Source organism: Garra rufa, chromosome 14 (assembly GCF_049309525.1).
Source record: "Garra rufa chromosome 14, GarRuf1.0, whole genome shotgun sequence".
In the NCBI taxonomy this organism is placed as follows: domain Eukaryota; kingdom Metazoa; phylum Chordata; class Actinopteri; order Cypriniformes; family Cyprinidae; genus Garra; species Garra rufa.
Window position 1 is genome coordinate 37,545,941 of NC_133374.1, and position 144,179 is coordinate 37,690,119.

At 38.5% G+C, this 144,179-nt stretch overlaps 5 protein-coding genes, 17 non-coding genes and 2 pseudogenes across 22 annotated transcripts; 18 read left to right on the forward strand and 6 right to left on the reverse strand.

The window, feature by feature from the left end:
- Positions 1-1,089: 1,089 nt before the first annotated feature.
- Positions 1,090-39,062, reverse strand: cep295 (centrosomal protein 295). The gene is made up of 30 exons (XM_073817955.1): positions 38,832-39,062; positions 37,571-37,771; positions 34,448-34,572; positions 34,198-34,291; positions 34,001-34,117; positions 31,843-31,983; positions 31,566-31,749; positions 28,558-28,707; positions 28,235-28,468; positions 28,032-28,144; positions 26,584-26,766; positions 25,592-25,659; positions 25,279-25,516; positions 24,910-25,209; positions 23,667-23,820; positions 22,944-23,099; positions 22,676-22,837; positions 22,532-22,560; positions 20,602-20,683; positions 20,320-20,490; positions 20,116-20,247; positions 16,478-16,575; positions 15,940-16,372; positions 14,163-14,638; positions 12,349-12,498; positions 11,206-11,272; positions 10,947-11,126; positions 3,245-3,335; positions 1,776-1,875; positions 1,090-1,241 (listed from the first exon to the last, which is right to left on the reverse strand). The coding sequence occupies exons 1-30, from the start codon at positions 38,928-38,930 to the stop codon at positions 1,203-1,205; spliced, it is 4,767 nt and encodes a 1,588-aa protein (XP_073674056.1). The 5' UTR covers positions 38,931-39,062; the 3' UTR covers positions 1,090-1,202.
- A 259-nt stretch (positions 39,063-39,321) lies between these two features.
- Positions 39,322-50,928, forward strand: med17 (mediator complex subunit 17). Its single transcript, XM_073817814.1, has 13 exons — positions 39,322-39,428; positions 41,005-41,255; positions 43,642-43,805; positions 43,875-44,094; positions 45,170-45,306; positions 45,390-45,471; positions 47,001-47,153; positions 47,293-47,423; positions 47,510-47,694; positions 48,838-48,975; positions 49,116-49,233; positions 50,241-50,400; positions 50,522-50,928. The coding sequence occupies exons 2-13, from the start codon at positions 41,021-41,023 to the stop codon at positions 50,728-50,730; spliced, it is 1,932 nt and encodes a 643-aa protein (XP_073673915.1). The 5' UTR covers positions 39,322-39,428; positions 41,005-41,020; the 3' UTR covers positions 50,731-50,928.
- A 97-nt stretch (positions 50,929-51,025) lies between these two features.
- Positions 51,026-61,049, reverse strand: vstm5 (V-set and transmembrane domain containing 5). The gene is made up of 4 exons (XM_073817815.1): positions 60,678-61,049; positions 57,587-57,913; positions 52,477-52,620; positions 51,026-52,247 (listed from the first exon to the last, which is right to left on the reverse strand). The coding sequence occupies exons 1-4, from the start codon at positions 60,748-60,750 to the stop codon at positions 52,192-52,194; spliced, it is 600 nt and encodes a 199-aa protein (XP_073673916.1). The 5' UTR covers positions 60,751-61,049; the 3' UTR covers positions 51,026-52,191.
- A 3,429-nt stretch (positions 61,050-64,478) lies between these two features.
- Positions 64,479-68,697, reverse strand: LOC141285008 (transmembrane 4 L6 family member 1). The gene is made up of 6 exons (XM_073818045.1): positions 68,543-68,697; positions 68,118-68,311; positions 67,972-68,040; positions 66,240-66,385; positions 65,868-66,054; positions 64,479-65,752 (listed from the first exon to the last, which is right to left on the reverse strand). The coding sequence occupies exons 2-6, from the start codon at positions 68,286-68,288 to the stop codon at positions 65,735-65,737; spliced, it is 591 nt and encodes a 196-aa protein (XP_073674146.1). The 5' UTR covers positions 68,289-68,311; positions 68,543-68,697; the 3' UTR covers positions 64,479-65,734.
- Positions 68,698-88,747: 20,050 nt separating this feature from the next.
- Positions 88,748-90,467, reverse strand: LOC141285166 (uncharacterized; annotated as a pseudogene).
- Positions 90,468-101,038: 10,571 nt separating this feature from the next.
- On the reverse strand, positions 101,039-105,492 carry LOC141284424 (uncharacterized; annotated as a pseudogene).
- A 3,576-nt stretch (positions 105,493-109,068) lies between these two features.
- Positions 109,069-129,976, reverse strand: mfrp (membrane frizzled-related protein). The gene is made up of 10 exons (XM_073818448.1): positions 129,059-129,976; positions 126,999-127,218; positions 125,614-125,744; positions 121,718-121,843; positions 121,552-121,628; positions 115,312-115,460; positions 111,014-111,144; positions 110,794-110,928; positions 110,574-110,701; positions 109,069-109,419 (listed from the first exon to the last, which is right to left on the reverse strand). The coding sequence occupies exons 1-10, from the start codon at positions 129,252-129,254 to the stop codon at positions 109,195-109,197; spliced, it is 1,518 nt and encodes a 505-aa protein (XP_073674549.1). The 5' UTR covers positions 129,255-129,976; the 3' UTR covers positions 109,069-109,194.
- Positions 129,977-130,269: 293 nt separating this feature from the next.
- Positions 130,270-130,351, forward strand: trnas-aga (transfer RNA serine (anticodon AGA)). Its single transcript has one exon. It is a non-coding gene; the product is annotated as a tRNA-Ser (tRNA).
- Positions 130,352-131,061: 710 nt separating this feature from the next.
- On the forward strand, positions 131,062-131,133 carry trnah-gug (transfer RNA histidin (anticodon GUG)). Its single transcript has one exon. It is a non-coding gene; the product is annotated as a tRNA-His (tRNA).
- A 326-nt stretch (positions 131,134-131,459) lies between these two features.
- On the forward strand, positions 131,460-131,532 carry trnak-uuu (transfer RNA lysine (anticodon UUU)). The gene has a single exon. It is a non-coding gene; the product is annotated as a tRNA-Lys (tRNA).
- A 261-nt stretch (positions 131,533-131,793) lies between these two features.
- trnas-aga (transfer RNA serine (anticodon AGA)) lies at positions 131,794-131,875 on the forward strand. The gene has a single exon. It is a non-coding gene; the product is annotated as a tRNA-Ser (tRNA).
- A 346-nt stretch (positions 131,876-132,221) lies between these two features.
- Positions 132,222-132,293, forward strand: trnah-gug (transfer RNA histidin (anticodon GUG)). The gene has a single exon. It is a non-coding gene; the product is annotated as a tRNA-His (tRNA).
- Positions 132,294-132,873: 580 nt separating this feature from the next.
- trnas-aga (transfer RNA serine (anticodon AGA)) lies at positions 132,874-132,955 on the forward strand. The gene has a single exon. It is a non-coding gene; the product is annotated as a tRNA-Ser (tRNA).
- Positions 132,956-138,590: 5,635 nt separating this feature from the next.
- Positions 138,591-138,662, forward strand: trnah-gug (transfer RNA histidin (anticodon GUG)). The gene has a single exon. It is a non-coding gene; the product is annotated as a tRNA-His (tRNA).
- Positions 138,663-139,045: 383 nt separating this feature from the next.
- trnas-aga (transfer RNA serine (anticodon AGA)) lies at positions 139,046-139,127 on the forward strand. Its single transcript has one exon. It is a non-coding gene; the product is annotated as a tRNA-Ser (tRNA).
- Positions 139,128-139,837: 710 nt separating this feature from the next.
- trnah-gug (transfer RNA histidin (anticodon GUG)) lies at positions 139,838-139,909 on the forward strand. Its single transcript has one exon. It is a non-coding gene; the product is annotated as a tRNA-His (tRNA).
- A 326-nt stretch (positions 139,910-140,235) lies between these two features.
- trnak-uuu (transfer RNA lysine (anticodon UUU)) lies at positions 140,236-140,308 on the forward strand. Its single transcript has one exon. It is a non-coding gene; the product is annotated as a tRNA-Lys (tRNA).
- A 261-nt stretch (positions 140,309-140,569) lies between these two features.
- trnas-aga (transfer RNA serine (anticodon AGA)) lies at positions 140,570-140,651 on the forward strand. The gene has a single exon. It is a non-coding gene; the product is annotated as a tRNA-Ser (tRNA).
- A 346-nt stretch (positions 140,652-140,997) lies between these two features.
- trnah-gug (transfer RNA histidin (anticodon GUG)) lies at positions 140,998-141,069 on the forward strand. Its single transcript has one exon. It is a non-coding gene; the product is annotated as a tRNA-His (tRNA).
- A 580-nt stretch (positions 141,070-141,649) lies between these two features.
- trnas-aga (transfer RNA serine (anticodon AGA)) lies at positions 141,650-141,731 on the forward strand. Its single transcript has one exon. It is a non-coding gene; the product is annotated as a tRNA-Ser (tRNA).
- Positions 141,732-142,441: 710 nt separating this feature from the next.
- On the forward strand, positions 142,442-142,513 carry trnah-gug (transfer RNA histidin (anticodon GUG)). The gene has a single exon. It is a non-coding gene; the product is annotated as a tRNA-His (tRNA).
- Positions 142,514-142,839: 326 nt separating this feature from the next.
- Positions 142,840-142,912, forward strand: trnak-uuu (transfer RNA lysine (anticodon UUU)). Its single transcript has one exon. It is a non-coding gene; the product is annotated as a tRNA-Lys (tRNA).
- A 261-nt stretch (positions 142,913-143,173) lies between these two features.
- On the forward strand, positions 143,174-143,255 carry trnas-aga (transfer RNA serine (anticodon AGA)). Its single transcript has one exon. It is a non-coding gene; the product is annotated as a tRNA-Ser (tRNA).
- A 346-nt stretch (positions 143,256-143,601) lies between these two features.
- trnah-gug (transfer RNA histidin (anticodon GUG)) lies at positions 143,602-143,673 on the forward strand. The gene has a single exon. It is a non-coding gene; the product is annotated as a tRNA-His (tRNA).
- Positions 143,674-144,179: the final 506 nt, after the last annotated feature.

Below are 144,179 nucleotides of genomic sequence, written 5' to 3' on the forward strand. Positions count from 1 at the left end.
TAGACATTATTAAAATTAAAATAAAAACATTTTAGCTGAAGAATTGTCATTTATAATATTTAAAAAAAGAAAAAATCTGTTGCTCCATAAATGTTCATTACATTTGTATATTTTTTTCTGCAATCATACATTTTATGTGCAGTAAAAAGCACATTTTTATTATTTCATTTCATTTTATTTAGCCCCGTTATACCCTATATATGGTAGGTTCTCAGGCATTTATTTTCATTAAAAATAATTTTAAAAAATTCCATTTTGGTGAAAGTCACAAAATATTTTTTATGTTGTACGATAAACATTTTCCCCACATTTGCTTGGTTTTCAAAAACCAATGCATAATGTGGTTTTCATTCTTTTACCCTTTATTCTTCAAACTTTAACTCTAGAATAAAAATATAAAATTATGAATAAAAGGGGGAAATAAACAATTCCGAATGTGATTTACATACTTTTTTTTTTTTTTTTTTAAGTCCGCAGTTACTGCCTCACAGCCATTTGAACTTTTTCCCCCCCAAAGTATGGATTAGCTGGCATGCTACCAATAATGAATAGACTTTAAAACATTAAATATTATCTCTAAGCATTAATTTTGTCAGTACAGCTTGTGACTTGTTATACCACTGGGCATGAGGCTGTTTTTCAGGGGTAAGGTCTTTACTTCCAGTGAAGGGCAATCTGAATGCTTCAGCATACCAAGACATTGTAGACAATACTCCGCTTCTATCAGTTTGGAGAAGCCTCTTTCTATTCCAGCACGACTGACTCAGTGCACAAAGCATGCTTCATAAAGTAATGGTTGGATGAGTTTGCTGTGGAAGAACACAGAGTCCTGACCTCAACCTTATCAAACACATGTGGGATGAACTGAAACAGAGATTGAGAACCAGACCTTCTCATCCAACATTACCGTCTGACCTCGCAAATACTCCACAGAAACACTTCAAAAACTTGAAGAAAGCCTTCTAGAAAAATGTAAGCTGCTATAGCTGCAAAACAGGGAACAACTGCATATAAATGTCTATGTATTTAGAATTAGATGTTATTAAAACCCCACTCATGTAATGATCAGGTAACAATCACACTGGTGACTCAGTTAAATTAAAATAACATTTTACTTAAAATACACAACAGACATACAAACAAAAGACATTTTAAAATCGAATTGAAACTAATAACAGCAGCAATGAACCTGCATCAGAACATCAGCGGCTCAGTTTGGTCCTCAGTTTCTCCAGCGTCTTCTGCAAAAGATAAGAGTCAAGTCAAGATTATTTATACAGTGCTTTTAACAATACGAGTTGTGTCAAAGCAACTTTACAGTTTTAAACTAAAAACAAAACCAAATAAAAATGGTGCTCATAACGTCCATATCTGTAGAACACAAGGATCATGCTGAAGAGTTCATGGTGAATCTTTAATTATAATTCAGCCCAAAGGCAAAGACATGAGAAGATGAGGTCATTGTGAGGTAAATGTGGTGCGTGTGAAACCAGACTCGTATCTCAGCCTTGAGCTGCAGTAATTTGCTTGGTTTGGCAGTCAACACATGAGTGAAAGATCACCTGACGGTACCCTGAGGGAAATCCGTCATTTTGATGGGAGTTTAGCAGACATCTGGACTATTTCAGCTGAGGAATCTTCCCGTTTAAGGGTCAATGTTACCAAACCATTATGAAGATGTTTGGCCTGAAGCAGAGTTTGGGGTGGAACATGTTTTCAGTGTGAGACTCGTCCAGTCAGGAGACCATGAGTATGGGGTCCTCCTCACGTCTCACCTTCTGGAAGTCTCTGGCCTTCTCCCGGTTCTTCGCGTACGATTCCTGACGGCTCCGCAGCTCCTTCTTCTGTTTGACCTCCTCTAACTGACTGTACAATCTGAAAGAAAGTTCAGCCATTACAGCAATCCTGTTTTCATCAGAATCATCTAAATATCATTGCATCTGCTCTGGAGCTGAATGCTCAAAGATGCACAGCAGTAACATCTGCACTAGAATGTAGGGCTGCACGATTAGGACAAATCATAATTGTCGATTATTTCCTTGAAATTGTAACTGCGATTACACGATTATCACAATATACATTGATGTTTTTAATAGCTTTATGCCATTGTTTGAAGCAACTGCATGCCATCATTTTATATAAAGATAAAAAAAAAAGCTGAAAACACTCTTCCTGAAATACTTATTGCATTTCTCGTTGCCACAAATGACAATATTATATTTGGATTCTTTATACCGGTATCAATGTTCATATTGTGATTAATTGATAATGCTTTTATCACGGTATACAGTACATATTGAAATTTATTTGCAAAATAGTGGTGTCATAATACAGTATAACAGGTTTAATAACGATTTTCTTATAACAAAAATAACTGAACATTTAAATGCAGTAAAGCAATACACAAAAAAACTAAAGTTAAATTACACAGATTAAAGTGCAAAATAATTAAGACCAACAGGTATCCCTTTACAGTAAGATCTCTTAGTTAATGCATTACTATCCACAATGAGCAACAGCTACATTTACTACTCTTAGTTCTTGTTAGCTCATTAAATAACAGTTACAACTGTAGATTTTAACAATTTGTTATTAAATATTGTAATTACCTAAGATTAATGAATGTTTAAAAGAATTTTTCATTGGCAGTTTATGTTGTGTATAAGCCTATTAAAAACAAACTGTTTAAATGTTTCAAACCAGAACAAATCATCTTCCATGGAAATTGCTAATCTATTTGACACACTGACAAACTGAGCATGTATCTCTAGTGAAAGAAGAATATTGGAGTATTTGGCAGAGTGATGAACATCATAGCCAATACACAACACTTTATAAAAAACCGAAAGCTGTTTTTTTGTTTACTGGGTTTCCAGGGAAACGGCTGCATTATGTTTGGTATGTTATGTGCTTCTCATCTGTGCTTGTTTACATCAGAGGACACAAGCGTCTTTGACGCAGCATACAGTGCTGTTGTGCATTGTGACCAGTTAACGCATTCATAATTCTGAATAATTTGTAATAATTATTCTCAGTATTTTGAAGTGCCCACAATAACAATATCGATTCACCTCTCACAACGTGACATGCTCTAAACATGCCTTTAAGCATTTTTTTTGTAATCGCAGCTTTGAACGATTATGTAATCATGGCATCCGTAATCGTGATCACTATAAGAAATGAGATTAATTGTGCAGCCCTACTAGAATGCAGGCTAATGTTGGTGCTCATCAGACGCAGGTACCTGTGTGTGCGGCGGTACATCTCCGTCTCCTCACAGCGTCTGTGTTCATCAGTGCAGATCCGCACCTCAGCCACACGCTTCAGTCTGTCAGCTGTAAGCAGTCATTGTGAGTGACATGTATTCAGATAACTATCATCTACATTAAATCAGTATCACTCACTGCAGTAAATCACAAACACATTCACTGTGGGGTGATGCACTTTAATGCTGTTCACATGCCCTGAAAATCTAGATATACAGGGACATTTTTACCAAGAGGGTTGTCTTGTTGCAAAACTATCATTTGCCATATGTGAGCAAGTCACATTGATTTAAAAAAATAAACATGCACCTAGGGCTGGGCGATTTGGCCTAAAATCAAAATCTCGATTAATTGAACATTTTAACCCGATTACGATTAATGAACAATTATTTTATTCATTAATAAAAATATATTTAATTATATTTAAATAATATTTTTTTGCCCTCATAGTTCACTGACAAGTTTTGTACAGTAAATATGCTCACATATTACAAGTGAGAGATTTTTGAATGAAGGGTGCACACACACTATCTACTATCTATGATTATTTATTGAACATCAGTGTTGAACAACTGAAATTAAAGCACACATTGCTTAAAACGAAAAGTCACATTTTTCTTAAATTAGTGAAAATAAATAACTTGCACTTTTGGAAACAAAATAAATTTATAAAATAATAATAAATATTAAAAGTAGAAAATAAGCAGTATCTCTTCTAAATAAAATTACTCTTGTATATCCTGTAAATACTTTTTACTGTATAAATACTGTTTAAGCTCTTCATCGACATGTCGGCGGAATAACGCAACGTAACGGAGCGGGGTCACCTGACTCCACACGCAGTAGTGTTTTTAAAGGGAAAGTAATTGAAATAATTGACCTGGAAAAATTTGATCGATTATAGGTTCTGAATGTCGATTTCGATTACTTTTCGATTAATCACCCAGCCCTACATGCATACATGCAGTTTTGCATCTCTGAGAAAAACATAACCAAGTTCTGAACGGTTTTAATAACGCTTACTCGGTGACTCATTAAGAATGACTTGCCACCACAGTTTAAAATTTACATACAAGCTTTTTTTTACATTTTAATTTCATAATTAAATATTCAAACAAACTTATAACATTTATTCTGTGTAAATGCATTCACACCACATTCAAGCTGCATTAAACTATGTAAATACTAAGGCTGCCCTCAACTAAAGATTTTACTAGTAGTCGTTTATTTTAAGCAAGAGTTGCCTTAATCACACATTTATTAAGCCATTTAAATCATAATAATGAATTTTAATTGCCTACATAGCCTAATAAAGGTTTCAACAGCACACCTGCAGAAGTAAATATAGCTGCAAACGGCAATTACCGGGTTCAAGCAATTTAAGGCATTTACGCATAAGTATATACATAAGACATTTAGCAAGCCTGTAACCACCTAAACCAATGATTTAAAAAAACTTTTTTGGCAAATCCAGGTAATTTACCTTAGAAACATTGTGTTTTTTGATGGTTATGACTGTTATAGTGCCAGCTGTGGTCCGATCTCCTTAAAACTTGCATGCTTGTTTAGAATCACCCATCACATCTGTTCAGCAGGTTTCGTGAAGTTTTGAGTTTTCCTTTAGGCTTTATAGAATTTTGGGTAAATTTGGACGGGCCCCTTTTCTGAACAACCCCGTTATAGCTTCCCAATGGGTAAATTCCAAGATTTTTTTGATAATTATTAACCTAGAGAGTCCAGAGAATTGTTCTGCAGTGTTTTTTTTCCCGGCAAAAAACCTAAGACTAATTTGCAAAAGTAGGTTTTTGACATCTCAATCATTTAACAAAAGGATTTGATTGACAGCAGTGATTCTAGAGGCAAAGTTGTCCAGAATGAGGACTTATGTCACATGATAAGAATATTGTATGTGCGAAAAACTGTGCAATGTACAATTGTTTAAACCAGGGGTTTTCAAACCTGTCCTGGAGCCTCCCCTGCCCTGCACATTTTGCTTGTCTCTCTCATCTAATACACCTGATTCAAATCATCAGCTCATTAGTAGAGACTGCAAGACCGGAATTGGGTGTGCCTAATAAGGGAGACATACAAAATGTGCAGGGCAGGGGAGGCTCCAGGACAGGTTTGAAAACCCCTGGTTTAAACCCCTTAAAAACTGTGATATCGCCACCCAGTGGCAGATTTCTTTCAAATTTCTCAGAACTTTGGGGCTGTGATTTGAACAGGCCCACAGAGATTCGTTCCAATCGTCATTCGTTAACCTTGCCTAACAGGTTAATCAGCCAATGGTGGCCATGTTTTGAGATACACAAACGTCCTTAGACACTTTTGGCACTTTGGACCAAGACTGGACAAATGGTTGTGTGAGCATAGCCATTTTAATGTTTTTTCCTTCTTATACCACCACCAAGTGGCCAAGTTTTGTGATTTTTGTCCTGTAGCTTCATTCAGGAGTTATAGGAATTTTACTAGAAGTGGCCGTGCCCCTTTTGAACACGTTGGCATCCCTTTGCAACGGAAAGTCGAAAGAAACTTTTTTTGCTAATTGATTTTACTGCGTTTACTCTCCATATAATCTTTCTGTACTGTTTTGATTGGGGGAAAAAAAAAAAAAAAAACCCTAGGACTAGTTCGCAAAAGTCCTACGATCTAATCTGATGCGTTTTGTCCAGCGTGAGCCAAGGATTCCAACGACATAAGGCCATTTCATACTTTTGACCTATGTAACACCTCCATCAGGCTGATTGGGGGAGCCTTGAAGATGTTCAAACTTAAGTGCACACAAATAAACAGTCTTTTTACAGATTTGACAGATGAGTTACTCTTATCTGTACGGCCAAAAATTACAGGGTATTTTAAGAGCAAATGAGCGCACCAGCACCATGCTACTATTCAGTTCCACACAGACACTTCAATAGCGCACATTATTCTAGATTAACATTAGATTGAGCGGCCATGTAAAAGTTGCTACTACCTACTTATTTCAAATGAAAAGCCATATCAGAATCAGAATCAGAAAGAGCTTTATTGCCAAGTATGCTTGCGCATACAAGGAATTTGTTTCAGTGTTATTAGCTTCCAGTACACAGGGACGCACAGACAATAAGAGAATAAGAAAAAAAAAAATATATACACATATGCAAGCATAAATAGACCAAAAATAAAAATAGAAAATAATAATAATTTGTAAAAATTGACAATACATATGTACAGTTGTGCTATAGGTGATAGGATGGAATGCAGGGATGTGTTAGGGTGGAGGTGGTAGCAGTAGATAAAGTCAGATTATTCCACACATTTTTGCACAATGGGAGGAACATTTTAACTGTTCATGAGGTGGATTGCCTGGGGGAAAAAACTGTTCATGCGTCTGGTATTCCTGATATTTGGGGCTCTGTAGCGTCGGCCGGATGGTAAGAGTTCAAAGAGGGGATGGCTTGGATGTGAGGGATGCAGAGTGATTTGAGTTCTTTTCCTCACTCTGGATGTATACAGTTCTTGAAGGATGGGCAGGGGAGCACCAATAATCCTCTCAGCAGACCGAACCATGATGTCTGACGAAGGAAGTACAACCTTTGTTGGGCCTTTTTTTCACAATGGAGTCGATGTGAGTGTCCCACTTCAGGTCCTGGGAGATGAAACATCCCAGGAACTTTAATGTCTCCACTGTAGCCACAGTGCTGTCCATGATGGTGAGTGAGGAAGGTGCAGGGGGTTCCTCCTGAAGTCCACTATCATCTCTACAGTTTTGAGCTTGTTCAGCTGCAGGTTGTTTAACCTCCTGTCTGTAGGCAGACTCACTGTCCCGAATGAGGCCAATAATCGTGGTGTCGTCTGCAAACTTCAGGAGCTTGACAGAGGGGTCTTTAGAGGTGCAGTCGTTGGTGTAGAGGGAGAAGAGCAGTGGGGAGAGAACACAACCTTGAGGGGCGCCGGTGTTGGTGGTGCAGCTGCTTGACATGAATTTCCCCAGTCTCACCAGCTGTTGCCTATCTGTCAGAAAGCTGGTGATCCATTGACAGATAGGGCTAGGAACAGAAAGTTCGTTTAGTTTGGGGTGGAGGAGTGAAGGAATGATGGTGTTGAAGGCTGAACTGAAGTCCACAAACAACCTTTTTGCATAGGTCTTTTTAGCCACTCGAATCGCTTTATTCAGTGTGTTCCTGGTCTGGTTCTACAAGACTCTATCCCCTTTTCTGTAGGCATCCTCTTTGGCCTGACGAAGATGTCTGAGCTTTTCTGTAAACCATGGCTTGTCATTGTTGTATGTTAAATAAGTTCTGGTAGGAATGCATAAATCCTCACAGAAACTGATATATGAAGTAACAGTCTCTGTGAGCTCGTCCAGATCGGTGGCAGCAGCTTCAAACACTCCAATCAGTCAAATAGAAACAGGATTGTAAGACCTGTTCTGTTTCGTTGGTCCATCTTTTTAAGCCCGGGACACACCAACCCGACACCAACCAACTAGCGCTGACGAAAGCAGACCGTCTTGTCGCCTCTAGTCGGCTGCGTCTGGGCAATTAAACTGAGCTCGAACACACCGAACTGACAACACCCGACTACAAACTAGAAGGTGCTTTCTGCGCATACGTGAGGAGATATGCCGTTAATGGCAGTATTGTATATAGAATTGTGCGAATTGCGAAATGACAGCGAGCCAGTGATGCGCGGGTTGATCCAAAATGAGTGGTTACCCGCGGTTACCCGCGGTTACGAGTCATCCAAAAATATTATGATATTCGGGTCGCGGTCGGTCGGGTCGTTTGAAATAAAGATGCCAATTAAACCTTTGTAATTTATATTGTACTAGACACAATTTTCTATGAAATACATAGACCTACACTTTATTGGCTGAATAATATTTACCTTTTGAATGTTGAGGTTATTAACTGTTGAATAAATGCTGACGCGGGACAAAATGCCCGATTTCCCAACACGTTGAACTGAGCAAAGCTTTTGTACCATTTTAATAGGCTACTTTTAAACATACATATAGCTCAGTAATGTCAGGTTTATGTATTTTCTGAGAGGGGGTGGGATTTTTGTTGGGAAAGTCGGGGGAGAGACGCACACTTCGATTAGACTGGATAAACACATGCAGCATCTTAATTGTTAAGAAAATGGTTTCTTAATAAATATTCGAATATTTTGATTATGTCCAATACTTCTCTTTGTTTTTGGAATTAGACACATTTCACTGTCTTTTCAAATGCCTAGGTCTGTTTAATTTCCTTAATTATAACATTTCTAGCACTATTTTTAAACGTTTATTCAAGCAATAATATATAAATTATCTCATGTATGCTTGTTTAAAACCAGGGATTAAAAACGAATTCTAAGTAAAAACGGTATTTTTTCTTTACATTTCCAGAGAGCGAAACGAACGGAATTAAACATTACTTAATAAATTCAAGGCACTATAATTCCCTTATTCATTTGATACAACTATTATAGCTATACAATTAATATATATAAAATAATATTATTTTGTCATATTCGTGATTCCTGAATTTATATGAACACTTAGTTTTGAAGTGCATTCGTTATGTTCGTATAAAAGTCGCTAACCCAGCCTATTAAGTTGATTTAATATTCTTGATAATTTTTAGAAGTTAAAAGTTAAGAAAAAAGGAATTAGCTTGTAGTCTATATATATTTAGGGCTACAGGCTAATCTTTTTCTTAACTTTTATTACACTAGATCGAAAAAATAATAATTCTTGATCGTATTTAACATCAGACAATCACTGACATAATTTAGAGTACTTCGAAAACAAAACTACTTAAATCTGTATAAAGGAAAGACAAAATAAATAAGAACAATCTGTATTTTTCTTGTAATCAAGAACATTTCTTTTGACAAAGTTACCTAATTAATGCCGAATGATGTTTGACAGTGAACGCATCTCCACCGCAGCCGCATATAATCGCTGCTGTCAGTCGCAAATATTAAAAATGCGGGTCAGGAGGCGGGTCGGGTACAATATTTTTTTTTTTGCGGTCCGAGTTGAGGGCGGGTTAGTTGAAAATGTCGGTCGGGTTCAGGTTGTTTGTACATTGATCCGCGCATCACTGCAGCGAGCCGGTTCCCTCCTGACTTCTTCCTTTGCTTGTTACATCACTTCACATTCAAGTCCTCCACGCGCTCTGATTCGATGACCGAACAGCCAATCAGAGCGCTCTCTTTCCCAGACGGCCCGACAAGCCCGACACCGATTCAACGAGAACCGACGTGCGGAACACACCGAACAGACGCGCTTCACCGACGCCCACCAACTGCCCGACGGCCGATCGTCGGCTTGGTGTATCCCGGCCTTTACAGTCTTAACTACAGGTTTAGCAGTTTTAAGTTTTTGCCTGTAGGATGGTATAAGATGGACCAGACAGTGATCAGAGAGTCCCAAAGCTGCCCGTGGAACAGAGTGATATGCTTCTTTAATTGTGGTGTAACAGTGGCCCAATATATTACTGTCTCTGGTCGGACATGTAACATGCTGTCTGTATTTAGGCAGTTCACGTGAGAGATTTGCTTTATTAAAATCCCCAAGAATGATTAAAACAGAGTCCGGGTGTTGTTGTTCGGTCTCTGTGATCTGATCAGCGAGTTTCTGCAATGCCAGGCTCACGTGCGCTTGCGGTGGAATGTAGACGCTCACGAGAATGACCGAGCAAAACTCCCGCGGCGAATAGAACGGCTTACAGTTAATGAAAAGCGCTTCTAGATCAGAACAGCACATCTTCTTTAACACTGTTACATCTGTACACCACCTCTCATTGATGTAAAAGCACGTCCCGCCGCCACGAGATTTCCCTGTTGATTGTGTCGCGGTCTCCTCTGAACAGCTGATATACCGGCAGATGAATCGCGCTGTCTGGTATAGCCGCGTTCAGCCAGGTTTCCGTGAAACACAGAGCAGCAGAACTTGAAAAATCCTTATTTGTCCGGGAGAGCAGAAGGAGTTTGTCCGTTTTGTTGGATAGAGAGCGGAGATTCGCCAGATGTATGCCAGGCAGCAACATCCTGAATCCACGCTGACGAAGCCTCACGAGCGCGCCGGTGCGCTTCCCCCTCCTGCACGTCCTGCGCGTCCGAAAACGTCTCAGCGCTGCTGCTCCGCCAACTACTATGTTCAGCAAAACGTCCGAATAATCAAAAACCCGGTAGGAAATTCTGTGGTGTGTTCTGCCGAATGTTCAGCAGCTCATCCCTGGTAAAACTGATCGTCTTTGCAAAACAAAAAACAAACAAAAACACTAAAACAACTGGAGAGCTAAGCACAGAGGCTGCCATCCGCGGCGCCATCTTGAGTCATCATGTGAGGTTGATGAATGATGGGTGATTTTGATGTCTCTCACGACGTACTATATATTACCACACAGACCAGCCGTTAACAATCTGTCTGTCTCGGACTGAATGACTTCACCCCTTCCTGTCAATTTTTTTTTTCTCTGCAACTAAGTGACTAATACAATTCTAACGTTTAGTTGACTATTAGGGAGCAGCCCTAGTAAATATACAATCTAATAAGGTTAGGAGGTAAAAAAGGTCTAAAACAACCACAACATTGTAATTATTATTATATTCTGCAAAAATAACCAAAAAAAAAACAACTGATCTATCATGAATAGGACTCCCATCAAGCAAATCAGTATCATGCGATGAGCAGGACTCCATTACCTGTGTGTGGTTTGGGATCTGTGCGTCTTGCGTCTCTGGACACTTTCTGGACTGGTGTGGTCGTTCCAGACTCTGTGTGTCTGTCTCTGATCTGAGCGGCTCTAAGCGCTGATTTCTTAGCGAGACGATCCCGCCGGCGCTGCTGCTGAGCAGATGAGCTCTCAAACTCCAGCAGCATCACTGCAACACAGCCACATGACACTCACACTAACACTCAATAATACTAACACACCTGTGTGAGTCTGAGTCGTTCACTCACCAACATGAGGGAGAGACGCCTCCGGCCGCTCTGATTGGCCGTCGTCCATATGGCTCTGTGATTGGCCCTATGAGAGACAGGACTCGTTAGCTCTGAATGACACACATGCAGCAGCAGCAGCTAGGGATGTGACAAGATCTGATGTGTCCCGTGAGATCTGACTGGTCTGGCGAGAATGTGACGATATCACTGCTAAACTTTTGCAGCGTTTACATTAGAGCTGCATGACTAATAATTAAAATATCACAATCTCTATTCAAAAACCCACGTGATCTTATTCCTGAATGACAATGATTCAGCGATGTCTATTAGAACGGTTTCACACATTCCACTGATGCTTATGATCTGAAACCGGAGGGTAAAGACATTCAAATCTGCATTCATGATTCAGAAAGAGCAACACAAACAGTCTTTTTAACCACATAATCATCATTATTTCTTTGTTACAGACATTTAAATAACAGAAGTACTGGGATAAAAGCTTATAGTTTGGGTATAAACACTTATTGTCTACAGTAGCCATCAAAACCAAAGTATCTTCTAACACGTCTGTATTGTAACGCGTATCCTCTTCACCAGGAGATGGCGACAACTGCACGTTTAAAAAAAAAAAAAGTATTTATCATTGAATTATTCATTCAGGAGATTCCAATAGTGAAACAAGTCTTTATTACTTGAGACACTAGCTCCTTCATTTTTTAAATATTGTTCAGATATAGACTTAAGCAATGAACATTCTGTCAGAACCACTAGTGAATTACGTCATTTTGTTTAGATTTCTAATCCTTTTTTTCTTCAGAATCGTGATCTTCAATTTATAAAAGAAAATTGTTTTTCAGTTTATCCAGAATCATGCAGCATTAGTTTACATGTTTATTACTGCATATAATTCATTAATATAAGTTTAATAATTTCATAAAGTACAAGTTCATATTAAAATGCACCTACTTTTTTTTTTTGCATTTTGTGTTTTTTAGTTGAATAAAATACTTTTTCCCTATATATTTCATCAGGGATTTCTTAAAAAAAAAAAAAAAAAAAAAAAAGTCTCGTTCTTGTGAACCCAGTCTTGTGTCTCATCTCGTCAGATAAGAGTCTCGTCATACCCCTAGGAGCAGCACATTTACACACACAGACTCTCACCTCACAGCCCTCAGGTTCCACTTCCTGTGCAGCACTTCCTGTGTCTGGAGTCTGTGTGAGGGTGAGGTCAGGATCCTGCAGTGTGGACTCTGGCAGACTGATGAAGGAGATGGTGGACTCCTCCAGAATGCCCTTCACGTCACCCGCCGCCTGAGCAGAGACACAACCAGAGTCAGGTGAATGACGGCTCAGTGTGCGCGATCATCATAACGGCCCAAACTCCTCAAATAACCCCAGAATCACCCGACTCATGCTACTCACTGGAGACTGTCAGTACTTTGTAGAGTTTCAGGCTCTTACATATTATATATCATGTAAATGGTCCCTTTAAGAAAACTGTTTCTAGAAAGTAGCAAACCTAAACATCATGTACACTGTTTGAAGTAAGAGAACGGTTTCTGCCAGAGAATGGGTCTTATGTGCTGATGTGAACACAGGTGTGATTCAGTGTGATTGTGAGAACAGGTGGCACAAAAATGATCGCAATGACAAATTTTAGATTGGTTTACTTAGTGCTGCTTAACATTAAATGGTCAGAAAAGTGCCTGTGTGCATTTTCAAACTAAGAAGGTCCGACTGGATACATTAGTTAATGGTGAAAAGTTACAGATTGTAGCAGATTTTAAATATCTTGGAGTCACCTTAGATTCCCATTTAACATTTGAAAAGCATGTTCGAAAATTAGTCCATGCAGTGACACCTCAACTTAGACTTTTTTTAATTTACACGGAGTCAACTTCATTTAAAAAAAAAAAAAAAAAAAAAAAAAAAAAAAAAAAAAAACACCTTCAAGAGACTTTTTGAATTCATTGATCTTTTCTAATTTTTCCTATTGAATTAATTCATGGTCACAAGCAGGAAATCTACTCTAAACCTTTATTTACTTTGTATACACGTGCTTTAAAAGTATTTGACAAGAAACAAATATCATCAGTGCTTAATGATCAATAAGTATTTTTTTTTTTACTTTTGACAATTTTGTTGTGTTCTACAATTGTTGGAAAATGTACAAAATTGTTAATCTTGCACCTTCACCCTTAAAACAATTTGTTTTCTATTGTACTGAAAATATCATACAAACTAGAGCCTCATCACAAGGTGAATTTTAGAGTTACTGATTTGTCATTTAGCTTATTCTGTAAGAGCTGTTATTCAACGAAATTGACGCTAGAAAGTGGGCAGAAAATATGGAGCCATGCAATAAAAGAAATAAATCAAATTTACCTTTTTTTATTTTTATTTTGACTTTATCACAATTTGAGATTTCACAATTCTAATTATGAAAAAAAAAAACTATATAGGAGTATATACCCCCATCACATCACCATTTTTGAGTTCAATCTAGTTATAAAGTCTGAATTAGGAGATATAAACAAAAAGGTAGAGAGTTGTAAGATACGTGTGTAAAAATGTTAATGGTAATAGATTTAAATAAAATGTCATTCTGTAACTGTAGGGCTAGTACAATACATCCTCTATGAGCAGCATATGTGAATATTATATAGACCTATTGTTTAAAAATCTAATTTATGCTTTAAAAGAAGAGTAATCATAGCAGATTTCATCCATAGTCTGTCAGTTTAAACGTCTGCGTTTAGTTTCAAATGCAGTCTTTGGCGACAGTATTGTATAAAAATGATTTGCATTCAGAATATGACATCAAAATGCACAAAAATATTTTTTTCCTCATATTCCATGGATTGTTTACCTCTACTTGTTACCAGTGTTTTTCTGCAACCATAACTGTGCTGAATCACCACACTATCATCACTATCTCAGTACGGTGAGGTGTTTTGTTCAACTTGAGACTTTACCTGTGCTTGTTCTAAGAGCTCAGTCAGCATGTTTCCCCCTACAGCGGTCCGGTGTGGCGGTGGTGTCTCAGTGCTGGCCGGCTCTGGGTTCGAGTTCACCTCCTGTGAGGGCAGCTGGGGTGCGAGGTCAAGGCTGTCTGCCTGTAGAGTGCTCTTGAGAGGGGAGAATGGCATGAGGCTCACGTCCGCAGCAGCGGGAGGAACCACAGCGTCTGTGTCACAGAGGGACTCGTGGGTAAGAGAGAGCGCATCCATTGATATCTGCAGCTCTGACTGAGACTGAAGCAGCGTGTCGGCTCTGAGGTGCTGCAGGGACGGAAGGGACTGATCTGTCGACTCCAGCCAATCAGAGGCATCAGCAACATTTGAGCCACTCGGTTCTGCTTCCAATGGGACGCAAAGAGCCGTCGAACAGTCTGCCGTCTCATTGGTGGTGACATCAGAGGGCAGAGGAAGAAACAAATCTGATGCATCCTCTACAACAAAAAAAAAAAAAAACACACAACATACATTAGCTTTACTAAACATTAGAACAATATCTAAACTTCCTGCAGGAAAACACAAGCAGTTTTTGCGGAATTAATGATGGTTTGGATAAAGAGGTAAATCACAATGTCACTAGTTTTTGCAGATATTTAAATAGTCACCACTACGCACCAAAATAATTTACTAAAACTAAAGTTAAAGTTTTCTTTTAGCCAAAAACCAAAAATATGACTTTAAATTGTTGATTTTATTTAAATTTGTTTATTAGTTTAATCATCAATGAATATATTTAAAGGGGCTATATGCAACTTTTTCCCCAAAATAAACGTAACAATAGCCTTTTTATTTGACCATCTATGACTCCAACATCTCCTGATGAGCATACTGACACCTTGTCAGCTCACAGTGGGTGCACCTATAAGCTGCATCCTATTTTTCCTATTTTCTGTCGGGTCGGATTTTTGGCGCGCTGTCTTCGGATGTGACGTCAAGCGCGTTCATGTTAAACGTTTCAGATCACTCTGCCACCACCGCTAGTCATATATATTGCAAACAAACTTAGTTTCTCAAACAATATGTATTTGACTGTTCTTACCTCTGTAAACATAATGTTGACTTCTTTGCAGCGGATGACTTGTGAAGTGTGTACGCACGAGCGCGCGCTGCCAGAGCCAGCAGAAAGGAAGAGCAGTTCCGTTTTTTGGCCACAGGTGTCAGTCGCGAGTTTAAATTTCAGAAAATTGCATATAGCCTCTTTAAATAAATCAACCATCAAAAAGTGAGTTATATTGTTATATTGTGAGTTATGTTGTATTGTTTTTGATCAACTTTATATAAATGCTTCTACTCTACTGTTTACATGACAGGATTTATTCAATTGAATTAGACATCACTAATTCAACAGGTTTAGTAAAAATATAATGAATATGTAACAGTGCACACACTTATCAAAACGCTCCTTTTTCAAATTATTTTTTTCTTGCCAACTATGGAGTTCGAATCACTTTTTTCCTGAAGTAAATGTGATGTTGTGTGAAATGATTGATCTCAAGCTGTTATGCTGACGTCTTTTTGCGGTTAAACGCTGATTGATTAATTATATTTAACACTTTGTGTTACCAATAATCCCTGTTGTTTAGCTCAAGAACTTGAGCAGCAGATTTAGTGGAACAATCAACAGCACTGTCGTAATGCACTGTTATAGTTAATTTTGTAATTTATAATGCAGGATTTTCTGAGGAACATCTTCACGACTCTGCTTTGTGAAGACTGTAGTGTGTCGGTCATTTACCATGAGGGGCGTCAGTCAGAGTATCATCTGTCATTATCTGTGATGCTGATGGCTGGAGAGATGATCTGACCGGACTGAAGCACAGCACTGCTCCTGCAGCTGAACAAACTTCCTCCGGCCCATAAGCGAGGACACTGCTCTGATCAAACACCTGAGATGAACCGATATCTGACGCTTTCCCTATCACCCGACTCAAAACAGACTCACAGGCGTCAAACTGATCAGATGTTGACTGATCTTCAGCACTTGAGTGTGTGCTTTGGTCTGTCTGTGATGTGTTTGAGACAGGAGCGGCCCAGCTCTGCCTCATGATGGGAGAGGACGACAGACGGGACGGTTCCGCAGGGGTGGTGTCGTGACCCTGCTCGCTCTGTCTGATGGATAACTGAACGGACAGGCGCTCAAGGATCCGGTTTACAGTCTCGCTCCAGCCCTGATGTGATCAAGCAGAGATTAGCATGGAAATGTGCAAAGGAACACAGTCAGGAGAATAAAAACAAAACACACACACACACACACACACACACACACACACTACCTGTGCTTTACTGCTCTGATCTTCTTGCACTGCATTTCTAGATGAAGATGAAGAGGAGGAGTCAATGTCTGGATAGGGCTGTAGTGGCTGGAAAACACCTGGAGAAACAAGACTCTTCAGCCCAGAGTATGCTGTTATGTTGTCAAAAAAAACTGTTCTGTCCTCTGAATAAATGAAAACTACAAAATAAATTAATCAGTGACAGAATTATAATTTGGCAGATTCACTGCAGATTTGTTCATTTTGCTTAACAAGTCTTCAAATTTTGCTTCTGTTGTGAGATACAGCGGTATGCATAGTTTTGGAACCCCTTGCAGAATCTGTGAAAATGTGAATAATTTGAACAAAATAAGAGATCATACAAGATGCATGTTATTTATTTTTTATTTAGTACTGTCCTGAGTAGGATATTTTACATAAGATGTTTACATATAGTCCACAAGACAAAAACAATAGCTGAGATTATTAATACAAGTTTGATGACCCCTGGTTCTTAATACTGTGTTGTTCCCTGAATGATCCACAACTGTTTGTTTGTTTAGTGATAGTTGTTCATGAGTCCCTTGTTTGCCTTGAAGCACTGTTCTTCAGAAAAATCCTGCAAAGTCTTCAGTTTTCTAGCATCTTTTGCATATTTGGACCCTTTCCAAAAGTGACTGTATGATTTTGAGATCCATCTTTTCACACTGAGGACAACTGAGGGACTCATATGCAACTATTAACCCTTAAGCTCTCCTTGGGGTCAGGCTGACCCCACTGGAGTTTTCCTTCATTTTTTTTATAAAGTTCCCTTAATCTCAGGGGCATGAGACTCTGTGACTTTTCCTAAATAATCAATCAATCTAAAAACACAAAAAAAAATCTGGACTTAATTCGGTTGTTCTAAAGGTGTGTAAAAAAAAATTTTACCGTTTCCTCTCCTTGGGGTCAGATTGACCCCACATTGAAAATGAATGGGAAAAGTAAAAAAAGCTATTTTTTTTTTTTCATTTCGTTTGTCCAAAAAAAAGTAGTAAATCCAGTTTAAATCTAAAATAATTAACATTTAAATAAAGGCCTGGTCCTACAGCATAAACTCAAAGTGGAACGAACTTTCTATCTCACACACACACACACACACACACACACACGTGTGTAACTGCAACAGGGAGCATTTATATAGAAATTGGCATAAAAAGAATCAACATCTGCTATAAATCTGAAAATGTTCATACATAAATGAAAGACTGGTACTAGAGCACAAATGCAACATGGAACATGCATGTTGACTCACACACACACCCACACACAACTCTACACAAACACACCACACAGCACCCCCCAAACACCCCCCCCCCCTAGTGTTGGGCGATATGCTCAATTTTCAAATCGCCCTATCGTCAGCCTGAGAGATCGCCGATACACGATACTATCGTGCTAATTTAATTAATTATCTCTGTACTAAATTCCTTATTCGTTTTGTAAAGGTAGACTTTCTTTTGGCATATGATTAAGTTGTGCGTGTACAGAGCGTTGACTATAGTTCTGCCGGAGTTGTTCAAGTTACTTTCGGTTTCATTCTCTGCTATCGTCAGTGAGTGAGCTGTAAATGTGCGTGCCAGAATGTAAATGAATGAATCTTTCTTTACCCGTCATATTGCGATAATGTTACCGCTGTATGTCTGAAGGTTGTCATCAGGTGATGTTGTAGTTAAGTTCATATTGAATGCGGAGAAGTGACGCGCGTGTAATTCACGTGCGTATGTTTAGCGCCATCTGATCGCATCGTAATTCTAATTAACGCCTATAGACGTTACTGAGATGAATGTTTATGTTTACTGTATACAGACTGATTATGATACATCGTAAATTAATTACCTCTGTTATCCTAATGACTGCAATGCTAATATAATATAACACTCCCTTTAGAATCAGTTAATGTACCACCGTACTGGATGATGAAAATCTCCCATTCTCACTGCACGAGGTGCGTTAAGGCGCGGTGGCCTCTCTATGCGTGTGTTTATACCGCGGCAAGTTTCTGAAGCATCCTAGAACAGACTCTCTGTGCTGCATTGCTAAAGTTAAGTTCTTTGTTGACGGATAATAATAATAATCGTCTAACTATCGTCAAAGGCATCAGCAACAGGCGATATCTCTGACTATCGTCGATACACGATACTATCGTCTATCGGCACAACCCTACCCCCCCCCCCCCCCCCAAAAAAAAAAAAACACTCCCCCCCACACACTCACACAAAGAGAGAGAAGAGAGGGAAAAGTGCAGATAAAAGAAAGATGAAAGACAAAAATTCAGCATATCTAAAAAACAAAAATTCTATGCTTTTACAAAAAAACACATTTTTTATTTATTTTAGAATGTTCAAATATATATATATTTACAAAATATATATCATAAAGTTGTGAGGAGAAGTTGAAGCATGAAGAAAAATAAAGTGAAAATGAAATTAGTCCCTAAGGGCCTCTGCTGGATGTATGTGGTCATTGCACTTTCTTTCTTTAACTATATCTTCAAAGGTTTTCCACTAACCTGTAGATAGCAGTACTGTATCCCTAACACAGAGCAATGTCCAAAAACAATTTAGATTAAATTTAGATCATCATTAAGGTGATTTTTTTATTAAAAATATTTTTTTTATAAGCCACTTGGTGGCGTAGTTGAGTAATTGTGCAGTAAATGGGTAAAAAAGTACAAACTATCCATGAAAACACAGCAGAACTGTAAAGTTGAGAAGTAAACGAAAAAAATGATATATAGTTTATAATATTAAAAATGTATAATTCATTATGGAATCACACTTTCAATCCTTGGGGTCAATCTGACCCCAAAGAAAGTAAAGATAAAACCTACTTAAGGAGAGTTGTAGGGTTAACCATGCATTAAGAGCCGGGGGTGAAAACTTTTTGAATTTGAAGATCAAGGTAAATTGTACTTTGATTTGTCTTCCAAGAAACTAATATGTTCCGTTGCTTCTGAAGGGCAGTACTAAATGAAAGAAAATGATATTTCAAGAAAACCCATCTTCAACCCATTCAAAAGTTTTGGCTCTTAATGCATGTTTTCTCCTTCTGGAGCATCAGTGAGTGTTTGAACCTTCTGTAATAGTTGCATACGAGTCCCTCAGCTGTCCTCAGTGTGAAAAGATGGGTCTCAGAATCATTGTTGGAAAGGGTTCAAAAAACTGAAAACTGAAGAATCTGGTGGATTTTTTGAAGAACAGTGTCCAGTTTAACTGTTCAGGACAAACAAGGGACTTATGAACAACTATCACTAAACAGTGGTAGATCATCCATGTAACACACAGTATTAAGAACGAAAAAGGTAATTTTTTTTGTTCTTGTGGACTATAATGTAAACATCTTTTGTAAAATATCCTAAACAGGATAGTACTAAATAAAAAAAACATGCATTTTGTATGATCTCTTATTTTGTTCAAATGATTCACATTTTCACAGATTCTGCAAGGGGTTCCCAAACCTTCGCATGCCACTGTAATTGCTGTATGCAACTTTGCATCTAATGAATTGATTTATTTATTAGGTAAACAATTGTACGTAGAATGACTGTTTGAAATCAGAGTGTCTGCACAACTAAGCAAATGAAGCTGGAGGTCAAAGGTCAGAGAAAGTGGAGTCACCTGAGAGCTGAGAGCTGGACAGAGCTGCAGCTGAACTCATAGAGCTCCTGTGCTCCGTCGAGTCTCCATCACGCAGTGAACACTCCTCCTGAAGCACACTGGACCAGGACTGAGACGCTGAACTAGTGTCACCTGCACACAACACATGTCAGCATCTATGCTTCCTGCACACATCTAATACACTAAAACTGAAGCCATGTTCACCTGCGGTCACTCCTGTGCGTCTCAGTGAAGCGTTCAGCTCTATGCTGTATTTATCTATGATCTGCTGCACAGAGTCTCTCATCTCCTGCACCTGGTCAGGGGTCACGTGACAGGAACTGGATCTGGGTGATGGGCTGCAAACATCAGGCTCCATGCAGAGATGAGACGCATCTGAGAAAGAGATGCAGACATGAGCTCTGATCCTGAAACACACCCTCGTACAGGACTGACCTAGACTCTCAAGTTCCAGAACAAACTCTGAATGCAAAGGATCAAACACACCTGGCTCGTGGTCACTAGTCGAGTAGCTTCCTGTTGAGATCGTAGTTGATGAGAGATGGTCTGGATCAACAGCTCTAAAGCTCTAGCAAACAAACACAGAGAACAGTTTCACACAGTATGAACAGGGGTTAAATTGGGATTCGTTACAGGAAGGCTTCCTATATACAGTCAAGCCCAAAATTATTCATACCCCTGGCAAATTCTGACATAAAGTTACTTTTATTCAACCAGCAAGTTTTTTTTTTTTTTTTTCCAGAAATGACACAGGCTTCTCCCAAGAGATAAGACGACGATGTACAAGAGGCATTATTGTGGGAAAAAAAATATTTCTCCGCTTTTATTTACATTTGAACAAAAACTGGCATGTCCAAAATTATTCATACCCTTTGCAAACTGTCAGTCTATGGGAAAATCCAAAGTTCTATACCATTCCACATAGTCCACGATGATGCCTCTTGTACATCTTATTATCTTCTGGGAGACGTCTGTCTCATTTCTAATAAAATGGCTGGTTGAATAAAAGTAACTTCAGTCAGAATTTGTCAGGGGTATGATTAATTTCGGGCTTGACATATATACATACACATACATGATCTTTCTTTTTTGCAAATATGATTTATTGTGCAAGCAATATTCTCATCAGTTTTCTATCAGCTGTGACAAATCTGCATGTTTTTTTTTTATATTTAATTCAAGGGCTTTTTTTTCTTTATAGAGGGCATTTTCCCCTCTAACTTCATTAATTTTTTCATTTCAAATTTTTACATTTGATCTATAAATTTTATTACAATAACATGAATATTGTCATCTATACATTATCAAATTAAATAACTGACACTGCAAAAAAACACAACTGAATTAAATAATGGTTATGAGATCAAGTTTTTTTGTTGTTGTTGTTTTTTTTAAATCCACATTAAATTTTAGGGGAAATTATACTTTTAAACAAATTTACAACACCAGTATGGCAACTGTCTAATGACCGAGTCGTCGTGATGTTTGAGCATTGGATAATGAAACTTTGACTCAACCGATTTGTTCAAAACAATGAATTATTCAGCAATGAATCGTCTGGTTGCTGTAAGATGCACTGTGGTTTTGCTGTCTCTGAAATTATTTTTGCTGCTGAAATAGAACAAAAGCAGTCTGCAATACTGCACCTAAAATGTAAGTGACCTAATTTTATTGGACTTGCTTATTGAACTATTGAACAGTTGTGATGGTGAAAACGTGTGATGTTGCTTAACTAACTGTATTTTAAATAGAAAAACTTTCCATCTGAGTTTTTTTTGTGTTGCGCGTTTTGATTTCTCCTGGAGGGAGTGAGCCTCGCATCAGTGTCTTCACTGGGTATTCTTAGTGAATATTTGCATTTATTCACATGCCATTGAATTAGCCATTCATGTGGTGGAGTGTCGTGATTTTGGTTTGCGTTTTGGTGATTGCCAAGTTGTTTTTGGCTGTTGATGTTTTAATCTGGTTAGGCTACTTGTGTAGGGTTAATGGAGCGTTAATGCCAAGCCCTGCAATCTATGTGCCGTGGCTCAGTAAGACTGTATAAACAAACTGAGCTCAGTTCAAGTGTAGAGACCTTCATTGCCATACATGCGTTTATTCACATGTACTTCAGGTGCAAAACACTCTCATCATTGCTCAGACACATACATCAACACACACGTCTGCGCGCACGCACGCACACACACACACACACACACACACACACACACGTCTGCACACACAAAAGCGCAAAAAAAAAAAGCAAACAAACACAGACAGCTTCTCTAGGCATAATCACTGGTGATGGCACGCTCAGATTTGGCTAGTTTTCATCACTGATCAACACATCTGTGGATCTCAGAGGAGCCGTCACTGAGGTTGTGTGTGTCACGTGATCGGATTACCATCGGTGAGACACTGAACACAGTCTTACCTCTTGCTGGTGATTCATGCTGGAGGGACCTAAGAAACGAACAGGACAAGAGTGTTAAAGCAGAAATAACCATAGAGAAACAGGGCCAGTGAAATGAAACTCTGGGCTCTAAAGCAGAGCTGCGGTGAATGTGCCGTTTCTTACTCTCTGAGGCTGTTCCATCACGCAGGAGCATTTCTCTCCAGGACATGCGGCTGATTCTGCCTGTGACCTGTGACCCCTGACTGTGACCGCTGTGAGTGTCTTCAGAGGAGACGGCGGGCAGAGACGCACTGCTGGACTCACTCACATCAACAGACTGCAGCTCTGCAGGAGCCAATCACAGAGCACAGACTCGTCACATGAGGTCAGACACTTGTCCTGAATGAGGATGACATGAGGTGTGTGCTGGAGCTCAGGTGAGCTTGTGTACCTGTGTCCAGACTCATGTTGACTGGAGTGTCCACTTCCAGTATAGCACTGAGTTCATGCTGCTCCATCCGCCGTAAGAAGGCCAAACGGGCAGGTGGACGAGACACGGGTGGCCTCACTCTCCCACGATGCACTGGGGCTGGATCATGAACACAATCTACAAGACACATCCAGCACATTTTAATATATATATATATATATATATATATATATATATAATTTTTTTTTTTTTTTTAATGAACCAATATCACTTCCCAAAATCTTTCAGTCTGTAGTGTTGGTTGATGCATTAACAAAACGTCACTAAACATTATTGAATATCTGGAATGCTATAAATAATCACAATATGCTTTGTTACTTAAAAAAAAAAAAAAAAAAAAAAAAAAAAAAAAAAAAAAAAGCACAAAACCAGTCTTAAGTAGCACAGGTATATTTGCAGCAAACGCCAAAAAACACTGTATGGGTCAAAATTACAAATTTTCTCAATATTCCAATATTTTCAAATATCTGTATCTGAGACAAATATAGTCCTATCCTAAGAAACTAATTTATTCAGTTTTCAGATGTCATAACTCCTAATTTAAAAAAAAAAAATTGACCCTTATGACTGGTTTTGTGGTCCAGGGTCACATGTATTTTTACAACAGCCAATCAGATTAGAGTACCAGAAAGAACTGAGAAGATTATTATAACCCAGCCCTGTGTGTGTGAGCACTGAATTTACCGTTTGAGAGGACTGCTGTGGAGAGAGTGGCTCTGTCCTGCTGAATGGGTGCCATTGAGGGTTCACTGTGGCCGTTAGCTTCCTCAATGGCATTTAGCAAAGACTTCAAAGTCATCCGGTGTGTCTGAACATCACCAGAGCTCGATGCTAAACCCTACAAGAGGAGCAGTGCTTTACTGTAAGAGTCAATGATGTGATGCACAGATCAAAAATACTGCTGGCTTGAAAACACCTTTAGGTTTAATACATCTTTTAAAAGGGGTCATCAGATGCAAAACTCACTTTTACATGTTGTTTGAACATTAATGTGTGTTGGCAGTTTGTGAACACAACCACCCCACAATGATAAACATACACCCAGTGGTATTGTTTTAATCTTTAAAAGTGATATCCCCTTTTTAAAATCAGGTCATTCTCAGCTTCTTGTGGGTGTGACGACACACAGACAGAGGCCCCTCCCACGATAGTTGATTGACATGAGCACCTTACATTAGCCCCGCCCTCACCGAGCTGAAACAGTCCGACTCTGATCGCCATTGTGTGACTCAAGTGCAGAGGAAGACAAGAATGTCTCAGATTGAGCGATTGAGGTGTTCTGTTGTTGGATGTAATAATGAACATAGCAGTCATTTACTCCCGACATCTGAGCCGCTGAAGACGCAGACGATTAACGTTACTTTCGTTTTTGAAAGGAAAGCACTGATCCTGATCTACATATGCGTCTATGTTCGTGTGAATCATTCGTGATGCAGCTTCACCCACAGCAGAAGTGATAAGGGGTTGTAGGCCGTTTGCAAAGATGCATTTCTTATTAATGTGCTAGTTAGCAAGTTTCACAACTAAACGCGGCTAAAGTAAACATTACGGCTCATCATCCCACGGTAGAGAGGGGCGGGGCAAGCAGAGCTCATTAGCATTTAAAGGAACATGCAACAGAATAGCTCGCACTAACAAGGGCTGATTTTGACAAGGTAAAAATTGTTTTACACTACCATTGAGAAATTAACCAAAAGTATGTTATAGACTTCTCATCAAGACCCTAAAGAATCATATCAACATGTGGAAAATGGACATCCGATGACCCCTTTAAAACTTAATTTTGTAGGTGAATTATTACTTTAATAAAAGTTGAGACTGTTGCATAGTTTATTTCATACTTATTTACTGGTAAGCTTTCTGCTTGTGTGGTGCTTGGTGAAAACAAACAGATGCGTGTCATGTTGGCTGGTCAGGTGAGGTTTACCTGTCGGTCTGCTGTGATCAGAGCCTGCAGGATGTCTCTCTGTCTCCTCATCTCCTGTCTGTCTGCCTCCACAGATGGCTGCTCTCGCTCCGTCTCACTCTGAAGCAGCGAAGGTGCCGTCACTGACCCGCTAGCCTGCCGGCTCCGCAGGAGCTCCAGAACCACAGAGGGGGGAGGAAGAGGAAGCCGGTCCTGCTCAGGAATACCGTCTTCCTGTTCATCCTGCGGGGAGCCTTCTAAGAGGACTGAGGGGCGGCTGGAATCAGATCCAGAGAGGTTTTGCGGGCTGACACGAGGCTGCTGAGGAAAACAGAGGCTGTGAGGTTGATGAATGACGAGGATGGTAGCATGATGAAGATGAGCACTAACCTGTGACAGAGCAGGACGATACTGAAGCTGACTAGCAGGTGCTTTTCCTGGATGGAGGACACGAGGGTCAGGTTTGAGATGAGGAGGAAGCGCAGGGCGGTGGTCAGATTGTGTCTCCAGAGGAAGACAGGGCTGCTGTAGCGCTGCTGATGTGCTGTTCATGGCGTGTCTTAATTTTAGAGTATGCTGATACTCCTCCAGCCGTCGACGAGCTTCCTCTACACACTTCTTATGAAGCCTGTGGAGAAGAGCACACAGTCACACATGTGATATGTCAGGTGCATTACTGCAGCAGTGTGTGTTTCAGTCAGACCTGTTCTGCTCCAGGAGTCTCTGCTGGTACTGATGGAGTCTCTGCGTGTGCGTGACATCTGGCCAAACCTGCACACACAGCCAAAAGATTTTTCCTACCAATTTTTTTCACCATTGCATAAATTAAATAGCCAATATTTGCTTTTTACAGTTTTGTCTTGCCTTTAAAAGAAACAAATTAATTACAAAACAGTTTAAAAATATATTTAACTGAACATTAACATTCTAGTAGACATTATAGCCTACCAACAAAGCACACTTTAACTTAAAATTTGTAAGTTAGTAAAATAATATTCTTTATAGTAATATAATATTTTAAGACCCCCTTCTAGAATCAGGCATGTGTTTTTAATGTTCAAATAAATGCAGCCTTGCTGAGCAAAGGAGAATGTTAGAATAAATTTATTAATAAATGTATAAATGTATTAATAGAGCTGTCTTTGTCTTTTTTTGTCATTATTTGTCTTTTTTTATTTTATTTGACAGAACAACAGTAAAATGCCAATACTAACATTTCTAAATGTTGACTTTTATTTAGTGGTAAACCCGCAAGAAGAGCTCAGTCCTAGTTTTTGCTGGCAGCAGCAGATTTGTGAATGATTGTCATCTTTGGTCTTTGAACCCTGGCTAAGGAGCTGCTGTCAGAATAAACACAATTGGTGTCTGGTGTATTAGACAACAGAACGTTCTGGAGTTGATTGACTAATGGATGATTTCAGTCATCATACAGTAACCTTTCTCTTCTCATGAAGACATGCGATGCGCTTCTAAACAGTCTCTCGCTGTCGCTGCTTGGAATGATTTTTGTGTCTTTCTCAGACAGTTTTAAATGCTTCCACACTGACCACATGTTTGATCATTAGTGCACGCCTCTAAAGATGAGTATTAATCAAATTAACTTAAAACAGCAAAACTCCTGCACATTGAGAAAATGACTGATTTATGTTTTCGGCAGTATATCATTCATGATCAGTCTGGTTTGAATAATCGCACCTCTGCAGGCGATTCAGGAAGTGCTGTGCTCTCTTCAATCCCAGCATTCCTCTGAGCAGCTTCATGCAGTGCCCTGCTGGTCTGTTGAGCATCTCTCAAGCGCTGCTCCAGCTCACGTCGTTTCTCCTCCAGCTCCTCCAGCCGAGCCAGCTGCTCCTGCTGCTGTCTCAAGAGCACCTCCACCTGGACAAGAGGTCAATCAGGATTATGTTAGAGCTGGAGTCACCCACGACAACAAGGAACTGAGAAGACTGTGTTTCGGATTAAAATCTCTCATATATGTGCTACGCTGCAGTCTCTTTTCATGCAAACAAAGTTAGACACTAAACCAGATTAAACTCATTAAAGGAGTAGTTCACTTCCAGAACAAAATTTACAGTTAATGTACTCACCCCATTGTCATCCAAGATGTTCATGTCTTAATTTCTTATTGATTAAAGAAAGAATGTTTTTTGAGGAAAACATTTTAGGAATTTTCTCCATATAGTGTTCTTCAATGGTGCCCCAAACAACTTCCAAAATGCAGTTTAAATGCAGCTTCAAAGGACTCTAAACGACCCCAGCCGAGGAAGAAGGGTCTTATCTTATCTAGCCATTTTTAGGTCATTTTGTAAAATTAAATGTATATACTTTTTAACCTCAAACACGAATCTTGTCCATTCTCTGATGCGCATGCAAACTCTGTGTAATCTGGTTTAAGACAGTTAGGGTATGTCGACTGACCCAGTGTTTACAAAGTAAAAAAAAACGCAAAGGTCAAACACCATTTACAAATAAGGGTAAAACAGCAGTGTAGGTTTTTGGGAGTTTTTCGACATACCCTAACTATATTGACCCGGATAACAGAGTTCGCATGCGCATTGCAGAGAATAAACAAGACGAGCATTTGAGGTTAGAAAAAATACAAATGATCAATTTTAGAAAATAACTGATCGTTTCGCTAGATAAGACTCGGCTGGGATCGTTTAGAGCCCTTTGAAGCTGCATTTAAACTGCATTTTGGAAGTTCAAACTTAAGGCACCACGGAAATGTTTAAAAAAAATTATTTCTTTACGACTGAAGAAAGAAAGACATGAACATCTGGAATACCAAAGGGGGTAAGTTAATTAGCTGTACATTTTTTGTTCTGGAAGTGAACTTCTTTAATTTCATGTCCATGTATTTTTTGTAATCTGGTAAATATCCATATAATAAGTGCAATATCAGAGCATGCTGGTGTCCTCATGATATCGCTGATGTCTGAGCTCAGCTCAAGTGTAGATACCCTCATAGAGTGCAAGTGTTTGACAAGCACATCAGGTACAGTAGAGTCATCACAGCTCAGCATTTTGAACAAAGTCTTAATGATCAACACATACTGGAATGATGCTTGTTTGTATGAGGACAGCAGATTTATTAGTGCCACATGTCCCATATAACCCACACAGACAGTGATGTCCTAACTCACATGGGTGGGCTGGTCTATATGTGCTCTCCTCTCGCTCTCTGGCATCAGATGGACCCGCTCCTCCGGCGGTAGCAGTGTTCCTGCCACAACAGCTTCATCACTTACATCAGGAGCTGAGGAATGAGATCAGAGAGGAGAACATCTTAAGAGTCCCTAAAAGCAGTTTGATTTAAAAAAAAAAAAAAAAAAAGTTGAACGTTTACCATCATCAGTGTGTGTTGTGCTGGGCGTCTGCTCCTCTAAACTGCCTCCTGAAGCCTTCTCCTGGCTGCTTAATGATCCCGTCTCAACACTCAAAGCTTCCTCCTCAGCGTCTCCCTCATGTGACGTCACTGGCGTATCAGCGGTCTGCTGTCGGGTCCTCTGATCTCTCTGCCTCCTGATGCGCTCCAGCAGTCTGGTCAGAGCCCGTCTGCCTGGGTCAGCCGGAGGAGATACTGCCAAAACACAACACAGACCATTATTGAAGTTTCAGTCTTGACTGCGGTCTAATCAGATGACACCTGCTCTCTGATTGGCTGCCCACCTGGAGTTTCAGTGACTGGAGTCTCAGGCTCCTCTCCTTCAGGTGCATTTTCAGGGTCAAGGGTCACATCCAGCTCCTCATCATGACTAGCAGCAGACAGAGAAGGAAGAGGTTCGGGCACCAGCTGCAGCACCAAGTCACCTTTGACCTCTGGAGAAGATCACATGATGAGACGATCAATAAACAACAAAAGCAAAAGAGCTTGTTAACATCACACACTAGTTTAGAATGTTATTGGTCCACTCAAAACAGTACGATCTATGGTCAAGCCTGAAATTATTCATACCCCTGGCAAATTCTGACTGACTTTTATTCAACCAGCATTTTTTTTTTATTAGAAATGACACAGACGTCTAACAGAAGATAAGATGTACAAGAGGCATGATTGTGAAAAAAAAAAAAAAAAAAAAAAAACCCTTTACATTTGAACAAAAAGTGGCATGTTCAAATTTATTCATACCCTTCTCAATAATCAATAGAAAAGCCTTTATTGGCTATTACAACAATCAAATGCTTCCTGTAATTGCTGATCAGCTTTTTGCATGTCTCCACTGGTATTTTAACCCATTTATGTTTAGCAATGAGCTCCAACTCTTTGAGGTTGGAGGGTCTCCTTGCCATCACCCTGATCTTTAGCTTCCTCCATAGATTCTCAGTTGGATTTAAGTCAGGACTCCGGCTAGGCCACTGCAAAACGTTAATGTTTTTGTCTGCTAACCATTTCTTCACCACTTCTGGGGTCCGTTCTTCGTACCTCGCTAACTAAGTTAGCTGGATTTGATTGTTGACGATTTGGCATGATCTTGGATTGTTTGGTTCTTCGAAGCTCATCCTGGACTTGCTGTCATAGCAACAGGTGCGCAAGCTTAAACCTGCTCTGGAGCAGGTTTAGTTCATGTAAACAGGATTTAGGCTGCGCTCCTGGCGGGTTATGATTGGTTGAAATGGCGAGGTCACATCTGATTGGTTAAAGAGCACGACTGACACGGACTGACTCACGTGGGAAAAGAAAAGTAGTTTGCAAGAAAGTGTGTATATATGTGTGTGTGTGTATATACACACATATATATATATATGTATATTGAATAAACACTGTACTTTTTAAACTTGTTATTCATGAAAGAATCCTGGGGGAGAAAAAAAAAAAAAAAAAAGGTTCCAAAAAATATTTGGCAGCAACTGTTGATATTATCCAACATTGATTATTCTAATAATAAATCAGCATATTAGAATGATTTCTGAAGGATCATGTGACACTTAAGACTGGAGTAACAGCTGATAAAAAAAAAAAAAAATCAGCTTTTCATCACAGGAATAAATTCCATTTAAGTATGTTAAAATAAAAAAATAAAAACATTTTATATTGTAAAAACATTTTGCAATATTACAGTTTTTTCTGTATTTTTAATCAAATAAATGCAGTCTTGATGAGCATAAGAGACTTCTTTAAAGACTATTACAGGTCTTACTGACCCCAAACTTTTGAACGGTAGTGTATAAAAATATATATATATATATATATATATATATATATAAATAAAATAACATAATCAAGGAAAAAACATGTAACATGGGCAGCATTAACGCATTTAATTTAACTTTTTGCCAGCCCTCTCTCCTTGCTTTTCCAGCCTTTGCAGTTTTCCCTTGCGTTTTAATTAAACTCTGAAACTCCTGAAATCCCTCAATCAAGAGTTCTTGCTCTGCTGCAGAAAAATACTGAGCGCGCTCCTTCGACATGTTCGCCGACCAATCAAAGAGTTGCCGATCAATGTTTCTACTATCGATACGTAGCCCCTTTTAAGCCACCCAGTGATCTCAGATTACTTCATCCAGCTATACTGATCATCAACAACAGGTGCGTTCGGAGAACCGGAATAGCGAGCTCATAGTTAGCGCGATGATTTGATCTTGGATGTGTCATTTGATCTTGGATGTAGTAAGCGAGGTACGAAGAACGGACCCCTGCTGTGTGTTTTGGGTCGTTGTTGTGCTGAAATGTCCACTGGTGCCCAAGGCCAAGATTCTCTGCAGACTGCCTGATGTTATTGTTGAGAACTGTTGAGACAGTCTACTGTGATGAGGTTCCCTGGTCCACCGGCTGAAAAACACCCCCAAAACATTAGGTTCCCACCACCGTGTTTGACAGTGGGGATGGTGTTCTTAGGGTTGAAGGCTTTTCCTTTTTTACACCAAATGAAGGCTACATCATTGTGGCCAAACAATTCAAATTTTTGTTTAATCTGACCATAAAACAGAAGACCAGAAGTCTTCTTCTTTGTCCAGATGAGCATTTGCAAAGGCCAAGCGGGCTTTTGTGTGCTTTATCTGGAGAAGTGGTGTTCTCCTTGGTCTGAGTCTGTGGATCCCAGTGGTGTTCAGTGTCCGTTGGACTGTCTGCCTTGAGATGTTCCACCAGCAGAGCCCAGATTCATCAGGACTTGGTGGTGATCCTTGGATTCTTTTTGACCTCTCTCACTATCCTCCTGGCCAGCACAGGTGTCACTTTTGGCTTCCGACCACGTCCTCTGAGATTTTTCACAGTATCTTTTAATAATACTTTGCGCTGTAGCCACAAGAACTTCAAAACATTTAGATATGGTCTTATAGCCCTTTCCTGACTTGTGAGCAGCCACAACGCGTAGCCGCAGGTCCTCAGTGAACTCTTTTGTCTTAGTCATGACTGTCCACAAACCAACAGCAGAGAGCTTTAGTTTTTCACCTGTTGAGTTGATTAAAACAGCTGCTCCCAATGAATCAGGGTAATTAGGATGCTTTAGAACAGCTAGGACTATTTGGAATGGTATAGAACTTTGGATTTTCCCACAGACTGTGACAGTTTGCAAAGGGTATGAATAATTTAAAAAAAAAATATGTTGCCAGGGGTGTGAATAATTTCGGGCTTAACTGTATATAGCAATAGTGATGCCACTTATGGTTTCCCCTTCCATTCTGGGTAACTTATGTATTCATGTGTTGGAGAGGTTCAGTGGAGTAAGAGCACATACTGCGCTCCTCTGTGTACACGTCCTGAAAGGCGATCTCGAGCTCCCGCTGCTGCTCGTCCCGCAGCTCTTCCTGTCTGTAGAGAGGCTGGAAGATCTGTGCCGGGACGCTGTTCACCGCTTGTCTGCGGCGCAGGAGATCGGCCTGCTGCAAACGCTCCAGCTCAGAGAGCAGCCGTGATCGATCCTACAGACGAAAACATGACAGAAACACATCAGAGTCCTCACTGTAACACACGACCGCATCATGAATCAGACCACACCGATCAGAGCTCTCTACCTGTGTGTGCTGCTCTCTCCGCAGCGCGTGGTTTCCTCTCAGTCGTGCTTTCTCCAGTCGCTCCTGCCGGTCACGAGCTTCCTCTCGCTGGAGCTCCTCCAAACGCTGGATCTCCAGCTCTGCGGCCTGTTGAGCGCTTGGCTGAGAAACACCACAGCATTCACATTACAACAACATTGATCAACATGTAAGAGCAATATCAGAAAAGCTAGAGACAATATGAATGTGAACATTGCCGTTTATAAAAAACGTATGATAATACAAAACAATACAATACAATATTTATTTATAAAGCACATTTAAAAACAACCAGAGTTGACCAAAGTGCTGAACATTGTAGACTAATAAACTCGCGAACATAAAATTAACACACACCAAGGTATCAAAATAAAAGAGTAATAAAACAACGATGTCATTGAGGTCACGGAGTATTAAATTTAATAGATCATCTTATTTAGCACCAAACAGTGTGGAAAACATACCTAGATTATATTAACTACATTTGACTGTACATTTCAAATGTACTTTGACTGATGTGGAAAAATGATACCCTTTCAGAGCAGAGAAAATACCTAAAATATGTGTGACCCTGGAGCACAAAACCAGTCTAAAGTAGGGTTAGTTGATTAGTAATATGCATTGCTAAGAACTTCATTTGGGCAACTTTACAGGCGATTTTCTCAATATTTAGGTTTTTTTGCACCCTCAGATAACAGATTTTCAAATAGGATAGGACAGTACTTGTTCGAGATACAACTAACAAACCATACATCAATGGAAAGATTATTTATTTCAGATGGTGTATAAATCTCAATTTAAAAAAAAATAAAAATCAACCCTTATGACTGGTTTTGTGGGCCTGGGTTACATATTGAGATATACACCACCGTTGAAAAGATTTGGATCAGTCTCTTACGCTCATCATTATGCTGCATTTATTTGATCAGGAAAGAGACAGAAAAAAAAAATAAAATAATAAATACTACTGTAAAATGTAAAATATAAAGTAATGGTTTCTATTTTAATATACATTAAAATATTTTTTAAAAGCTGAATTTATCAGCCACCATTACTCTAATCTTCAGTGTCCTTCAGAAATCATTCTAATATGCTGATTTATTCCTTTTATCATCAATGTTGGCAACAGTTGTGCTATCAAATTTTTTTGGAACCTTTTTCATTTTTTTGGATACTTTTTTCATTGAGAAATAAAAAGTTGAGTGAAAATAAGCGAAGTCGCGTCTAACAGTATAAGCCTTTGCTACCAGTTTTTATCAATTTAACACATCCTTGCTGAATAAATGGAATCCATTCTTTAAAGAAAGAGGAAGAAACGTTTTCTAAACCTCAAACTTTTGAACAGTAGTGTATATTGTTAGAAAAGATTTAGGTAACACTTTACAATAAGGTTCATTAGTTAAACATTAGTTAATGTATTAACTAACATGAACTAACCATGAGCAATACATTTGTTAATGTATTTACTAATCTTTATTAACGTTAGTTAACGGAAATACAGTTGTTCATTGTTTGTTCATGTTAGTTCACACTGCATTAACTAATGTTAACAATTTTAATAATGTTTTAGTAAATGCTGAAATTAACATTAACAAAGATTAATAAATGCTGTATAAGTCCAGTTCATTATTAGTTCATGTTAACTAATATGGTTAACTAAATGTTAACTAATGAACCTTATTGTAAAGTGTTACCAAGATTCCTATTTTTTATATATGCTGTTCTTAACTTTTTATTCATCAAATCTTAGAAAAAAGATTCCAAAACCTATTAAGCAGCACAACTGTTCCCAGCACTGATAATAAATCAGCATATTAGAATGATTGATTGATGACTGGAGTAATGATGCTGAAAATTCAGCTTTGATCAGAGAAATAATTTAGATTTTTAATGTATATTAAAATAAAAGAACATTATTTTACAGCATAATATTTCATAATATTACTTTTATCTGTGTTTTTGATCAAATAAACAGCCTTGATGAGCATTAGAAACTTATTTAAAATACATTAAAAACTCTTACTGATCTCAAACTTTTGATCTGATCAGTGTATACTAAATATAAATGCTTTAAAACATTGACTAATTCTATTTTTCTCATGTTATAATCTCCATTTGTGGGCATTGCTCATGCATGTACCTGCTGCTGTGCGTCGTTCTCTCTGTCCACAGCTGTTTGTGTCATGTGACAGTGTGTGAGAGAGAAACGCTGCTGCTCTGCTGCCTTGAGCGGACGCGTCGTCTTCTTCCCAATGCTCTGAGACAGAAAACATCACAGTCATGGCATGTTCTGACAGCTCTCTAACAGCTGATTGTGTGGAGGAGAGCAGGCTGTACCTCCACTGGGTTTGGAGGCGGCGGCGGCAGACCGGCCACTCTCTCGGCTCTCTTCTTCTCCTCCACCAGAGCCTTCCTCCGCGCTTCAATGTGCCTGTTATCAGATATCAGTTACATCTCACACATGATCATGACACAGCATCTATGTTAGGAAATCCCAGCTTCAACGTTCATGAGAAGCCACTATTGGCTCAGATCAGGATGTTTATTTTTTTTAAAACACAGAGCACGTATAGAAGCGCATGCTGACCGGCAACGCTGCTGCTCTTCTTCATGTCTGCGGGTGCTGAGCTCTCGCAGAGCCTCCCGATGTCTCTCCTTCGCCCGCTCCTGCCGCTCCACACTCCTATGAGCCAACGCTTCCAGATCAGGCTCCTACACACAAACAAACAACAGTGTTTAAATGACAGTTCACTTGAAAACAGGTGCTCTGACGTGAAAGTCATTTTTTGACATTGACAGGAATAGCTCAGACAAAAAAAATTAAGATATGCTGAAAATTCACTCATTATCAGATTATCCAAGATTTTGCTGACTGTTTGTTCATCAGATTTACAGAAATGTGTGATTCCATCACCAGGGTGTCTACAGGTTTGACCAAGCTAAATTTAAGACATTTTAAGACTTTTTAATACCATTTTCAAACAAAATTTAAGACCAAATTGAAAGTCCCGCAAAAGTCTAGCACAAAACTATGAAGATATTTTAAATTATTATTTTATTTAACTGATTATTCTTGGGAATATTCAACAGAAAACACTATTCCAGAAGAAGAAATTATTTTCTATTCCATGACAAAGTCAAGGCTCTCACACACTTTGAAGCCAATGTAACAGTGTAACAAACACAGATTTTGAGTCATGGATCGGATCATTTTTCGGATCAGCAAAAAAAAAAAAAAAAAGTTTGTTTTTCCCTAATTACTGAATGCTTACTTTAGGTAGGCTACTTCTCATCCACAGCAAAAACTACTATCTGAACTAAAGTTCAGTAACAAAACAAGAACAATTACACAAATGACAAGTGTAAATGAATACAACATAAAGTTAGTAATAAAATCAATAACACTAGTATTCAGGAGGGGAAATTTAATAATTAATTGTAAAATAACTAGTGTTTCTCACTGCAGGTATTTATAGGACGCTGTCTCTTTAAGGCCAAATGCACGAACCGATCGAAACACATCTCTTTCTCAGCTGTTTCGGTTCACTGAAGACATAAACGACTGTTAAACAGAATACCAAAACGGGTATTAAGACATGACTTGGTATGTACGTTTCCGTTCAAATAGCAGTTAAAAGAGGAATCAATCTGTGTGAATCACGCCGCGCGCCTCTCTCTCCTCTCTCTCTCTCTGCACGTGCTCGCGTCAGGTGTGTGCGGCAACGTAAAAACATGTGCTAATTATAAACTTTTACTCTATGATGGTTAAACTTAACAGTTAATCTGCGAATCAAATGCGTGTAGTTTGGCGGAAACCCGCTAAATCTGGCAACACTGCGGCGTTGTCAAGCAAGCGCGTGTCTAGCAACAGAACAGATTTAGAACCTGCGCAGGAGATTCTCCTCAAAACGATAAACTTTTCCTTTTCAAAGTGTAAAAAAATTAAGACCCTTGGATTTATATTTAAGACAAATTAAGACATTTAAAGGCCTTATTTTAGGACAACGGAATTTAAGACTTAAGACTTTTTAAGGATCCGCGGCCACCCTGATCACTGTCTCACCAATGGATCCTCTGGAGTGAATGGGTGCCATCAGAATGAGAGTCTAAACAGCTGATAAAAACATCACAATAATCCACACCACTCCAGTCCATCAGTTAACATCTTAAGACAAAACCTCAAACAAATCCATCAAGAGGTTTTTAAAAAGCCTTTTTCACAAAAATCGGAAATTACGTCAGCGCAGGGTAAAGTCAGTTCCGCTACAGGTCAGCGCCTATTATATTAATATGCTCTTGTCTCAAATAATGCCTTTTACATTTTCTGTTTTGTCTGTTTTCCCAAGTTGTTCTATAATCAAAGAAACAACATTTTTACTTGTTTGTGATTTATATGGACACTCGGACCGCTGACTCATCAATATAATATGCCCAACATAACGCCAGCTATAGTTTCTGTTCTCAATCTCCGGTATATTTAAGCGTATTTTCTCAACTTACTCAGTCACTTCCCTCGAATCACTACATCATGGTAAATTATGACAGCATTTATGTCCAAATGCACATTTTCCCAAGATTAAATTTAACAATTCTGAGGCCGGATGATGCATAAACTCAATACAGCAACGTAATCCAGATCCAAATGGAATAAAGCCATTAATCGGAGTCTTGTCTTGTTTAGTATTATATTATTTTATTATGTATATCCCTGGGCACATTATGCAACGTACATTTACACCGTAAAATGAATAATGCAAAGGAGAGCAAATTGAAAATACAATATTACTTTAATAATAATAAAAACAACATTAATAATTGCGAAAAAATGACGTGAAGACTCATAATGCACAGCCAGCACCAAATAGAACGGCAAAACTCAAAACTGTACTGTATTATAAGTGCTAACATTCATAATTAAATAAACGGTCTATGTGATGACCAGAAGCTGACACACAATTTTAGAAAAAATGTTTGCTATTTTTAGAGTAAAACCCTGGTATATATCATAGTATCTACTTTGTAAAAATAGACTTAAATTCCCGAATTTACGCGTGTTAAGTACGGCCACTGCTGTCACCGGAAAAACTTTTACCCTGCAAGCACCAATCCGGAAGCCAGAAACACGGAAGTGTGAAAAAAGCTAATTAAAATACATTGAGTCCATAATCCTTAATAACAGTTCCTCCAGTGGAAATGTCCATTTTGTCTTCCACATCAATATCCAGCCACATATTTGTTCAGAGCTGTTTTGTCTTGTAAACAGTGCTTGATCTGTGCAGATTTCTCTCCTGATTCAGACCAGACCACTTTTTTCACTGGAGGAAGCATTATTATAGATAATGGACTTGTATTTTAGTTGAAAACATCTTAATGATGGATTTGTTTTAGCGTTTGTCTTCTCCAGATGTTAACTGATGGGACTGGAGTGGTGTGGATTATTGTGATGTTTTTATCAGCTGTTTGGACTCTCATTCTGACGGCACCCATTCACTGCAGAGGATCCATTGGTGAGACAGTGATGGAATGACACATTTATACAAATCTGATGAACAAACAAACTCATCTACATCTTGAATGAACTGTTGGTGAGTGCATTTTCTATTTTTTGCTGACTATCCCTTTAAAGGGACTGATTAAAACAGCCTCTTTATGTTTCTCAAACCATAGACATTCCTGTCAAACCATGTGTGATGTTGACTGGCTGACTCACATTCTCCTGAGCGCTGCGGTGTCCGTCTCCAACAGATCTCAGGCTGTGCTCGTAGTGTGTGGACAAGGCCTGTAGTTTGAGCGTTTGCTGCTGCTGCCACTCGATCTGCAGTGAGTCTGCGAGGGTCTGCAGCTGCTGCTGTTTGCGCTCCTGCACCTGTCTGCGCACCTGTCGGGCGATGAAGCGCTCCTGCTCACGCACCTGCAACACAAACACACATACATTCACTACAGATAGAACACAGGGTTGACATCCTCACTTATAAGAGTAGTTCACGTTCAGAACAAAAATGTACAGATAATGTACGCAATCCCTTGCCATCCAAGAGGTTCATGTCTTTCTTCAGTCAGTCAATGTTTAAGGAAAACATTTCAGGATTTCTCTCCAAATAATAGTGGACTTCTATGGTGCCCCGAGTTTGAACTTCCAAAATGCAGTTTAAATGCAGCTTCAAAGGACTCTAAAAGACCCCAGCCGAGGAAGAAGGGTCTAATCCGGCGATTTTAAAAACATTTACAACTTATATGCTTTTTAATCTCAATTGTTCGTCTTGCCGAGCTAGACATGACAATCCTTTAAGGTTAAAAAGTATACCAATTGTCTTTTTATTTTTTTTAAATAACACATCAATTTGCTAGATAAGACTCTTCTTTCCCGGCTGGGATCCTTAGGAGCCCTTTGAAGCTGCATTTTGGAAGTTCAAACTCAGGGCACCATAGAAGTCTATTATATGGAGAGAAATCCTGAAATGTTTTATTCTAAAAACATAATTTCTTTACGACTGACGAAAGAAAGGCATGAACATCTTGGATGACAAGGGGGCGAGTACATTATCTGTACATTTTTGTTCTGAAAGTGAACTTCTACTTTAAGTCTGCTACTCTGGTGCGTTACTGGCACATATTTATAAGTACTAAATTACACATCTATACACATTACAACAGCAGCAGTAGTATTACTTATCGTAAATACTGTTAGAGTAGCTTATATCTTTATCAATCAATTCCTTTCCAGAAAACCACGATGTTAATCTTCTGTAATATCATCTTCACACCTCATGGTCGTATTTAGCAGAGCTGAGGAGTTTATTTGAGGCAGTTCTTACCTACTTAACTAGTTTCATGGTGTGCAAGACAAAGGAAACTAGTAGTGTTAGTAGTTGAAACGCTTAATAAATTAAAAACTAGGAACACACACCAGCGTGTTAAAGTAAATTCTCTTGTTTGAGTCGAGTTTGAGTTCATGTTGAGGTGACTCTGACCTGCTGTAAGCGGAGTTTCCTCCTTCTGTCCAGCTCCTCTTTGACCAGCTGCGCCTCCTCATTCGGGCTGAGCCTCAAACGAGTCTCTTTCCCCCTCATTTCACACTAACGATGAGTTCCTCACACACACAGCCTTTCTGTCTAACAGTATCATGGTTCACAGACGGGTTTCACTGCACGCACACAGCAGACGCACAGATTTATGAGAGGCTTGTGTTTGATCGACTCCATGTCAACAACCTCCCAACGGCTGCTTCAAAGCTGCGACTCGTCACTTCCGCTATTTAAACCACCCGCGGAACAGCAAGCGCTGTTGGGTTGAATTATTTATTTATTCACGAAACATACAAGAAAAATAATACGTACTAGGGAGATAATCTGCAACTATTGTTGCATACATATATAAAAAATAAATAAATAAAATAAAACACTACTTTTGTGAAACTCGTTTGAACTTTGACCCACGGCGGCAAGCCCTCGCGAGACTTGAGCAAGCTCTCGTTCGTACAGCGCTAGTACGGAGCGGAATCTCATCGTTTGAGAACTGCAACACAAACAAACAAAGAAAGAAAAACAGAAAACAGTCACTTCATAGATGTAAGTATGCGGCTTAATATTTCATCTCTGACAGGACTACATCTGTCAGATTATCATCCTGTGCGCTGTGGTTGTGTGTGTATAAAGCGCATATCAATGGCTGTGTGTCAAACATCAATGTGTTTCCTCCATCGTTACAGCAGTTCTGGGCATTATACAGTGTGTTTCTATTAATGTTGCTCTGTAGATCACATTTCAGAAGGCAGAAAGTCTTAAATTCATAAAGTCATGGCATTAAATGTTGCATGCCCTGCTAAAATGACCGTTCTTGTCAGCATGTCTGTCTTGTTTTCTAATATAAATGTATAAACATCCTTAAATCAATTTGCTTGAAATGCCAAATGTAGATATGAAGTCCTGCTTTCTTAAAAAAAAAAAGACATTTTCACTGGAAAAACAAGACTATAATACTGATGAAGAACATATTGTAGAGAGATTAGAAGTAGGAGAGACTCTACCAGTCAAAAGATTTTTCATATTTTTTTTAAGAAGTCAATTTCTGCTCACCAAGTCTGCATTTATTTGATCCAAAGTACAGCTAAAATTGTGAAAAAATTTTGCTATTCAAAATAACTGCTTTCAATTAGAATGTATTTTAAAATATAATTGATTCCTGTGATCAAAGCTGTATTTTCAGCATCATTACTCCAGTCTTCAGTGTCACATGATCCTTCAGAAATCATTCTAATATACTGATTTGCTGCTTTAATATGCATCATTATTGTAATTAATAATATTTAAAACAGCTGAGTACTGTTTTAGGATTCCTTGATGAATAGAAAGATCCAAATATCAGCATTTATCAGAATTAAAAAGCTGTTTCTAACATTATACACTACACCATTCAAAAGCTTGGAGTCAGTATAATTTATTTATTTATTTATTTGGAAGGAAATTATAGAAGTGATTACTTTTATTTAGCAAAGATGCTGTAAATTAATCAAAAGTGATGATAAACACATTTATAATGTTACAGAAGAATTCTGTTTCAGATAAATGCTGTTCTTCTGTTGTATTTATCAAATAAACCTGAAACATTTTACTCAGCTGTGTTTAACATAATAATATGTGTTTATTTGAGCAGCAAATCAGCATATTAGAATGATTTCTGAAGGATCATGTGACACTGAAGACTGGAGTAATGATGCTGAAAATACAGCTTTGATCACAGAAATAAATTATAGTTTAAAATATATTCAAATAGAACTCTGTTATTTTAAATAGTAAAATATTAATACATTTTACTGCTTAAATGCAGGCTTGGTGAGCAGACGAGACTTCTTTAAAAGCATAAAAAATCTTACCGTTCTAAAACATTTGACTGGTAGTGTATATTTTTAAATTCTGAAATGGTTAATACAAAACAATGTGTTCTCCTTAGACAGTTAAATTTAGAGAACGTGTTCCCTTTTAAGTTTATTCCTTACAGTTTCTTTAATTGGCCTCAAACAGGTGTTTAAAAAGTCTTACATTTACCTCCATAAAATGAGCAGAAATCTTGTTCTGATATCACAGTGTCAAAACTCAGAGGTGCACATCATAGTAAGCCAGTCAGTGTGTGTGTGTCTGTCTGCAGAGCTGCAGCGGTCGGCATGATGTCTGGAGGTCCGGCGGTGCGCGTCAGCATCGAGTCGACGTGTGAGCGGCAGGTGCAGGAGGTGTCTCTGGATGGCATGGAGACGTACGTCCCGCCGCTGTCCATGTCTCAGAACCTGGCCAAGCTGGCGCAGCGGATCGACTTCGACCAGAGCTCCGATTCGGACGAGGAAGGGGTGGAGCGGGAGAGCAGGGAGCCGTGGAGCAAACCTGAAGTGGAGGAGGACGACGGTATGTCAGGTGGTTAGGGATGTTGGTTATGTTTTTAACCACATAATCATCATTATTTCTTTGTTACAGACATTAAAATAACAGAAGTACTGGGATAAAAGCTTATAGTTTGGGTATGAACACTTATTGTCTATTAAGGACAAAAATGTTCACATTGAAACACATTAAAACTGCAATTTTTTTAACCCAGGACCATTTGACTATGAAATTATGCAATATTTGCTAATAGGCATTCATTTTATCAGCAAGGCTTCAAATTTTACATTTTTACTGTTTTTTTTTTTACTAGATTGTGCCATTTTTTTCCATTTTGGCATATACTTCTTTTTTTTTTTTTTTTTTAAATCTGACACTACGTAAAAATATAAATGCCTCAAAATGAATGTTGTTGTTCTTCACTGACACACCCAAAAATCTAATAAGCAAAGAAAAAAAAATCTGCTCAGCATTTAGTATATGGACATTACTACTATTTTTTATTTTTTCATAAAAAAACACCTGTGGCATTATGCAAACAAACCAGCATTTAAAGGGTTACAATTCTGAAAATTAATGAATGTTTGGTTTCTATGGATAGAACAGATGCTGGTTAAAAACATCAGTAAGAGTGGGAAAAAATATTAATAAATCATGTTTTTATGACAGTTTTTGGACGTGGACATTTTTGTCCATTTTGCGCCTATGTGTAACTTTTTTTGTTGTTGTTGTTAAGTATTTATCATTGAATCATTCATTCAGGAGATTCCAATAGTGAAACAAGTCTTTATTAATTGAGACACTGACTTTTTTTTAATTTTGTTCAAAGACTTTCAAAGACATTCTGTCTAGGGATGCTCATTTCGGTTAATTTTCCTGACCGACAACCGCTGCTCGTTATCCGAACATTAACCGTTAACTGATAAAATTAGAATAATAAACTAGTTTAAAATAAAATAGAATGCACGAGTATCTGTGATGATACATTAAAAATACAAGCAAATGTTTTATTTTAACGTGCAAACAGCAGCATACAGAGCAACAACAAAAACTGTATTGACATATACTTAAATTATCACGCATCAGCAGCGGTTCTGAGAACAGAGAAAATCTGAATGAAAAAAAATAATAATAATATAAATAGGCCTACACTAAATATGTATAAATTAAATAACTACCTAATAAAGATGACAAAACTAAAACACACTGAATCCTTTTATGCGCTTTGAAGAACTGTACCGGTCTTATTCTTCTCGTCGGACATAAAAATATATAGCAGGCCAGCCAATACCTCAGTGTGCCTAGTTTTTAACATGAGGACATGCTGTACGGATAGGCAGGACCGCTGCCTGTTAACTCTTAGATCCGCGAAAAAAACACCATCACAAAAACCCTTTCAATTTGCGGTTTGGGACTTCCATCCACTGTCATATGCGTGTGGAGAAGCGCGTGTTTTACAGCGTTCAGCAATAGCCAATCACAGACATGTATGTTGATTTGATTATCACTGTGGCCAATCAGAGGAGGCTATGTTACAATCCACTCACCAACCAAAGTGCCGGTTTCAGTTTTGCTGACTTCTACACTTTCGCGAACTCTCTTATTAAAACAAAGAAAGTGTTGGCATTATATAAATAAGAGATTAATTGTGCAGTGTACTGTAAAGGTTATTTTATTACTTTTTAATAACTTTATGAGATTGCGATGAACTACTCTAAGATGAGTGATAGCTTTCCAGTGATTGTAACGGGAGCGCCTATTGCGCACTTTCTAGACTATAATTCATTCAGAATTTGAATACATTCACTCACGGATTCACTCTCTAATAACCCAATAACGCCACTTGCCATTGAGTTGCATATACTACATCTGTTTACTAAGTAAAGGTGAAGCAAAGTATGTCTATACAGCCACACTACACGTGTCGACACGCGCGCGTGAGTAAACAGATAACTTACAAATAGCATTATTTCTTTCACCATGCAGCAAACGTAAAAAAAAAAAAAAAAAAAAAAGAATAGAAAAAAACCCTTTTAAACCGTTTAACTGATAGTAATAATCGGTTAAAATTCTTACTGTCGGTTAACGGTTAAACGGTCAATATGAGCATCCCTAATTCTGTCAGAACCACTAGTAAATGACGTCATTTTCTTTAGATTTCTAATCCTTTTTTTCTTAAGAATCATGATCTCCAATTTATAAAAGAACATTTTATTTTTTAGTCTTTTATGATAAAAGAGAGCTTTAGTTCACATGTTTATTACTGAATATAATTCATTAAAATAGAATAAATTTTTTAATATTTCATTACTGAGGATTTCTTTTCAAAATGTCGTTCTTGTGAGTCTGGTGTCTGGTCTCCTGAGATGAGTGTCTGGTTCCCGACTCAAGCGCTGCTCTCTGCTGACAGGTACGGTGAAGTTCCAGCCGTCGCTGTGGCCGTGGGACGCGGTGCGTAATAACCTGCGCAGTTCTCTCACAGAGATGTGTGTGCTGCACGACGTGCTCAGTGTCCTCAAAGAGAAGAAGTACATGGCGCTGGACCCCGTGTCCCAGGACCCCGCTATGACCAAGGTACGGCGGGACTCAGTCTGGCCTGAGGTTCTCCGCTCGGTCTCCTCGTGACGCGTCTGCTGTGTTTAGACCCCGCAGGTGTTCCAGCTGATCAGCAAGAAGAAGTCTTTGGGCAATGCAGCTCAGCTGCTGCTTAAAGGAGCGGAGAAACTCAACAAGTCTCTGGCGGAGAACCAGGAGCAGCGCAGACAGCGGGACTTCAACTCCGAACTGCTGCGTCTGCGCTCACAGTGGAAGCTGCGCAAAGTCGGGGACAAAATCCTGGGGGATCTCAGCTACCGCAGCGCTGGTAACACAGTCATTTAATCAGTGTACTGATCTATTTGGTGTTAGAGTACTGGGCCCGTATTCACAAAGAGTTCTCTTAAATAGCAGTAAAAGTTTTTAACTAAGAGTTTTCTCTTAAGACCTATTCCCAAAGCTACTGAGACAAATTTGAATAAGGAATAGACAGAAGTCTTAAGCTGAGAGTAAGGGGCGGGGTTGAGTTTATTGCTACGGATGATGTCAACATGCTCATTAACTATGCACTCAGTGATTGGCTGATAGGAGAGGGGTCTCTGTCAGATTTATTCATATAAATATTGTAGAGGAGATATTCTGTTGCCATATTCAAATAAAGATGTTGCCACTAATGTCAGTTAGTGTCACTAATTAAACAAGTATATGTTTTGTTATTGCTAATTGTCAACCTCTTACATATGGGCTTTTAATTGAGCGACTAGAATAATCCTGGCTGATAGTAAGATATGCAAACGTGAAAGAAAACCCAACTGGACTCAAGAACAGCTTCTTAACCTGTTAATGAAAACAAGCACATGATCAAAGTATGGATAACCTTCAAAACCAAAAAAGATGTGTTCCTAAAATGTTTATGTTCCGAGGCAGATGGAAAACCGAATGGAAACCATCACACAAATGTTTTGTTTTTACTGGTTAATAGAAAGTGTACTGGTTTTAATGGTAACTGTAACGGTGGCTGTTAATCTCTATTGATAATTGGTCACCTTTTATTGATGACTTGTTAAAACCACTAAATCCTAATGGAATATGTCCCAAAAAAACAATACAGGAAACCATTTATTGTTAGAATTAGAATTTCTGTGATGATTGTTTGTTTTTTTCAGCAGAGTGGATAAGGCCTAGTTTGTGATTTGGTCTTCGTGACTGAGGAGTCCTCTTCACTACTCCTAACATTTCACAGATTTAGGAGCTAGTTTTAGTGCTAAAATGCTTTGTGAAATACTCTTAGAGCATACTCTTCGAAATTATTTTTAAGATTTTCTCCTGATCTACTTTTAGTCTTAAGATGTTTTGTGAATACTGCCCTGAAGTGTCTGTTAATGTGTGGCGTTTGTGTTCAGGGTCTCTGTTCCCTCATCACGGCACGTTTGAGGTCATCAAGAACACAGATATTGACCTGGATAAGAAGATCCCTGATGATTATTGTCCGCTCAACGTGCAGATCCCCAGCGACCTGGAGGGATCGGCGTATATCAAGGTAACGGTCAAGAATATTCAATTATCGATGAGCTGAGCTGTGAGTACAGATGTCAAGTGTTTTCTGTTTGTGTGTTTCTCCAGGTGTCCATTCAGAAACAGTCTCCTGATATCGGAGATCTCGGCACAGTCAACCTCTTCAGAAGACAGCCTAAAGCCAAACCTGGTAAAGACAGCTCATGCCACTGATGAGACATGCTGCTATAAAACAATACCTTTTAAAAATAGAGGAATATCACTTTTTGGAATACGTGACCCTGGAGCACAGGTATATTTGTAGCAATAGCCAACAATGCATTGCATGGGTCAAAATTATCGATTTTTCTTTTATGCTAAAACTCATTAGGATATTAAGTAAAGATCATGTTCCATGAAGATATTTTGTAAAGTTCCTACTGTAAATATATCAAAACTTAATGTTTGATTAGTAATATGTGTTGCTAAGAACTTCATTTGGACCACTTTAAAGGTGATTTTCTCAATATTTAGATTTTTTTGCACCCTCAGATTTCAGATTTTCAAATAGTTGTATCTCAGCCAAATATTGTGTTCTATCCTAACAAACCACACATCAATATAAAGCGTATTAATTCAGCTTTCAGATATTGGTTATCAAATTGACCCCTTTGACTGTTTGTGTGGTCCAGGACCACAAAACCAGTCATAAGGGTCTTTTTTTTTTTTTCAAACTGAGATATATACAGTATATGAAAATCTGGAATCTGAGGGTGCAAAAAATTTTAAATATCGCCTTTAAAGTTGTCCAAATGAAGTTCTTAGCAATGCATATTACTAATCAAAAATTTTGATTTTTTTTTTTTTTTTTTTTTTTTTTTTTTTTTTTAAAGTTTTGATATATTTATGGTAGGAAATTTACTAAATATCTTCATGGAACATGATCTTTACGTAGTGCTGAAACCCTATTTTGATTGCTGATCCTTGGCCGTTCTAACAATCTTCAAGTAAAACTGATGGTGCAGACCAAACCATAAGTCGTAGACTTGAAATTTGGAGTCACCAAGGCTCACCCCAATCGGCCTGATGGGGGCGCTACAGCGATCAAAAGTACAAACTTGTGCGCAGCTCCTAAACTGTCAGTCACACACTCAAGTTTCTAATGTTGGAATTCTTGGAATTAGATTCGATCATGAGCCTGGGACATTTTTGGGGTTTTTGGGATTTTTTTTAAAAACCTACTTTTGCAAACCGTTCCTAGGTTTTTCAACCGATACGAACCAAATCAGTGCAGGAAGATTCTCTGGAGAGCGAATATCAATAATTATATAAAAAAGATAATTTTGACTCAAAGGGACACCAAAACGTTCAAAAGAGGCACTTTACTTGAATGTCTGTCATTTTTAAATGGAGTGAGAAATCCAATACTAAATCCCTCTAATACTAAAACATCTTTTAGTATTAGAGATTTAGCATAATGGAGAGTGAATGATGACAAAATCTTTATTTTGGGGTGAGCTGTCCCTTTAGGCTTCCGTTGTTTCGACAGTAGGCCACTTTCCAGATGTTTTAAAGCTCACTAGAAAAATTTGAGTTCAGTAAATGTGGTTCAAAATTCTGCTTTGAACTATTTATTCAGCTTTGTAATCAAATATTCATGGATGTTGTAAATGTCGTTTCAGATCAGACACGTTCTATGGTCTATATTTCATGAGATCATTGTCTGTTTTCCTCTCTCAGGTTCTCAGATGTGGCATTTAAAGCTGGAAGCGGCTCAGAATGTGTTGCTGTGTAAAGAGATATTTGCTCAGCTCTCACGTGAAGCTGTTCAGATCAAATCACAGATTCCTCACATCGTCGTCAAGAACCAGATCATCTCACAACCCTTTCCTGGTATTTACATTCATTCATGTAGCAGACACTTTTAACCAAAGCCACTTACAAGTGTCACAGCATCACAAGCAAACACACGTCATCTGAGTACTGTGATTCTGATCATGGAAGTATTAATACTTGGTCTAAATGTGTGCAGGTCTGCAGCTGTCCATCTCTCTCTGCCACTCCACTGGAGAGAAGAAAAACCAGAGAGTGTCACCAGAAAAGAGCAAACCAGACGACCACCTGTATGTGTTAGAACACAACCTCCACCAGCTGATACGAGAGGTACACCACGTCACAGACTGACAGCATGAGTCTGGAGCGCTCTTCCTCCTCCTCATCATCCTCATCTATATCTGTGTGTGTTGTAGTTCCACAAGCAGACGCTGAGTTCGGTGGTGATGCCCCATCCTGCCAGCGCTCCTTTCGGCCACAAGCGCTTACGGCTAGCGGGACCCATGGCCTACGACAAAGCAGAGATCAGCTCCCTGCAGCAGAGCGAAGGACTCCTGGAGAAAATCATCAAACAGGCCAAACACATCTTCCTGAGGAGCAGGTGCTTCATACATACACAAGTATCTCAGAATTCAGACAGTGATTGATTATAGGCCAGAAACAGGACAGAAATCATAATCATGAGTATTATAATCGCGATTATTTAACACGATAATGGGTGGGTCCGGAACTTTATATGATTGATTAATTTAAAGATAGCAATACAATAAAATAAAAAATACAAATGAAATTCAATTAAAACTTAAACATGCTTTGTTTCTTATACAAACTCCAAAAGTCCCTCCGTCAAGAGCAGTGAGTGATTTTGTCTTTGTCTTTTGTTGTTTGTTGAACATTAAGCACAGAGACGGCAGAAGGAATATCACTTTAAGAGCTGCACAGATCCAATATGCTGTTACACACGGATTTTCATTCTCAACTGTTGACGTTCATTTCAGACATAACTGACGAAGGTTTACACGAAAAATCACCAAATGCCGCATTTTGACATATTTGAATGTATTTGAGCATTTAGGTACACATCTTAAGCTAAACGTTCACTTTTCTTATCTGTGTTCTGTTCCGTCTCTGAGCGCATACACAGAACAGCGCAAATTCTCTTTTGTGCTTTTAAAAACACCACATCAAATAAACATTCAGAAATCAAGCACGTCCCATTTTATGCAAGTCACGTTACATGATTTTACTGATCTGTGAATTTGGGCATTTATAGAGGAGCGAAAGCACACCGAGGGGGCAGAATCAGTAGCAGTAATCGTTTTATCTCGATTATTGAATTTAATAACCGTTTGAAGCTGAAATCGAAATCAAGACTGAATTTCAATTAATTGCACAGCCCTACCTGTTCAGGATCTCTTCACTTAGAAAAGATGGTCTAGTCATCAAATATTAATACTGTGTAGTCATGAAAGGCTGCATCTGAATTATTATGAAACTGGGGAAAAATAAGTGTTAGATGGGCTTTTTTCATAATCTAAGCAAAATACAAAGAAAAATTAAGGCTGTTTTGTCCGTAGTCATAATTAGACGGTACTTTTCTGTGTGTGTGTTTTTGTATTGATTTAGATTTGTCATAATATGAAGTTTCTTTTCATAATTGTTTCTGATCAGTTTCCATCAGGTGTGTGTATTATGATATATTGACCAATATTGTAAAGTCTCTCTGTGTCTTTTGTTGTTTCAGGACGGCGCGGACCATCGACAGTCTGGCCAGTCGTATAGAGGACCCTCAGATCCAGGCCCACTGGTCCAACATCAATGACGTTTATGAATCCAGCGTCAAAGTGCTCATCACCTCACAGGGATACGAGCAGATCTGCAAGTATGTCTTCATGACAGAAACACACATCAGCAGCAGATACTGTGACAGACCTCACTCATGAAACAGCCATGATGCATTTCTGCGTAAATGTTAATTACACAACGCAGCACTAACACTGATTTCTCAAATCTCCTGCTCAGATCGATCCAGCTGCAGCTGAACATCGGTGTGGAGCAGATCAGAGTTGTGCATCGAGACGGACGCGTCATCACGCTCTCACATCAGGAGCAGGAGCTGCAGGACTTCCTGCTGTCACAGGTACACAGTCACATGTTCACTTCAAGAGATACACACTTAGGCTGATGACACACAGGGAACATTTTTGAGCAATTTTATCTGGCACCTTTTTTTTTTGCAATATTGTCTGGGCACTTTCCCATTGAGAATGGGTAACAAATTTCTATCTGGATAATTTAGCTCAGTCATGGGCCCTGTATCTCACATGGTTGCCCATTGACAGCAACATTTGCTTGGCAACATTGCTCAAAAACTTGCCCAGTGTATCATCAGCCTAATAAAAATCTGAAAAATGTGCTTATCCTCAGACAATCCAAGATTAGGATGAGTTTATTTTGGTCATCAGATTTGTATAAATGTGTGATTCCATCTCTGTTTCACCAATGTATCCTCTGCAGTGAATGGGTGCCGTCAGAATGAGAGTCCAAACAGCTGATAAAAACATCACAATAATCCACAAAACCACTCCAGTCCCATCAGTCCATAGTCCATAATAACACTTCTTCCAGTGAAAAAGTGGTCTGGTCTGAATCAGGAGAGAAATCTGCACAAATAAAACACCGTTTACAAGCCAAAACAGCTCTAAACAAATATGTGGCTGGATTTTGATGTGAGAGACAACAGGAGATGGACTTTATTATGGATTATAGACTCTATAATACTATAGTATTTTCATTAAAAGATCTTAATGATGGATTTGTTTGAGCTTTTGTCTTCTCAAGATGTTAACTGATGGACTGGAGTGGTGTGGATTATTGTGATGTTTTTATCAGCTGTTTGGACTCTCATTCTGACGGCACCCATTCACTGCAGAGGATCCATTGGTGAGACAGTGATGGAATCACACATTTATACAAATCTGATGAACAAACTAACTCATCTACATCTTGAATGACCTGAGAATAAAGAAATTTACTGCAAATCTTCATTTTTTTTTTGTCTGAACTACTCCTGTCATAATGATATGTGTGTGTGTGTGTGTGTGTGTGTGTGTGTGTGTGTGTGTGTGTGTGTGTGTGTTTGTTCAGATGTCGCAGCATCAGGTTCACGCCGTGCAGCAGTTGGCTAAAGTCATGGGTTGGCATGTGTTGAGTTTCAGTAATCACGTGGGCCTCGGCCCCATCGAGAGCATCGGGAACGCCTCCGCCATCACGGTCGCGTCTTCCAATGGAGAATACTCCATCTCAGGTGAGACTGAGCCAGCGCTGAAACATGCTTTATTACAGCAGTGGTCTTCACTGCAGTTCATTCTGCATGATCAACCTAAACTGTAGCATATTCAGAGCTCATGTTTCACGTCTGTCTGCAGTGCGCAACGGTCCAGAGAGCGGCTGTAAGGTGCTGGTTCAGTTCCCGCGGAGTCAAGCCAAAGAGCTGCCCAAGAGCGACGTGGTGCAGGACGGCAAATGGACGCACCTGAGGGGTCCTTACAAGGAAGTGCACTGGGGCCGAATGGAGGGAAGAAACTTTGTTTACAAAATGGAGCTGCTGATGGCGGCACTGACCCCATGTCCCTAGAGCCGTTGGTTACGTCTCGCATTGATTTGACACGACTCTTTATTGCTCACGCTCTGTACTTACGTGACTCCTGAGGTGCTCTTGAGTGGAGTCATTTTTCTAAGAAGAGGTCAGCGATGGCCAAAGAACATGTTGGAAATAAAACATTTGTACTGCCAGCCTTGCATTTTTCCTTTGTTGTCAAAACAAGTTTGTACAAACAGCGTTATTCTTCTACACACCAGAAATTATAGTGCTGACATAAATAAAGATCAAGCAAAACTACATTAATAAGAACAACCAGTGCAGGTCATCGTCATTATGCAAAGATGTTTATTCTGAACCTTTACATTCAAAAAGGCCACACCTTTTTGCACAAAAATCTGGGAAAAGCATTATATTAAATAATAATGATATTTGTACGCTGAATATGATAATTGATACCTGAACCCCAAATGGATTTTGCCCCTGCAATATCAAATGATTTTTAAAAACTTTCATCCATTAAAGGGGTCATCAGATGCCCATTTTCCACAAGTTGATATGATTCTTTAGGGTCTTAATGAGAAGTCTATAACATACTTTGGTTAAAATTTCTCAGTAGTGTAAAAAACACTCTTTTTACCTTGTCAAAATCAGCCCTTGTTAAAGCAAGCTATTTTGTTTCATGTTCCTTTAAATGCTAATGAGCTCTGCTCGCCCCGCCCCTCTCTGCCTAATGTTTACTTTAGCCGCATTTAGCTGCGAAACTTGCTAACTAGCACATTATAAAAAGGCCATTTGCAAAGATGCACAAAAACCCCTTATACTCACTTCTGCTGTTCTCCTGAACTTAGACACATATGTAGATCGGGATCGGTGCTTTCCTTTCAAAAACGAAAGTAACGTTAATCCTCTGTGTCTTCAGCGGCTCAGATGTCGGGAGTAAATGACGACTGCTGTGTTCATTATTACATCCAACAACAGAACACCTCAATCTGAGACATTCTTGTCTTCCTCTGCACCTGAGTCACACAATGGCGATCAGAGTCGGACTGTTTCAGCTCGGTGAGGGCGGGGCTAAGGTAAGGTGCTCATGTCAATCAACTATCGTGGGAGGGGCCTCTGTCTGTGTGTCGTCACACCCACAAGAAGCTGAGAAAGACCTGGTTTTAAAAAGAGGATATTACTTTTAAAGATAAAAAAAAAATACCACTGGGTGGATTTTTATCATTGTAGGGTGGTTGTGTACATGTAAAAGGGAATTTTGCATCCGATGACCCCTTTAAAAATAATACAAAAGACATAAATCTTTCACCAGCTGCCACCAGAGAGGATGTCCTTGGAGCACATACATATATATGATTGAGGCGTTTCCTGTTACTGGTCTGCTCTTCTTCACAGTGTACATGTTGAGCAGTGACGTTCAGAGAGTTCAGAGTTAAGTCTGTTGAGTGTGTTGATCTACAGTCGTCTGGGGCTGAGGAAGTGCATCTTCATCACTCAACTCCTCATGGTTTGTTTTCGTCCCAGTGGCTGTAGTTCAGTCTCAGTGTGCTCTGTGCAGAATACAAATATAGACTCAATTTAATTTACAAATTAAAATTAATAATGCATCTTTTAAACATTCAGTCTGATAAACACCCTTTCTGATGGATCTGATTATTTCCTCTTGTGTCCTGTCAGTGGCCGAGATGTGGATGAGATAGATGATTCAGAACATTGTATATGAACATCTGTGCAGTAACTTCTGTGTGTTGCAATAAATGGAAATGACATGTTTATTACCGGGTAAACATCTCTGTTTTCTCCAGACCTTTATGAAGTTGTATAGTTTATTCAAGAGCCACATACACAGCATCAGAAATGCAGCCAGCATCCCCAACACAATCACTGACACAGCGATGTACTGAATGTCCTCATACAGCACCTCTGAAACACACATGCAGCATTGGTTCAGTGCAAACAGGATAGATATAGTAAACCATTATGTCAGTGGGCATGTGTGTTTATATCAAAAATGGTGCAAACTACAAGTGAGTCGATGCACAGATCCAGTTTACTTAAACTGCAAAATGTCAACTATGGCATATACAGTTGTGTTCATCAGTAACCTGATGAACGTCTGTTATTAGCAGTAGTGACATTTCTGCATTGCAAATAATTTACTTGTGGATGTAGAAGTGTAATAGGAAATCAACTGCCCCAACTGGCATGACATGCATGCTGCTTTTTCTGAAAGAGGTGTTCAAATAGCAGTGTGGAGTTTAATTAGAGAATTCATTCGTTCTGTGAAATGAATTATCAAGTCATTAATTGTCCTTTATTAGGAAGGAAGGAAAGCAATGTCACACATTCTTATAAAATATATTTCCTTCTGAATTGCGAAGTAAAATGGTCCATTCCAAACATTATTTGAAATAATAACATAACTTAAATATAGCTGCAAGCAGCAATTATGGGCACAAGCACACCAAAGGGAGCATGAGGAGCTAAATGTGGCATGGAGCACCAGTGCAACTGTAACAAAGAGTAAAGGAAACCATTTTTAGATATTTTGAGTCAAAATGACAGAAAGGTAATGTAGAACTGCTAGTAATATGATTTAATGGCTTGTCACTTTTAACCAACAGGTGGCGCTGTCGATGTGGTGTCGATGTGGTGTGTTTGGTGTGAGGTGAACAAGGCACACAGAAAGTTTGGTGTCATTATGTCAAAGCTTTGCAGAGATAAAGCCTCAGAATCACTTTGGCACCAAGCCTAAAGTTTGTAGCAGCGCTGTATGAAAGCAGTTTCATCTATCAAGATGAAATCCATAACTTTTTGTCAGCACAGTCTGAAGATGATCTGACTCGATTTTGGTGAAAATCGAGTTTACAAAAGCCAAACCATTGAGAAGTTATAAGCAAAAATAGCCATTTTTCATATCACCTTACCACTAGGTGGCACTGTACCGAAACACTGCAGGTAGCCTCAGATCATGCTTGTTGTAACACACACCAAGTTTGGTCTCAATATGCCAAACCATTGTGGAGATATAGCCTCACATCCATTTTTGCGTGCTTTTCGTAGAATTCGTTTGCAATAAACCATCTAGGACGGGTTCGAAAAAGTAGGTTTTACAAACTATTAAAAATATAAAAAAAAAACTACGATCTTTGAATTTTGGACTTCATTCGACTCGGCATTAGCCAAGGATTCAGACAAAAAAAAGATTGTTCAAAAGTTATTAGCATAAAGAAAGTGAAACTTTGGACAAGTGGTGGCGCTAGAGAGTTTCAGTTAAAGACTCCAAATTTGCTATGGTTAATGTTGAGACTGTTCTTTATTAATGTGCCAAATTTCACAACTTTCCTGCAAGCAGTTCTATGGGCTGCCTTAGACTCAAGAGCGGAAAAAGAAGAAGAAGAATGCTAACGGATACAATCTAATCAATTAAAAAGTTGATTAGAGAAGGGAAAACATGTAAAGAAGTGCAGAAAATTATAGGATGCTCAGTTAAAATGACCCCAATACTTTAAAATGGCAGTGAAACTGCAAAACATGTAGAGCAAAACCAGCAACTACTGTTAAAATGGTTTGAATTAAAGTTAGAATGGCAAAGATCCAGTCAATCATCACCTCCAGAAAGATCAAAGAAGTTACAGTCAGAAGACTTTATTGAAGCTAAGCTGTCAGCAAGAATTGCCCAAAGCACCATTGCTGAAAAAAAGGCATGTGCAGAATGGGTTCAAATTTGCCAAGGAATTAGAGGTCGACCGATGTATCGGTTTTGCCGATTAATCGGCACCGATAGTTGATTGGCCGAACTATCGGTTATCGGCAAAAATCCTTGCCGATGGTTTTTCCGGGTTGCATTCTTTGCTGAAGCGGCTCACGCTCCGCTGTCATAGAGTATGAGAGGTTAAGCCCCAGACCAATGTTTAATGCCAGGATTGTTACCATATATTTGTATTGATTTATATCCAGCTGTTCATATTTTTAGCCAGCAAAGTTGCAGATTTAAAGACATGAGAAAGCAAACTGTGTTCATTCAGCCGACAAAATCAGTCACAGCGCGCCTTAGTTTTACATTACACATCTGTCCCACATCGTTCACTTGACCCTGTGCTGGAAAATTGAGTATTGTGCATTTAAGCAAACTATTTGTATTTCTGTAGCTCTAATTAAGTCTGTATGCTTAATATAGAGCTGTAATTTATGTTTTAGCCTTTTCTTCAGGCCGTTAAAGCATGGTGAGTTTGCATCTTGTTACGCACTTTATTTCACAATGCCATTTTCCTGTTCCTATTTGATTTTAATAACTGATCAACAAAAATATCTATTAAAAATTAAGATAAAAATAATACAAAACGAAATTCGTTAAAGAAGGGATTTTCCACAAATAAAAACGTATACGAAGTGGTCAAAAATTGTGTCTGACCCTCTCCAAATCTCCTGGCGTATTGCCGTCCAATTCATACCACGTCCTTTATGACATTTACAAATTACACAAACTTCTTTCGTAATTAACATATTAAACTGAAACAAAACAAAAACAAATCATATTTAAACATAAATGTAAAACAGAAAAGAAATTGTTTCTGAAATGGCTGCAATATAGATCGCACTTTCTCTTTCCGTTTCATGTTTAAACTAACCTTTGCCGCTTTTTGATCATTCTTGAAGTAAACATTTGCCCGTTTGGTGATTAAATAAAATGTGTGTGTGTGTGTGTGTGTGTGTGTGTGTGTGTGTGTGTGTGTGTGTGTGTGTGTGTGTGTGTGTGTGTGTGTGTGATACCTGCAAGTTGTCCGCGCAACACAGCGCTGCACCTTTGTTCGGTTTCATTAAGGGTGGGTGAAAAATAGATTCTCAGACGCATCTCAATCCTCTCTTCAATGAGCGTGTGTTTTTCCCGCATATGGCACGCGTGCGCGCCAGAAACGCGGCTGGCTTCATTGCACAGAATTTCCACAGTGAGCTAATAAGTGTGTATTGTTTGACCGTGTGAGCTATCAATCGCAGTTTTTGACTTTACATGTGCCTTCATTTCTGCCGTTTGTAATGCAGTAGATGCACTGACAGACTTTCAATTGCTCTTTGTGTTTGTTCGTCCTAAAAAGCTTGATTGCAGATGCGGTTAAATGCACTTGGATTTTCAAATACTTTTATATGAAACTGATGTACACACAGTCAGTTATGTTTTCAGAGCAGGACAAAATCGAAATAGATCTGCATTCGTTTGAATGCAGCCTGTTAAAGCAGCCACTGTCTGATCTCATCAGTAATAATCAAACGAAAAAGAAAAAAACAATAACTATTTCTGTAAACTTGCCGACACTTAAAGAACACTAATTTTAAATAAGTAATTGTTTTAAAAAGTAGCCTGCTTATATAATAAAAAAATGTTAAAATTTAAAGATTCCCCACCCCTTTACAATGAGCCCATTTGTAACATCAACTAAGATTGATGAAAGCTGTAGAATAGAAGTGTTGTTCCTTGTTAAAGTGTTAATTTCAACATTTACTGATATATTGTTAAATTTCGAAGTTCATTTTGTTAACATTAATGAACTATGAAATAACTTTAATGATCAATTTATAATTAATATTAATATTTTTATTCATTTACAAAGTGGTTTAGTATTTATTTTTTTAAATCGTAGAGCACTATTTTAGTTGCCCTTCAATATCCATTTTCAAAATCTATCGGTTAATTAATCGGTATCGGCCAGTGTGGTCCAACCTAGCTATCGGTATCGGTAAAAACCAATATCGGTCGACATCTACAAGGAATACACCTTGTGGGATTGGGATTGGCCCAAATGATGATGATGATGGTCAGACGAGCCCCAGGCACTGAATTCAAGCCTTAGCACACGCTGAAGCCTAAAACATGGTGGCACAAAGTCGTGGTATTGGGATTGAGGTGACGGAGTGACCAGCTCAGTCCCCTGACCTCATTACATTAAAAATGCAGTTTCTGAAGCAAACCCCAAAAATTCACAGAACTGTGGAACGCAGTTCATCATCCTGGGCTGAAAAATACGTTTCTAGATGCCAGAAGTTGGTTGACTCGATGCAACGCAGATGTGCAACAGTTATCAAAAACAATGTTTATGCAACTAAATATTAGTTCAGTAATTTAAACTAAAGTTAAACAATGTCTTTATTTTATAAGTGTTTGGCTTTAAACAGAAAAATGTCAATACTGCTATCATTTTAACCAATTAGTATTCCTTTTCTTTGCACAGACTTCATAAAAGCTCTTAATAAACTGGTATAGAATTGCATGTGTTTCTACTGCAGATAGAAAAGCTATTAAAAATATTAGCATTATTCACTTTCATTAAGGCACTGCTATTTATTTTGAACACAACTGTATGTGATAGTAGCTGCGTTTCAATTACCCTTTAAATTGAGCAAATGGTGAATTGAAAATATGCCTAATGGAAAACCCCGATATATCACAGAAAGTTTTTGCATGAGGTGGTCTTTCAGGCAATTCGAAAAAAGGAATATTTCACAAAACAGCAATGGAAACCATTCGTTTTTACATTTACAGGTCACATTCGATTAAATATATATAGCCAAAATCCCTCAAAAATATATTGCCATGAATTATCTGGAAAGTCGCATAACATCAGTTAGTGGAAACGCTGTCAATTCACTATACGTTTTAATCGACATTTATAAAATAGTGCCAAAGTTTTGCCCAAATCGGTAATGGAAACACAGCTAGTGACATTGAACATACATTCCAGCCAGAGTCTTAAAGTAATTTCCTATTTTCAGAATGTTTTATAATCTTACATTACTTGTTTATTTCATTATTTATTGGGGAAACCATTGAACAAGCCACTATCTAGACACGAGCTGCTGCAGCCAAAGGACAAATATGTTTAAAGCTACTCACCAGTTACACTCAATACCACAAATGAGTCTTTGCTGTTACCAGACGATTCTGTCACAGTGATGGTGTAATAGCCAGAGTCTTGTAGATGTAAGTCGGATATGGTTAGAGAGCCATTGGGATGAGTTTCCACTCTTCCCTCGTACATCTGTGTGACGTTTGCAGCACCGCTGAGCATCCAGACTGCGATGCTTTGCTGTCCGCTTGCAGAAGTGAACATCCATTTGATTGTTGGAGTCCCGTTGCATGTGATGTCCACGGAGAAAAGAGCACTTCCCTGAACCGGTGCGGAGATGGTGTTCCTCTCCACCTGAATGGTAATGGCCTGAGCTTCAGAGAGTAGACAGAGGAGACATGCAGTGGATGACAAAGTACTTGATATATGCATCATCATGTTTATTTTTCTAGCAAAGTTTGATTCAAAAGAATTGTTTGACTTCCAACATATGGCTTCCAACAAATCAACACAGCTTTCAAAACATTACTCTGTAAGATGAGTGAGGCATGTCAGATTCAGGATAGAAGCTGATTAACAGTGGTTTAAGAAGTTTCTGGGAAACATGTTAATATTTGGAATTGTAAATAGTCAATATTTTTGTAATTGCGCAGTTTACCCAGAGACTTACCAACACCAACATGTTGCTTACAGAGGAGACAGTTGCACGGAGGGACAACAATCATCAATTGTTTTATAATCAAGTACTTTCATAAAAGAACTACGTGCTGTTACATACGTGTTCAGTCCTGCTGATTAGCTGCTTTAGGTGTGTTTATTTAGGACTGAAGCTACACTGAATAAAGCAGGGAATTTGAACTGGAGACTGCAAGAAATCAATGCAGATGCAAAATAATCTCAGTGGCATGACACTAGAGAAACACATCACATTCTGTCACATTTGATGTTCCAGGTCAAAAATGACTGGACTCCAAACAATTGCTCATAAATCTCTCATAATGCTATATTATCACCTAATATTGCATTCAATCTTTTTGCCAACTTGTTTTCTTTAATTTAGGACTGGTTTTGTGTTTCTGTTTGCATCTGATTAATCATAGGCCTAGTGTGCTTTAATGTTTAATCAGGAAGTTTGCTTTTAAATGCTTTAATTTTGCACAAAATTGCAAAAAGTCACACTTGTGGTGTTCCGGGTCAAAAATGACCGGACTCCAAACAATTGCTTATTAATCTCTCAATATGCTATATTTTCACCAAATATTGCATCCAATCTTTTTGTCAACTTGTTTTCTTTCATTTAGGACTGGTTTTGTGTTTCAATTTGCATCTGATTAATAATAGACCTCATTTATCTGAAAGTAGGCACCTTGTTTTTTGGGTGAAAAAAAAAATGTTATGAATAATTTTCACAATATTAAACAAAAAAATGCTAAAAATTGGCACTGTTTCTCACACTACTGTGCTTTAATGTTTAATCAGGAAGTTTGCTTTTAAATGCTTTAATTTTGCACAAAATTGCAAAAAGTCACACTTGTGGTGTTTCTGGGTCAAAAATGACCGGACTCCAAACTATTGCTTATAAATCTCTAATTTGTCTATATTATCACAAAATATTGGATTTAATCTTTTTGTCAGCTTGTTTTCTTTCATTTAGGACTGGTTTTGTGTTTCTATTTGCATATGATTAACTGTAAGTCTCATTTATGTGAAAGTAGGAACCTTGTTTTTGAGTGAAAAAAAATTATAAATAATTTTCACAATATGAGATAAAACTTTATTAAAATTTGCACTGTTTATCACACTAATGTGCTTTAATGTTTAATCAGGAGGTTTGCTTTTAAATGCTTTTAATTTTGTACAAAATTGCACAAAAATCACACTTGTCAAAAATAACACACACAAAAAAACCCACAATTTTTTTTAATTTATGAGAAGTACTTATACCCCGTGTAAACAAAGTCAGGAAGTTTGAGTCCAATGCGATAACGTTAACTAGTATTTTTGTGAAAAAGAAAATCTTTGACCTAAACACAACCAGAGGGTTAAGATGTCATGAGAGGGAGTCTTGAGTTAATCAGCGAATCACTGGAGTTCCTCAAGGTTCAGTACTCGCTCCTCTTTTTTTCTCCATTTACACAACATCACTGGGCTTGATCATAAAGACACATGGTACAGTGGATGTAGGAGGAGTAACCTAGTCTCGATGAGATTCCCCAGGATAAGCACATGAAAACATCCAGCACATGTCCACTCATGTGCCTGTTCTTTCTCAGTTAATGATTGCCTTCCTTCATACCAGGAACACGTCAGTGGAGTTCAATACCAGTGATAAAACAAACAAAAGCATTCCAGCGGAAGCTGCTCTAGAGCTTGTCTTATTACTGGTGAAATGACCCTTGCTAAGCCCCGCCTTAAAATGCCACTGACCAATCCTGTTTTGGCAAATATAGCTTCTACCCCGCCCATTCCTATTCTCTTTTCCAAATAAAGCTGATTTAAAAGAGTGTTTGTAATACAAATAACTTCACCATTCACAAAGTGACAGGAAAGTGAAAAGTGAGACAGAAACAGGTTTGGCTGGACTGACTCAACCAGAATCACTTCACCAGAATCATTCGTGATCCAGTTCAACTGCAAGTCACATACGTGGCAGTTTTTTTAAGTGCTGGACATGTTGATGTGACTGAAGTGTTCTTGTTCTGTTTAGGGATCAAGCCTTAAGAAAGTATTACACCACTGCTGTGCAGTCTGATATTAAATTAAACTGCCAAATGCCGCAGCTGCACCCAGGATCATAACATGTTACAACTTATTATATCTATTGAAGAGAAGTTTAATGCTAGAAAGTTTTTTTGAAATTATGCATAAACAAATACCTGTACAGTTCAAACAAAGGCACTGTGACCATATTATTATTGTTGTTGATATGCATTCATGTGGTTACTTCTTAAATCATAAAACACACACCTGTGCACAAATCGTTATCTAGCTGTGTATATGGGGACACTCACATAGATGTTGTTCTATATATACATTGAATTTATAAAGACTGCAGAGTAACCCTGAAAACATACTCTAATCCCCAAAATATATCTTATGTATATGCACACACAAACACAAACACACACATACACTTACTGTAATGGTAGAGACAGAAGATAAGGTAGAGTATCTGTGAGTTCTGAGCCAAACAAATCCATGCGGGCCTCATTAGACTGATTCCTCCATATATTTACATACAAGTAACATGTGATTGTCTTTACAGCTCAGTCATAACGCTAGACTTTCACCCTGTGCGTCTCTGCTATCCATTCTGTCGCTGCATGCTTCCTCGTGCCGCTCTTTATCTTCATCTCCTCTGTTTTTCTGTTCTGCTGTTGTTTCTTTTCCTTTCCCTTTCAGTATGTGCTCCCTTTTGCTCTTTTTCCTGTCTGTCCGATCTGATCATTCAACAAGATGTATTCATTTTTAGGACTAACCTGCGGTACTGATCAGACCGGTTTAGCAGCCAGTGACGTGCACAAACACACACACACACACACACACACACACACACACACACACACACACACACACACACACACACACTATAAACCTTTGGAATGAAACCTCAACATACACTCCTTACTGCACAGCATTAAATTGTATTTTTTTTAATCCAAGCAAACTATTTCTGAAAATTTTATTTTCGCAGCACTGATACACCCACACTGTAAAAACTATTTGTTGAGTCAGCAAAGATAATTTGTTACCTGGCTGCCTTAAAATTTTAAATTCAGTCAACTCAAAAAAGTTTAGTCAACTTGAAATGTTAAGTTGTACTAAGTTACAATTTATATATTTGAGTTGATTCACCTTAAAATTTTAAGGCAGCTTGGTAACTTAACAAGCTTTTAAGTTTAACAATCCAAATTTTTGATAAGTCAACTCAAATATGTAATTTGTCACTTAGTACAACTTAACAGTTTAACTCATTTGAGTTAACTGAACTTTAAATTTTAAGGCAGCAGGGTAACACATTTTTTCAAGTTGACTCAGCAAATAGTTTTTTTTTCTTTTCTGGCCACTAATGATGAGAACGTTAAAGATCTTGATGAAGAATAGCTTCCATGCAGTGAGTGACATAATCCCTGCATTCCATTCTGAAGGACTCATCCCTATGCCCTAATGCCCTTCTGGAGTGAGAGCTTAGAAGTGTTGAAGGGTGTAGGGGACCACACAACTGTTTCTTGAAATTCCCTTCTGAGTCATCACCCCATGCCCATACAGAGGCGCCATCAACATACAAAGAATATGCACAAAGAATATTGGGCGACGAAGTGTCCATCAGTTGTACTCTTCAAAATCCTTCATTCCAAAGGGACCTTTGAAGAGGCCAGTTTTGAGTACGCTTCGGAGGGACACACCGTGCATCACTCCAGTGGTACTATTTACATATTACTGAGATCAGAAATCATAGTTAAGCTCTTTTTAGAAAAGGAGCTTATTCTAATACACATCGTGGAGTGGAAGCTGGGTCGAGGCAGACTATAATTTCTTACACCTGATAAACTGCTTGTTAACGCAAATATCTAATCATTTAATCACATGGCAGCAACTCAGTGCCTTTAGGCATGTAGACATGGTCAAGACAATCTGCTGAAATTCAGATAATAGAAGGCTGTGTAAGGCCAGTCTGATCTCTCCATGACTGGCCATCGAATTAACAGCCTTAAAAATATCCTCATCGTTAGTTGTTGGTTCCCATATCGACTGGCCAACTATCCTATAGGCTGGTATTAGCTGGAAGTAGCTGGTTTTAGCTGGTCTCCCAACCTGGCCAGGCTGGGAAAGTGGCCAAAACCCCTCTAAAACCAGCTTGCTGACCAGCTAAAACCAGCCAACCAGCCTTGGCTGGTTTTAGCTGTTTTTTTTCACCAGGGTTCCCTTCCATATTCCAAGGATTTATGAATGAGGTGTTCCAGGAGTTCCTCCATCGCTTCAATATTATCCACATCTGCACATTCTTCATTCTCCACCAATGGGATAGGAGCAGTGACATCACAGCAGCAAGGTGATCCTCCCATCCATGGGCTTTCTATTTTGAGAAACTGTCCTTGGCAGAGCAGAATTCATGACACAGCAATCGTGAGCTTCTGCTGATCAAGCTAGCCACAGAAAAATTGAGACAGTGTCTGGAGGGAGTGAATCACCCATTTGAAGTGATCACAGATCATAGGAATCTTGAATACCTTCATGAAGCAAGTCAGCTCAATCCCCATCAGGCCCAATGGGTACTATTCTTCACCTGGTTCAAATCTGAGAGGCTCACATACGTACCAACCCTTTCTGAGAGTGCCCTTCATGGACTAAGGCCCCGTTTACACGAAGGGAAGACGAAGATATTTCCCTGCGGTTTGGCCTCTCATTTACACGAAAACCCCGTTTTTTATCACAGAAAACAATTATTTCTAAAAACTCCGGCCAAAGTGGATAAATTTGAAAACGATTGCGCATATTTATAGTCATGTGACGCATATTGTACCAATAGATATCCATGTTTACAGCAGTAATTGTGTCTGTGCTATTCACTGTCACACTGCTGCTAAAGAGATTTACCTTAAACACTCTTCAAATTACAGTCCTAAAATGATGACAGAAAATTTACTCACAAACTGCTTTTCAGATAAAATATGAATGAGCGTGATATAGACGCATCAGTGGATGATGAGATATTTCCGTAAATTATCCCGCCAGAAGAATTGCGTGAAAACTTATTACGTCTGTATAATTTTGGAGGCTTTACGCATGCGCAGTAAGGCGAATTTGATGTTTTCCTACGTTTCCTACCAACTTTTGGAAAACGCTTGGAAACGCTAGTGTGGACGGAGAGCGTTTTAATGTAAACGTAGCCTTAGTTCACACGTCTCCGGCATATGGGCATCCAGGCGGCTAACAAACCATCACCCTCAACACAAATCATGCTCTGGAGGGCCAGTGCGTTGCACAGTTTAGCTCCAACACTAATCAAACTCACCTATGATTTTCTAATGATCCTGAAGACAGTGATCAGCATGCTCAGGTGTGTTTGATTAGGGTTCCCTGCTAAAAAAAAACAAACAAACAAAAAAAACAGCTAAGCTGGTCGGCTGGTCTTTGCTGCTTTAAGCTGGAAGTAGCTGGTTTTAGCTGGTGGTCTCCCAGCCTGGCTGGGAAAGTGGCCAAAACCCCTCTAAAACCAGCCTGCTGACCAGCTATGACCAGCTAAAACCAGCCAACCAGCCTAGGCTGGTTTTAGCTGAGGGTTTTTTTCAGCAGGGAACCTTAGTCAAACACACCTGAGCATGCTAATCACTGTGTTCAGGATCATCAGAAAATCCTTCTTCAGCAGTGTTTTTCTTCAGCAGTGTTTTTTTTTTTTCAGCAGTGTTACAGCTAAAATCTCATGGGCCAGATTTGAGGATCTCTGGTTCAGGGTGTGATTTGGTACACATCCACCTGCAGAGGCCAGACTGGTGCAACTCCTGTATACCATCCTGGGTAGAAATGTCTGGCTCTCCACCAGAGACTCCACCAGGGCTCGCCCTGTCGCAAGATGAGTCCCTGCTACATCAGGCCTTTCACTGTCCAGAGACAAATCAGCAATGTCACTTTCTGCTTCAATTTACCAGCATCTTACAAAATTTCATCCAACTTCCATTTTTTATTACTCAAACCTCACAGTGTTTCCCTTGTTTCACAAATGGGTCTCACAAATGAATTTATCTTAAAAATAATTTCTGTGTAACTAATAAAGTTACACAAGCAATGCACCTGACTAGATTTACACAATTAAGTTCAACAAACTGTTGCACGTTAGGTCAACTAACAAGGGTTAGAAAGGGGATTTGTTAGGTTTTCCACTAGTGGATGTTTAACTCAACTTTACCTACTTTAACAAAATGGATAAATGTAAGCAGCTTTACAAAACTTGTGAAATATGTTTATTATATTTGATAGCTGAATATTACAGGGTTATATTTTAACATCATGTGTCTGAAATATAGCAACCTGATCTCACAAGAAAACATTTTATGTTGGTGATTATGCATGAATTCAATATACAACTTTTCAATAAAGGTAAGCATTAAAGGGGTCATCGGATGCCCATTTTCCACAAGTTGATATGATTCTTTAGGGTCTTAATGAGAAGTCTATAACATACTTTGGTTAAAATTTCTCAATAGTAGTGTAAAAAAAACACTCTTTTTACCTTGTCAAAATCAGCCCTTGTTAGAGCAAGCTATTCTGTTGCATGTTCCTTTAAATGCTAATGAGCTCTGCTCGCCCCGCCCCTCTCTACCGTGGGATGATGAGCCGTAATGTTTACTTTAGCTGTGAAACTTGTTAACCAGCACATTATTAAGAAAGGCCATTTGCAAAGATGCATAAAAACCCCTTATACTCACTTCTGCTGTTCTGCTGAACATAGACACATCGGCGCTTTCCTTTCAAAAACGAAAGTAACGTTAATCGTCTGCGTCTTCAGCGGCTCAGATGTCGGAAGTAAATGACGACTGCTATGTTCATTATTACATCCAACAACAGAACACCTCAATCGCTCAATCTGAGACATTCTTGTCTTCCTCTGCACCTGAGTCACACAATGGCGATCAGAGTCGGACTGTTTCAGCTCGGTGAGGGCGGGGCTAAGGTAAAGCGCTCATGTCAATCAACTATCGTGGGAGGGGCCTCTGTCTGTGTGTCGTCACACCCACAAGAAGCTGAGAATGACCTGATTTTAAAAAGGTATATTACTTTTAAAGATTAAAATAATACCACTGGGTGGATTTTTATCATTGTAGGGTGGTTGTGTACACAAACTGCCAACACACATTAATGTTCAAACAAGATGTAAAGAGTTTTGCATCCAATGAACCCTTTAAGATCAACACCTAAACATTCAGTGGGATTGTATAAAAACATGTGTATTAGCCATCAATTCAACAAAATGTTAAAATACCTATGAATTACCATGAGACGCTTTGACCTTCTATAGATTCATTACCTGTCGAAGGCTTCATTTATAGAAGACGAAGGCATGATTCACAAAAACTAGACATGATAGTAATCATGCATATAGTAAAACAGTGTGTTTCTGTAGATCTGTGTGGGTATCATTGTGTTGTTAAGTATTTCTGCACAGGTCCCACATACTGGAGTGTGTTCTTGGGTTTTCATTCCATCTGCATCGGCTGAAGCAAAAGCAATGACTTTAGTGAATTGGGTTTTACACATTTTTGAAAGCAATAGTTTGGTGTTCTTGCTACTTAGAATTAACTTTATAGTAAACATGGGGAACAAACATACCCGATTTTTGTTGATGCAGGTCCCACAGAGACATCCGATCAGTCCGTTGATTACCTGTGCCAGTAAAAGCAGAGCCTCCAGAGTCCCGATGCTCAAGAGAATGGAAAACAGCACCACGTTCCACATCACCACATTCTGCGGCTGCACGCACACGACCCATGACGTCTGGTTAAACAGGTAACTCTCTCTGAACGGAGGAAAGCCAAGATGTGAAAGTGTATGTTGCGTGTACAAAGTATATAAACAAACCGCACAGTTCCACTAGTTTTGTGCATTCATGAGAATGAGATTTTGTTTGCCCTGATCATCACAGATGCACATTATACATACTATATAGTGTACAAACAAATAAGTAAATGAGTGTGTTGTTACTCTGTAGTGCTGTTTATAAAGGGGTAGATGAAGATCCCGTCTCCTGTGTCACACAGAGGACCTTCCTGCAGGCCGACCACAGAGATGATCATACAATACAGAGCTCCAGCTACACCAAACACAGACATCAGCATGGACAGCATCATCTGCAGCACACACACACACACACACACACACACACACACACACACACACACACACACACACACACACACACACACACACACACACACACACACACACACACACTTCAGTCAACCAGCTGCTTCTTTGCCAGGGTCAAATGCAGCCTACTTGAAAATGTGTGTGTGATTTTGTTGTTGCTGATACAGATGAAATTACTGTTGACAAATTTTAGTTGATTCTGTTTTTAAAATTAAATCTAAAGTATTTTTTTACATTCTGTAAAAGTTCACCAAAATAGTCCCTTACAAAAAAGAAGTGTGCTATTAGTATACATCTTTTAAACTAAAAATAGAAAAGTATACTATCAGTCTAATTTTTATGTACCCAGAAGTGTGCTTTATATACTTCTCAGAAATATACTTAAAATTACATTTAAGTATACTTGACTTATACTTGGAAAAAGTCCAAATATACTTGAGCTCTACTTGTGCATTTCCAAACTTGAGAATTTCCAAAACACAAGTGAAGAAGAAACCGAAACAACAGATGCTTCCACATGTAATCTAACACAATCGTCAGACATAAAACAGCATCAAAACCATAGATATGAAAAACTGTGTAACGTTATGGATTAAAATGTCCACCCATGAAGAGGAAATAATGACTGTCAAGCTTTGGGCTGTTGATCAACTCCATCTACATTTTGATTATCATCACTAGTCTGTTTTTTTTAGCTTTTTGTTCAAAATGTTGTTTATTTATGAAACTTACCAACATTCATGCATCAAAAAAGAATGCATGAAGCTAGAATAAAATGGTATTGTTTACAAGCAGATAGTTGTATACTTAAAGTATGATGTAAAGTTCATTTAAAGAAAATGTACGAGTATACTTGTAGTATAAAACTACTAAACTAGTAGTTTACTGAGACTAAACTTCAAAGTGTACTAAAAATACATACAAAAAAGTATTTAATTAGTAAACTATCAGTATACCTATAAGTTCACTTTTAGTATACTTGCAGTACAAACTGAAAACATAGATGTAAACTCTTTGTGTACTCACAGTTTACTACTGTTATACTTAAAAGTATACTTTTATATACTAGAAATTGGGCCAATTTAGTCCCAATAAGTACTGAAAAAGTACACTTAGCAGTATACTATGAGTACACTGATATTTGTATACTTACTACATGAAGTACACTTGAAAATATACTTGAATTTTATTTAAGTATGCTTAATGAAATAAACTTGAAAAATACTTATTTTTGGTATTCTTGGTGATGCATCATCATCATCCTGCACACGACAAATGTATCTCTAAAAATGTTACAATTTAAAAGTAAATGTTCAAGAGCATCTTTTCCCATCTTACCCTACTCTATTCACCTATTTCAGCCATAAACATCAATTATGATTATTTCATTACCATTAACAAAACACATTCATCCAGTGCTGTATAACTGATTTCTTAGATAACTTTAACAACTTTAAGTTATTCCATAATATGACTGACTGCATGTTATTCTAGAAGAAGCAACACATTTTTTAAGTACAGTAATGGTGTGTGCAGTATCTGATGAGAGATGAAGTCAGTTCCTCACCCCACATCTGTTTGCGCAGCAGCTGCCCTCCAGCCCCGCGGCCCTCATCACCGACGCCGGCATAAACGCCTGCAGAATCACACACAAACACAGTCAGCGGACACACACTCCTCGTCTCTCTGTCCTTCACAGACTCTCAGACTCACCAGCAGTCCTCCTCCGATCACCCCGGGGAAGAACCAGATCTTCTCAGTGATCTCCTCGGTCCTCCACACCTCACCGTTGGGAAAAAACAGCAGGATGTTTCCGACCACGGCTAAGAGACCGAGCGGGAAGAGAAGGTCAGCGGTGCATTTAGCACATTTACCCGTACACATGATCGCCTGATTTAGTTCTTCACCTGTGGAAAGAGAAGTGTCATGTTGAAATCATGAACCATAAGAGCTGGGAGAGAGTATTTAGTCAAAGATTATTTGAATGAGGAACAACATTCCATTAACTTTTAGGGTTTTTTCATTCTCTTTAGCTTACGGCAGGATCATATTCAATTTACAAATTGCTGCTACCATAAATACCACAACATTATACCGTATACTTTACCTGTTTGCTTGAGTTCTGCTGTTCCACTTACCTCTACTGGCTGACTTCAATGTGGACAAAAGAAAGATGTTCTTATATGTCCTGTCGAGGCTTGTAATGTCCAGGTAGTTAGTGAGGGTTGGCAATGAGTAGTGAAGTGTATGATGAGAGGTAATGTTAGCAGAAGCATGTCTGACACACAGCTATCTGTCCCTGCGGTCAGTCACCCCGCTTTCAAACTACACTAAACTCACGGCCATCAGAAACGGCCCTCTCCACATGTGTTTGACTCATAAAAAATAATAAAAGACAACAAATTAAATGTATCATTTTTAAAAGTGATTTTGGACAACATTTCTTATTCCTAAATTTATGACACCCAAAAGTCATATAATGTGTAAAGCACTCATTTCCTAAATGAAGTGCAAATGACTCCTGCAATAATAAACATAACTCAGATGTCATTTAGAAAAATAGCTTAATCTAAATGGTGCTTTATAGTTGCAAAAAAGAAAAAAAAATTGTAAACCCTTTAGAATCACATTGATTCCTGCATTGATTTCCCATAAAATGTGCTCTAGGTCACGATTATTGATAAACTACAGCTGGAGTTTTCCATTTTCTTTCCAGACACTGAGTAATGATTCACAGTTACTTATTTGCTTTTCACAGTCACACTTACTTTTCAGTCAGTGAACCTCCATGTTTGTGACATTTTCAAAAGTTAACTGGAGTCAAGCATTCATTTAGGACATACAATAATATATATACCTAAGAAGGCAACATCACAGAATGAGCAAGTAGATTAAGCATCAGAGATAAAATGCCTTCTTCAGACGCTCCAGCATGTTATGCCTGCCTCTCCTGTAGCTAATACACAGGAAGATGAGGAGGGTTCCAGTTAGTAAATGAATGACAAACCTTTTAGTTCCTCTTCTCCTCCACATCACACTGACTTTAAAGTGCTCTCTACACGTGCATATGGCTCTCTTTTAAAAGATAACTTAAAACTGGCTGCACAATCTTACCCCCAGGAGAATACAGTTTTTTCAGCTGAGGGGGATTCTGGTGGGAATTCAATTCATTCAGGGCTAAGTCTGTCCTCCTGGGATAATACTTTAGCTGTGCTCCAGATGACAGTTGCTTGCTTAGGGCTGGATAAGTCGCCAGTGCAATCAGCCCAGTCCAACATCTCTTTTTAGACTTCAGTCTAAAGTCTTTTATTCTTCAGTTGGATCTAACTTTGCTATGTCACCATGCAAGGATTCCAAGTCAAGTCAAGTCACTTTTATTTATATGTGACCCTGGACCACAAAACCAGTCATAAGGTTTAATTTTACAAAACTGAGATGTATGCATCAAATTCAAGCTCAATAAATAAGCTTTCTATTGATGTATGGTTTGTTGGGATAGGACAATATTTGGCCGAGATACATCTATTTGAAAATGAGGAATCTGAGGGTGCAAAAAAATCAAAATACTGAGAAAATCGCCTTTAAAGTTGTCCAAATTAGGTTCTTAACAATGCATATTACTAATCAAAAATTACATTTTGATATATTTACAGTAGGAATTTTACAAAAATCTTCATGGAACATGATCTTTATTTAATTCCCTAATGATTTTTGGCATAAAAAAAAATCTATAATTTTGAACCATGCAATGTATTTTTGGCTATTGCTACAAACCCCAGCGACTTAAGACTGGTTTTGTGGTCCAGGGTCACATATTGCGCTTTTAACAATACAGGTTGTGTCAAAGGCAGCAGCTTCACAGTATTAAACAGGACAAAAGTGTGTCAATAACGCAGTATTGTAAACAATCAATTTTCAGTTAAAGGCAGTTCATCAATGAATTCAGTGATGTCATCATCTAGCTCAGTTCAGTTCACATAGTATACCATATCACTGGAAGTTAAGTGTCCCCAACTAAGCAAGTCAGAGGCGACAGCGACAAGGAACCAAAACTCCATCAGTGACAGAAATGGAGAAAAAACCTGGCTTAAACCAGGCTCAGTCGGGGCACCATTTCTCCTCTGGCCAGACGAAACCAGCAGTTTGTACCAATGTCAGATTGCAGAGAACTCATCAGGTTCCTGTGGTCTTGCGCCGATGGCCGTCTAGGTGACCAAGTCTTCTCTGGAGCTCATCTGGTTGACATTCAGGGCTATCGAAGTCATCTCTAGGTGGTGATCCATGATCTGAGCTGGGTAAGGGCTGGGTCTGGTGGCTACGGAGACCTCGGAATAAGAAAGAGACTTGTATTAGCGTAGATGCTATGTGTTAATGTTTTATGTGTAAGCCAGGTTAAAGAGATGTGTCTTTATTCTAGATTTAAACTGACAGAGTGTGTCTGCCTCCTCAACAGTGTTAGGAAATTATTCCAGAGTTTAGGCGCTAGATAAGAAAATGATCTGCCGTGAGGGACTATAATGCGATAAGAGCTTGCTCAAGTACTGAGAAGATAAACCACTGAGAGCTTTATAAGTAATAGGGGTTATGCCCAACAGGCTTCCGTTTTCTGCTAAACAGGTCTCGTTGCTTCCGGTTCACGCGTTTTGCATATCCCTCTTTAAATATGAACATGATTTACTCAAGATTCATTCAAAGTAGACACTAAAAATTATCATAACCAATGTCCATCACATATGTGGATTGATATATAAAAGTTTTAAATTTTTATTCTTTTCACTAACATTTATATATAAATATGGAATGAAACGTCCACAATAAACAGCTGGCTTGTTTAACTGATTACCTTAAAAGTCCGTCGATATCGCCATTATTTATTACGGCTATTAACACGTTCTCCGACAAGCGGAAGCAATGAGACCTGTTTTCTGGGGTTGGTCAGGTGACGTTCGACATATAGCCTATTATCAAGATTTTAAAATTAGGGCCAGGAATCGATTAAAAAATTTAATCTAATTAATTAGAGGCTTTGTAATTAATTAATCGAAATTAATCACATTTTAATCGCATATAAATATTTGACCTGAGAACAGTGAGAAGTACGTTTTTTTATATGGATTTTTAGTATACCATTGAATAATGACTGAATACATAAGCTTAAGCAACAAAATATTGTTTATTTTTGTTCAACCAAGTCCAACAGACCAGTGCAATATTGCCATTAAGTGTAGCAATAGGCTCGATGTGCTACAGTGAGATGTGAATTCCTTGTTGCATAGCTTGCGCACAACCATGCTCTTATCGACGCTTCCATCCATTCGTTTTTTATAACAAAATTTCCCATCCTCTGAGCCAACCAAAGCGGTCCCATCAGCTTTTTTGTCCATGTTCACTGTGGTTTGTTTTGCTGCGTCCCAATGCGCCTACTTATACTATGCCCTATAAGTATGTACTCTTTTTGTGAAGAAAAGTACATACTTTTGAGTATGTAGCAGAATAGTAGGCAAGCTTTGGGACATACTACTTCGTCATAACTGCTTCTTTAACGGACGCTCTGTTGCTTAGTTACCTGAATCCTGTCACTGTTTAAACTGCCCTGTCAATCATCACAGTTAACATTATCTACATTTAGTTTAATTTAATTTCCTACCGTATTAGAGAGAAATTAATTGGCACGTTCTTTAACGAGTCTTTCATGCCGAGAACTCTGCTCTTGTGTTTGCTTAATTATGCATTTAAACGTTAATGACCAAACCTGTCATTATAAATGTTGCTGCACATGGAATATAACGCGGATAACATTTAAAAAATATTTTTTATCAGGTTACACACTGATTATTTATCACTCAGACCCTTTTCTCTACCTGTCCGGTGGTCGCGCATATCCTCCATGTTTGTAGTTATTTAACACTTTTTATGCGTGTTTGTAGTTCTAATCGAATCCTCGTTGTTGTGGGCAATATTAGCCATTAGAGTGTGCATTGATCGTTAAGTAGTAGACTGTTATGTATTAACGAGGCAAACCACCAACAAATGCCATCAAGCACACTTTACTCAGGTGAATACATGCGTCATCACAGAAATACATCACGTGACTTATATACTGGCTCCTAAACAAGGAACCAATGAAAACCAGACATAAACCAAGTAATCAAGTAATCACCATACACATTATCTCAATACACCACATCACCTTCCCCATTTAAATTAACACCACATTAACTTCATTAATAAAAACATTAATTTCTACTCAATCTCTGAAACGTTGTGGTACTTTAATAATCCGTTTAGAACGCCGCAGACCCACCGGACTTGCCAAGTATTCAGGTGGTTCAACTGATGATTCAGGCTCACATACAGCTGTTGATGTTCCATCTAACCCTGAATCTGGGCTGCCAGTTTCAGTCATCTCCTTTTCAGGCTTCTGAGTCGGTAATGAGCTACACAACTTTAATTGATCATCATAAGCCTCTGAGGAAGAATGACGTGGTCTCAATTGATCGCCATGTCGTCTGTACACCGTGGTCGATACTGGATCACACACCTTGTACGACACAGGTCCAGTCTGCTGTACCACCACTCCAGATAACCACTTTGGATCTCCTCCCACTGTGCTGCGCAAGAAAACAGCATCATCCACAGCAAAGGATCTTTCTTGAGCCTGATAATCATGTTGATTTTTTTGCAAATACTGTTTTCTGCGAACAGCTTCATGAATGTTTGGTTTTAAGAAATCCAATCTGGTGCGGACATGTCTTTTCAGAAATAAATCAGATGGTGACTGACCTGTAGTACAATTTGGGGTGGTACGATAGCGCAATAAAAACAAAGATATTTTATCATCAATGCACATTTGTTCATTCTTCAATTTTTTCATGCCCAGCTTAAATGTTTGGACATATCGCTCTGCCAATCCATTGGTGGCTGGATGTCTAGGTGCACTGGTAGTATGCAAAATGCCATTCTGCTTCACAAATCTTTGAAATTCATCAGAAGTAAAAGTAGTTGCATTATCAGTCACCATTTGTTCAGGTAATCCATATGCCGAAAACACTCTCTTCAATCTGGTAATTGTAGCTTGAGACGTAATTTGTGACATACGGAAAACTTCCAACCATTTGGAATAAGCATCCACTACGATCATGAACATATTACTCAGGAAAGGACCAACAAAATCTACATGCAACCGTCTCCAGCACTCACCCGGAAATTCCCATGGATGAAGAGGGACTTGAGTCGGCATTCGTTGTTCTTGCTGACAGATTTCACATTCTTTACAACTTCCTTCTACATCCATATCACTTTTTGGCCACCATACATATTTGCGTGCCAGGGCTTTTAACTCCATAAATGATGCTCAGTGCTTCCTTCTCAATCTGTGAATATTTCTTTTCAGCAGGGGACAATGTACGTGAAGCATAAGCAATAGGATGCTCCTCACCATTTGGCATTGTATGCTGCAACACTGCGCCAATTCCATAAGCTGAAGCATCACATGCTAAAGTCAGAGGTAACTGTGGATCATAGTGTACTAACACTTTATCACTGGTCAACAGTTCTTTACACTTATTGAAAGCACTTTGTTCTTTCTTCCCCCATTGCCAAACCACTTGCTCTTTTAACAGCCTATATAGTGGTGCCAACACAGTGCTCTGGTGTGGTACAAAACGTCCATAATAATTTACCAGGCCTAAAAAGGCTCGCAGCTCTTTCACATTTGAAGGTGCTGGTGCATCCTGAATAGCCCTCACCTTGTCCTTAGTTGGGTACACTCCTCTTGCATCTATCACGTGACCCAGATATTCGATTTGTGTCTGACCCCATTCACACTTACATTTCTTCACTCTTAATCCAGAGTCTTGTAGACGCTGCAGAACTTGACAGAGAGTTACTAGATGTTGTTCCTCATCTTTACCCACGATCAACAAATCATCCAAATATACAACAACTTTCAGATCCTTCATCAGTTGTTCCATTATCCGTTGAAAAATAGAAGGGGCCGAACTAATGCCGAATGCCAGACGATTATAGACATAAAGTCCCTTGTGTGTGTTAATTGTTGCATATTTCTTGGAGTCATCATCCAACAAGACCTGCTGATAAGCCTGAGCTAGATCAATCTTGGAGAATACCTTGCCTCCACTTAGAGTGGCTAAAATGTCCTCCATTCGTGGTAGAGGATACACTTCAGTGTTGGCAGCTTGATTGACAGTGACCTTATAGTCTCCACATAAACGAATTGTTGAATCTTTTTTAATTACAGGAACAACTGGAGCAGCCCACTCACTATACTTTACTGGAGATATAATGTTTGCCTTCTCCAATCGATCAATTTCCTTCTCCACCCGTTCTTTCATGGCAAAAGGTAGTGGACGACTTTTATAAAACTTTGGTGGCACATCTGGTTTCACTGAAATGGTAGCTTTAATATCCTTCAAAGTGCCCAACTCATTCTTGAAAACTTCATCATACTTTTCAAGCACCTCCTGGATAGACCTGGGCTGTCTCATTTGATTCACATATCGAATTTCTTTCCAATTCAATTTAATTTTGTGGAGCCAGTTCCTACCACACAAATTTGGTCCATTCCCTTCCACTACAATCAGCGGTAACTTATTTACTTGATCTTCATATTGCACAATAACAGTGAGTTGGCCCAAAACTGGAATGTTTCCACCTGTGTACGTCTTTAGCTTTACGTGAGTTCCCTCCAGTGGTAAATGAGCGAATGACTGCTTGTACATTTCTTGCGAAATAATGCTCACAGCAGCTCCTGTGTCGACTTCCATCAATAAATCTTGCTGATTCACAGTAAAATTCGCTCGGAATGTCTGTTTCTCACAATCACTTAACACCGAGAACATCTCCAGTTCTGGCTCTTCAGCATACATATAAGCTGTAACTTTATGCTTGTTCTGTGGCCCAGCAGATTTATTCACATGTGACTTCTCTTTAACTCTGCATGCTTTCTTTACATGACCCATCTTTCCACAATTATGGCATTTCGAATTTTTAAAATAACATTCCTGAGCACTATGATTTCTTCCTTTACAACGATAGCATGTATATCTTTGGTGGTGAGCAGTTTTTTCATTTACCTTATGCACAGTTGCCGCTGAATCCTCCGTTTTCCTCAGCTGAAGCGTGTCCCGGGCAGCTGTTTCCATGCTAAGAGCAATTTCAAATGCTCGTGCAAACGTAAGAGCGTCTTCAGAAAGCAATCTTCGTTGGCATGCTTCACTTTGAATTCCGCTTACAAAGCGATCACGTAAAGCTTCATCCAAACTTGCACCAACATTTCGACGCACACTGTTTAAGTTCAGCAACATACTGGGACACAGTTTCATGGGACTTTTGTACACAACGCTGAAATCGGAAGCGTTCAGCTATTATCAACGGCTTGGGCTCAAAATGGGCTTGTAGGATATCAACGATTTCTTTAAATGTTTTATCCTTCGGCTTTAGAGGTTGAACCAAATTCCGTAGCAATCCATAAGTGGAAGCTCCCATAGCACTAAGCAGCGTCGCCACTTGCTTCGCCTCATCTACATCATTAGCAATCATGAACAGTTCCACTCGTTCAATATATGCAGACCAGGATTCATTTTCTGGTTTATATTCATCCAGTCTTCCCATTTGTGCCATGTTCCTTCACATAATGTTTCCTCGTCGCCAATTTATGTTATGTATTAACGAGGCAAACCACCAACAAATGCCATCAAGCACACTTTACTCAGGTGAATACATGCGTCATCACAGAAATACATCACGTGACTTATATACTGGCTCCTAAACAAGGAACCAATGAAAACCAGACATAAACCAAGTAATCAAGTAATCACCATACACAGTAGGTGCGTTCGAGATGCACTACACTAGCCTGCCGCCGGCTGGCGAGAGCAGCCGCTTGCAGTCGGGGGAGGAGTAAAGAGACGGCAGTCAAGTCGGACACTTATAGAGGATGAAACTGTATTCCAAACATACAAAAAAAAAAGGAATAAAGAAAAAGAAGAAATGAAACTACATAAGATAAATAAATAAAAGAAAAACGTTTCCCTATCATTTATTCTATACAATCGTTTTGCTTTTTTTGTTGATCATATCAAGTAGGCTATGTGAGTTACTTTAATGTAATGCAATATGACGTTTATTATTCGCATCTTGGTTTTGTAGTTAGCTATAGGACATTTTTCAAATATAAGCAGTTTATTCAGTGTAGTGAAGCCTCTCACTGCATCCATAAAAAAAAACGGCCTCTGGTTGACCAGTTTTTTTCACCCAAACTTTACTCTTATACAATAAGAATATATTTACCATATTGCCTAATCTTCATTTTTATCAATAAAGTTTTGTTTGAATATTAGATATTCGATATAAAGATTGATTCCATACAGGAACTTATTTAAGAAAAAACACGCAGCACACGTCGTGCTTGTCGTCACATAATCTGACCAATGAGAATAAAGTGTGTCGTCATCAAGGCTTTCGCAGCCGATTTTAAGCAGCTGCAGGCCTGACCTCTGCGACTGCTCTCGTTTTGCTCTCACGGTACTTTGATGGCACACGTGATCGAAAGGCGGCTGCAGCGCCGATCAAAGTCGGACAAATGATCTTACCAGAATGCATTGTTTTGTAAGGCAGCAGCCGATTTCTTGCGGCGCCGCATGAAGTCGAACGCACCTATTATCTCAATACACCACATAGACCATCCGGGAATCTTTGGAATACTTTTTTAAACATACTACGATTTGGGACATACAATACTATTTAGGACGGACGCAGCTTGTCTGAACGCTAGTTGGTGCTCCAGTATAATCGGTCCGCCGAATCTCATCCAGTGAGAAACGTTCCGTGGTGCAAAACTAAGTGCGATTAAAATGCGTTAAAAAAATTTAACGCGTTATTTTTGTGTAATTAATTAATCTAAATTAACGCGTTAAAGTCCCGGCCCTATTTAAAATATATATTATGTTTAATAAAATATAATAAAATATATATTATGTGCCAGTGCAGTGTTGACAGAACCGGGCTAATATGGTCATACTTTCTGGTTCTAGTAAGAACTCTAGCTGCAGCATTTTGGACCAGCTGTAGTTTGTTTATTAAGTGTGCTGAACAACCACCCAATAAACCATTACAATAATCTATCCTTGAGGTTATGAATGGATAAATTAACAATTCTGCATTTGACATCGAGGGCATGCAGAAACGCTTATTCATGCAATTAACTCACTGGGCCTAGTGCACCTAAATGGCGGTCAAAGACTGCCCATACACTGGCATCTACGGTGTATGTAAATACCATTGGGGTTGGCTGTGCTGCAATCTGGCAGTGTGCGTTGCCCCAGTACACAGTGCAGTCACACAGATACAGTCCTTAAAAAGGTATATGTGTCTACTACATATATAACCTGTGCAGAGAACTCAATATGTCAATTACTCTTCGCCACTACTAGCACACTCACATCGGCAAATGTTGACCCCTTCAGTTTCGCAATTCCTCCAAACTGCTCTTTTGGCTCTAGGCCATGTCACTTGGGTACTCTTGCATCCATGCTTCTGGCTCGCCTAAGTGAAACTGCCTGAGGATTGTAAAAAGACACTAAAAAGCCTCACAATTATTTCTGGTAACCTGTCTAGACCTAATGTTCCAGAGCTTCTGGAGAAAGGGTCAAAGTTGTCTGAAGCTGAGTCAGTAAACTAAGGCCCGACGCAATTCTGTTTTTTATGTGCCAGGCACTCGTCATCGTTTTGCAATACCAGAGCAACAATTCTGCCAGCATTCTACTCCACAACCTTGGGGTTCATAGGGGCTGGGTGCTACTGAGGACACTCAATGTTTTTTGTTTTTTTTTATCTAATCAGTGGCATTTGCCAGGGGGTCCAAGATTGGTTTACAAGCACTGAAAATGATTTGACAATTTGAAAGATGCTTATTTTCATGCTCCATTTGCTCCTTACCACAGGAAATTCCTTTGATTCAGTTTCCAAAACCAGGCCTACCAATTCAAGGACTTACCATTCAGCCTGTCTCTGGTCCCTTGCGTCTTCACAGGGTGCATGATTGCAGCTCTACATCTGCTGTGGTCTAGAGAGATGCAAATCCTGCCATAATTACATAACTGGCTGCTGTGTGCACCTACAAAGCTACCAGCTGCCAATGACACTAGACTGCTTTTGGAACATGTACTGCGGTTAGGCCTTGCGATAAACGAGGCAAAGGGTTGTGTGAATCCAGTGAAAACAATTACTTACATTGGAGTGACACTGGATTGCCATGTAATGTCTGCCACCTTTTCACATGCCTGAGCGGACAGTATTCTGCAGCTCCTTGCTTGTTTCCAGCTGGGGGTGATCTTGCCATATAAGAAGTTGGTACAACTCTTGGGGATGCTGACCGCCGCCACTTCTGTGATTGCACTTGGCTTGTTCTACCTCAGCGGTGGAATAACAGTTTGCAGTTGACCCCTGCCAAACATCTTTATTAGCTGATATTTGCCTTGCGCACTTGTCTCCAGGCATTGACACAGTGGAAACGTCGTGAGTTTGTGATGTTAGGTGTTCCCCTAGAGGTGATTTCTTCTGGTTGAGAGGTGGTCACAAATGATGCTTCCCTCATCGGGTGGGGGGCATCAGGGAATCATAGGGGTGTTTGTGAACATTGGTCTCTAGCTCGGCTGAGGGACCACATCAATCTTCTGAAATTGCGGTTTTATTAGCCCTGCAGCTGTCTTGTCCTCATTCCTCATTCACCTGAACTACCAAACTGGAACGAGGTCCCTCAAGTCCCTGCATGTCACCCACAAGATACTCACTTGGTCTCTTACTCAACTAGCATCATCATTATTGCAACAGAGGTGAACACTCACTGTCGCTTTTGGTTTGTGAGAACAGAGACATTAAAGGAGTAGTTCACTTTCAGAACAAAAATGTACAGATAATGTTCTCACCCCCTTGTCATCCAAGATGTTCATGTCCTTCTTTCTTCAGTCGTAAAGAAATTATGTTTTTTGAGGACAACATTTCAGGATTTCTCTCCATATAATGGACTTCTATAGTGCCCTGAGTTTGAACTTCCAAAATGCAGTTAAAATGCAGCTTTAAAGGGCTCTAAATGATCCCAGCCGAGGAAGAATGGTCTTTTCTAGCGAAACGATTGGTTATTTTCTTAAAACAATTAAAATTTATATACTTTAATCTCTACCCAGAGTACACACAGACTAGCATTTGAGGTCAAAAAGTATATATATATATATATATATATATATATATATATATATATATATGTGTGTGTGTTTTTTTTTTTGTTTTTTTTTTGCTAGATAAGACCCTTCTTTCCTCAGCTCTGATCGTTTAGAGCCCTTTGAAGCTGCATTTTGGAAGTTCAAACTCCGGGGCACCATACACTGTTAAAAATCGGCCAAATTTTGACAGTAACATGCTGTTTTCCATTAAAACAGTGCATTCTGGGTATTATTTGTCAATTTCGAAAAAGTAGCCTGCTGCTATGTATCGTGAATTAACAGTGTTCAAAATCGACACTCAGAGACTGTGTTTAAAATCAAACTCTACACCCTCATTCACTATTCCCTACATGAGTTTACTACTATAGTCCACCTTACAGAGATAATGAAAACTAATGAGTGACTTCAGACACTGACGAACAGCAGCTGTTAATGAGCAGAATCACTGATTGACAGAGAAACAAGACAAACACAAGAACTGCAGGTCCTTCTCAAAAAATTAGCATATTGTGATAAAGTTCATTATTTTCTGTAATGTACTGATAAACATTAGACTTTCATATATTTTAGATTCATTACACACATTTGAAAGTAGTTCTAGCCTTTTATTGTTTTAATATTGATGATTTTGGCATACAGCTCATGAAAACCCAAAATTCCTATCTCAAAAAATTAGCATATTTCATCCGACCAATAAAAGAAAAGTGTTTTTAATACAAAAAAAGTCAACCTTCAAATAATTATGTTCAGTTATGCACTCAATACTTGGTCGGGAATCCTTTTGCAGAAATGACTGCTTCAATGCGGCGTGGCATGGAGGCAATCAGCCTGTGGCACTGCTGAGGTGTTATGGAGGACCAGGATGCTTCGATAGCGGCCTTAAGCTCATCCAGAGTGTTGGGTCTTGCGTCTCTCAACTTTCTCCCACAGATTCTCTATGGGGTTCAGGTCAGGAGAGTTGGCAGGCCAATTGAGCACAGTAATACCATGGTCAGTAAACCATTTACCAGTGGTTTTGGCACTGTGAGCAGGTGCCAGGTCGTGCTGAAAAATGAAATCTTCATCTCCATAAAGCTTTTCAGCAGATGGAAGCATGAAGTGCTCCAAAATCTCCTGATAGCTAGCTGCATTGACCCTGCCCTTGATAAAACACAGTGGACCAACACCAGCAGCTGACATGGCACCCCAGACCATCACTGACTGTGGGTACTTGACACTGGACTTCAGGCATTTTGGCATTTCCCTCTCCCCAGTCTTCCTCCAGACTCTGGCACCTTGATTTCCGAATGACATGCAAAATTTGCTTTCATCCGAAAAAAGTACTTTGGACCTCTGAGCAACAGTCCAGTGCTGCTTCTCTGTAGCCCAGGTCAGGCGCTTCTGCCGCTGTTTCTGGTTCAAAAGTGGCTTGACCTGGGGATGTTTCTACTCCAGACTCAGTTCACTGCTTCCGCAGGTCCCCCAAGGTCTGGAATCGGTCCTTCTCCTCAATCTTCCTCAGGGTCCGGTCACCTCTTCTCGTTGTGCAGCGTTTTCTGCCACACTTTTTCCTTCCCACAGACTTCCCACTGAGGTGCCTTGATACAGCACTCTGGGAACAGCCTATTCGTTCAGAAATTTCTTTCTGTGTCTTACCCTCTTGCTTGAGGGTGTCAATAATGGCCTTCTGGACAGCAGTCAGGTCGGCAGTAGTGATGGGAAGTTCGGTTCTTTTCCGCGAACCGGTTCTTTTGGACAGTTCGTTTCAAAGAACCGGTTCAAAAAACTGGTTCACCAGTTCTTTTACGCTATGACGTAATGACGTCATTAACGTAATTACTATCATCCCGCCCGCACCCATATACAGTTACATGCAGTAATCATATACGTTTTACAAGTCTTGATTTAATAAATTATAAGATAAATTAATTCTAATCATAAACACGATCCGCTTACTATGCACATGCACAATCCATAAAGATTTATTTGTTATAAACATACGTTTCACCAGATCCCCTCAAGTCCTCAGTTAACGCTCATAGCATTAGCACAGAGACAGTGGTAAAAAAAGAACTAACGTTAGTTCGGTTCAGATGGAGTCAGTCATAGCAGGAGCGTTTGTTTGGCAGCTGCACGAGTCACGCATGCGCACAGTATCAGCTCATCGATTCTCGAATCGGACGCGTCCGAAAGAAAGCGATTCTCGTTCAGTGTACTGGTGATCCGAAAGAAAGCGATTCTCGTTCAGTGTACCGGTGATCCGAAAGAAAGCGATTCTCGTTCAGTGTACTGATGATCCGACAACCGCTGCAACCGCTTCTTCAGTCGAGAATGAGATTCGGGAACTCACACAGAGAGTGACTGAAACGTGCCGCTTGGTTTGCTTGTGCAGTAGTTTGATTACGTCAATTTTATCATTATACCACCATGTTTAAAAGTTAAATAATTTTTTTAATAATAATTTTTGTTTGAACATGGTTCAAATTATAGTTGTGTATAGTTTCATTAAAACATTGTTTATTTAATACAAACACAATTTTTGCATGTCATCATACTTTTATTACAGTGCAGCTAATTCATAAATCACGTTTTCTTTTAATCAAACATCTAATTTATTATGGTACCACGGCACTTCCCTGACCAAGATCATAAAAACCCTTTTAGCCAATAACCTAACAGAATCCTTAAGTAAACTTTTAACAAAACGTTTAACAAAATAGACCAACTTGACTAACGTGCTTCAATTCATCCGCTTGAAAAATGACACGCATGCGCACAGTATCAGCTCATCGATTCTCAAATCGGACGCGTCCGAAAGAAACCGGTTCTCGTTCAGTGTACTGGTGATCCGAAAGAAAGCGATTCTCGTTCAGTGTACTGGTGATCCGACAACCGCTGCAACCGATTCATGACTCGAGAAGGACAACCGCTCTGGCAGCTGCTCATGCGCATCATCAGCTCTCTTTTCACAGCCGTTCAAAAACTGTTTGAGTAACTGAATAACTCGGGAAATTGATTTATTTTGAATCAGAGGGAGTGTCGGGCACGTTAAAAAGTAAAAACCTTTAAGTAATTTGTGGATTAGTGCTTACCAGAGACGCGAACCGTTTCAAACGATTCAGTTCGATTTGGTGAACTGGTTCAACCGGTTCACTAAGAAGATCCGGTTAAATAGAACGATTCGTTCGCGAACCGGACATCACTAGTCGGCAGTCTTACCCATGATTGCGGTTTTGAGTAATGAACCAGGCTGGGAGTTTTTAAAAGCCTCAGGAATCTTTTGCAGGTGTTTAGAGTTAATTAGTTGATTCAGATGATTAGGTTAATAGCTCGTTTAGAGAACCTTTTTATGATATGCTAATTTTTTGAGATAGGAATTTGGGGTTTTCATGAGCTGTATGCCAAAATCATCAATATTAAAACAATAAAAGGCTTGAACTACTTCAGTTGTGTGTAATGAATCTAAAATATATGAAAGTCTAATATTTATCAGTACATTACAGAAAATAATGAACTTTATCACAATATGCTAATTTTTTGAAAAGGACCTGTATATAACTGACTTCAGCCACAGCCTTAGATGAAATCAACTGAAAATTTAAACAACTCTTTACAACAACAACAGCTTTACCAACTTCACGCATTTCTAACCGGACAGATTTTATTTCTGTCAGATGTCTATAGAAGATCTTATTGAGAATGAACAGATGTTTAGATGATGATGTTTTGTTTTGTTTGATGATACCGTTGTGGAGATCAGTGTTTACTTTAATTTAATTGGCCTCCTGACTCTTGATATTTAAACATAGACATTTTTGATGTAACTGGGTTTTTATGATGCATTAGTTACAGTAATGCTGGTCAGTTGATGTTGGCTATTTTTAGTTGAGTATGAACATGACCTATAGTTGTTGTTTTTTCCACCAAGTGTGTTACAGCACACAACAAAATCCCCAGTGACACATATAGACACTGAAGCAGTGTTGAAGTTAACAAGATAATTAGGTGGTTAACAAAGTGATGATTGATCATTATTGAAGACACCTGATGTTAATAAGCAGAATCACCAAAGGAGAAAACCAAAAGTTTTAAGCAACCATTATAGTGGTCAGTGTTTGCATTAGTTAGGATCTTGACCCTTAAATCTTCAATATTAGGGTTTGTTTGACTGCTGTATTTGAGTTAAAACAGCCAGACATAAGCTCATGTCATCAGGTGCTGATTATGTTTTAACATATTCATTGTTTGACGTGAATCACCTAAGGTGCGTTCCATTCGACCGTAAGTGGACTGCGAAGTGGACTTCACAGGGTATTCCGCCATCTTAAGTGAGATTCCAAATCGAAGGGAGCGAACATGTTCAGTTCGAAGGGCACTGCGAACGGTATAGGGAATAAGGGAACATCGGTACTTCACTTCACAGGAAGTGGACGGGGAAAACTACCCAACTGTCATTGCGCACCGCGTCACCAGTTAGAACTATTGATGGAGCAGAGCCGTTTGAGTTTTTTAAAAGGCTCTGAAATGGAGCAGTTGCAATAAATGTTATTATTATACAAATTAGAATGTTTATGAATGGTTATGGCGATTCATGTCACATTTGCATATTGTATTTTATGAATGAAAGTAAAACTGGCGAGGTGAAGATCTGTCTTGTTTTATTTAATGTTACCACAGGATAGTTAAATATAGGCTTTTTATGGGAAAGAAAGTGCGCGAGATAAGACCACAAAAATCTGTTAATCTGTTAACGGTCTAAACATATACATTTGGACTATATTTTTTTAGATACATACGTTTATATGTATTTTATATGTATTTAAATTTGAAAGTAAAATAAATTACAATATTTATTTATGTTAAATCATAATCTGCGTGACCCTGCGGTTGATTGGCTTTGATGACGTTCCAGGGCATTCCAAATGAGCGATTATTGTCAGCGAAGTCCACTTCAACGGATATACCGTGCTAAAGGAGTAGGGAGCAGTGAACACTGCGTAGGGACCCTGTCGATCGGAACGCACCATTATTGTTCCGTATGGTCTTTATTTCCGAGCGTTTCTTCCCGAGTTTGTTTTCCCTGTGTTTTGATTCCTGGACTCCTCCCCGTGTTTGATTCTTGCTGCCAGCCCCGACCTTCTGTCTGTGTTTGACTACTCTTTGGATTATCCTCGTTATTGTTGATGTTTGCCGGTGATTGACCCTGTCTGTGTACCACGCCTTCTTAAATAAGCCTGCATTTGGATCCGAACGTCTGTCTCCAGACCTCCTTTGTTACAGGAGTAATGATGCTAAAATTCAGCTTTGAAATCACAGGAATAAGTTACATTTTAAAATATTTTCAATTAGATAAAATTATTTTTCATTGTAAAAAATAATGGTAATAATGATCAATATGAATTAACATTAAAATATAGATAGTATTTTAAAGGCATTTGAAGAGGAAAAAAAATTAAACTCACCCGAGTAAAAATATCTTCCCCAAAGATTTAAAAAAATTTTTTTTCAATTTGATTGTTTTTGCTGTACTTTGAGCAAAAGAGACTTTAAAAAAAAAAACATTAAAATTTTTCAAAACCTTTTGACTAGTTTGGTAGCGTAATAGAAAAGCAGTATTTTGTTTGTCTAACAAACAAGTGTTCACATTACATGCAGAATAAAGCCAATCCTCTAAAGAAGGTTAACGATGCCTTTATAATGTTATCTAATTATAAAATGAGAAACATGAGTGTGCAAGTATGCTTTAACATTCAAAACAAATAAAGAATTCAAAAATAGAAATAAGTAGTTTAATTACACAATCAAATGCTTACATTACACACAATAAAACCAGTTCTGAACTAATCAGCATTTTGCAGTACAGCCCCAAGAATCATTTACAATTCAAAGTCAAACCATATCTTTCTTACTCTGTGTTTCAGTTTGACTGGGTTTGTTTTAATTTGTTTAAAACCTCCTGAGTGAGTCTTTTGCTATACTTATTAATCTTATGATGACCCGGCATCCATCCAAGAAGAAAGCGGTGAAAGTCTGTCCAAGCGAAAGCGAACATGCTTCGCCATTCTTTCTCCAGCTCTGGAAAGCTGGCTTTCTCATCCAAGGATTTCCGTAGCTCTGTAAAATAGTGATCCAGAAGGCCAGGCACTCTCTTTTCACACTCTCTCTCATCCATACAGCTTCCTAAAAAGTAAATAACATCCTTCATCCCACAGCCTCCTCCAACATACTGAAAATCAACCGCTGCAATCTGCAAACCGTCTTTGGAGAAGCAGAAATTAGCTAGTTTCGCATCACCATGCAGAATTGTCTTAAAGCGGCAGTTGTTGAGGATGCTGTCTATTTCTGCAGCGGCTGCTTTGAGTTTTTGATCCAACATGGCTTCTAGTTCTTCAGGTCTTGTTTCTAAATGCCAATACGTGCCTATAGGCCAAAGTCCTTCTGGGGTGACGCTGAGAAAAAGCGCATGAAAGCTGGCAATCCAACTGAGGCAGGCTTTTATTTCAGCATCATTAACAAAGGTTTTTCTCACTGGGAATCCTGCAACATCAAGGTCCTCTAAAACAATCAACTGCTCATCACCAAATGACTGGACAGCAAGGCAAGCGGGAACTGACAGCGTTCATTGGTAGTGTAGTTTTGATACCAGTGGCTTTCTACTTGATATGATCGCACCTTGCGCTGGTGAGATATGTCTGTGTTCCAGCTGCCTAGATGTTTCTGGTTTTGGGGAAACATCACATGTTTGAGAACCACAGATGGACGGTCACATCCCTCCAAATGGACTCGTACTATTTCACCATAACCGCTCCACAAAGTCTGAATCTTTGCACCAATTTGGAGAGACTTTGCTCCACATGCTTTCAAAATGAGGTCTTCATGTTCCTGCTTCATTCTGGAGATTGAAATTAGCAGAAAATTTGGTTTGTGTTACACACACACACACACACACACACACACACACACACACACACACACACACACACACACACACACACACACACACATATATATATATACACTACCAGTCAAACGTTTTTAAACAGTAATTTTTTTAATGTTTTTTAAAGAATTTTATTTTGCTCAGCAAGTCCGCATTTATTTGATCCAAAATACAGCAGTAATATTTTGAAATATTGTTTATATATTTGAAATATTAAAAATGACTGCTTTCTATTTTAATATATTTTAAAATACATTTTCAGCATAATTACTCCTTCAGAAATCATTCCAATATGCTGATTTGCTGTTCAAGAAATTATTATTAACATTTTTATTATTATTTAATTATCAGTATTTAAAACAGTTGAGTAATTTTTTTTTCTTCAAGATTCTTTGATGAACAGAAAGATGCAAAGATCAACATTTATCTGACATAAAAAGCTTTTGTAACTTTATGCACTATACCATTCAAAAGCTTGGAGTCAGTATTTTGTTTTTCTTTTAGGAAAGAAAATACCTTTATTTAGCAAGGATGCATTAAATTGATCAAAAGTGATGATAAAGACATTTATAATGTTACAAAAGATTTCTATTTCAGATAAATGCTGTTATTCCGAACTTTCTATTCATCAAATAATACTTTAAATAATAATCAAATAATGTTTTCAACATAATAATAATATATATATATATATATATATATATATATATATTTTTTTTTTTTATTTATTTTTTTTTTTTACATAATAAATAAAACAGCAAATCAGAATATTAGAATGATTTCTGATTCTGAAGGATGATGTGACTAAGTAATGATGCTAAAAATTCAGCTTTGAAATCACAGGAATAGCTAAATTACATTTTAAAATATATTCAAATAGAAAACAGTTATTTTAAATAATAAAAATATTTCAAAATTTTACTGTTTTTGCTGTTCTTTGGATCAAATCAATGCAACTGCATTTTGGTGAGCAGAAGAGACTTCTTTAAAAAAACAATTATAAATCTTATAAATCAAAAACTTTTGACTGGTAGTGTATATATAGCCACATTACATACACATCCATAAAATAATGACCAATGGCTATAAATTAATTAATTAACAAACGCATACACATATATCATAAATTAAAAATGATATATTATAATTCATCACTTAGCGGCAAGTTACACGTCAGAAGTACTTATTAGTACTGGAACAAAAGCCAGATATAAACAAGATATTCACGTTAAATCTTGGGCTGATTTGACAAGTGATGTAATATAGGAAATGTCTGTATAAAACGATATCTTGGAAATTAATGGAAATCATTAAATGTTTTGTCGTATCTCAAAGAGCAAAAGAGGAATCGGATAATTAGAAGAAATTGACTTTTTCCCCCCATAGTGTGTTGTGGATAGTTATTGAAGGGCGAAACAAAATATGTCTAACTATAATTTTATTAAGCCTTTTGAGTGACAGTGATGAGTGTTCTGTATGGCGTTTTACGATCTACGATGACCATGAATGCTGGGAATCCTTTAAAAGCTGAGTAGAAAACATAATCGTTTTGAGAAATCCTGAGTTTTAATGAAGCTAAATAAGATAATAATATAATGGCTTTTGGAGTCAATATGATTAGCTCTAAAATAACAGAATTTTAGCTGTTGCCCTTTCTCATATCTTAGCAAACAAACACTTTTTGTATTTGTTCCGTTTGGAAAAGAGTAGAAGATGGAGAGTCTGGTGAAATCGAATGAGATTAGTAGATTAAAAAGACGGAATACAGTTTCAGTTCATCAGTGGAGCATCAAAGTTTTATCAGATGAGCACAAAATCATAAAATATTCCAGTTGGCTGTTGAGCTTTATCAATCATCTCTTGGACCAAAACTTTTGGTTGTTGTCCACCCTCCACTAGGGGTCAGTCTGGGCCTTAATACTTCTACGCAGCATCTTTTTACACACTTATGTTTGTCTTGTAAAATAGAAAACTCTGCAAAGTATTTGTTTAAAAAAAAAGACTATCTTGACTTATAGTTTTATATTTTTGAGTTACCTACTTTCATAATAACTAAGCAGTTATTTTAGTTTATGTCTACATAAAATAACAGCACACACAGATTTAGATACAGAATTATAGAGAAGAGAGCGATGCCATTTTAATTCATAATTTTTTACCTCTTATTTTACATTTTGCAATATACACCTACTTTAACAACACAAAAATACCACAGCTGTCTTGCATTAGAAAAAGTGTGGCCTATATTGGCCATTGTTTTCTTTTAAAACAAATCACCTACATCTTTTTTTATGCATTTTTTTCTTTGGCATCTCATATCATCAACTGGAAGAGCAAATATTGCAATAACAGCTAACAACAACAACAACCAAAAAAAAAAAAAAAAAGGATTAAGATAACAGTTTATACTCTAGTTTTGTTTAGTTAATTATTGAAGTGCTTCTCAATCCAGTGGTGATCCATACACTTCAACCTCACACAGTGTAAGATATTCTTCCCGTCCTGGAATAACAACATTAATGTAACGTCCTTCCATCCCATCACATTCAAAGGTAGTGGAAACACCAGGAGAAATGGAAGAGATCACAGCACACCTGAAGAAAAATGTAAGCATCTTAAGAAACTTTGAACCACCACTAATATCCAAAGCAAAATGTGTTATATGTTATTTTTTTACTAATTCTCATACTGCAGTAAATTCTAAATGCTATTAAAGAAAAATAAGCCGAATTCGTTTACCTGGGATTGTTATTGCCGTTGTTTTCCAGACTGTTCCCAATTCTGATCTCTGCCCCATTCAGTCTTGAAGGAACATTGTCTACTGTGTTTGTTATCGCTACTGAAAACACTTTGTGTCTTTTCAGTAGGTCCAATCTCCACCAAGGACTGACAGCTTTTTCAGTGTGGGTACAGGATCCATGAATGTAAACACCATCTTTGTTCCCATCATTGGCATTGGATGCAAAGCCGTTTCCATAGAGGGAAATCTGTGTAGCTTTTCCTTGTAAAGCCACATTTTCACCTACAACAACAGATGAGCTCCAAGTGAATTTATAGTTTTGAACAAAGAACTTGTCTTATAGTCTACAACAACGTAGTTAAATCTAAAATATGGCTATTTTCTCATTTGATTAATTCCTTTTATCAGAGCCACACTGTTTAAATCCTGACCATAAATGTTTATATTCTCACCATTAGGGGCTGGATAACCATAAACCTCGACCTCACAGAGAGTAAGAAGGCGATTATATCCAGGTATGACCACATTGATGTAACGGCCTGGAATGCCTTTCTCCCAGTCAAAAGTTTGGGATCTCCCACCTGGAATGGATGAAATCTGTCCAGCCCTGTTCAGAAATCAAAGCACAATGTGTGATTGTGTGCATGTAACCTCATCACTTTATAAATAGTTGTAATGTAGTTTTCTTACAATGGGTTGCTGTTGCCGTTGCTCAGCAGAGAGTTCCCGATGTGTATTTCAGCTCCATCAAGTCTTTCAGGAACTTCTTTTCGGTTGGTGATAGTTATGGAGGTCACTACGTACTCGTCTAGTAAATCTAACCTCCACCATGGGTCATCTTGCCATTCAGTAGCAGTACAGGATCCATGTTCATAATATGGGTCACGATTTCCATCAATAGCATTGCTGGCAAGGCCATTTGCTGACCAAGGATTCCCGACCAGGTCTGATTGTGTGGCCCTGCCATATAAAGCAAGATTTTTGTCTGAAATTGACAAAGCACATTAGTCAGAAGTTATTTTTATACCAAAATATGAAAGCAGTGCAAATAATGTATTGCAAAGCATGTCTGTATTATTTAAATAAACCAACTGTACATTTTTATCCTTGCCTTTAGCTGTAGTCGTGTCTGTAAGCCAAGGCATCATAGAAATGCAAAGCAGGAAAAACACATGCATTTCCATTGTTCTGAAAAAAAAAAAACATAATATGATCACATTAATGATTTATTGACATTGACACTTAAAAATGCACATTTATTTTAAAACAGAACAAGACTCTCTCAAAGACAAAATAAAGTTATGGGCATTAAGTGCTGGTCATCATTCAAAAGGGGCCAGCTTTATTTAAATGACATTTAAATGTGTGGATGCTTCATCTAAATTATCTGATATAAACATGCTTTATCACAGCTATGACACATTTTGTGATACAGTCAAGTGAAGAAGAAACGACACTATTTGAATTGCATGGTTTCCAGTACAAAAAAAAAAAAAAAAAAAACTGGTCCTTGGCAGATTGTGGTTTTCACATGGTTCTGGAGGAATTTTGACCCAACGTCCATTACGACGTTGCTTCAGTTTATAGAGGTTTGTGGGCCTTTGCTGTTCGTTGGTGTGTTTTTTGGGATGTACTGGCCATCGGGAGCCCCGGGACATTCCCGGTGGGCCGGTGGAGTAGTGGGCCGATCGCCGAAGCGAGGGAGACCTCCCCCATATTAGGCGCTGTTTTAAATTACAGCGCAATCGAAACTGCAGACAACCCAAAAGTGCGAAGTCACCCGCACAGAGCTGACGAACGTACGCTGCGCTTCCGCCACAATGTAAAGTGATAAACAGCGCAAGTTGCTTGATCCATTAAGATAAAACACAAAATTGTCTTATACAGTCGTGTGATATGAAAACATTAAAGATTCTGTAGGTTCTGCTGGGCTGCTGAAAACAGCCACGACATTAGAAACTGCATGATGAGGGAAAGTGGAATTACACCAATACATAATTACTGTCAGTTTTTTTTATTAGAAATATCATAGTTTATTATTACTATTTATTCTAAAAACCGTGCATGGTAATGTTTTCATGTGACCACCATTTTACTAATACTATTCAGTTAATATCTTTAAGCAACGATTTCTTTCTTTTAAAATGTTTCGTTGTAATTAATTTTAATTGGAGTAAAATGTTAATGTAATAAGAGCCTGATTAAAGATAAATATCAGTATCCTATATAAACTAGGTGTTTACTACCCATTAAAGTTCTTAAAGGGACAGTTCACCCAAAAATAAAAATTGTCATCATTTACTAAACATCATGTAATTGCAATCCTGTATGAACTTCTTTCTTCTGTGAAAAAATAAAGGAAGATACTTTGAGAAATTCAAGACATTTTTCCCCCCATATAGTATAAATCAAGGGTAACCAATTAGGCCTATGCATGGTTACATTCTACAAAATATTTTGTGTTCCATAGAAGAAAGTAAGTCATACAGCGTTGGAACGACATGAGGGTGAGGAAAATACTTTATTACAGAATGATTTTTTTAGTGCAGAATTTATTAGCAATACATTTCCTGCATTCTAGCTCCAAATCAATGCTTTACTGCATGCATTTTCATGTGACAATATGCATTAGTAAGTTTGTTGCATTTGAAATTATCAGTATGTAGCATTATTTGTTTCTGTCCTGTTTTATTCATTAATTTATTTACTCCAATTAAAAGCCCCATTACCCAACAAAACTTTCACAGGGGAACTTTGTGGGCCGGATGGGCTGGATTTGTCCAGGGCCAAATTTTAACCCCAGTCCAACCCATTATTCAAGTAGGGTAAGGATAATCGTATCTGAACTATAAAGTACTCACCCGTCCGCAGGTTACAGTCCTTTAGGAATGAAGTAGAAGACTTCCTTAAAGTTCCTTGTGGTTGTTCTCGTTATAGGCTCAGTTATAAGTAAAGTCTTACGGGAGGCAATTGTAACGTGGCAGGGATGTTCCCCCTGTATATCATTGGTTGGGTTTGTGTTTATCAGCGGTCCTATCATTGGACAGTGGGGAATATATAAAGTCGTGGCAAAGTAGTATGCCGTCACGAGTCACGCCCCTTTACTCCCTGCGGCACATTTACTTGCCATTCAGGTACGTTGGATGATTTCGGATGAGCGAAATTTAAATTTGTAACAATTATGTTAGCGTATTCTTTTAGAGAGGCACTGTGAAGGAAACCTGTGGCTGTATTTGGCAGAGGTTGCCCCCTACAGGTAAGGGAGTCAGTTGCGTTGGGTTTTGTTGATCTATTTGCTCGTGTTGTAGCTGTATGTTTGTTGTGCTTTAGTTAGAGGTCGGCGCAAGGCTGATTCGGGCCGATAGGCACGACACCGGTGTTGTGTAATATTCAGTTCCCGTGAAAAACTGTTCCAATGGGCGGTGTTATCATGAATATTCAAAGTTGTTCCGCGGTGGGCGTGGCTTTGTGAACTACGAACAATCGAATGGAGTGCGTTGTCTGTTCTTCACCTCTAGTTTGATCAATTATTTTGTTAAGGTTATAAAGCCGAGTGTTCGTAAGTCCCGTTTAGATGTACAGCTGTTTATGTTGTTCACATAAAAGACTAAAAAGCTTTTTGACTATGCTTTTGCGGTGTGGCTAACGTGAATGATAACAAACACTTAGAACAGCATGAACGAAGACATTTCTGTTGTTCCTCTGTTTTTTTTTTTCTTTTTTTCTTTTTTTTTTCGTTTACTTAAAAGCTGTGTCAGTAGTTGCTGTGTATTTTGCTTTTCATAACTGACTGATAGCAATTAAACTCAAATGTCCTAGAGGCGTGTTCAAATAAAGATTGTTTAATGTTCTCTGGTGTTTTGTGTGTGTGTGTGTGTGTGTGTGTGTGTGTGTGTGTGTGTGTGTGTGTGTGTGTGTGTGTGTGTGTGTGTGTGTGTGTGTGTGTGTGTGTGTGTGTGTGTGTGTGTGTGTGTGTGTGTGTGTGTGTGTGTGTGTGTGTGCAGATGAGATATGATTATGGAGCATTTAAGAGAAGAGAAATGTACTGCCCATAAAAGGCTGTACCTCTAGTACTTAAACACACGAAAAGTTAACTTTTACAATTTTATTCATGCATAAATTCTTGCAGCAATGCATTACACATAGTAGGTGTTATCACAATGCATGTTCTCTCTGGATGCACAAATACAAGACATTATAAAATAACTATAGATGACACTGCTAGCACATGTCTCCATGTTTTTGTGTGTTTGTACAAATTTACAAACATGTACACAAGTATGTTTAAAGCAAGTTGGAAAATATAAAAATGTGAAAGGTGGTTATAGCAATGATTAGAAAAACAACTGCCCAAACTAAAATATATATTTATAATACCGTGTTTGGCAACTTATTCCTTGCCCATCCTCTGGAACACTCTGGAATGGCAGTGTCAGTTCAATGAAAAGGGGAAAAACAAAATTCCTTTATTCAAACTGATCTTTTTTTTTGCTATATTAGAACTAGTAAAATGGCCTTCTTTAGGTGTTACATTATTCCATGCATCTTCATTATATCTGGATCCAGGGGAATATGATATGGTGATTGGTTCAATTAATGAGAACCACTACTGGACACTCATGGTCTTATTCTTTCAAATCTCATCCTTCTATAAACTAAAGTGATTTTAAATTTAAAGCAAGATTAAATCAATATTAAACTATTTATTTTGCAGGTGATATATCCGAAAGAATGGAGAATTTTATACCTGAATTCCCTTGGTGAAACCACTCAAAAAGAAGCTTGGTGTAAAAAGGTTGTATGGTCAGAACAAACATATGCCATCATCCTCATTTATCAATTGTTTGTCTGATTATTATTATTATTATTATTATTATTAACATTTGAAAAGCTTCTGTAAAGCAACGTTATGGCCACAAAAGGAATTGATGGGGAGTGGGAATGTGGCACTTTACCACACAGCCTCCAACAGGATGGCACTACATGTGGTATTTTTGTATGTAAAGTAGGTGTTTTTGTCTAAATGCATATTTACTATTTATTTATTTATTTATTTATTTATTTTTTAAGTATTGAGGGTTTAATGAGATTTTTGTAGTTGCAGGAGCAATTCTAATAGGCTGTAGTTTGGGGTTTGAAACCACAGCTGCCAATGTTGAGATGCTTCGCAAAGAAATGGCCCTGTGTCTGCTACAAGAAAGTGGTGTGTGACAGACAGACACACACACACACACACACACACACACACACACACACAAACATGTTGGGTTTACATGTTTTATGGGGACATTCCATAGGCGTAATGGTTTTTATACTGTACAAACCGTACTTTCTATCACCCTTCACCTACCCTACACCTAAACCTAGCCCTCACAGGAGATTGTGCACACTTTTACTTCCTCAAAAAAACTCATTGTGCATGATTTATAAGCCTGTTTCCTCATGGGGACCTGAGAAATGTCCCCACAAGGTCAAAATCTACTGGTATTCCTATCCTTGTGGGGACATTTGGTCCCCACAACGTGATGAATACCAGGTACACACACACACACACACACACACACACACAATTTGTTTAATCAATATTAAGTGCATTATGTTGATGCTTTTATTTCCATAGATGACCTTTCAGACTTATGCTTGGCATGTGGGGACAAATATCCATCCACACAAGATACGCAGGACTCTTGGGTCTGTCAATCAGCAATTGCTCTTTGAATGTTGCTGTAGAACATACTTCTCTCTGCCTTTCCACCTTACCTCAGGATGCCCATAATCCCCAGCTCCAGTTGTATGCCAACCTCTCACAGAGACCGTGGAGATGTGACACCCATCCCGAGGAAACCTGCAACTGACAGATGCATAAGTTCTGGTTCTGGGTGTACTCCATGTATTTATTTATTTTTTTCTCCTAGTTTTGCTCTTTTTCTTCATGTAAAGCTGCTTTAAAACAAAACAGGATAGTAAAGTGCTATTTAATTAGATTTGAATAGAATGTAATTTCTTGTAATGTCTAGGCATTCTGTGTAATGCATTGCTGCAAGTATTTATGCATGAATAAAATTCTAAAAGTTAACTTTTCATGTGTTTAAGTACTAGAGGCACATGCTTTTATGGGCAGTAAATTTAAAATAACTTTGTTTTCGTTCTTTTCTCTTAAATGCTCCATAAACGACATCTCTTATTTGCAAATTTTGAATTGTTGCAATGCTCTTGACCAAAAAAAAGGAAAAAGGCAACACAAAACAACACCAGAGTACATTAAACAATCTTTATTTGAACATGCATCTAACGAGGAACAACAGAAATGTCTTCGATTCATGCTGTTCTTGGTGTTTGTTATCATTCACGTTAGCCACACTGCAAAAGCATAGTCATATGGCCATGATAAAGCGTTCTGATAAAAGCACTTGCAAAACAAAAAGCTTTTTAGCCTTTTATGTGAATAACATAAACAGCTGTACATCTAAATGGGACTTATGAACACTCGGCTTTATAACCTTAACAAAATAATTGATCAAACCAGAGGTAAAGAACAGACAACGCACTCCATTCCATTCGATTGTTCGTAGTTCACAAAGCCACGCCCACCGCGGAACAACTTTGAATATTCATAACACCGCCCATTGGAACAGTTTTTCACGGGAACTGAATATTACACAACACCGGCACCTGACTTTTTTTTACTTACTGGAAGGATATTCAATTTTTTTTTTTTTTTTTACTTACTGGAAGGATATTCAATTTTTTTTTTTTTTTTACTTACTGGAAGGATATTCAATTTTTTTTTTTTTTTTACTTGAAGGATATTAAAAAAAAAAAATTTTTTTACTTACTGGAAGGAAATTCAAAAAAAAAATTTCTTTTTTTTTTTTTAAACTTTACTTACTGGAAGGATATTTATGGAAGCCCGTTTCCGCCAGTTCAGAAAAAAATTCATGCCTTAAAAAGTCGAAATTATGACATACTTACGTCATAATTATGAGATAAAAAGTCAAAATACTAGGTGCGTTCGAGATGCACTACACTAGCCTGCTGGCGAGAGCAGGCGCTTGCAGTTGGGGGAGGAGTAAAGAGACGGCCGTCAAGTCGGACACTTATAGAGGATGAAACTGTATTCCAAACATACACAAAAAAAAGGAATAAAGAAGAAATGAAACTACATAGAATAAATAAATAAAAGAAAAAAGTTACCCTTTATTCTATAGGCTACAATTATTTTGCTTTTTTGTTGATCATATCAAGTATGTGAGTTACTTTAATGTAATGCAATATGACGTTTATTATTTGTATCTTGGTTTTGTAGTTAGCTATAGGACATTTTTCAAATATAAGCAGTTTGTTCAGTGTAGTGAAGCCTCTCACAACATCCATTAAAAAAAACGGCCTCTGACCAGTTTTTTTCCCCCAAACTTAAACTCTTATACAATAAGAATATATATTTACCATATCGCCTAATCTTCATTTTCATCATTAATGTTTTGTTTGAATATTAGATATTCGATATAAAGATTGATTACATACAGGAACTTTTTTAAGAAATAACACGCAGCACACGTCGTGCTTGTCGTCACATAATCTGACCAATGAGAATAAAGTGTGTCGTCATCAAGGCTTTCGCAGCCCATTTTAAGCAGCTGCAGCACCTTATGACTTAAACCAGGGGTGTCAAACTCATTTTAGGGTGAGGGCCGGATGCGAGGAAATGAGATCATGTGCGGGCCGAATCTCCCTATTCACCAAATTACAAATTAATTTGCAAAAAAAAAAAAAAAACACTAGAAAGACACAATATTCTGTAAAACTGCATTTAATAAGTCCTAAGAAACTGTTCATTAACACTCTTATTCCTTTTTGGGGAAAACAAAGTTGTCTAAGTAATGGCAAGCAAAAACATTTCCTTTGAACATTAATATTATTTGTCAGATTCTTTTTAGTAATGAGTAAATAAGAAATAACAAATGCTAAAGATTGTGTACAGACAGTTACATTAAATATAAAGCGATATGCTGCAATATAATTTAGAAACTATAAAACACTTCACAATTAAAAAAAACTGCCTTTTACAACACAAAAGCTTATAGCCTATATATATATTTTTTTTTAAAAGAGTTAATTCTAATAAAAAAAAAAATACTTCGGATATGAACTATACACTAGAAATGAGCACTTTAACAAATAAAAATCTAGAATGCATTTGTAATGCATTACGCACGTATACATACGTAGCCTACTAGAGATGCGCAGGTGAGCTCAAACGTCACTCGAATCCACAGCTTCAAATAAATTATCTGCTCGCCCCTTTTATCTGTCTGCTTTTTTGAATGGTGTACTACGGAGCCCCTTACGTCACCTGTAGAAGAAAAATAATTAATCCGTGGGGACGGTTTTGCAATTCGTTCCCTCAGTTTATAAACGGTTCTCACGAATTCTTAAACTGTTCCCTCAGTTTAACAATTCGTGCCCACGGATTAACAAACCGTGCCCACGAATTTCCAATCCGTGCGCTCAGATTTTGTAAACCGTACCCTCGGATTTTGAATCCGTACCCACAAATTCATAATCCGTGCGCACGCTTTCGCAATCAGTTCCCACAGTTTGTAAACTGCTCTCACGGATTTGTGGCCCCGCCCCCAAATTCAACCAGGACACCTGTTTATATGCTGGATGCATTGTATTGCATTTATTAAACTTTATTTCTCAGTAGGCTATATGAGACTATGCAACACTGACAAAACAGAGTTTTTAGCTTTATTTTATATTAATCACCAATAAATTAGCTGCTAAAACACCACACCTGTGTTTTATCCTATTGGTTATTAATGTAAAATAAATGCTAAAAAGAAGCCTGTTTTGTAAGTGCGGTCATGGTAAAATAATAAGTGAAGAGCGCTGTTCAAACGGCTTTGTTTTATTTAATAATATTTTTCAAAATATAAAATTGCCTGAATAATAATACAAAAAAGTATTGGAGAGGAGAAGGTAAAAATCAATACAAAACAAATAATGTACAGGTTATTTTGTCATTCCTTTGCTCTCAAACTAAATGCAATGTAACAATAGGCCTTATTTAATAATACAATTAATAGTGCAGCATGTATCTAACTCTGGGTGAAAAGCTTATCACAAATCACCAAAATGAGTTATGTTAAGAATGACATTTCCAAAACTGTAAAAGGTAAACAGTTTTTGTATGTCATGGCAAAGTGACTATATTTCGTTTCATTTTTTTATTAAGTTCATTTAGAAAAAAGGTTTGGAGCATTTTTTGTTCTTTAAAAATAAGTTTTTAATTTTTTTTAAGTAACGATCAGGCGACCAGCGGCAGACAGTGAGTTGATGTTGCGTCAACGTCATTAATTTACCTACTACCACAACCATATAGAAACAGAGTTGCGACACGCAAATAACGAAAAACGTATACACTGTAAATATGAAACAAAGCCACATATTTGTACTAGACAAGTGTGAAAACAATGTGGACAAAAATTTTACTCCGAACCCCTTGCAGACTAGGCTATACAAACCATGAAATTCAAAAAGTGTTATGAGGCAGTTCTTGTTGGATTTCTTTGGAGATTTCAAATATGAAATTTAATCGTAAGTTTGGCAAACAGTTTTGGAGAATTTGATGTTTCCCCATTCAAAGAGATAGGAGCTGCACATGATGCCCGAGAGGCGTTTCAAAGATGGCCGCCTAGTGACTTGCCTTAAAAGGACTTTGCTTAAACCCATTCAAACACATCGACAGCGCGGAGTTGTTTGGAACTATTGGTCGCTCCACGAACCACGTGACCGCACAGCGGCGAGATCAAAGCGTGTCGCAACTCTGTTTCTATATGGCTGTGGTAGTAGGTAAATTAATGACGTCGACGCAACATCCCTCCCACAACTCATCTCATTGGTTAGTGAAATGGATTGACGTCGCTGCCACGATAAACAGGAAATGCAGTTGGAAACTATACTTATGAATTATACGTTTTATATAAACGCTGAATCCTTTGCTTATTTATTCAGCTTTCAGATGTGTACAAATCTCAATTAAAACGTACGCTTATGACTGGTTTGTGGTCCAAGGTTACATACATTTACAAGCATGTTATGCAATGTTAACCAGTGGTGTTTATTTACAGCTTTTTTTATTATTGTCTTAATTGTTAATAAGATACATAAATGTGGAAAATTATCAGCAAGAGTGTCCACTATCCTTATGTTATTAAATTAATAAATAGAAAAGGGTTGTTAAATAGAGTTGTTTATAAATACAAACATTTATGACACATTAATGAATTATGACGACACATAAATGAATTTCACTGTTATTTATTTAAGATAATAATGTTCACAGTTATTTCTGATTCTCCCTCCCGATCTAATAGTGACACGCGAAACAGCAGTCTGGGTCCTCTGTGCTCAAATGCATTAATTTCTCTAAGGAATTTAAATAACACCCTATAACCATCTGTTGACCCTTCCCGAAGTATATCTACTAAATTGAAACATATTTTAATTTCTTCTAATTTCGCTATTAATTTACCATATCGGATTACTTCCTTGTTTAGTCAAGCCAGCTAATTCATTTCTGGTCAACTGTAGTGTGCCGTAATATGAGCGTACTTTGTTCTTTTCTCTATAATCCATTTACAATCGAAGAAAAGTGTTGTTTGTCTAAGAGGACCAAACGTCCATGTATACCGTTTCAAGAATGACAGATGCCAGTTTAAAAAATAGAGTAATTCGGCTAAATATGCGCGATTCATTGCTATGATTGACAGTAATAACTGGACCAAACATCTGACAAGCTGATGGCAAAAAAGAGCTTAAATGATTCAGACTAAATTTAGAGTAACAAAACTACAGCGGGAACAAGTATGGTTAATAGATCAATAGATTTTAGAGTTCAAGATAAAACTTAAAAGATGTTATTAAATTTTATAAAATATTTAATATTCCTATCGATTCATATTGAGTGCATTATTTAATTATTATACCATAATTATTTAACGTATTTGTAGTGAACTATATATTAGTATTTAAATAATTCACCCTTATAGGCTGTTTGTGTGTGAGCTTAATGATTTTCTGCACTTGCTATACTATATACTTAAGGACGGTAAAAGTACTACAATTTATTGTACTAGTAATTTTATAATAAATCAAAAAGCAAGACGTCTTGAAAAATATAGGGAGTTTAAAAGGCAGCTGCATAATAAATAATCCTCTGCTGCCATCTTTTGGTTATATGGGTAATTACCCAGGTAAAAAAAAAAAGTGCACTAAAATACACTTTATTTAAGTATACTTAGTACACTTTTCAGTAATGTACTAAAAGTGCTCTATTTTCGCGCACTAATTTTGTACTTATTGTACTAAAAAATAGTATTAAGTATATTTTAAGATAAACTTAATACCATCTAAGTGTACTCAACTGTGCTATTTTGAGACACCATGAAATTGAACTAAAATGTGCTTTTAACATACTATATCTGTATTTTAAAAAACAGATTTAGTTACAACTAGAAGTACACTTGAACCCTCATTTTAAACATTTATAAATATATTTATGACTAATTTAATGTATAAGTTACAGAAACATCTTCTGATGCACGACCTTGGACACATCATCAGTGTTGTTTCCTGGACTCACGGGGTGTTTCGGGTCTTACAACAGACACCCTCCTCCAGGCGACCCGACCGAGGCTGATCAGACCCCGGCCTGTGTCCAAGTGGCAAATTACCGCCCCCACCGTTCTCCCCTCTTCAACCAGAGCCATCGGGATGCTTTCTCTGCTGCCTCCACATTGCTGCTTATGGCTCTTCTTCGGTTGGCGCCTGTTATGCCCAGTGTACCATAGGCTTTGTTCAGGGTGTGGCTGGCAAAACCCCGACTGCCCACTTCCACTGGCATACACCTGGTCCTCCACCCATTTCTCCGACACTGCTCCACCAGCTCCTGATATTTTTCCCTCTTTCTCTCCTGAGCCTCCTCCATCCTCTCCTCCCAGGGCACTGTAAGCTCTAGCAAGATTAATTGTCTTGTGGCCTCAGAGACCAAGATGATGTCGGGTCTCAGTGTGGACCGGGTGATGTGTTGTGGAATCTTCAGTTGCCTCTCTAGGTCCACTAACATCCTCCAGTCTCGGGCCGTGGAGAGCAACCCAGCAGAGCAGCTCTTTGATGTTTTCTCTGGTCTTTGTCCTTCCTTGATGAAGTGAATGGCCCTGACTGTGGTTTGGCGATATCGGCTGTCCTTGATCCCCTTGCTGATTGCCTCAGCAATTGATTTAAGGACTTGATCATGTCTCCACCGATACCGGCCCTCGCCTAGTGCCTTGGAGCAGCTGCTCAAGATGTGTTCTAGTGTCCCTGGCTTGGAACACAGCGGGCATGCAGGTGTCTCTACTTTGCCCCATGTGTACAGGTTAGATGGGCTGGGAAGAATGTCGTAGACCCCTTGGATCAAGAACCTGATTCTCTGGGGGTTCCACGTCCAGATGTCCTTCCAGGTGACATTCCGCTCCATCGCCTGCTCCCACTTCATCCAGGCACCTTGCTGCCGCATGGCCACTGCTCTGCTGGTTCTCTCCTCCTCAACTGAAGCACGCACCTCCTCCTGCACCAACCTCTTCCTCTCCCTCCCGCTGGCCAAGTCGTACCGGGTTGCTTTTAGGCTCCCAAGTCCGGCTCTGCCTTGTGCTACTATCCCAAGGATGGCCTTGTGCTTCAGCCGAGTTTCAGCTTGTTGGACTGCCTCTGCTGCCCTCCACTTCCTCCCTGTCCTGACAACAATCCCTGCCCCGGACACTTTCACATCTCTGGATCCAGAATATAACAATAATATATTAAAAGAATATACAAAGTGTGAAAAAATGTGCTAAAATACAATTTAAGTACACTTAGTGCACTTCTCTAATGTACTTAAAGTGCTCTATTTTCGCACACTAATTTTGTACTTATTGTACTAAAAAATAGTATTAAGTATATTTTAAGATAAACTTAATACCATCTAAGTGTACTCAACTGTGCTATTTTGAGACACCATGAAATTGAACTAAAATGTGCTTTTAACATACTATCTCAGCATTTCCAAAAATGTATTTTGTTACCACTTAAAATAGAATTGAAACATATTTCATAAACCTTTAAATATACTAATTAAACATAAAAAAATAAACTTATTGATTATTTAAAATACATGAATAATATATAACAAATGTATACAAAGCATATTTACAATGTATTGGCCACATATTTTTTTTTATAAAAAATACACTTGTTGATTATTTAAAATACACAAATAATATTTAATAAATGTATACAAAGCGTATTTATAATGTATTTTTTATTAATAAAAATATGTGGGCAATACATTATAAATACGCTTTGTATACATTTATGATATATTATTCATATATTTTAATTAATTAATAAGTGTATTATAATGAATAAAAATGTGTGGGCAATACATTATAAATATGTTGTCACGAAGCGTGTAGGAAAGCGCAAAATAACGTCTTCAATAAAAAGTCTTCAATAAATCCTCAGGCAGAGTAACGATAGACAGGAATGGCTGGAGAAGATGTGCACACAACGAAGGAACATAGGTGTAACGCTTGTAGCCAGACAAAGAAACATTGGAAATCAAACAAACTTATAAAGGGGAGATAATTACAACAACAGGTGAAGGAGATCACACTAATGAGCAGGAAGACCAAAAAAGGGCATGGGAGAAACCAAACAGACAATCTAACGGGGGAAACACTGGGAAAAACCAAGGCAAACAGTCCAAGGGCGTGGCATACGCTTTGTACACATTTATCATATATTATTCATGTATTTTAAATAATCAACAAGTGTATTTTTTTATTAATAAAAATATGTGGGCAATACATTATAAATACGCTTTGTATACATTTGTTATATATTATTAATGTATTTTAAATAATCAATAAGTTTATTTTGTATGTATAGTTAGTATATTTAAAGGTTTATGAAATATGTTTCAATTCTATTTTAAGTGGTAACAAAATACATTTTTGGAAATGCTGAGATAGTATGTTAAAAGCACATTTTAGTTCAATTTCATGGTGTCTCAAAATAGCACAGTTGAGTACACTTAGATGGTATTAAGTTTATCTTAAAATATACTTAATACTATTTTTTAGTACAATAACTACAAAATTAGTGCGCGAAAATAGAGCACTTTTAGTACATTACTGAAAAGCGTACTAAGTATACTTACATTAAAGTGTATTTTAGTGCACTTTTTTTACCTGGGTAAATAAAGTGTGTTTTAGTGCACTTTTTTTTTTTTTTTTTTTTTTTACCTGGGGGGACCTCAAGGCAATAACGTTTTGTTAGAATTACCACACTCAAAATCAGTTTAAGTGTTAGTGCTAATAATGCATTCATATTAAGTGTACTTAAGTACAACTTTTGAGAATTTGGACTTCTACTATAATACATTACGAATAGATTTTTAATAAAATCCATTTAATGTAAACTTAAAATTACCACACTTAAAATCAATTTAAGTGTTAATGCTTATAATGCATTCATCTTAAGTGTACTTAAGTACAACTTTTGAGAAAATCTACTTCTACTACAATACATTACTAATAGATTTTTTATATATTGACTTATTTTAAACTTAGGATTAGTAAGTAAACAGTCTACTAAAAATCAACTAATGTTTAAAGCATTTAAAGCACACTTTTGAAAAACACACTAATAAAACTCTTTTGTATGTTTTTTCTGTAGTATACTTTATTGTAGTACACTAAAAATTTATTTAAGTATTACTGGTATTTAGTATACTTTTTTCAAGTGTACTAAAGTCCTACTGAAGTATAAACATACTTTTAATTAGTATATTTATAGTGTATAAACATCACACTTTTATTTAACACAAAAAAATAACAAAGTACTAAAAATGTATTTGCGGGTATTTAAGTGTATTTTCATTGCATTTAAGTATATTATTTTTTCACCTGGGTACATATTACGCTCCAAGGTCAATTGTCTTCTTTCAGTTTCATATTTCCTGCACTCTAATATGACGTGTTCCACTGTTTCTTCATGCCCGCAATATTCACATTTCCTTGTGCCTTACCTATTTTCAGTAATGTTCCATTTAATCCCGTGTGTCCAAACCGAAGCCTTGATATTATTGTCTCTTCTCGCCTATTCCTCCCTGTACACCTTATTTCTCCCACTCTCCTTTGAATCTTATGAAACCATCGTCCTTTCCTATTTTCTTCCCATTGTTGTTGCCATTGTTTCTTTAATTTATTTTTAATAATAACTTTTGTTCCTCTAATAATAACTGTAAAATCAATTTGATTATTTTTAGTAACTTCCTTTGCTATTTTGTCTGCTATTTCATTTCCCTTAACTCCATAATGTTTTCAACGTCATTACTTTGCCACCAATGAGATGAGTTGTGGGAGTTACGTTATCTCGACATTATTCATTTACCTACAACCAATGAGAAGGCATGTGGGCGGGGCGACACGTTCAGCCCCGCCTCGATCTGCAGGCTCCAGACAGGGGCTTCTCACCACAGCTGCCAGTAGATTACTGTTATTTTACAGTGCAATGATTTTTTAGAGTGTAGAAGTCCATTATATGGAGAGAAATCCTCAAATGTTTTCCTTCAAAAACATAATTTCCTTACACCTGAAGAAAGAAAGATATGAACATCTTGGATGACAAGGGGGTGAGTACATTATCTGTAAATTTTTGTTCTGAAAGTGAACTACTCCTTTAAGCCCCGATGGGCCAGGATGCTCTGTTTTACGAATGGCCAAGCTGGTCTGCTTTATGTTTTTCCTCCTCTTCTGTGGGACACATAACACAGAATATCTTTGTGCAACCACAGAGTGTTACTTATAGCACCTCGATTTTAATAAAATCACACACATTAGTTTAAGAGGCTCTAATCTGTCAATACTCTGTATTTTAGGACATTCTCTGTATGCCATACTATATAAATCTACTAATCGCAGAAAGGCAATTCAGATTATGGGTACACAGTGCTTTGGTTTTTTGATCATAATGACACACAAAATGCAGATGAAGTGGTAATGATGACAAATTGCCTCCGTTCAGATGTAATAAAACAAACAAATGAACAAACATCAAATCGGTGGCGTAACTACTAGCTGTTACGCAGGGGCCAAATCCCATAGTACTACAGTGCCTTGCAAAATTATTCATACCCCTTCATTTTGTTATGTTGCTGCCTTATGTTAAACTACTTTAAATTACTTTTTTTCCCACATAAATCTACACTCCCTACTCCATAAAGGTGCTTCAACTATGTACTGAGTTAAGAGTATGAATACTTACACTCCATACACCATAATAATGACAAAGCAAAAACCAGATTTGCAAATTTTACAAATGTATTAAAAATAAAACACTGAAATAAGTAGATTGCATAAGTATTCATACCCTTAACTCAGTCCATAGTTGAAGCAGCTTTACAGCCTCAAGTGTTTTTGGGTCTGATGTGAGCATCTTTGCACATCTGCATTTGGCAATTATCTGCCATTCTTTGCCTCACCTTTTCACCTCTCCATCTCTGTCAGCTTGGACATTTTCTAGAGTCCTAGTTGTTCCAGTCGTCTTCCACTATGGAGAATGCTTCTGTCAACCTTCAACGCAGCAGATTTGTTTCTGAACTCTTCTCTAGATCATCGCCTTAACACAAGTCTGTCACTGAGCTCTACAGGCAGTTATCTTGGTTTTTGCTCTGATCTGCATTTTCAGCTGTTAGACCTTTTCTGAGAGGTGTGTGTCTTTCTAAATCAGACTCATTCAAATGAATTTGCCACAGTTTAACTCCACTCGATTTGCACAAATGTTAAAAACTTATTTTTTGCTTTGCCATTATGGATTAGGGAGTGTACAGTTGCAATCATTTAAATTATTATAAAATTAATAATTTTAAATCATTTTAAAATTATTCAACAGAGACTGCAGTACTTTACAAATAAAAGCTTGTCTGAAGTTTCAGGACTTTATAAAAATTGCATCTACAACAGTGTACTGGCATATTAAAAGTGACAATGTCAATATATAATGTAATGGGTTTGAGTTCTAGGATTTGTTTAGTAACACAGCTGTCATAATTATTCAACCCCTATTCAACATTGCCGTTTTAAGTCATTTATTTTTGTGGTAGGGAACAAAATTGTCCTAAAACACAATTAAGCCTTTAGAAACTATAAACAAAAAGCTGAATCAGCTTGAGATGTGTGGTACTTTTCAGTTTGAATATGTTTTATATATTTTCCATTTGCATAAGAAAGCTTTAATAATTAAACTATAGAGTGCTAATTACTGTGAAACTGTCTCAAAGGGTTAATCGAGATATAAAGTGCAGGGCAGAGAAAATGCTGCAGACTGCTGAGAACTTCCTGTGCCTATAAGATAAGAACAGATACTTTCGAAAGTTTGACAGGATGTATGAGTTGACCGGATGTATGAGCCGACAGGATGTCTGAGGTGTGTGTGCGTTGGAAAGATACTTCTGCTTTTAGACGCCAACAGCAGAAGATACACGGAAGAGTGATGAACTCATATAAGGGACTGTTTTCTGAAAGAGAATTCAGAAGAACTCGGAAGGACAGAGTTCTTCTCCAGCGCTGTTTTTGCTCTTGATTTCTCCTATTTGCTGAGCTTGAATAAAACTTTTAAATTTTGATAGATTGACTCCTGAACCATTTTTGAACATGCAGAGGACTATTTGAAAGTCCAACAGATGTTACACATCTATACATTTATCCCATGCATGTGCTGAAGTTGAGTAGCAAATATGGTAAAGTCAACAGAGCTTTCATGAAAGCTATAGAGAAGAAATTGTTTTATTGTATTAGAATGTCTAAGCCTACGTGAAGATTTCTAAGACACTAAAAGCCTTATTCCTTAGTTTAAAGTGTGTTGTACCAGAAAACTTTGAGGGTGTTGAACCAAAAATGCACAATTTCATAAAATGTTTGATCAGAGCAACTGAGAAAAACCTGCAATGTACAGCCAAAGACTTGCGAGATGACCTGACGAAAGGAGGAAAAATACTTCATTCCAGAGTAGAAGATGAACATAAGACAAGCATGGCTTTCATGTTGGAGCATCTTGGCGAATACCACTCTTGATCAAGAAGAACTAAAAGCTTGAATATTCTAAAATTTATTTGGATAGACCTGTGGAGTTCTGGAAGAATGTTTTATGGAGTGATGTGACCAAACTAGAACTTTTTGGACGTATAGATCAGCGGATTGTCTGGTGCAAAAAAGGGAAAACTAATGAGCAGAAGAACATTATCTCCATGGTCAAACATGGAGGTGAACTGATCCAATTATGGGGTTGCTTTACTGTAGCATGAAGTGGAAAACATGACCGTATGAAGGAAACCATGAATTCTTTGAAGTATTAGGCCATTTTGCCAAGAATTGTGATGCCTTTGGTGCAAAGACCAAAGATGATGATCAATGGACTTTCCTGCAGGACAATCATCCCAAAGTAAACATCCAAATCTACTTCTGCTTGGTTCAGGGATCAGACACAGAATGATTTTGAGTGGCCTTTTCAGTCCCCAGATTTAATTCTCATTGAAAATTTTTGGTTGAATTTGAAGAAAGCAGTGGTAAAGTGAAAACCAAGATTATCCGTGATCTAAAAGCTTTTTCAGCCGAGGAATGGTCCAAGATTGCAGTAGAGAGGTGATCAACGCTTCTAAACACTTTCAAACAGCGTTTATTGGTGGTTTTAAATAATAAAAGAATCTGCACCAAATTTTACTTTCGGGGGTTGAATAATTTTGAACATGAACATTTAGAGCCAATTTGATTTTTTTCCCCATTATTTATCAATTTATGTTCTCAGAACTACTCAAATGTGTATTAAAATACTTTATCCTAATGCCTTTGTAGATTTGTTTTTAGAAAAACAAATAATCTGGAACAAAATGTCTTGCATGTCAGGGGGGTTGAATAATTTCGATTGCAACTGTTGATTGATGTTGGAAAAAAGTAATTTAAAGTAGTTTAACAAAAGGCAGCAACATAACAAAATGTGAAAAAAATGAAGGGGTATGAATAATTTCGCAAGGCACTGTATGTTGTGGTTTAATGTTTAAATTGGGTTAATAGTATAATTAATCTATTGTATATAATCAAAATTCAACCTTTCACAGCAAATAAACAGAAACAGCACTACTATTTTGTAAAAAAAAAAAAAAAAAAAAAATGGAATAGCATTACGACACAGTTTCTGAAAAGATGCATTGAGACCGCTTACCTGGTCGAAATTTCAGTGTTTTACTTTCATGTAACTTTGTTCTTGTCAGCTCTGGCAGTACAGGAAGGCCTGATAAATGATTTGCATTCTGATTTCGAAAGTCCACTTTAGTCATTCGACTAATTTTGTAACTCCATGTTAACTAGCAGTAATTAGAGTTTTAGTAGACTGTCTGCTTATTATCTACTAACACTTTATTTTAATGGATTTTCTACTGACTATAAGTAACTTTGCAAGTACATGTTAACTTATTTTACTAACCCTAACCTAAAAGTCTACTAATAATCTAATTATAGTTAGTTGACGTAGTTGTTTATGATTAGTAGAATGTCTAAGGTGGACTATCAGAATTAAGTGTAATCAAAAAACAGCAAGAAACACTAAAATAACCATGACTTTTTTAAGTAGAAGACTAAATAGTATTTTTTTAATGTATTCCAATAATCTTCGTTTTATTTACAACTTAGAACAATCAGGGTTTTTGTTTACAGTGTAGAGCCCTCTTTCATTTGAATGCCCAGCAAAGGGACTATCCTGAGTCTTGAGTCGAGTATCAGTGATTGTAGAGGTTTTGGTCTGTGGCATGTCCTATGGAAGGGAGCACTCCATGGGGTCATGTGAATCAGGCAGGAGGTGGCAGTTGAAGGGCCAGTTGAGGCTGAACAGGTTGAGGGTTTGACTGCATTGCTGCTCAGCGCTGGAGCAGACGGACTGACACGGCTGCAGGACTCCACTCTGAGCGCTGCACTGAGGAACAAACATACCACACACCAGCTGCCGGAAAGATTCAAAACAGCCAAACTCCATCAGCACCTGCAATCATATCACAACACACTTCAGACTTCAGAGTAGTTACTCATCCCTTACCAAAAAAGAGGTATACTTCAAGTTCATTTTATTAAGTATACTTAAGTAAGGTTCAAGTATATTTTAAGTATACTTTATGTGGTAAGTATACAAATATCAGTGTACTAGTAGTATACTTGTAAGTGTACTATTTCAATACTCCTTGGGACTAAATTGGCCCACTTTCTAGTATATAACAGTATACTTTTAAGTATAACAGTAGTAAACTGTGAGTACACTACTAGTTCACATCCATGTTTTCAGTTTGCACTGCAAGTATACTAAAAGTGAACTTATATGTATACTGATAGTTTACTAATTAAATACTTTTTTATGCATTTTTAGTACTCTTTGAAGTATAGTCTCAGTAAACTACTAGTTTAGTAGTTTTATACTGCAAGTATACTCGTAAGTTTTCTTTAAGTGAACTTTACATCATACTTTAAGTATACTACTAAGTCCCTATTTAGGTATTAATTTATATATAGTTTGTTATATGAATATCTGAACATACAAAACATCAAAAGAAAGAACAGGGGATCTGCTTGCAAACAAAAACATTTTATTCTAGCTCCATGCATTTTTTTAACACTTGAATGTGGGTTTCATAAGTAAAAACTAAATAAATAAACAACATTTTGAACAAAAAGCTAAAAAAGACTATTGATGATAATCAAAACGTAGATGGAGTTGATCAACAGCCCAAAGCTTGACAGTCATTATTACCTCTTCATGGGTCGACATTTTATTCCATAACGTTACACAGTTTTCCATATCTATGGTTTTGATGCTGTTTTATGTCTGACGATTGTGTTAGATTACATGTGGAAGCATCTGTTGTTTCGGTTTCTTCTACACTTGTGTTTTGGAAATTGTGTTCAGTAATAGCACTCCTAGCGTATAACAATGAAAACACAGATTCTCAGAATACTTTTTCTAAGTAAGTTAAATGTAAATGTAATTTTAACTATATTTCTGTGAAGTACATAAATAGTAGACTGAAAGTATACTTTCCTATTTTTTAGTTTAAAAGATGTATACAAATAGCACACTTGAATAAACTTCTTTTTTGTAAGGGCAGATAACTCTATGAGTTGTTGAGAAGCTGGATTCATTCTCACCCTGTACTTGTGCAGAATAGAAGCAGCTTCTCTCTGATCTGAAATTGACAGCCAGATGTTTGGAAAGGACGTGAGATTATAGCTCAGACCTCTGCACATTTCAACCTGGATGGGCTCACAAGATGAAACTAAGAAATAAAGGGAAAATAAGAAATGTGAAAGAGAATAAAAACAGTAACACTGCAGGAAAAGTCTTTTCCAAACTGAAATGTGTTCTCACTAAAAGGAGGGTAGGTAGAGTTAATGCAGTTGTGCTCGTCTGCAGCATCTGCGCAGTCGTTCCAGCCGTCACACAGCCAGTCCTGGTGCAGACACTCCCCAGAGCCACACGCAAACTCTGCTGGACCACATGTTCCTCAAAGCAGAAAGCAGTGATGCTGGGAAGATTCACAATCTCACAGAACGTCTTTAATCAATCACTGTGAAAGTACAGTACTCACTTTCTGAAAGAGACATGGCCTTAAATGATGCATAAAAGCCACTGTCTGCAACCCCTTCATCTGCCACAAACAGCACAGTCATCACAGAACCAGACGAGGTGAGATCAGGAGGAAGAGCCAATCCACAGAACCTGCCCAGAGAGACAGTGGGACGTCAAGTGTTCATTATTAAATGAGCAGAAAGCTTTCCCTTACGAAAAAAAAAGTTTAAGTGTGCTATTAGTATACTTCTTTTAAACAGAAAAATATGAAAGTATACTTTCAATTGTCACAGTCGTGTGCAGGAGGTGAAGTGTGAGTTTCATAAGAGAGGCCGGGAAAACAGGAATATAAATGAAAACACTTTAATAAGAAAAACAAACAGAAATCCAGGGTACACATGAAACACAAAGTAACTTTCATTGACGGACAAAGGGGAGTGAGCAGACACAGACTTAAATACACTGAAACAGGGGTGTGGTTACAAACGAGCAAAAGAGGGGGAAATACAAATATGGGCAAGACTGAACCAATTTAGACAAAACCAAAAGGGGGAAACAAGGACTAAACCAAATGTACTGGAAACAGAGGGGGAAAAACACTGGGAAAACAGAACAGAACAGGACAAAATGCTGACATCAATCTACTTTTTATGTGCTTCTCAGAAATGTGCTTTATATATATATATATATATATATATATTTATATATTAGGGCTGTCAAATGATTAAAATTTTTAATCAGATTAATCATGTGTTTAATCAGTGGATTAATCATAATTAATCACTATTTGCAACTACACCTGAATCCTAACCATTTTTTTTTCTGAAATGCATACCAAAAAATAAATAACAGAACACAGATACATAATTTTCACACTTTCATATTATGTCAGGGCCGGCATCGGGCCTGTTTTAGGCTACTCCTTATTTTTAATATTTTAGACATCCATCAATTATGTTGAAGAAGAAAAAAATGCCGCGCTGGTGGATGCAACACAAGACTTTCGGTTTTACTTTCGAGACAGGCTCGGATGGCGCAGCTGGAAGAGATCCGCGTTCATTTGCACGCAGTAGGCTGAAACTTGCCACAAAATGCCGGCAAAAATAAATAATGAATGTGTCGGGAAAGAGTAAGGACATATCTGAATTATTTATTAATAAAGTGTATTCAGAGTCTATGTCGCAAAGATCCTGACAGCAATCTCCTTTTTGGAAGCGCCTTGAGAGAGAAATTTATCTTTACTGATTAGCCTACATAATAAACAAGTTTTTGTTTTCGATTTGTTTTATTTCGTTAAGTAATAATTTAAAGCTCTCTATAGATATGTTTATCATGTATGTGAGGCATGCATTTCGCTTTATTTTTGTTAAGCTTGCTGTTCAAGAACGAGACGACAGAAAGCGCATCATTTTTGTTCCGTCAATTGCTTTGATATCACTGTGTCAGTCACCGCTTTTTCGAGAATGAACCCAGCATAACTATGCAGATGTAATTCCCAAAACATAAGAAAAACGAAAGTTTCATACAAATTCTGAATGAATTCTAGCCTGGAAAGTGCAAAGCGCGCTCCCTTTATTATCACTAAAAGCATCACAAATCTTAGTTCATAGAGATCTCACAAAGTTCCAGTATAATCAATAAAGCTTTCTAAACTACACAATGAATCTTTTATTTACATCGCGTCTGCACTTAGTCATGAAATCACCAATGCTGGATTGTTTGCCAGATCTTCAATTGCTTTGCTTTCGTTTGAGGGTACAGTATATAGCACCGTCTACCCCAGTCCCCAGTAGAACCGGGCCTAAGCTTGGCTATAACCACTCCAGTTGCAGAGGGGCTGTCGCCCAGGCTTGTACTTGTTAACTGTACCATCATCATTCTTTGTATATTTGAATCCGTCCATAGGCTCACCTTGCTCCATCTCGCCTCTAGCTCCCCAACCACTTTCCTGACAAATAATTCGTCACACTGCGCGTGTGTGAAATGCGTTAAAAAAATTGACGTAATTAACAACCACAAAATAATTATCGCCATCAACGCGTTATTTTTGACAGCCCTAATATATATATACTTAGAAAAAGTCTAAATATATTTGAGCTCTACTTGTGCTCTGAGAATCCGTGTTTTCATTGTTATACTCTAGGGGCACTATTACACATCTTCTGAACAGAATTTCCAAAACACAAGTGAAGAAGAAACCGAAACAACAGATGCTTCCACATGTAATCTAACACAATCGTCAGATATAAAACAGCATCAAAACCATAGATATGGAAAACTGTGTAACGTTATGGAATAAAATGTCCACCCATGAAGAGGAAATAATGACTGTCAAGCTTTGGGCTGTTGATCAACTCCATCTACGTTTTCATCATCAATTTTTTTTTTTTTTTTTAGCATTTTGTTCAAAATGTTGTTTATTTATTCATTTATACTTATGAAACTTACCCACATTTAAGTGTTTATTTAAAAAAAAGTGCATGAAGCTAGAATAAAATGTTTTTGTTTACAAGCAGATCCCCTGTTCTTTCTTTTGATGTTTTGTTCAGATATTCATATAACAAAATATATAAAAATTAATACCAAAATAGGGACATAGTAGTATACTTAGGCTCAATCCCAATTCTACCCCTTACCCCTACACTTAGCCCTACCCCTCCGTTTGGCGCGTTCACGTGAAGGGGTAGGGGTGTCTCATTTCTCTTTTGGTTGGAGGGGTAGGGGTAAGGGGAAGGGCCAGATAGCCCTCCAAACGAAGATTTTTCAGGACCTCACTTCAAACGAAGGGCTAAGAGAAATTTCCAACATGGCTGCTCACTCGAGCAAGCAGACTCGTAAATATAAGTAATTTTTGCCTTTAATAAGGATTTTCATGACAATGTTTCATTATATGTATATTACCTTCAATCTTGTGTTTGTGTTTATGGTGTTGTTTTGTAAATAAACGTTTGCAAAAAAAATCGCTAAAGTTTGCTAGCAGATAGCACTGATTGCACGATATTACAAAATATATTTTTATGTCATATACACTTGACTGCATGTTAGAAACATGAAAGACCAGTGGCACGGCAATTTGCAACGGTGGTGTAGTGGAGGGTGTACGCAGGTAACGTATACGGTGTATACACACTTCCACTTTTTAAATCCCCTCTGATGCGCATTATTCAGTGTCCTGCATTCGCCAAAATCATGGCAGTCCACCACATCCAGTCATGTGAATAAATATAAATATTCGCTCAAAACACCCAATAAAGGCAGTGATGATGCAGTCAGGACCGTGGAGCCGGCTTGCTTTGAAATGCATTTAATGATTGCGCCTAATGCACCTGCGCCCGCTCACCGCACCAGTAATTTAAATCAGTACATAATAATAAAAACGATACCTTACAAATAAAAAGAAGCTGATTTTTACGATCGGAATTTTTTAAACAAGTGAACCCCTGTAAACATTTTAGTCCAAGGATCCAGAAAACGAACGCGTTCAAATAGAAAGTTGAAAACGAAATTCACAAATGAAGCATATATACTTCTCCAGGCACCACTACACTGATCAGCAATTTGCCGCGCATGTGATAATGCATTGTTTGTTTTGCTTACGGCCACATGTGAATGAACGGTGCGTACACCGTACTTTTTGCAACATGACAACATTTTGACATCTTGGAATGAGTGATAAACATCTGCGCATGTCCTCTGACGTAACATTAGGAACTAGCGACAACCTATGATGACGTATCACAGTGTTGTAGTGGTGTCCCATTTCTTAGGGGAAATATTTTAGCCCTTCCCCTTTACACTTCGTTTCAAGGGACAAGGGGAAGGGGCGAGGGGTAGGCGAAGGGGTAGAAAATAGAATTGGGATTGGGCCTTAAAGTATGATGTAAAGTTCACTTAAAGAAAACTTACGAGTATACTTGCAGTATAAAAATACTTAACTAGTAGTTTACTGAGAGTGTTCTAAAAATGCATAAAAAAGTATTTAATTATTAAACTATCAGTATACATATAAGTTCACTTTTAGTATACTTGCAGTACAAACTGAAAACATGGATGTGAACTAGTAGTGTACTCACAGTTTACTACTGTTATACTTAAAGTATACTTTTATATACTAGAAAGTGGGCCAATTTAGTCCCAAGGAGTATTGAAATAGTACACTTGAATGTATACTACTAGTACACAGATATTTGTATACTTACTACATAAAGTATACTTAAAATATACTTGAACTTTACTTAAGTATACTTAAAAAAATAAACTTGAAGTATACTTCGTTTTGGTAAGGGTGTGTGTATGTGGTTGTGTTCAGTATGTTACCTGCCCAGCACAGTGTTGGCATCTGTGTCTGCGCCGTCATGAACCTCCACATAATCAAACTCACAGACATCCTGTGTCTCCAGACTGAAGTTCTGAAAACTTAGTCTAATTACTTGTCCGTCTTCCACAGATATTCGCCATGTACATAACTATGAGAGAGGTACAGATAAACACAATTAATACAGATGTGAGAAAAGCATGCAACCAAAACAAATCTAGTTATTTAAAAGTTGCCCTGTTGAACTAATACATTAATTAATCAGTGCAAAGCAAGTTTCCCTTACCAGAAAGAAGTATACTTCAAGTTTATTTTATTAAGTATACTTAAGTAAAGTTCAAATATATTTTTAAGTATACTTTATGTAGTAAGTATACAAATATCAGTGTACTAGTACACTGTTAAAAAAAAAACTAATTTTGCAGAAAATAACTGTAACTTTTTTACAGTAGTTTTCTGTAATTTCAAGTTACATTCAAAACTTAGTAAGATTACTAACAATATCTGTAAACTTACAACTTGACTGTTATTTTAGGTCCTTTTTCATTAAAGACAAATGACAGTATTTTTTATTTTTTATACAGAAAAAATACTGTATTATTTTTACAGTATTTCTTGTGTTATTTTAAATTATGTTAAAAACTTTGTAAAATTACAAACAATATCTGTAAATTAACAACTTAATTGTTATTTTAAGTATTACTCCATTAATGACAAATTACAGGAATTCTCATTTTTTTTGTACAAAAAATTATTGTATTTTTTACAGTATTTTTTCTGTTTTCTTAAACTACTTACATATTGATGTAAAATTACAAAAACAATCTGTAATTAAATAATGTTGCTCATTAAGGTTTATGTCCATACTAACAATTTAATGTTCTTTTTGTAATTTGAAAGTAAATCTTATTAGTTTTATATTTAAGGTGTATTTTGCATTAAAACTCTGTAATTTTAAATAAAACAGAAGTAGAATATATATAAAATAGAAAATCAGTCTTAAAATCCACATATCCTGTAACCATGCACTAAAAATCTATTGCATTAAAAATTGTTTATTTTTATAAAGAACAAATTAACCAATAAAGAGCGAGTGTATAATTTATTTGCAGAAGTCAAGTCAAAAAGCAATACCACAGTAGTCCAAATGACAATACGTTGCAGTCGCAGTCCTCTCTGGTGGAATATACAGTAGGATAATAATGTAGTTTGAGGAGCAGGGCATCATTTAAGTTGTTAAACGCTCAAAACACTAGTATCCCGAATTCACTAATCACTATCGCTCAGTTGACGCGTTTTTCCTTTTTAAAACACGCATTACCGGTGGAAACACTGCAAGTCGCAATCTATGACGGTACCGGCGACAGCCAATGAGCGTTTGATTATCGCTGCCGTTAATTATTCTGGCCAATGACTAGTAGGGAGCAGTTTCCCGGTCAAATTTGAATATGCTGCTGATCGGCTGATTCGGCTTCTTGTACAGTGACAGTCTGCTTCTCCTCAAGCAACGGCTTTCACGTGGATTATTTTACGTCTGACTGCTTAATTCATATTTTGAGCGAGTTTTGGTTGTGGAATGAAGATTGAGAACAAACAAATGCGAATATGGACTTTTTCCAGCAGCTAAAGATCATGCAAACTGCAAAAGGTAAGTATCCTTTACTATTATATAAAGTTCTAATAGACTGTAACGCTAGTTATATTAAGATACAGTTTACTGAAGAAGTGATATACTAATCGCGATTACATATCTTAGTATCCTACCAGTGTGTGTTACTGTGTTTTGTTAGTATGAGCTAATACTGTTAGCTGCGGCTAGGCGGTAACGTAACATTATATTTATGTCTTGCTGAATATATGAAGTGAAAGAAATCTGCACCTCACTTGAATAGTCAAATACAGACAGTTTACTTAAGATGTAATTGACCTAAATACAGTCGCTAATGTTTTGAGTCCAGATTAACAAACCCGCTTGGTGTCAGTTACTGGATCTGTACATTTTGTTCTTAAAGTTACAGCAATATAATTAAGCCTAACATTACCCTCAGTCGGTCTTAATTATAATCAAACACTAAAGAGAAAATCATTCAATGTACTTAACTTGCCTTTGTATTAGTCCTATTGTTTGTAACGTTAATTTGCTACTTTGATCGCATGTTGAATGAAATACAATATAATAAATAACTATACTGTAATATATTACTATTGTGAAATAATATGGTCATATCGTGCAGCCATGCTAGTTTTAAGATCAAACTCACAAAATGTGACAGAACTTCAAAATGAGTAACCTGAGAACACTGTTATGTGAACTCATCTGACAGAGAGAGGACCTGAGTGAAAGCATGATCATTGGACTCCATGGAGAAGAATACTAGATGTAAACCAGGATTTTGGATCAGCTGTGCAGATTTGGTATGGAGCTGGTGAGTACATTTTTGCAAGCCCATGTCTGTCAGTAAGTAGATAGTGTTCTATCAAACAAATAAATTTTAATTTAATTGATTGCTTGTGTGTGTGTGTTTCCCCCTTATGATCCTGAAGTTTTGGGAATGAAAATCTTCTACATGATCTTCAGAGGAAGTAAGTATTCATTTCTAACATTAAGATTCTACATCATGTCATTCTTAACATTAAGACACACTAACATTAGAAATGTTCATAGTATTTTTCTTCTGTTTTTTAATTTAATTTAATTTTTATCTTTTTTTAATTTGTTTTGTTTTGTTTTGTTTTTTTACCCCCAGCTGATTACTGACCATTTGGAGGAGGACTGCTCTTCATCTGGTGTGTCTGTCACTTCTGGTGCAGAGTCATGGACCTTTTATTGTATGTTTTGGTTTTACTTATTATCACACTACATTAATTATCAGAGCTACAGTGGTGCCCAAAAATATTAGAACACTAGTATTTTAACTAACTAACTAGTGCCTTAACTAATGGTTTAAACTTAACTATTTCTATCATTTGCTATAGTGTGTCAGTATGAAATATGTCTACATTTTCAAGTGTTCATTTTGCCATTAATTATAATAATCAGTTACACAAGGAGTATGAAAACAGACAGTGCTTCACACAGAGGTCTAATCTCATCATCTAAATCCAGAAGAACTGTGGCAACATCTCCAAGATACTTAAAGAAACCCACCAGCAAAGCAGTACTGTTAAAAAGCACTTTTAAGCACTTGTGTACAAATTCTGTAAAATGAGAATGTTGATAAAAATATCATAAATGTCAAAAATGTTATATGTTTTCTTCATCAATTAACTTCTTTTGACCATCATCTTGTGTTTAAAGCAGCTTTTGCACTAGGTGCACTTGCGGATAGTTTTTCAGGTTTGCAGGTGGCTCTCTTGAAGCATCTTGGAGATGTTGCTACAGTTCTTCTAGATTTAATCTGTCTCAGTTTGTTCTGTTTCTTCGTGTCATTCTGTGCAGAATGGATGATGATAAAATCAGATCTCTGTTTGGAGCACTGGCTGTTGTCAAACAAAAATCTTACTGGATTATTACATTTAATGGCAAAATTAATGTTTAGAAATATAAAATAAAATTACCAATTGAAACACTACAGCAAAAGATAGACATAACTGAATTAAAATCATTTTTAGCTGGTAAAAATACTAGTGTTCTAATAATTTTGGGCACCACTGTATATGATGCACATGAATTAAGATAAAATGATGTGGATGAGATAGAAATGCATTTTTAGTTCAGTTTCTCCTTGCTCTGAATAACTGGTTATGAAAAATTCAGTAATCTAAATTTTGATCTGAAACTAATAAAATTGTTAATCTTGACAATTTTGTAGATGTACTGGTTTTGTATTTATTCAGTTTTAAAGGACTAGTTCAGTTCTGACACAAATATTTCCTGCTGATAATTTACTCACCCCTGTGTCATTTAAGATGCTCATGTCTGTCTCTTTTTCTGTCGAAAAGGTTTTTGAGGAAAACATTCCAGGATTTTTCTCCATATTTCGATGGGAGCCAATAGGTTGAAGGTCCAAAATTAATTGTCAATGCAGCTTCAAAGGGCTCTACATCATCCCATCCAAGGAATAAGGGTCACTGGGAACTTGTAAAGCCCTTTGAAAGCTGTATTGAAATTTTGAAACCTTTATCCTTGACCTTAATCCCACTGAAGTCCACTATATGGAGAAAAATCCTGAAATCTTTTCCTCAAAAACTTTAATTTCTTTTCGACTTCAAGAAAGAAAGATATGAACATCTTGGATTACATGTGGAAGAGTGAATTATCAGGAAATATTTTCTAATAGTTTTAAGTTAAACATATATTTAATTAAACGTTTTGATGAAACTGTCCCATGTTCTTTTAATGTAATTGTGCTGTATTTCTTTAAAAAATTGCTGAAATGTAAAATGTTAATTTTATATGGCATTTGCACAGACTTTGTATTGCAGACTGGTTTTTGTCTTTTAAATAAAACTGTTAATTTTCCACCTTGAGCATGCTTTGACACTTTATTGAAGGTTTTTTATTGTAATGATTTGTAAAATAACAGTGTTTCTCTGTAGAACATTTAGTGCTTTCATTGTAATAAAATTTGTCAAATAAGGGTTTTACACTGTAAAAAAATGGTCAAACGACTGGCAGCTATGGCTGCCAAACAAAAACCATAAAGTTAAAGTAAAATATTGTAACCAAAAAAGGGGAAAGTCTGTAAAATAAAGGTTTTACACTGTAAAAGAGGTCCCGTAAAAAAACGGTCAAATGACTGGCAGCTACGGCTGCCAAACAAAAACCGTAAAATTAAAGTAAAATATCCTAATTGAAACAAGGAAAATTCATAAAAATAAGGGTTTTACACTGTAAAAAAAGTCCTGTAAAAAACGGTCAAATGACTGGCAGCTATGGCTGCCAAACAAAAACCGTAAAATTAAAGTAAATTATCGTAATTGAAACAAGGAAAAATCTGTAAAATGATGTTTTTTTTCTGTAAAAACTTTAATGAAAATTTCTGTAAAATTATTGTTTTTGCACTTTATTTCAATTAAGATATTTTACTGTAATATTACGGTTTTTGTTTGGCAGCCGTAGCTGCCAGTCATTTGACCGTTTTTTTTACGAGATTTTTTTTTACAGTGTAGTATACTTTCAAGTGTATTATTTCAATACTCATTGGGACTAAATTGGCCCACTTTCTAGTATATTAAACTATACTTTTAAGTATAACAGTAGAAAACTGTGAGTACACAACTAGTTTACATCTATGTTTTCAGTTTGTACTACAACTATACTAAAAGTGAACTTATAGGTATACTGATAGTTTACTAATTAAATACTTTTTTATGCATTTTAGTACACTTAGAAGTATAGTCTCAGTAAACTACTAGTTTAGTAGTTTTATACTGCAAGTATACTCATTCATTTTCTTTACGTGAACTTTACATCATACCCCTATAACAATGAAAACACAGATTCTCAGAGCACAAGTAGAGCTCAAATATATTTAGACTTTTTCTAAGTATAAGTCAAGTATACTTAAATGTCATTTTAAGTATATTTCTGAGAAGTATTTAAAGCACATTTCTGAGAAGCACATAAAAAGTAGACTGTATACTTTCCACGTTTTAGTTTAAAAGAAGTATACTAATAGCACACTTAAACTTCTTTTTCCATATTATAAATATACATCATACATATATACATCAGCTGTGGTGAGGTGAGCAGACACGTTTAAATACACAAAATATTATAAGGAGAAATAGTGTTTGCAATGTAAAGGGGCTGGACTGAAAGGGAAAAAAATGTAAACTGAAAAATTTGAACATTTAACCACCAACTGTCACGATCCTGGCGGGGTTGAGGAGTGGAAAATGATGAGGAGAACCGGAGTAGAAGAACGAATAAAGATTTATTAAATAAAACACAGTAACTAATACAAACAAAACAAAACCGGGAGTATAAGGTGAGCACATGTACACAAGCAAACAGAGGTAACAGTTAGCATTGACAGACAAATGGGGAGTGCACACACAGATTCTAAAATACACTGAAACGGGGGCGTGGTCACTAACAAGATAACAAGATAACGAGGGGGAAATACAAATATGGGCAAGACTAGACTAAATGAGACAGAACTAAAGGGGAAGACAAGGACTAAACCATTAGAACTAGAAACATGGGGGGAAAACACTTGGGAAACAGAACAGAACAGGACAAGACACAGACATAATCCTGACATTAACAGCAGCTGATAAACATGTGAATCATTAACCTGTTGATGTGGGTAATGCTTCGGATGGTTTGGACTGGACAGTGATCCGTACTCTCCGGTTATTTTTCCCCCACACTCTAAGAATCAGAAGATTGAAAGATGGAATCATGATATTGATTACAGTTCTTACTTTCGAGCAAAAAATTTATGTCATTACTGTAATTACCCTTGTGTTTCTGGCTGCAGTTGACTTCATCTGACCCGTCCTGACAGTTCGGCTGATTGTCACAAACAGAAACGGCTAATAAACAACGACCGCCGTCACACATAAACTCCTCTCTGGAACAGCTTTCTGATCACAGACAAAACAGAACATTTCAGTAGATACAAACAGAAAAATAACACACCATGTGCCATTATTATAATCTTTGATCAGAATATCCTATATACAGTAGTCAACATTTGAACTGGATCAAAACCTTTTATCAAAGTTGTACTAAAACCAAAAACAATACCCGTTTTTGCCTTTGGACAACTTTAATGAACTTTTTTGATCCATTTCAAATATTCGTTACTCTAATTTCACTGCTTGCTGTTTTTTCCCTTCCAGGAACTTCAAGCTGCGTCAAAACGCTATGGGAACGCCTTCAGCGTGAGCACGCTCTGAATCCTGAGTGTAATCAGTTCAAAGGAATCTCAAGACGTCACGGGCGTCATGACGTCACCGACCGGGAAGCTAAAAAGCATGTGCAGTGAAAACAGCTTCAGCTTTCTGTCTTTAGCAAGAGCTCTATGTGTGTGTGTCACTCTGTTTTTATGTGCCAGTTTGCACAGCTTTTATTTGAGAGAGTCACTATGTCCTTCAAAAATAAGCAGCAGCATTTTATTCTGTGTGCTCCCCCTCTGAAAAAAATGGGGATACACACAGTCTATTTCTTGTCTGTTTGGGAGCGAAGCACGGGAGTCAGTTCTCGAGGGAGCTGAATGCCCGTATTGTCATTCCCCGCGGCTCAGTCCCGCCTCTGCCGAGGCAGGGTGGCTGCTGTTGTCGTGGGGATTGCACATAGATCTATGAAACGGGTTAGAGACGATTTCAATCCATCTCTGCCTTTTCCTGGATCTAGTGCACACTCTCTCTCTGGGTTTCGAAGCCCGCGCTGCGGTCCTTCTCCCTTTGAGTGAGAGTCTGTGGCGAAGTGAGCGGTGTCAACTCTTGAGGGAGCTGACGGCTCGCATTCTCGCTGTGCACGCTTCACTTGCAAGTCCCGTTTTGCCGAGGCAGAGCGGAGGCTTTCGTTGTGGAGTCGCAAAACTCATGATTGAGAAGATTGCTCGTGTCGTCTCGATTCTCATCATAGTCGTGAGAGTAAGAGAAGGCTGGTCACTCACTGTACAGCAGCTCTACAAACTGCTGGGTCTGATGGCAGCTGCGTCCAACGTGATATCTTTTGGCCTGCTGTACATGAGACCCCTACAGTGGAGGCTCAAGACCAAGCAGTTTCCCCGAGGGGAAATCTGCTTCACATGATCTAGGTCACGCAGCGATCCCTTCGTGCCTCAGACATGTGGAGCAAGCCTTGGTTCTTGTTACAGGGCCCAGTGCTCGGAGCTCTTTGTCACCGTGTTACGCTTGCCACAGATGCGTCCCTCACTGGCTGGAGAGCGGTCATGAGTGGCTGCTCAGCCCGCGGCTGATCCGCACTTTCGCGAAGTGTGTGGATGCAGCTCTGGCTCCTCTGCGATTCCAGGGCATCCGCATGCTCAACTATGTCAGCGATTAGTTGATTTTGGCTCAATTTGAGCAGTTGGCAGTTCAACATCAAGGTGTTGTTCTGTCATGGAAGTGTTGGGGTTAAGACTAAAAACGCCAAGAGAAGTGTGTTTTCTCCATTATAGAGGACCACTTATCTGGGTGTGGTGTGAGATTCGTCCACAATGCAGGCACGAATGTCTCCTGCTCGTGTCGACTCGATCCGCACCGTGGTGAAAGAGGGCTAGTCACTCACTGTGAAGCAGTTCCAGAAACTGCTGGGTCTGATGACAGCTGCGTCCAACGTGATACCTTTTGGCCTGCTGTACATGAGACCCCTACAGTGGTGGCTCAAGACCAAGGGGTTCTCCCTGAGGGGAAACGCGGCGATGCCTTCGTGCCTTAGACATGCGAAGGGAATCTTGGTTCAGGGCCCAGTGTGGGGAGCTCTTCGTTGCCGCGGCATGCTTGCAAAAGATGCGTCCCTCACTGGTTGAGGATCGGTCATAAGTGGCCGCTCAGCCCTTGGTCTACGGAGGGGTCATCATCTCATGTGGCACTCTTTTGCCTGGAGATGCTGGCCATGTCTCAGGCTCTGAGACACGTTCTCCCAGACCTAAGAGATCACCATGTGTTGGCGCGCACCGACGACACAGCAGTGGTCTCTTACATCAACCACCAGGGAAGTCTGCGTTCGCGCCCCTTGAACAGCTGGCGCACCAGATCTCTGTGTTGTCCCAGGGGAACTCCTCCATCGCAGTTCACATCCCTGGGCATCTCAACTTGGGAACAGACATCCTGTCGAGGCAGGGGCCGAGACCCGGGTAATTGAGGCTTCACCCCTATGCGGTGAAGCAGATTTGGAGAGCACTTTGTCTCTCTGAGTCATCCAGCTCCCCTGGGGCCATGGTACAGACGTGGCTGAGGCAAGCAATTGAGTGACCCACTCCACCCTGAAGATTTACGTGGTGGCTATTGTGGCTTACCACGCCCCTCTTGGTGGCTTTCAGTGGGCATACACCCATTTTTACACATTTTCTCTGCGGTGCGCTGAGGCTGAGGCCCTTTCGGGAGCCCGGCCAATAGAAGCTTAATTGTATGTGTCCAGTGTGAGCACTGGACACATACGTCCACAGAACTACCCTGTGGAGGAAGGCTGACCAACTCTTGGTCTGTTTCGGCCCTCCTAGGAGAGTCAATCCTGCTGCTAGCCTTCCATAAGCCGGTGGATTTTGGATGCCATTGGATTCCTCTGGTCTCCCCACACCCTTGGGAGCCAAGGCTCACTCTACCAGGAGTATGTCCGCCTTCTCAGTCTTCTTCTCAGGCTTGTCCACTCTGGACATTTGTAACGCTGCGGGTTTGTCCACGCCCCTTGGCTAGATTCTATGGCCTAGATCTCCGAGCCTCTTCCAGTTCCTCGTTCTCTCGCCCTATTTCTGGGCATGGACTCACCTCAGTATGGCGGCGTTCTCGTTACCATAGTGTTTCGACGCAGCTCGAAGTTCCTGGAAGGGAACGTCTTAGGTTACGTATGTAACCCTAGTTCCCTGAAGGGAACGAGACACTGCAACGAGCCTCTCCTCACTGCACGTGCTTTTAAGCTTCCTGGTCGGTGATGTCATGACGCCTGTGACGTCTCGCGATTCTTTTGGACTGATTACACTCAGGATTCAGAGCGTGCTCACGCTGAAGGCGTTCCATAGTGTTTCGACGCAGCGTCTCGTTACCTTCAGGGAACTAGGGTTACATACGTAACCTGAGACGTTAATTTGCAATTGCTTCAATCTTTTTTTAATTCTAAGGTAAAATAATATAATTTGGCTAAACCACATGAAATATGCGCTAATTTTTTAGTACAAAAATCTAAACACTGGATGAAGTCAGTTTCAAAATTCTTGTTTAATTTTTTTGACATATTAGAGTCACGTGTTTTCACAGAGGGAATTTGGGGTATCTAATTTTTTCACTCCATAATTCAGAAAAAACTTAGAACAGACAGAAAACAATGAATTTTTTTTCTACCATTTTTTGGGGGAATAAAATGTTGTATAAAATCAAGCAAATTATATATGAACAAATCCCTCTGTAAAAACCTTCAGGATATAGACAGGATTAAAAATGTAAAGTGTGGTGTGTGTAAGTGCTACTGAAGTGGAGATTTATGGCTCAGTGTAGGAGAAAAAAACTTGTGGACTTTAAAAATATGTATTGTAATTGAAATCTATTGACACAAATGGAAAAAGTGCTATAAAAGAGACAAATAACAGTGTTTTGGGGGTGTTTTCTTTCCACTAGTCTGAAAAACACTTTATGAAAAACCAAAAAGCCCAAAATTTAACCAATTTAAGGTTTGTTCCAGTTTTACTTACTCTGTGCTGGTAATATAGAACGATATTGTGCAATGAAGCCATTGCCGCCAATACTCCCATCAGAATGGAAGGACACCAGCACAGTACTGCTGTTAGTGTTCAGTGTTGGTGGTGCGACGCTGCCACAGAATCTAGGAAGAAGTGAATCTTGATTATTAAACATTTAACTGCCAAGAACAGATAAATTATTCAGGGCGAAGCCTTTAATAACTATTTCGGTTGGCAAGGACTCTTATTATGTTTTTACATCATACTTTTAAGTATACTACTATGTCCCTATTTAGGTATTAATTTGTACATATTTTGTTATATGAATATCTGAACATACAAATCATCAAAAGAAAGAACAAGTTGTAAACAAAAACATTTTATTCTAGATTCATTCATTCTTTTTTATAAACACTTGAATGTGGGTAAGTTTCATAAATAAAAAATAAATAAACAATATTTTGAACAAAAAGACTATTGATGATAATCAAACGTAGATGGAGTTGATCAACAGCCCAAAGCTTGACAGTCATTATTACCTCTTCATGGGTGGACATTTTATTCCATAACGTTCCACAGTTTTCCATATCTATGGTTTTGATGCTGTTTTATGTCTGACGATTGTGTTAGATTACATGTGGAAGCATCTGTTGTTTCGGTTTCTTCTACACTTGTGTTTTGGAGATTCTGTACAGAAGATGTAATAGCGTAATAGCGCCCCTAGCGTATAACAATGAAAACACAGATTCTCAGAGCACAAGTAGAGCTCAAATGTATTTTAAGTATATTTCTGAGAAGTATATAAAGCACATTTCTGGGAAGTACATAAAAAGTAGACTGAAAGTATACTTTCTTATTTTAAGTTTAAAAGATGTATACCAATAGCACACTTGAATAAACTTCTTTTTTTGTAAGGGCAGTCAGCACTTAAGAATTGGTCTTAGACTTTACTGAAAGTTGCTTTTAGCTTCTTTATAAAAGTCTCCCATACTTAGAAAAGTCCTACTTTTTACTACGAATTTTTTGACATTTAAGTCAAAGTTTAAGACTATTCTTAAGTGAATTTTTGGAAAGTTTTACACATACGGGCAGCTTGTTAACAATAGAAAACGAGAAAAACAGAAACGCATGAAACAACTCAGTGAAACACAGGGAACCCAGAGATTTACAGTAACTTGGTTAACAGGACTTAGGTGTGAACAATGTGAAACTAATGTGGGAAACAAAAAGAACTATAAAAAGACGAGAAAAAACGAGAACAGGAAACCAAACTGAAACTTCAAAATAAGAGTCCAAAACAACACACCAAATGGGAAACATGACAGTGTTCGTTTAATTGAATAAAAAATTGTAAATTCTGATTTCCATTTCTGATGAAACATTCAGGGTGAGCAAACCTCGTGACAGCAGACGTCTTCTCTGTCTCTTCTCTGACTTCTAGCCAATCAAACAAGCAAGGTGAGGGTCCCTCGATAGCCAGAGAAGACACATGGATCTGCAGGAGGAGCGGAGGAGACACCCTGATCACCCACACACACTGAGAATCTGGAGGATACGGGCCTGGGTGATTGGGAGAACTGAGCGTCCCCCAGGAGTCTGTCAGCACACCACCACATGCTGGAAAACCAGATGGAAAGCTATTTATAGTGAAAAGACAATTGAAACAAAGAACAAGGTAGTACAGTTTCATTTATAATAGCATGCATTTGATTGTGGATGCTGTGTATTTTTACAATTAAGCAGAGGCCCTGAAATATATTTGGACACTTAAGTCACGCTTAAAATGAATGAATTGCAGTAGATACAAAATAACAAACCAAATGGCATCCGTTGGAGCTTTTATTTAAATTAACATGGCCAATTATTATTATTTTATACAATCGAAATAGTTAGGGGAGCGCTGGGCACAAACTAACATGGGGTTAGTTGTAACACACGTGGTTTAAATATTTCCACACATGCTAGCATAACCAAGTTTATGGTATTTACTAGTTGACATAGCAACATTATACAGAAAAAAAAATGCGCCAAAATTTTGAAGATATCGCTGAATATTTATTTTACCAAAGTCAAAGTACATTTCTGGCTGAAGTAAAATTTTCATCGACATTTATAAAATGGTGCCAAAGTTTTGCACAAATCTGTAATGGAAACGTTTAATAACAGCGGGGCACTCTAGTTGCATTTCCATTACAGATTTGCACAAAACTTTGGCGCTATTTTGTAAATGTTGATTAAAAAGTATTGCGAAATGACAGTGTTTCCATTAACCAATGTTATGTGAATTAAACATAATTTTTCCCTCTCGCGATAAGTCATGGCAATGGATTTTTGTGGGATTTTGGCTATATTTAATCAAATGTGACCATAGTGCGTCGAAACACTATGGTAACGAGAATGCCCACGCCGCCATACTGAGGAGAGTCCCTGCCCAGAAATAGGGCGAGAGAACGAGGAGCCGGAAAACGTTTCCATTGCTGTTTTATGAAATATTCCTTTTGCGAATTGCCTGAAATTCCACCTCATGTGAGCGTATTTTCAATTCTTTATTTAAATGGAAATGGTAATGGAAACGCAGCTTAAGCTATTCTATGACATTAGCCATGTAATTTACACCATTTACTTTTATGGATTTTAATGAGAAACCACAAGTAACAGGTGAATAAAGACTGACAGTCAATGTTTAATGTTTATAAATTGTTATTTCAAGTAGGCTAATGTAAAGCATTTTATGTGTATCGTGTTTTATGAGAGCTGTGTGTGGTGGGAGTGGAGTGTTTTTCTGAATGTCTAAATGTTTCATATTTCATACAGCTGTGTGTTGCGATCAGGGCTGTCCCAAGCGATATGTTCATTGTCAAACTCCAAAATTCAATTATATTTTATTCTTGCAAAAACATCATTATTTTATTTGACAAAAATACAAAGACATAATATTATAGTTTGTCGTGTATATTTTTTTATTCGACTAGATAACATTTTAAGCTGTCATATGGTAATGTTACTATCCATCCACGGGGCATATTGTAACATTTCACTTTCTTTCTTTTGAGGTAAATAATGAAAAACGTATACACTGTAATAATGAAACAAAGTGACATATTTGTACTAGACAAGTGTGAAATTAATGTGGATAAAAAATTATACTCTGAACTTCATGTGGATTTAAACAAACTGAGAAATTCCAAACGTGTTAGGGTTTATTTACTCTTACGTTAACATCCAATTACAACACAGCTCCTGCTTACAGCTCGTCTGCCATCTTAATGAAGTATGCAGTCAGCTCACACAGGAGACCTATCAGAGTGACTATTGTGTAGTGCATATAAACCCAACCCTAAATGCCACTTGGGTTGATATTTTGTAATGAATGCAAAGGCACTCAAACAAATGTACAAACACATTTTGAGCTCACCGTATATAAATTGTATATGCATTTAGGAAAGCATTGACTGACTTGTAAAGAATGTGGGCTCTTTTCCAGGCAGTGGGAGTGTGGAACTATGTGTGGGATGAGGGCCAGTCGGACTTAAAGTCAGATTCTGTGAAATGATGTCTCCAAACCGCAAGTCTACAGGGGAAATCTCTCCCTTACTAGTCTGAACGTCTGTGAAAAGAAAGAGTAGAACAGTGACAAAAGTTTCTCTCTGCATTTCCACGTTTAGAACATAACGGCTACGAGTTGAGTGTCAAAGTTAATTAAAATATTAATATGGGCCTGATTCAAACTTGCATTCTTATGAGAACAAAAGCACTGGGGGAGGTGTTAATGGCCGAAGCAGCCTATTTACATAAAGACACTTAGGAACCTGTACCAAGCTATATTTAGCTACTAAAAATTACTTCTGTTGCCTTTGTGGCATTAAATAAAGGCACAGAAATTTGAAAGCATATTTGCATGCTTTTGATGGTGTTGACTTGTGCACACTTAACAAATCTTGTATGTTAAGTGCCTTATACAAAATACAAACAAGAGCAAAAAACAGACAGCCAAAAAAAAAAAAACAGATCTGAAAAATAATTGTTTTTTCCGCAAGCTAAAGAGGACAAGACTGCTTGGTATTTAGTGGCGTTTCAAGCAGGCTCTCCAGTGGCAGAGTGGTTGTTCGCTGTGATCGTATAGTGTTTAGTACTCTGCGTTGTGGCCGCAGCAATCCGGGTCACGGCAGGTTTTTCAGAATGACGTTGAAATTGAGTTTCATGTTGCCACCTGTACGTTTTTGTGCACAGTCTGTTTCTGACAAGCTCTGAGTGTTTGAGTGAATTTCCACTTGAACCTTTTTTTGAGAGCCTAAGCTCTAAGCTTTGAACCCTGCTGACAATGAGTGTCTTCCTCTGTCATACCTTTGGTTGTCTCTTTGTTCAAGTCCCTGTTCGGGCGGGAGACGTTTGTTTTGTGTAGCAGTACCTTTTGCTGTTGAGATTATGCTGGTCTACCTTGGTGCCATGCACCAACGCCGCAAGGCAAGAGATGGAAGGACATGGTAACACAACAGTTTTTAGGGGTGTGGCCAAGTGGTTAAGGTGATGGACTACTTTTATTTTGAGGGTCCAGAGTTCAAGTCCCTGCTCAGGCGAGTGAAGTAGTACCTTTTTCTGTTGAGCTCTGGCTGGTCTACACTGGAGCAACGGCAGAAGGTATGAGATGAAAAAACATTTAGCCACTTTGTAGTCGTGGCTGAGTGGGTAAGGCGATGGACTAGAAATCCATTGGGGTCTCCCCGCGCAGGTTCGAATCCTGCTGACTACGTGGACGTTTTTATCTTGTTTTTGGTTTAAACATTCTGGAGCCCGACTTTAAAAACAGTGACTATTACAATATACTCTTTGAAAAGAGTCATGTTAGGAAAAACATTCTGTCTTTAAGCTAAAGCGTACAAGACTGTTTTGTATCCAGAGGCATCACGGGCAGCACCTCCAATGGCAGACTGGTAATGTGTGATCGCATAGTGGTTAGTAGTCTGTGTTGTTGCTGCAGAAAAGCTGGTCTGAATTCTGGATCATGGCAGGTGTTTTTAGAGTGGAACTGAAATTGAGCTCTATGTTGCCAACTTTCCTTCAAGCACAGTTTTTTGTACAATGTGTCGCTGACATGCTCTGAGTGTTTGAGTGATTTGCCACTGGGAGCTTCTTTGAGAGCCCAAACTTCCAGGCTTAAACCCTGCCAACCATGGGAGTATTCCTCCATCAGTTTTGGCTCCGTTGCTTCAGAGGGAACATGGTGCTGATACATTTTCTAATCACTAGGTGTCAGTACATTTGCTGACTGTTTCACAGAGTGAAGTAGATTTGCTCTTTGGTATAAACAACTGCACATTTGATGTACAATATACTGTTTTTTAACTAATACTGCTAAAAAGAAAAAGGGGAAAAAAGAAAAAAAGGTTTGTCTGCAAGGACAAGACTGGTTGGTATTCAGTGGGACCCCAAGCAGGCTCTCCAGTGGCAGAGTGGTAGTTCGCCGTGATCGTATAGTGGTTAGTACTCTGCGTTGTGGCCGCAGCAACCCCGGTTCGAATCCGGGTCACGGCAGGTTTTTCAGAATGACACTGAAATTGAGTTTCATGTTGCCACCTGTACGTCAGCCCTGTTATTTTGTGGACAGTCTGTTTCTGACAAGCTCTGACTGTTAGAGTGAATTGAAACTTGAACCTTTTTTTGAAAGCCTAAACTCTCAGGTTTGATCCCTGCTGACAATGAGTGTCTTCCTCTGTCATGCCTTTGGATGTCTCTTTGTACAAGAGGTTATTTTCCTTCAACTTGAATTGTCACACAAAAGAAAATCTTGCATCAGAATTTTTTTCTCCCACCAACGTTATCACTGTTGCTGCGCAATACCGCAGCGCGTTGGAGGAGAAGCCCGGATAGCTCAGTCGGTAGAGCATCAGACTTTTAATCTGAGGGTCCAGGGTTCAAGTCCCTGTTCGGGCGGGTGATGTTTGTTTTGTGCAGCAGGACCTTTTGCCGTTGAGCTCTTTCTGGTCTACCTTGGTGCCATGCAGCAACGCATGAGTTGAAAGGACATGGAATAGTCATTGAGGGTGTGGACAAGTGGTTAAGGTGACGGGCTACAAATTCATTTTGTTCTCCTTGTGCAGGTTTGAATCCTGTTAACAGCATGAGCTTGCTTTCGGTGAGCAACGCCACAAAACATGAAATGAAAGAACATGGAAATACGGCCACCTTGTATTTGTAGTCGTGGCCGAGTGGTTAAGGTGATGGACTAGAAATCCATTGGGGTCTCCCCGCGCAGGTTCGAATCCTGCCGACTACGTGAACGTTTTTATCTTGCCTTTGGTTTGGACATTCTGGAGGCCGACTTTATAAACTAGTCACTATTACAATAAACTCTATAAAAAGAGTCATGTTAGGAAAAACGTTCTGTCTGTAAGCCAAAGAGCACAAGACTGTATTGTACCCAGGGGCATCACAGGCAGCACCTCCAATGGCAGACTGGTCATGTGTGCAGCAGATTTGCTCTTTGGTATAAACACCTGCACCTTTGATGTACAATATTTTCTTTTTTAACTTGAAGGTTTTATCTGCAAGCTAAAGAGGACAAGACTGGTTGGTATTTAGCGGCATCTCAAGCAGGCTCTCCAGTGGCAGAGTGGTCGCTTGCCGTGATCGTATAGTGGTTAGTACTCTGCGTTGTGGCCGCAGCAACCCCGGTTCGAATCCGGGTCACGGCAGATTTTTCAGAATGACATTGAAATTGAGTTTCATGTTGCCACCTGTATGTCAGCCCTGTTTTTTGCACACACTCTGTTTCTGACAAGCTCTGAGTGTTAGAGTGAGTTTCCACTTGAACCTTTTTGGAGAGCCTAAGCTCTCAGGTTTGAACCCTGCTGACAATGAGTGGATTCCTCTTTCATGACTTCGGTTGTCTCTTTGTACATGAGGTTCTTTTCCTTCAACTTTAGATGCCACACAAGAGAAAATCATGCATCAGAGGGTCCTGGGTTCAAGTCCCTGTTCGGGCGGGAGATGTTTGCTTAGTGTAGCAGTACCTTTTTTCTGTTGAGTTTATGTTGGTCTACCTTGGTGCCATGCACCAACGCCGCAAGGCAAGAGATGGAAGGACATGGTAACACAACAGTTCTTAGGGGTGTGGCCAAGTGGTTAAGGTTATGGACTACTTTTATTTTGAGGGTCCAGAGTTCAAGTCCCTGCTCAGGCGAGTGAAGTAGTACCTTTTTCTGTTGAGCTTCCGGCTGGTCTACACTGGAGCAACGGCAGAAGGCATGAGATGAAAGGACATTTAGCCACTTCGTAGTCGTGGCCGAGTGGTTAAGGCGATGGACTAGAAATCCATTGGGGTCTCCCCGCGCAGGTTCGAATTCTGCCGACTACGTGGACATTTTCATCTTGTTTTTGGTTTGGACATTCTGGAGCCCGACTTTAAAAACAGTGACTATTACAATATACTCTTTGAAAAGAGTCATGTTAGGAAAAACATTCTGTCTTTAAAGCCGGGCATACACTGTACGATTTTTGACCCTTTTTGCCACGATTTTTCACTCGTGCGAGAATTTCTTGGATCGGGCCGATTTTCAGCTGACTCGTGCGTCTCACATCGTGTAGTATACACAGGGTAACGAGAAGCGATTACCCTCTCACGATCGACAATCGTATGGTCGGATGAAAATCAAACTGGTTTGAAATTCTGGTCGGCCCTCGTGAGTGTATCGCACCATTGAAGCAATGCTACGAGCGTCTACGACCTGATTACCCCAAAACTCTGGCACTGCGCCTGTGCAAACACGAAAGTGAAAGTGAAGGAAGTAGTGATGGGAAGTTCGGATCATTTTACCGACTCGGACCTTTGAGTCTCGTTCAGCAAAATGAACGAATCTTTTTTCGAGTAATTTCGTTCATTTTAACAATAAATATAATTCAAATGTTAGCCTTTAACCTCCCTAACACATCTACTGCTGACACAAACGTTAATCACACTTCAAACAAAACAAAACAAAACAAAACTATAATGCTATAAGAAACAGAAAATATTAAATCATTGTTTGCCTGGGTCTTTAGTCTAGAGCCCTGCATTTGAGTCCGAGCCCGTCGGGGCCCGAATTTTTTTTTTTTTTGCCCCTAGGGCCGGGCTTCGGGCCAATTTTCACGTCATAACTTGCACATATATCGGGCGTGATTTCATGATTTCATGCGTGCGTCCCCGGAAGCGCCAGTGATTTCTCGCGCATAGCAGAGTATGAGCGGAGCGCGGAGTGGAGCGGTGTGATTTTGAATGGAGGAAGGAGCGGATTTTTTTAAAAGTCGGAGCGTCATGGTTTTCACTCTCTTCAAGAGCGCTCCACCACCGCTGTTTAGCTTGATAGAGATGGATCACTCAAATCAGAAATAATGTGATCTGTAGGTAAAATAACTGACGAAAACGTATTATTTTCATTACAAACTTTGCACTGGATAAAGCAGCAATACTCTTTTAATGCTGACAATTATTAGCTGTGGTCGGAACAAATATTGCACACTATGTTTGAAACTCTCCTGTTATTTTATTTTATTATATTTTATGAACAGGACTGTTACATTTCAAACATACTTAATTTGTTTTTTTTTTTGTTGTTGTTTTTTGACGCGGAGCGGTGTTTCTGACATCAGTGAGAGAGGAGTGGAGCTGGATTATTAAATGCAAGGAGTGCGGGGGAAATTGTTGCCGCTCCACTGTGCTCACATACCGCAGAGAGATTTTCAGCCACGTGGTAAAGTTGTGTTTTTTAAGTTTTCTATATTATTATTTATTCTTTATATATTTGTTCAATATTCGTTTACTTTACCACTGCGACTTTGTATGTTCCGGTTTTGCGCAGCAGAACTGCCTGCCCTGTTTGAAATGCCTTTGTTCTGAGATGGTGATAATAAACTTTAAATCTAACATTTTGCTATATTGATGTTTGTTTTATATCTGTGAATTGCATTGTAGACTAGTCAAGTGTTGATTTGATATATGGTTAAATTGAGTAAACACACTGTGGACCACATACCGCTTGGATATCGATGTCACTTAAAAAACTAACTTACATTTAAAAAACAAACAAACAAAAAACTCCAAACTTTTCTCTAAATTGTTCTGATAAAAAAACCGAAACGAAAAAACATAAACTTTCTATTAAATACGAAATCTGGTCTATTTTAATGGCTGTAACAGTATAAGCTGTTTGGCGGAAAAAAAGACGGGCTTCGGGTCGGACTCGGGCCAAAATTTTTGATAAGCTGTCGGACACGGGCCGGGCTACAGCCTGTGCGTCTCGGACCAGGGCCGGGCTAGGGCTTAGATTTAAGTCTATGTCTACTTTAGTCCAGGGCTTGACATTAACTTTTTGAGGCACTTGTCCTTCGGACAAGTAAATTTATGTTTCACTTGTCCATGCACAAAAGTCACTTGTCCGGGTAAAGATTTATAATATCATTTATTTATTTTTTTGTTTTGCTAATGCAGAATTCATTGAAAGCATCCAAACACTATCAATATTAATACAATTCAGTTGAAACAGTAGAAAGGAACGTAGAAGTATAAGTAGAAAGGAACAGTAGAAGGATCTCCAGACTCATAGTATAATACAAAGTAATACTTTGCACGCTGATGTGCACAGTGTATCACCAGAGGTAGTGGTGACTCTTGGTGAAAAAAAATAAAACTATCTATCCGACAGACGCCACAGAACATTTCTCCGTCTTCATAAATAACCCAGTCGAATTCATCTTTCCATTTGGTTACAAATTTTCGTTCCCGTTTGAACTCATATGGTGCTGTTGGTGTAAGGCAGGGCTCGAAATTAACTTTTTTACTTGGTAGCACTGGTGCTCCCAACTTTAAAAAGTTAGGAGCATCCCAAAAAATTTAGGAGCACCCAATTTCTTTTTAGTTATGCACCGATCTTGATTCTTCATGGCCGATTCTGATTAACTGACATCTGACAGACGCCTGCCAGATGTTTGTACACAGCAGATGCTTTCCAGATCAAGAGATCTTTATCAGACATCTTGCAGACGTATATGTGCTATCTGAGCCGCATTGTATAGTATATTGACACGGAGGCGGCAGAATTGTATCTGACAGAATGTGCGCTGTAGCACGAAATATACTATATTTCTTCAAAAGCAGATTGTGGAAACCCTGTAATTGTCCACAATAAAAATAAAATCGTCATTTCACACACCCCTAATTGCAGTTTGTGCACTAGAACAGGCTTTAGTTGAGAGAGAGAGAGAGAGAAAAAAACGTCCAGTTCTAAGTTAAGCGGAGCGCAGTTTCAGTGACAGGGAATGATTGACGGCTCAGGGCTCGCAAAATGTCAAAATCTCTGGTAGCCCTTCGGGCAGGTACTCATCAGAATTTGATAGCCCAAAAATTAATTTAACTAGCCCAAATAAAAAAAAGACATTTTTTAAAAATATAGAAAATCAGATAGGAGTCTAAATGTCAATCAAAATATTTTCAATACACAAATATAAACAAATATCAAGGAAAGAATTTTATTTCACCATTTAGTGTAGCTGCAGAATTTTAAAATATCAATTTAAGGCAATTTATGACCCTTTTTTTAAGAGCTGCACAAGTTAAATGAACAGTATGAGTGGGGTTGGACAATGTACGGTAGAATATTAAGCCATAAAATTACATGATTTATTATTCAGAAACAGACACAAAAAACAAAATATCTAATACAATGGCATTTCAACCTTTATACCATTAAAAGGGATAAATCAAGTATATAATTTCTTATATTTATATAAGATATATAACATTAGTATTACTTAATTGTTTAGATTTTTAAAAGGCAAATTAAATTATTTCACACTTACACATGGATCGATAATTCCAATAATTTGACCATAAACAGCTGAAAAAATGTATTGAAAATAAAAATTTATTTGTTTGTCACGAGGGGGCGCTTTAGGAGCGCTGAAATACTACGGTTTCCATAGTAACAGCTGTACACAAACCAGCACTAACGCCGTTTTATCAGACATGAAATGACATGCAAACGACATGTTTCTGAGGACAGTCTGTTCCCTTCAGATACATTCATATGAAGACATCCCTGCAGCGTTTTGACTTTGAAACGTACAGCATGCATATTTATTCAATGACATCATTGCCTTTTTGAAGATTTATTCAAACCTATCGCGATCGTCTTTTCGTCTCTTAAACTTATACGTTAATCAAGACTTTTAGTCTTGTACTACTATTCAGTAGTTAGGCTAGCGACAGTTTTGAAACCGAGTCGCACCACACTCATTTCTCTCACTCGCACAAATGCTTCCAAATATAATTTGAGGTCGCACAGATTAATTTATCGCAATTTCGAGAGAGAGAGAGAGAGAGCCGCGCGCCCTCGCGCACTCTCCCATGATCGAACATAGAATGCTGCTACGTCAGAGCGGCCAAAGCGTCAACAAGCTTCCTCGTACTTTTTGACAAGAGTTCTTGACGGGGCGGCCAGAGCTTCTTTGCAGCTCAAGTCGGCGGCGGTGTGAACGTACAGTAACTTCACGAGCAGGTCTTTTCCGTTCCGTGTGTGTGTGTGTGTGTGTGTGTGTGTGTGTGTGTGTGTGTGTGTCGGCGCGCTGCGCTCTCTGTTCAATATTCCGCTCGGTGTTTGCGCTGCACGTTCTGCTCTGTCGTTAACGGCATATAACGTTAATTAACATGGCATTTTATTTTGTTTGAAATTTAACTTGTCCAGTCGGACAACCAATTTTCTCTTCCACTTGTCCTACAAAAAAATCCACTTGTCCCGGACAAGCGGACAAGCCTTAATGTCGAGCCCTGTTTAGTCTATGGTTCGCTCACCTCGCCTAACGACTCTAAAAACAGGTGAACTAATTCCAGTAATAGGATGTTGCGCATGCGCGACTGAACGAATCACTCCCCGAGACGACTCGTTTGTCCCGAGTCACATTAAAGATTCGTTCAAAATGAGCGAATCGTTCAAGAACGACCCATCACTAGAAGGAAGCAACATGTTCTGTTATTTCAAAAGTTCAATAAAAAAAATAATAATAAAAAAAGAACATTCTTCAGATACAAATAACATCATAAAAAAAAAAGATAAAAAAAGTCCATGCGCTTACACGAACTCACGGAAAGGCACGAGATCGAGCGCTTTTTGCTCTGGTGACCCTCATCATTCCTTGTCAGCATCCTACTACCGTGTTTTTGTTGTTCTTCTTCTTCTGTTTCAAGTCCGACGTGCGATATTGGACGCACAGTGTGAGCGGTAAGATCGCATAAGAGCATCGGGTCGTACAGTGTGAGAACATAAATCGTGAGCTGCGAACTTTTACACCCTGCGATTCTGTCGTGCAGTTTGAGCTAGAGCCAAGAGCAACGATTGATAATATCGCACAGTGTATCCCAGGCTTAAGCTAAAGCGTACAAGACTGTTTTGTATCCAGAGGCATCACGGGCAGCACCTCCAATGGCAGACTGGTAATGTGTGATCGCATAGTGGTTAGTAGTCTGTGTTGTTGCTGCAGAAAAGCTGGTCTGAATTCTGGATCATGGCGGGTGTTTTTAGAGTGGAACTGAAATTGAGCTCTATGTTGCCACCTTTCCTTCAAGCACAGTTTTTTGTACAATGTGTCGCTGACATGCTCTGAGTGTTTGAGTGATTTGCCACTGGGAGCTTCTTTGAGAGCCCAAACTTCCAGGCTTAAACCCTGCCAACCATGGGAGTATTCCTCCATCAGTTTTGGCTCCGTTGCTTCAGAGGGAACATGGTGCTGATACATTTTCTAATCACTAGGTGTCAGTACATTTGCTGACTGTTTCACAGAGTGAAGTAGATTTGCTCTTTGGTATAAACAACTGCACATTTGATGTACAATATACTGTTTTTTAACTAATCCTGCTAAAAAGAAAAAGGGAAAAAAAGAAAATAAGGTTTGTCTACAAGGACAAGGCTGGTTGGTATTCAGTGGGACCCCAAGCAGGCTCTCCAGTGGCAGAGTGGTAGTTCGCCGTGATCGTATAGTGGTTAGTGCTCTGCGTTGTGGCCGCAGCAACCCCGGTTCGAATCCGGGTCACGGCAGATTTTTCAGAATGACATTGAAATTGAGTTTCATGTTGCCACCTGTATGTCAGCCCTGTTTTTTGCACACACTCTGTTTCTGACAAGCTCTGAGTGTTAGAGTGAGTTTCCACTTGAACATTTTTGGAGAGCCTAAGCTCTCAGGTTTGAACCCTGCTGACAATGAGTGGATTTCTCTTTCATGACTTCGGTTGTCTCTTTGTACATGAGGTTCTTTTCCTTCAACTTTAGATGCCACACAAGAGAAAATCATGCATCAGAGGGTCCAGAGTTCAAGTCCCTGCTCAGGCGAGTGAAGTAGTACCTTTTTCTGTTGAGCTTCCGGCTGGTCTACACTGGAGCAACGGCAGAAGGCATGAGATGAAAGGACATTTAGCCACTTCGTAGTCGTGGCCGAGTGGTTAAGGCGATGGACTAGAAATCCATTGGGATCTCCCCGCGCAGGTTCGAATCCTGCCGACTACGTGGACATTTTCATCTTGTTTTTGGTTTGGACATTCTGGAGCCCGACTTTAAAAACAGTGACTATTACAATATACTCTTTGAAAAGAGTCATGTTAGGAAAAACATTCTGTCTTTAAGCTAAAGCGTACAAGACTGTTTTGTATCCAGAGGCATCACGGGCAGCACCTCCAATGGCAGACTGGTAATGTGTGATCGCATAGTGGTTAGTAGTCTGTGTTGTTGCTGCAGAAAAGCTGGTCTGAATTCTGGATCATGGCGGGTGTTTTTAGAGTGGAACTGAAATTGAGCTCTATGTTGCCACCTTTCCTTCAAGCACAGTTTTTTGTACAATGTGTCGCTGACATGCTCTGAGTGTTTGAGTGATTTGCCACTGGGAGCTTCTTTGTGAGCCCAAACTTCCAGGCTTAAACCCTGCCAACCATGGGAGTATTCCTCCATCAGTTATGGCTCCGTTGCTTCAGAGGGAACATGGTGCTGATACATTTTCTAATCACTAGGTGTCAGTACATTTGCTGACTGTTTCACAGAGTGAAGTAGATTTGCTCTTTGGTATAAACAACTGCACATTTGATGTACAATATACTGTTTTTTAACTAATACTGCTAAAAAGAAAAAGGGAAAAAAAGAAAAAAAGGTTTGTCTGCAAGGACAAGGCTGGTTGGTATTCAGTGGGACCCCAAGCAGGCTCTCCAGTGGCAGAGTGGTAGTTCGCTGTGATCGTATAGTGGTTAGTACTCTGCGTTGTGGCCGCAGCAACCCCGGTTCGAATCCGGGTCACGGCAGGTTTTTCAGAATGACACTGAAATTGAGTTTCATGTTGCCACCTGTACGTCAGCCCTGTTATTTTGTGGACAGTCTGTTTCTGACAAGCTCTGACTGTTAGAGTGAATTGAAACTTGAACCTTTTTTTGAAAGCCTAAACTCTCAGGTTTGATCCCTGCTGACAATGAGTGTCTTCCTCTGTCATGCCTTTGGATGTCTCTTTGTACAAGAGGTTATTTTCCTTCAACTTGAATTGTCACACAAAAGAAAATCTTGCATCAGAATTTTTTTCTCCCACCAACGTTATCACTGTTGCTGCGCAATACCGCAGCGCGTTGGAGGAGAAGCCCGGATAGCTCAGTCGGTAGAGCATCAGACTTTTAATCTGAGGGTCCAGGGTTCAAGTCCCTGTTCGGGCGGGTGATGTTTGTTTTGTGCAGCAGGACCTTTTGCCGTTGAGCTCTTTCTGGTCTACCTTGGTGCCATGCAGCAACGCATGAGTTGAAAGGACATGGAATAGTCATTGAGGGTGTGGACAAGTGGTTAAGGTGACGGGCTACAAATTCATTTTGTTCTCCTTGTGCAGGTTTGAATCCTGTTAACAGCATGAGCTTGCTTTCGGTGAGCAACGCCACAAAACATGAAATGAAAGAACATGGAAATACAGCCACCTTGTATTTGTAGTCGTGGCCGAGTGGTTAAGGCGATGGACTAGAAATCCATTGGGGTCTCCCCGCGCAGGTTCGAATCCTGCCGACTACGTGAACGTTTTTATCTTGCCTTTGGTTTGGACATTCTGGAGGCCGACTTTATAAACTAGTCACTATTACAATAAACTCTATAAAAAGAGTCATGTTAGGAAAAACGTTCTGTCTGTAAGCCAAAGAGCACAAGACTGTATTGTACCCAGGGGCATCACAGGCAGCACCTCCAATGGCAGACTGGTCATGTGTGCAGCAGATTTGCTCTTTGGTATAAACACCTGCACCTTTGATGTACAATATTTTCTTTTTTAACTTGAAGGTTTTATCTGCAAGCTAAAGAGGACAAGACTGGTTGGTATTTAGCGGCATCTCAAGCAGGCTCTCCAGTGGCAGAGTGGTCGCTTGCCGTGATCGTATAGTGGTTAGTACTCTGCGTTGTGGCCGCAGCAACCCCGGTTCGAATCCGGGTCACGGCAGATTTTTCAGAATGACATTGAAATTGAGTTTCATGTTGCCACCTGTATGTCAGCCCTGTTTTTTGCACACACTCTGTTTCTGACAAGCTCTGAGTGTTAGAGTGAGTTTCCACTTGAACCTTTTTGGAGAGCCTAAGCTCTCAGGTTTGAACCCTGCTGACAATGAGTGGATTCCTCTTTCATGACTTCGGTTGTCTCTTTGTACATGAGGTTCTTTTCCTTCAACTTTAGATGCCACACAAGAGAAAATCATGCATCAGAGGGTCCTGGGTTCAAGTCCCTGTTCGGGCGGGAGATGTTTGCTTAGTGTAGCAGTACCTTTTTTCTGTTGAGTTTATGTTGGTCTACCTTGGTGCCATGCACCAACGCCGCAAGGCAAGAGATGGAAGGACATGGTAACACAACAGTTCTTAGGGGTGTGGCCAAGTGGTTAAGGTTATGGACTACTTTTATTTTGAGGGTCCAGAGTTCAAGTCCCTGCTCAGGCGAGTGAAGTAGTACCTTTTTCTGTTGAGCTTCCGGCTGGTCTACACTGGAGCAACGGCAGAAGGCATGAGATGAAAGGACATTTAGCCACTTCGTAGTCGTGGCCGAGTGGTTAAGGCGATGGACTAGAAATCCCTTGGGGTCTCCCCGCGCAGGTTCGAATCCTGCCGACTACGTGGACATTTTCATCTTGTTTTTGGTTTGGACATTCTGGAGCCCGACTTTAAAAACAGTGACTATTACAATATACTCTTTGAAAAGAGTCATGTTAGGAAAAACATTCTGTCTTTAAGCTAAAGCGTACAAGACTGTTTTGTATCCAGAGGCATCACGGGCAGCACCTCCAATGGCAGACTGGTAATGTGTGATCGCATAGTGGTTAGTAGTCTGTGTTGTTGCTGCAGAAAAGCTGGTCTGAATTCTGGATCATGGCGGGTGTTTTTAGAGTGGAACTGAAATTGAGCTCTATGTTGCCACCTTTCCTTCAAGCACAGTTTTTTGTACAATGTGTCGCTGACATGCTCTGAGTGTTTGAGTGATTTGCCACTGGGAGCTTCTTTGAGAGCCCAAACTTCCAGGCTTAAACCCTGCCAACCATGGGAGTATTCCTCCATCAGTTTTGGCTCCGTTGCTTCAGAGGGAACATGGTGCTGATACATTTTCTAATCACTAGGTGTCAGTACATTTGCTGACTGTTTCACAGAGTGAAGTAGATTTGCTCTTTGGTATAAACAACTGCACATTTGATGTACAATATACTGTTTTTTAACTAATACTGCTAAAAAGAAAAAGGGAAAAAAAGAAAAAAAGGTTTGTCTGCAAGGACAAGGCTGGTTGGTATTCAGTGGGACCCCAAGCAGGCTCTCCAGTGGCAGAGTGGTAGTTCGCCGTGATCGTATAGTGGTTAGTACTCTGCGTTGTGGCCGCAGCAACCCCGGTTCGAATCCGGGTCACGGCAGGTTTTTCAGAATGACACTGAAATTGAGTTTCATGTTGCCACCTGTACGTCAGCCCTGTTATTTTGTGGACAGTCTGTTTCTGACAAGCTCTGACTGTTAGAGTGAATTGAAACTTGAACCTTTTTTTGAAAGCCTAAACTCTCAGGTTTGATCCCTGCTGACAATGAGTGTCTTCCTCTGTCATGCCTTTGGATGTCTCTTTGTACAAGAGGTTATTTTCCTTCAACTTGAATTGTCACACAAAAGAAAATCTTGCATCAGAATTTTTTTCTCCCACCAACGTTATCACTGTTGCTGCGCAATACCGCAGCGCGTTGGAGGAGAAGCCCGGATAGCTCAGTCGGTAGAGCATCAGACTTTTAATCTGAGGGTCCAGGGTTCAAGTCCCTGTTCGGGCGGGTGATGTTTGTTTTGTGCAGCAGGACCTTTTGCTGTTGAGCTCTTTCTGGTCTACCTTGGTGCCATGCAGCAACGCATGAGTTGAAAGGACATGGAATAGTCATTGAGGGTGTGGACAAGTGGTTAAGGTGACGGGCTACAAATTCATTTTGTTCTCCTTGTGCAGGTTTGAATCCTGTTAACAGCATGAGCTTGCTTTCGGTGAGCAACGCCACAAAACATGAAATGAAAGAACATGGAAATACGGCCACCTTGTATTTGTAGTCGTGGCCGAGTGGTTAAGGCGATGGACTAGAAATCCATTGGGGTCTCCCCGCGCAGGTTCGAATCCTGCCGACTACGTGAATGTTTTTATCTTGCCTTTGGTTTGGACATTCTGGAGGCCGACTTTATAAACTAGTCACTATTACAATAAACTCTATAAAAAGAGTCATGTTAGGAAAAACGTTCTGTCTGTAAGCCAAAGAGCACAAGACTGTATTGTACCCAGGGGCATCACAGGCAGCACCTCCAATGGCAGACTGGTCATGTGTGCAGCAGATTTGCTCTTTGGTATAAACACCTGCACCTTTGATGTACAATATTTTCTTTTTTAACTTGAAGGTTTTATCTGCAAGCTAAAGAGGACAAGACTGGTTGGTATTTAGCGGCATCTCAAGCAGGCTCTCCAGTGGCAGAGTGGTCGCTTGCCGTGATCGTATAGTGGTTAGTGCTCTGCGTTGTGGCCGCAGCAACCCCGGTTCGAATCCGGGTCACGGCAGATTTTTCAGAATGACATTGAAATTGAGTTTCATGTTGCCACCTGTATGTCAGCCCTGTTTTTTGCACACACTCTGTTTCTGACAAGCTCTGAGTGTTAGAGTGAGTTTCCACTTGAACCTTTTTGGAGAGCCTAAGCTCTCAGGTTTGAACCCTGCTGACAATGAGTGGATTCCTCTTTCATGACTTCGGTTGTCTCTTTGTACATGAGGTTCTTTTCCTTCAACTTTAGATGCCACACAAGAGAAAATCATGCATCAGAGGGTCCTGGGTTCAAGTCCCTGTTCGGGCGGGAGATGTTTGCTTAGTGTAGCAGTACCTTTTTTCTGTTGAGTTTATGTTGGTCTACCTTGGTGCCATGCACCAACGCCGCAAGGCAAGAGATGGAAGGACATGGTAACACAACAGTTCTTAGGGGTGTGGCCAAGTGGTTAAGGTTATGGACTACTTTTATTTTGAGGGTCCAGAGTTCAAGTCCCTGCTCAGGCGAGTGAAGTAGTACCTTTT

Coding starts and splice junctions, on each gene's coding strand:
- cep295 (XM_073817955.1), bottom strand. CDS start 38,930: ATGAGGGGGAAAGAGACTCGTTTGAGGCTCAGCCCGAATGAGGAGGCG. Junction 20,491..20,601: donor GACTAGTGACCACGAGCCAG/GTGTGTTTGATC, acceptor TCTCTTTCTCAG/ATGCGTCTCATCTCTGCATG. Junction 14,639..15,939: donor TCTGACTGACGCCCCTCATG/GTAAATGACCGA, acceptor TTTTTGTTGTAG/AGGATGCATCAGATTTGTTT.
- med17 (XM_073817814.1), top strand. CDS start 41,021: ATGATGTCTGGAGGTCCGGCGGTGCGCGTCAGCATCGAGTCGACGTGT. Junction 47,154..47,292: donor CATCTCACAACCCTTTCCTG/GTATTTACATTC, acceptor AAATGTGTGCAG/GTCTGCAGCTGTCCATCTCT. Junction 50,401..50,521: donor TGGAGAATACTCCATCTCAG/GTGAGACTGAGC, acceptor GTCTGTCTGCAG/TGCGCAACGGTCCAGAGAGC.
- vstm5 (XM_073817815.1), bottom strand. CDS start 60,750: ATGAGGCCCGCATGGATTTGTTTGGCTCAGAACTCACAGATACTCTAC. Junction 57,914..60,677: donor CTTCTGTCTCTACCATTACA/GTAAGTGTATGT, acceptor TACTCTCTGAAG/CTCAGGCCATTACCATTCAG. Junction 52,621..57,586: donor TGTGGTATTGAGTGTAACTG/GTGAGTAGCTTT, acceptor TGTGTGTTTCAG/AGGTGCTGTATGAGGACATT.
- LOC141285008 (XM_073818045.1), bottom strand. CDS start 68,288: ATGTGTACGGGTAAATGTGCTAAATGCACCGCTGACCTTCTCTTCCCG. Junction 68,041..68,117: donor TGATCGGAGGAGGACTGCTG/GTGAGTCTGAGA, acceptor GTGATTCTGCAG/GCGTTTATGCCGGCGTCGGT. Junction 66,055..66,239: donor TTTATAAACAGCACTACAGA/GTAACAACACAC, acceptor TCCTCCGTTCAG/AGAGAGTTACCTGTTTAACC.
- mfrp (XM_073818448.1), bottom strand. CDS start 129,254: ATGCAGAGAGAAACTTTTGTCACTGTTCTACTCTTTCTTTTCACAGAC. Junction 127,219..129,058: donor AGAGCCCACATTCTTTACAA/GTCAGTCAATGC, acceptor CTGGTTTTCCAG/CATGTGGTGGTGTGCTGACA. Junction 110,702..110,793: donor CTCTACCTACCCTCCTTTTA/GTGAGAACACAT, acceptor TTTATTTCTTAG/TTTCATCTTGTGAGCCCATC.